Here is a 144,179-nt window from a genome sequence, read left to right as displayed (position 1 = left end):
TATACCAAAATGTCCGATCAGCCATATAGAGCATGGAGGAATTTCTAAGCACTGATTATGTTGCCAGTGTTCTTATGTGTAATTTCAGCCAAGTCTCTGTATCCATATCCTTAAAAGAGTTGGGCACATTGATTATGAACTACTTTATTTGTTAAGGAGTTTACAAGGCATCCGCCTTTTCTGATTTTTTTCTCATTATACATGAGTAAAAGCAAATTATTTGAGCTTCTCATGAGGACATGAATGCTTCTCATACAGACTGGGGACCTATTTTTCTGCTTAGGATATTTACAATCATTAGAGATTAAACCATTCTGAGTGCCAATCTTCAAACATTTAATTACAAATACTACCAAAATCTATGGATGCTACAAGAATTAAAATAAATAATGTAGAAAATCCAGCAATTAGCTCAGTTTATGAGCAGCATATAGTTACTGATGCTAAAATATTAAGCTACAAGATAGAGGAGATAACAAATGATGAATATAGAGAAGTATCTAAATAGAGAGAGATTTTAGATATATGTATAAATACATCTCTGCATTGACAAAATCCACTGATAAATGGGAAGATACGGAGGGAGAAAGAGAATTGGATTCTAATAATGTTGTGTGACAATATCTAATTAAGCCCCACATCCTAACTGTAGCATATCACTGGGATATCTCATAGGTGAGGAGACCAACAATTTATCATCTAACATGTGATATATGGGGGGAAGGATGCTATTAATAATTATGCTAGTTAAAAAGACATAACCAAAGAGGGCACCATACAAATTAGGACCAATGAACACTTAATCAAAAGTTTTATTACCAAATTTCAATGGTGAGCATGGGTAAAATATTCCTGTATGTTTAACTTCCTTCTGTTGTTTTGTTTTTAGCTATTTAATTCATAATTTATTTTCTCTTATTTGCTTCTTTTTATTTTAGTTTTACTAGTGCCATTTTTATATTTTATGTCATGATATATTCTTTTGATCAAAAATTTGGTAACTTGAAAACTCTGAATGCTTAGTGCTTTCCTTTTCTTACTAAATGTAGGCATATATTACTATTCACCCTTGAATACATAACATATAAACCATTAGCTGAAATTTTTTTCAGGAATTATATTTACTTTTTTAGATTCAACCTTTAGGTAAAATTGCATTTAAGTTTGTTCATTGCTTTTCCAAATACATTGTTAATAATAGAGCTATCTACATAAAAATTAAGGTCATATATAATCAAAGCACTATAAACTTTGAAGTCATATTGACTTAAGTTAATACTGCTGTCCCTCTACTCTCTTGCTTGCTGCACAACTTTGATCAAATTGTTTATTCTCAACTAATTTGAGTTCCTTTACCTGGAAAATAGGAATCATAACATCTACCTTGCAAGGTTGTTTAATAGAATATTAAGATATTTGTATATAGATTATTTCTTTAAACATAAAATACCTTCATTCTCTGTATTTTAAACAATTAAATGAGATAAATAATGTTTGTAAAATAATTGTCTTATAGACTTTTTTTAATCTCACAAGACTCAAATTTTTAGTTTTATATATTTTTTACCTCATGTATGAATACCTTTTTAAAAATCATTCCAGTAATAGTTAGCATACAATGTAATATAAGTTTTCAGGTATATGATATAGTAATTCAACACTTCCATACAAAGTAGTGCACTAATTTTCTTACAGATTTGATAAAAATTTTTCACACTACACATACATGCTGAATCATTTCATTTTTTTTCCAGGCATTCAACCACCATTTCTACGCCAATAGCTGTAAAATATTTATCTTCAGTAAATTGTATTTCCTAGTACTAATTCCAGGGCCATATATACTACTCCATACTGCACAGTTCTTCTGGATATTGTACAGCCATCTCAAATTCAACACATCCAAGGCTTAACTCATTACCTCCCTCTCAACACTTCCCATACCCTGCATTCCAAACCTTAGTAAATGGAAACATTTCTTCCTTTTTTTTCCAAAATAAGAAACCTAGAGGAAATTCTTCATTTTCCTCTCTCTTTTATTATTCTACAATAAAGTTTTTAATTGAAGTCAGCTATTTGATATTTATCTAATAAATAAATATTCCCTTCTTTCTATCTCCCTTAAAATGACTTTGCACCATTTGGCACATGATGATTTTTTTTCCTATGTTTCAGGCTCATAAGTGACCACACTTTTTTCAATCATATGCTCTTAATTCTTTGTCTTCATTGTAGTTGGAATAATTTTCCAAATACCAGTATATCTCTTCCCTGATTTCTTAATCCCACACCTTCAGCAAAATATTCAGTCTTCTTTCCATGGCATACAGAGTATTTATTTCATTTGGTCTCCACTATCATCATTTGCTACTCCCTACCCTTACATTTTGATGTCTCCTCAGAATAAGCTCTATTGTGGAATTTATGTATTTACTTCCACTAGGAAGTGTGTAGCCTTTTAATTCTTCAGATCTACATCTCCTTTATTTTAACTTATTTCCTCAAAACTCAACTTCTGACTCACCCTCCCAGGAAATTGCCAGAAAAAAATATAGGAAGCCTAGTAAAATTTGTATTTCAGATAAACAAGAAGAAATATTTAGTGAAAGTATGTTCCATGTACTATTTGTGACATTTTTATTAAAAAATATAATTTGTTATAATTATTTTAATTTATTTTAATATACTTATATTTTTATCATAATTTAAATTTTATAATAAAATATTATTCATTCTGTATTTTTATTTGTTAAATATGGCAAATCTTCTCCACATGGAAGTCTTTCCCAAGAGTTCCTCTAGATTAGCTTCCATGCTCACGCAATAAAAGCTTATCTATCAACAAATGGTGTTGGGAAAACTGGACAGTTACATGCAAAAGAAAGAAACTGGACCAGTTTCTTTCACCGTATACAAAAATAAATTCAAAATGGATTAACGACCTAAATATGAGACCTAAAACCAAAAGAATCCTTGAAGAGAGCACGAGGAGTAATTTCTCTGACATTGGGTATAACAACATTTTTCTAGATGTCTCCTGAGGCGAGGGAAAGAAACAAACAAACTGTTGGAACTACATAAAAATAAAAAGTTTCTGCACAAGGAGGAAACAATGAACAAAACTAAAAGACAACCTACTGAATGGGAGAAGATCTTTGCAAATGACATATCCAATAAAGGGATAGTATCCAAATTATATAAAGAACTGATACAATTCAATATCTAAAAAACAAGCAATCCAGTTAAAAATGAGCAGAAGAGGGGCACCTGGTTGGCCTAGTCAGTTAAGGGTCTGACTTTTGATTTCAATGTTATTTAACAATCAATTATTTCTAATAGCAACATATCAGTTTCATTTGCTCCCTATTCTCACCAATACTTTGGGTTGTCAGCCTTTTTAAGCATTTGTCATTGTAAAGAGTGTACATAATTGCATCTCCTTGTGGTTTTAAATGTCATATCTCTGATGACTATACTGTTGAAAAAAAATCCATGTGCTTATTTGCCTTTCCTTTGTAAAGTATAGGTTCAAATAATTTATACATATTTTTATTTTTAATATTTTGTTATTGAGCTATAGGCTTCCTTTATATATTCTGTGTAAGAAGGTTTGTTTGTTAGATGTTACACATTTACTTAGAAAAGCTTTTCCAAGTATTGTTTCATTAATCATTTTTTAACAGTGTTTCTTAAAGAACAAAGTTTTACATTTTTATGAAATTCACTATAAACTCTTTTCTTTTTAAGGAGGGTAGTTTTCTGCTCCAGTCAAAGAAATCTTTGCCACCCAGACAAAAGACATGACATTTTCTTAAGCTTTCTCCTGGGAGTTCTAGAGTTTAATTTTTATGTTTATGGCTATGATCCATCTCCAGTTAATTTTTATATTTGAGATGAGATGGTGGTTGGGATGTATATTTTTTCCATTGTTTATCCAGTAATTTCAGCATCATTTACTGAAAATATTTCCCTTTCACCCATTGGATTGCTTTGGACCTTTACTGAAAATCAATTACATATTTAGTTATAAACTCTGTATTGTATTCCATCATGATTTTCTCTTCTCTTGTCAATGATACATTGTCTTGATTAATGTAGTTTTATATAGTAACTCATAAAATCAGGTAATGTAAGTCCTCAAATTCCTTCTTTTTTGAAAAGTTTTGGTCATACTAAGTGATTTGTATTTAAAAATATATTATAGAATATGCTTATCATTGAATACAAAATACCTGTTGGGAATCTTATTAGAACTTATTATATCTAAAGTTCAATAAGGGAAGAATTATACTTTTAGTAATATTTTCTCCTCCAAACAATTATCATATTATATATTTTGGTGCATTGAGGTGATTCCTATTTTTTTTCAAAGACCTACTGTGTTTTGTCTTCATTATAGAGATCTTGTGTATCTTTTGTTAAATTTATCCTTGTTTTAGAAGTATTTTTGATTCTAGTATAATTAGTTTTAAAAGTTTTCAAATTTTTAAATTGCTGATATAGAAGGACAATTTTCTTTCACATATTTATGTCACACATTCTGACAATGTTAACTTTGGTTACTGCAATACTTTTCATGTTTTGTAAATTCCTTAGAAATTGTACATACACAATGGAAAGGTTTGAAAAGATTTTTACATCTTCCTGTCCAATGTTTATGTCTTTTATTTTTTATTGCATTGGTTTAGACATTATATATTGAATAAAAGTGGTCAGAGTATATATCTGACTTCTTTCCAAACTTAGGGAAACTCTTCATTCTTACACTTTCAAATGTGATAGTGTCAATTAATATCAAACTTTGCCAAACATTTCCTGCATCTATTGTGACGATCATACGATTTTTATCCTATATTTAGCTAACTAATTAATTTTTTAAAAATATTTAACCAAACTTCCATTTTGGAATAAACTCATATTTAGTGACATAGTATCTTTTTATCACACCACATTTGATTTTTGAGTATTTTGTTAGTGAATTTTAAACTTATGATGATGGAAGACCTGAACATATGAATATAAACACATAATTCTGTTTTCTCCTTTCTCCTATTTATCTGATTCTGCTACCGTTGTTATGATTGTGTCTCGTAAAACAAGTAGGGAGTAAATAAATCGTATTTCTTCTTTAAATATGAGTGGAAAACACCGGTAAGGCTTGGTGGTCGGGGAGTTTAGGTAAGATTTTTAATTAAGAATTCACTTTAGGAGTGCCTGAGTGGCTCAGTCAGTTAAGTGTCTTGTCTCTTGATTTCGGTTCAGGTCATGATCTCATGGTTTGTGGATTAAGTCCCACATGGGGTTTTGTGCTGACAATGCAGAGCCTGCTTAGGATTCTCTCTCTCTCTCTCTCTCTCTCTCTCTCTCTCTCTCTCTCTCTAACTCTACCCCTCCCCAACTCATGTGCTCTCTCTCAAAATAAATACACATTAAAAAAAGTTAAGATGCATTTAAATAAAATTCATTTTAAAAATACATATTGAAGTGTATTCATATTTTTCATTTCTTCTTTTATCAGTTTCTTTGACTTGTTTCTTAGGAGGAATTTGGCAGGGTACCTAGGTGGCTCAGTCAGTTAAGCATCTGACTTTGGCTCAGGTCATGAGCTCAGGTCACGAGTTCAGGTCATGAGCTGGCAGCTCATGATTTTTAGTCTCGCATTGGTCTCTCAACTCTCAGCGCAGAGCCTGCTTGGGCTCCTCTGTCTCCTTCTCTCTGTGACCCTCCCCAGCTCATGTGCGCGTGTGTGTTCTCTCTCTTAAAAATAAATAAAAATTTAAAAAAAAAAGACACATTAAAAATAAAAGGAATTTGACAAATTCATGTCAATTATCAAATTGATTGACATAATGTTATTTATAATAGTTTTTTGTTTTTAATATTTCTAGAACGTTTAGTATTTTCCTTTTTTTTTCTATTGCTGACATTGGTGAATTGTGTCTTCTTTCTTTTTTCTTGATCAGGAAAGGGCTTTTAAAATAAGTTTTCAATGAATCATGCTTTATTTCATTAATTTCCCTGTACTATTTGTTTCTGTTTTCTATATTATTTCTTATATCTTTAGTATATCCATTCCTTCTACTTAGATTTTAAATCCTTTTCTTTTAGCTTCTTAAGTTGGAAACTTAATTCACTCAAAAACCTTTTGTTTTTTCTAATATGAGTCATTAAAATTATAAATTATTTTCTGAGCAATGTTTGAGTTTGAGTTTGAGTTGCACTTCAAAAAGTTTAATATGTTGTATTTTCATTTTAATTCATGTAAACTGTTTATTAATTCACTGTTTATTAATGTTTATTAATTAATGTTTATTAATTCACTGATATTTCTTCTTGCATACACAAGATCATATTGTCATTTTCTAATCATGTGGGAATTTTCTTGGTATCTGTTATTTACTATTGCTACATATGGATTTTTAATTTAATTCTGCTGGTCAGATATTGGGACTTCAGGATTTTGTGATCTATTGGGGCATAGTTCATGTCAAAGCATATGTTCTATCTTGAATGTTCAATAAGCCCCTGAAAAGAATGTGAATTCTGTAGGTCTGGGTGTAGTAATCTATAAATGTCAGTTATGTTAAATTTTTAAATAGTGGTTCTCAAATCTTCATGTTTACTGATTTTACTTGTGCTATCAATTACTGAGAATAGAGCTTTAAAACTTTCAAAAAGATTTAAATGTATTTCTTTTATTTTTGAAAATGTTTGTTTCATGAATGTTGAAACACTACTATTAAGTAAATATATCCTTAGAACTTTTATGTCTTCTTGGCAAATTAATATTTAGTCAATAAGAAATTTCCTTCCTCATCTCTTGTAATATTGCTTATCTTGAAGGCTATTTTTTTTCTAACATTTATATAGCCACCCCATATTTTTGTTGTAATTCACACTGGCATGACATATAATTTTTGACCAACTTACTTTTTTCTTTTCTTTAAGTTTATTTATTTATTTTGAGAGAGAGAGAGAGTGGGAGCTGGGGAGGGGCAGAGAGAGAGGGAGAGAGAGAATTTCAAGCAGGGTCCATACTCAGTGCCGAGCCCAACGTGGGGCTCAATCTCACAACCATGAGATCATGACCTAAGTGGAAATCAAGAGTGGATGCTTCAGGGTGCCTGGGTGGCTCAGTCTGACTCTTGATTTTGGCTCAAGTCATGATCTCACACTTTGTGAGTTTGAGCCTGACATCAGGCTTTGCGCTGGATGCATGGAGCCTGCTTGGGATTCTCTCTCTCTCTCTCTCTCTCTCACTCTCTCTCTGTCCCTTCCCCATTCTCTCTCTCTGTCTCTGTCTCTCTCTCTCAAAAATAAATAAATAAAAATTAAAAAAAAAAGTGGGACGTTTAAGCAACTGAGCCACTCAGGTCCCCCACTGACACATCTACTTTTACATCCTTAACCTTTACGTATTTAAAATGTGTCTCTTATAAATAACATATAGTTGGATCTTGATTTTTTTATATATACCATTTGAGGTGTCTGCCTTTTCATTTGTCTTTACATAATTTGTATTTAATGTAATTAATGACTTTGTTAGGTTATTAAAACCCACTATTTAGTATTTATTTTCTATCTTACCATTCTTTCTCATTTTTCTTCTCTTCCTGTTTTTTTTCCTCAAAGATCAAACTATATTTTAATATTTTATTTTTTCATATCTATTGGCTTCTTAACTTTATACCTCCTGGTTTATATTTTAACTAGATGCTCTAAATATTCATATACCCTTTTTTCTTAACTTATTGATATCTACTATGAATTAATGTTACACCATTTCATATATATATTAAAGACTTTTAAAAATATACATACGTGAAGTATATAAATAATAACAATTTTTCTCTCTTCTGTTGTTATGCTACTATTATATATTATATAAGCATACAAAATTATAAATCTTAAAATGCAATGTTACTATTTTGACTTCATAAAAATATTTTGTAATGTTTCTTATAGTGTTTTTATTCTGGTGGCAAATTCTCCCCATTTCTTTATCTGAATACATCTTTATTTTACAATTACTTTTAAATAATATTTTCATCGAATATAGAAATGTTGGTTGACCTTATTTTCCTTAAACATTTTAAAGATGTTTTATCTTATTGTGCCCTCCTTGTAACATTATGCTGTCATTCATATTGCTTTCCCCCTTTAAATAATTTGTCCTTTTTTCTTGGGCTTCTTATAAGATTTTTCTTTATCATTTATTTGCAGCACTTTAATCTTATTGTGCTTAATATAGTTTTCTTTGTCCTACTAGGGTTTATTGATGATAAGGATTTGTTAGTAGATATCTTTCTTTAATAAATATAGGTCTATTCAGGTCATATATTTCTTCTTGTGTGAATTGTGTCTTTCAAAGAATTAATCCATTTAATGTAGGTTATGACATTTGTGGGAATAGAATTGTTCATAGTATTCTTTTACTATCTTTTTATCTGAGGTGATGTCTTCTCTTTCATTTCTAATATGAGTACAGAAAAATCTTGACTTGTGAGTAACTTGTTCTGTGAGTGTTCTGCAAGATGAGCAAACATTTCTAATACATTTTAATTTGATAAATGAGTGAGGTTTTGCAATATGAGTAGTAGTACATGATGTCAAATGTCACATGATCCAAACTGAGCCACTGGATCTCTTCTCTCTCTCTCTTTCTCTCTCTCTCTCTCTCTCTCTCTCTCTCTCGCAGTGGGATTATAGGTAATCATCTCCCATGCTGGGATGCTCAGTCTCAGGAGGAGGTGTTTGGCAGAAATCAGTGATTTTTCAGAACATTGGAAGGTGCCCACAACTGGCACTAGCATACTTTTTGTCACTTCAGAGCACCTATGGATGCTCCTTTGCTTTTCCAAACAAGAGTACATTTAAGAATGCCTTGCTTCAAAATGAACTATTGGGACCTCATGAAGATAAGAAGCTTCTGCACAGCAAAGGAAACAACCAACAAAACTAAAAGGCAACCAACGGAATGGGAAAAGATATTTGCAAATGACATATCGGACAAAGGGCTAGTATCCAAAATCTATAAAGAACTCACCAAACTCCACACCTGAAAAACAAATAACCCAGTGAAGAAATGGGCAGAAGACATGAATAGACACTTCTCTAAAGAAGACATCCGGATGGCCAACAGGCACATGAAAAGATGCTCAACGTCACTCCTCATCAGGGAAATACAAATCAAACCAACACTCAGATATCACCTCATGCCAGTCAGAGTGGCTAAAATGAACAAATCAGGACACTACAGATGCTGGAGAGGATGTGGAGAAACAGGAACCCTCTTGCACTGTTGGTGGGAATGCAAACTGGTACAGCCACTCTGGAAAACAGTGTGGAGGTTCTTCAAAAAATTAAAAATAGATCTACCCTATGACCCAGGAATAGCACTGCTGGGAATTTACCCAAGGGATACAGGAGTGCTGATGCATAGGGGCACTTGTACCCCAATGTTTATAGCAACACTGTCAACAATAGCCAAATTATGGAAAGAGCCTAAATGTCCATCAACTGACGAATGGATAAAGAAATTGTGGTTTCTATACACAATGGAATACTACTTGGCAATGAGAAAGAATGAAATATGGCCTTTTGTAGCAATGTGGATGGAACTGGAGAGTGTGATGCTAAGTGAAATAAGTCATACAGAGAAAGACAGATACCATATGTTTTCACTCATATATGGATCCTGAGAAACTTAACAGAGAACCATGGGGTAGGGGAAGAAAAAAAAAGAGGTTAGAGAGGGAGAGGGCCAAAGCATAAAAGACTCTTAAAAACTGAGAACTGAGGGTTGATGGGGGGTGGGTGATGAGTATTGAGGAGGGCACCTTTTGGGATGAGCACTGGGTGTTGTATGGAAACCAATTTGACAATAAATTCCATAAAAAGAAAAAAAAAGGAATGCCTTGCTTCATTCTAGGTCAGACTGCCTGCAGGTATTAACCCTTTCCTCTGCTGCCTTATTGCCAGTTATATTAAATACAGTATATGAGAAGACTTTATTAATACTGTACTGTAGTCAACATCTGTTAGTGATAGTGAAAGTCATCCTACACAATAACCCTCCCCTCTCTGGTCTCCCTCACACCAGCCACGAAAGTTTTCAAAGTCAACTGCAGGTTTATTTGTTTATTTTACTTTATATTTTGTATTTTTTATTATTTTTGTATTATATTACAGTATTGTAATCATTTTTATATTAATATTTTTGGGTCGTGGAACAAATCATCTGAGTTTCCATTATTTTTTGGGGGAAATTCACTTTGATATACAAGTGCTTTGGATTACAACCATGTTTTGGGGATGAATTATGCTCACAAACCAAGGTTTTACTGCACTTTGTGTCCTTTCTCTTATTTTCCTTAGTCTAGCTAGAAACTTATTGATTTTGTTGATCTTTACAGAGAGACTAAGCTTTGGTTTTCATTAATTCTTTTCTGTTGTTTTCCTGTTTTTAATATCATTCATTTCTGTTCTAATTTTCTTTTCTTTTATTGCTTATTTACAATTTAATTTGTTGTTCTTTTTCCAGTTTTCTAAGGTAGAGTCTTAGATTACTGATTTTAGATCTTTCTTGTTTTGTATGCATTTGCTACTATAATTTTCCCTCTGAACTCTATTTTCACTGCATCCCATAAATTTTGATAACTTGTGTTTTTATTTTCATTTAGTTCAAAATATTTTTAAACTTCTCTTGAGATTTCTTCTTTAATATTTATCCGTATTTAACTCTACTATATTTTTCTTCTGTAGTATCCAGTCTGCTGTTAAATTCATCCATGATATAAGGCAAATCACAAAGGCCTATATTCTCAGGCAGTGGTTGTCAATCAGAGATAATTTGCACCCAGTAGACATTTCACTGTGTCTGGAGACATTTTTTTATTATCATGACTTAGGGAAGAGATACTATTGATATCTAAAATGTAGAAGCCAAAAGTATTGCTAAACATCCTAAAATGCATGAAAGCATTTATCTGGTCTAAAATGTCAATAGTACCAAGATTGGGACATGGCGCTCTAGGGCTTGCTTTCTTGCTTATTTATTTATTTATTTAATCTTCCTAAAATGTGCCCTGAAGTCTCAAGTGGATGTCTGGTCTTTTCAGTGATATCTCTTTGCATACACTCCTTAACAACCAAAGAATCAATGAATTCCTTATACAGATTTGGGGGCTTCATTGAACATGGATATTTCCTATGTGTTCCCAAATCCCAGCCTTCTCACCATGATTACTATGATTTCCTGTATTATTACTATATGAAACCTATGCACATGGTAAAAATACATCCTTCATGAAGCCAAACTCTTCTGATTATTTGGGGCTATTCATGACCAACAGAGAAAGAAGGACATCAGTATCGGGCAGAGTTACTTGATGTTGATAATGAAGGAAGATTAGGTTAATGTTATATCACTGGAACAACGGAGACTACATTTGGAAACAAGAGGATTCATTGGGATGTCAGTACTTCAGGGCTTAAATATCCTGGTGAATACATTGACCCAACAATAAAAAGACAATCAAAGACTCCGATCCTAAAGGAATGTAGATTAGGGTCAGCCAAATACATAAAGACCCTTATTCACCAACATGCTGGTGTAATGTAAGAAAAACACAGAATTGAGAATAGAAGAATGTAGTTATTACTCCATTTTTACCAGCTACAAAGTAGGGACTATAAATGCTATATATTATAAAGTATTTCTCCCTTACACTTCGGTAAATAACACTGATGGTAGATAATAATTTAGAATTTAAGTGGAAGTGTAACAAAATTAATATTTGTGTCCCCATTTTGTGGGCTTACTTTTTAAACCACACAAAGGACAAGGGTACAAGCTAAAGGGTTAAAAATTGGTAAATCCTACTGAATATTTCCCATTTGCTGTGGGATGTTGACATATCTAGACTTATAGCAACTGGCTATCTAGTCCTCTGGCTGCTGTTTGGGTTTGTTCCATGGGCAGTACCAGTAGGATGTTAAAAAAAAGGAGAGGAATCCAGTAGGCGTTTACTAAGTTCCCATACTGCCTGTCTCTTCTTTAGTTTCCCTAGGTTTCTTTCCTTGCCTCTGAGGAGTTTCTTTCAGATTTTTGTGTCTCTCAACCAAAGATTTCCTCCTATCAGTTGTTGCTTTTTCACATGAGCTTCTGTGTCTCAAAGTTCTGGAACTGTTCCCTTTGATATCATGTTCATCCCTAGCAATGGCAAAGCAGAGCCCCAAACCCTAAAATTACTTACTCTTGTACCGTATTATTCATTTCTACATGCCTGTACATTGCATTCTCCATTATAAACAATTTCATTATTAATCTATCTTCAGATTATCCTCATATGAGTACACCAGATATTTCATGTTGAAGTGAATGATACAATTTCTATTCCCAAAATACTTTTTTTTTTTTTTTGCTGAATGACATCTTGAGTAAATTTGCCAAAATTAGCACAACTACATAATTAATAATTTAAGCAGGGATAAATTTGAGAATGAAAAGGAGATAGTATTAATCATGACATCATAACAACAGATGTTATTAAAGATTATTCCAAGGAAACTTAAGTATGTGATCTACCCAGCCAGAGCCCTTTGGGTTCACATATGCAATGTCATCAAAATTTCAAATGTGTGTTATTAAGAAGTGGTACTTATTTGAACATATCATCTGACCATTACCAGCTTTGTTTTGATCTGGATTTGAAATATAGACAATCTACAGGCTTTTACAAAACAAAGGCCTCTGTTCAATGTGCAATTGTTAATTAATAATTCTAGTGGTCTGGAAGAAATAACATATGTCAAAGGACTTTAGCTATAAAATCTGCATCAAAAAACAAGCAAACATGTCAACAGAGGTTATGAAGCAGTACTTCAAACTGGATGCAAAGTATGGAGAAGGGTTAGAGTGAAATAATGAATAAAGTAGAATAATAGAGAAAAGACTAATATTTTTGACATAGCCTTGAATTAATGATATAGATTCATTAAAATCTAGACTTCATTTCTCTGACTTGGAGATTTTCTGACCTGTTAATGAACTTAGTATCCACCACTTAAAACTATATATTTTATATAAAGACAGATCATTTGCAACAGATAACAAAGGTTACATTTATTAGAATATATGAGAGGCTAGCTTTTCATAGAAGGTCAAAATCATGAGGGACAATATGGAGAACCACTACAAGGAAGAACCAACACAAGAATATAAAGTTCTTCTTGCTCATGACATTTTTGTTTCAATTTCTAAGTTGAAACATTAAGGTGATTTCCATCAGGGAAGAGGATGACTTAAATACATTTTCTGACTAAAATATAACATTAAAAATAACACTATTGTGATAATCAAACATACAGAGGGATAAGAGGGATAAAATACATTCTCTTTCAAAAATGGCATATTAATCTTTATGAGGTAAATTATCTCTGGAAGGCAGATTATTTGGCAGCACATTTACATAACATCTCTTTATTAAAAGATGTGTTACTTTCTTGTCTTGATCTTTCAATACTATAGTGATTACAATTTTTATTCCATTGGCCAAAATAAATATTTTTTCCATAAACCATAAGAGAAAACATCATTTTTTGAATTTTGCAATTAAACCTCTCTTTAACTTTGCTTTGGTAAGGCAGTTTGAATCTTTCTTTATGAAACAGAAATGTTAGAATTATTTGTACATCACTAGGAAGCTTTGTGTTATCTGATGGAAGTATTTGTGTTATGTAATTAAATTGAAGTGTGAATATCATTTTAATTGTATTCACTCTTCCCACATGGTGAACTTTAGCACTGACTATCTAGCAAGAACCTCCTGAACTGGTTTTCTAACTAGAATCAAATTAACTTTAATTATATTGTCAAGGTCTCTTTTAATTTTAATTTCCTTGATACATCAAATTTGTAGATAACTAGATGCCACTGAGGGAACAATGTTCAAATGGAAAGTTATTTTGTATCATATCTTACATGTAATATCAAATGTTTCTATTCTTATAACATAATAGCTTTAAAAATATCATAAGCCCCACCCATTTGCTTTTGTTTTACCTAGGAAGTTACTAACAACAGGCTGTTCCCATATAAGGTAACAAGTTTCAGTGACTCGCCCTGATAACATACTTGTCCCTTAGTGTATGCTCTGCCTGACCTTCAAGTAGCTCAGAAATTCCAGGTGATTATTGTACTAAGAACAATAACAAAAAATGAGTGTTGAGTATTGATGGATAAATATTATAATTCCCTCACCCTTCATTATGATTCTGAGATATGTTCCACAAGGTTTCCCACAGAAGGTTTCCCCTTCTGTGAATACCAGTTGCCCCCACACACATCATTCATATGTATCTTTCCTTGGTTTTCCTCTCCTATTTTTTTAAGTTTATCTATTTATTTTGAGAGAGAGAGAGAGAGAGAGAGAGAATGGAGGGGCAGAGAGAGAAGGAGAGAGAGAATCCCAAGCAGGCTCTGCACTGTCAGCACAGAGCCTCACACAAGCTGGATCTCCCCAACCACAAGATCATAACCTGAACTGAAGCCAAGAGATGGTTACTTAACTGACTAAGCCACTCAGGTGCCTCTTCCTCCCCTTCTTGTCTCATCTGCTCAATTTTTCAAAGTGTCTTCTGGCATTGCCTTCCAAATAATCTGCTTGCAACCAATCCTTTTCTCAAAGTCTACATTTGGAGAACTCAAACTGAAACCACTAGTCTTGAAATATGTTTGAGTGATCTCAGCCATTCAAAGGCAAAATTAAATAGAACTTTATCTAATATGTAATATATTTATACTGACCACAAAACCATACAACGTGCTGTATTATTAGTCAGGGCTCTCTAGAGAAAATGACCAATAGGATAACATATCAAAAGAGATTTATTTTAGAGGACTGACTCTCACAATTTGGAAGGCTGAGAGGTCCCATGATTTGCCATCTGCAAGGTGGAGACCCAAAATCCAGGAGTGTCATTCACTGTAAATCAGAAGGCCTCAGAACCAGGGGTACTGGTGATGTAGATTCTAGTATGGGTCTGATGGCCTGAGAACCAGGCACACTGAGTGCAGGAAAAGATTGATGTCCCAGTTCAAGTAATCAGAAGGAAGAGGCAGGCAAATTCTTTCTTCCTCCACCTTCTTGTTCTGTTCATGCTCTCAACAGATGATATTATGCCCATCCACATTAGGAAGGACAAACTGCTTTACTGAGTCAACCAATTCAAAGGCTAATTACACCAAGAAACATCCTCACAGTCGCACCCAGATAATATGTTTAACCAAGTATCTTGGCACCTCATGACTGAGTCAGGATGACACATAATAGTAACCATCACAAGCGGCTTTCAAACAATCTAAAGAGTTGAGCATAAAGCCTTGTCATTTATCATTTAGAAGTTTCATAATAGTAAATCTGTTAAAATAAAATATTCTGTATGCAAATGTTAAAAGTAACTAAATTGAGCATTTTATGAGTTACTCTTTAACATAAATAGTGAAGCACAATGAAATAAGGTAATAAGAGTGCTAGGAAAGTTTCTTAAGCAATAACCAAAAAACAAGCAATATTTATGGAAAGTCAATCCTAATATGTTCTCTGTAAACATTCACCACTTTCAAAGATAAGAGAGGAATCACACCAGCAAGAATGGTGGAGTAAAGGATTCTAAATATCTGTGCTTCCATAAAAGCAACAACAAAAACAATAACAAAAACTCAAAAAACTGTCAGGTCAACTATTTCAGAACTCTGGATACTAATCTAAACCTTACAACAACCAGGGAAATGCTCCATCAAGAAAAAAATATTTCTATGTCAGTAAGAATGGTGAGCTTTGTGCATTTTTAACCCTAATTGGTCCATCTCCCACTCCTGAACTCAGTGGTGGCCTTGAAGGAAAGAGCTAGCATTTCAAGTACAGGTACAATGATAATAGTATCTCACCAAACAGAGAAATATGTCAAGAGATTTAACTTGTAATAATAAAGTAATAAAAGTAGTAATAAAAAGAAGAAAATAAAAATTCTGAAGCTGAAAAGTGACTAGAAGAACTAAAATTGTAGATTATGATACCTGGTAGGGCTAAATGAAGCATGAAGTATTTTAGAGTTGGTTCTGTCATAATGTTTTATATTAGGGTAGTATTCAAACAAAACAGAAAAAAGAAAACTAGAATCAGATATATAACCCATTAATCTTCTCCTGCTAAATATACTTCACTATATTTAGAAATTACTATTGTTTCAAATGTATGCCCTTTTCAGATAATTTCAGACATCACAAAGCAACCATAGTTCTAGTGTGTGACTGAAGGACTTGTAAAATATGAATAACTAGAAAAATGCTTAATAACATCCAAAACATTGTTAGATTTTAGACAGAAGAACTCATTAGTAGTTATGATATCTGCCCCCTTTGACACATAACATGCGGATGAGTAGCTACACTAAAAATACTTGAATAGCTAATGGAAGACCTCTAAAATAGTCTCAAACATGCAGCATATGCAAACAAGCAAAGAAAGCAATTTTTCCAGATCTCATATCTATCCAAAAAGGGTATAATAAAACATAAAGTTATTTATACATGCCAAATGCTCCACGGCAAGGATAAATGTGAACCAAAAATCTACTTAATTTTAAAATAGCATTAAGAATGTCCATTATGCTACATATTTTATTCCCAAATTTTAAAAATAGATTTATTTTTTATTATAAATATAAAAAATGCAACTCTGGTTGCCAAATAAAACATCACTACATAAAATAAAATGCAACAGTATCATAAGCAAAATTCATGGCTGTGTTAAAAATGACATTCTCCAAGGGGTACTAGGGTGGCTTAGTTGGTTAAGTGGCTGACTCTTGGTTTTGACTCAGGTCATGATCTCATGGTTTGTGAGTTCAAGCCCCACATCAGGCCTTAGGCGGACAGAGTGGGGCCTGCTTGGGATTCTCTCCTGCCCCTCCCCCACTCACACATGCTGTCTCTCCCTCTCCCAAAATAAGTAAACTTAAAAACATTTTAAAAAGTGGCATTCTCCTTTGAGTTCCAAGTTTACTCTTTTACAGAAAATGGATTCTTGAAACACCTAATATTCTTAACTTTTAAACTTTTCTAATGAATTTTTTATTCTACTGAATTACACAACTTAAAAAAATAATAAAGTAATATTCTTCTCTTACTGAGTTTTAAAATTATTCTTGCAAAGCTGACAAGAAATATACTTCATTTATAATATCTTCCTATTTTAAATGTGAACAAAATTTAAATGTTTTCTGTCAAAAACTTTTACTTGAAAGATGTGAGTGATGATTTTAAGCAAAACAAATAACCATAGAAATAACTCCCCTGGTTTTAATTGACTTTTGCTTTCACTGAAAGTAATTGTGTATAATTACTGTCTTTCCAAGTTATAATAAACAAAACATTAAAATAAAGATAATTTTCAAATCAAGAATTATCCTTGAGTGATTGTTCCCATGACAATTACTGATTGCATCTGGATTCATTGTCTTTTCTATGAACAACAAAGTGTGTGTGTTACTTAGCCTAATTTCATAGAATTAATTTCTTTCATAATACTGAATTATAAATATTTTCTACCAGATACTAAAGAAATAAGTTGTTATATTTATAGGTTAAATAAAATGAATGTCAAAATGTTAAAGGTTTATCTATTACAAACAGCATAAAAATTAAATTTCTAGGATACATTTAAAATTTACATTTGTGGGTTTTTTTACTTATGTATTTTATTGTATTTTTTATATTTTTAAAAATTTTTTTAACGTTTATTTATTTTTGAGAGAGAGAGAGAAAGACAGAGTGCAAGCAGGGAAGGGGCAGAGAGAGAGGGAGACACAGAATCAGAAGCAGGCTCCAGGCTCCGAGCTGTCAGCACAGAGCCCCACACAGGGCTCAAACCCACGAAGTGTGAGATCATGACCTGAGCTGAAGTCAGACACTCAACTGACTGAGCCACTCAGGCGCCCCGATACTTATGTATTTTAAAGAGTTAAAATTATCATGGAATCTTTTAAAATAACTTTGATGGATCATGGATTTTACAAAAACACAAACAACAAACAACTTCATAAAGGAGAGCTGAAAGAAAAGGAAGCTAAAAAAAATAAAGTGGTCAACATAAGAGTACCTAAGAAAAGAGACCTAAACTATAAAGAACTAATTATAGCATGCAGGAGAAAGATAAAGACATTAATAATCGACTGTCTTAACTATTTCAATAAAAAGTTATAGGAATGTTTTTAACAAATGTATCAGAAAAAGAGAAACACAAATGCAAATAATAATATTCAGTAAGGCATATAAAATTAATATAATTTTCAAGTGTTAATTCTTAGCCTTTCATATCCATATTAATTTAAACCAAGAGGAGAAAATATTTGAAATACTATAAAAATGATACAAAATGATTCAAAAGAAATAAAATGTGAAATTTTCTACCAGAAGCTTTCTGCCCTCACAGACATATAAAATTTCTGTTTAGGAAGGGAGGAAAATATATCTATAGGATAATAAATAATAAATGTATGAACACAAATTCACGGTACATTTGCCTTAAATGTAATGGTTGAATATTATAAATATATGATTGTGCTACATATAATTACTACATGTAATCCTCTTAAAGGTTAAAATAGCTAAAAAAGATTGTCAATACAAAAATATTCCAAGACATTGCAAATATTTTGAAGGTCTATAAGTGAACCATAAAAATAAATGATGTATTTTTTTCAGTCACATCAAGCTTTCTAATGAGTTATCCTGGGAATAGGGTCTAAACTGAGTGTTCTAACTTCTTCATTAATGAAATAAGAAGAAAACAAATAGGACATCATTTTAAATCTTAACTTTTGCTAAATTATGATCAGTTAGAAATAGTAAAATATTACAATGAGATCTAAATAGGATAAAAATAGATTGAGGTACTAAATGACAAAATGTTAGCAAACTTACTTAACTTCACGTAGACTATATGTAAAATCACAAATAAAATCCAAACTCATTTCACTTGTATTTCTTGCAAATATTGAATTTGTGCCCATGGTTCAATAAAGATAAGTGATCTGAATCTAACCTGTGATAATTTTTTTTCGTTTATTTAAATATAGTCTCTTTTAAGAATATCCAGTCAAAACTAGTAAGGAATATTAATGCTTTTATCATGGTCATTCATATGTAGAATACAACTTTAATGGTAGGATGAATGATGCTGGTTGGGTAGTTGGAGGAATTATTTACTAGACCTAGAGGCTCTCAGCAGCACAACAATTTGGTAAAAATCTTTCATCACATAAGGTTGCCAAAAGAGCATCACAGGATAATGAGCTGTCAATTTTAGATTAAGAAGTGAAACAATTCCTTATAAATTGACATTCATACTTTTATTTTACATTGAGGAAAACCTGGCATTTATTAAGAATGAGAGTCTGCCCCTGCCCCACATCAGTCTCTGTCTCTCTCATTCTCTATCTTTTTTATCCTCAAATAGCTTCCTAAAAAAGTATTAAGTTTTAGAAAGCTTACACCTGGCCTGGAAAATGTAGGTAACGACTGTGAACTCTAGACAGAGTAGAGATTGCTCATCTAATAACACTTTTTATATCTAATTTCTCAGAGTTTTATCTCCAATATTTCTAATTTCCACATTTTAGCTATGTAAAGACTTTCCGTAGCAGATATAAATAATTCATGTAGGTTAATATTTAAGTGTGTGTGATATATTACTTAATATAGTACAATATTCTTATCTTTAAATAATAATGAAATGACATTTAGACTATCAATTCTTTACATGCTTGGTCTACTGTGCTATGGAATGAAAAAAAATAATCTTGCATTTTATTTCTAATATTTAGTATCAAATTACTAAAAATATCTTCACCAAGGTGACTTTCCTGTGGATTGCAAACATGTACACTTCATATAATAAGCAAAACATAATCACTTTGCCCTAGGCTATAAAAATTTCTCAAATGCATCACTAAACAAGTTTATGGGTGGCTTAGAGTTTAGGGAAAGAAACACACTTAAAACATCATTAAATATATATGTGTGCCAATGATATGTTTTACTAGTGGGGATTTTTTTTTTTTGTCCAGTACTACTTTTCATTGTTGTTAATTATATTGAAATATGTGAATCAGTCCAGCCATGAAAATGAGCACTGAACGTGTATCTAGGGTCCAAAAGAAATCAGGGCAGCCTAATGAAAAGCAGGTAAAGGGCCTCATGAGGGTAGGGAAGTAGGTGGAATGAAACACTTAATACATGTTGCTTGTCTTTTTTTAAAGATCATTACGTTGGTGTTTTTGGGAATCTGTGGGGGAACTCTGAATGTATCTGAAGAAGAGAAACACTAATGCTTTCTCATTAAAAAAAAACAAAAAACTTAAAAGCTTAGGAGGAGTGGAAGCAGGGGAGAAGCAAAAGAGGCAATATGAAAATGAATAGGTGCAATGAAAAAGTTTGCAAATCAGGTTTCTCTAAAATCATTAGTTTCCTCATACCAGACTTTAGAATTTTATATACTATGTCTTTAAACTAAGATATCCAGCAGATAAACCTAAGATACTCCTTTGGTTAGTGCCTACTAAAATTTGTCAGAATATTAGCTACTAAAAATTATCATGCATTTTCATAAAAGACGGTAGGTAGTTGGTGGGTCAAAGACGGCAACATAGTAAGACTCTGACTGAACTCACCTCCTCCACAGATACACCAAATCTACACCACACATAAACCTCAGTTCCTCCTGAAGAACTGAGGGCTGACTACACAAAAAGGATAGAGGAACCACAGAGAAAACATCAGGCAGATGGAGACATGATAAGAAGTGAACCCCTATCCCTATGCAGTGAACTTCACTGGCGGGGGTGGTAGTGCTGAGGGTTTGGGAGCAGATTTGTCTGCCCTGAGTCACAGAAAACAACAACGACAACAACAAACACAACAAAAAACAAACAAACAGAAAAAAAAAAAAAAACTGTGGTTTAAAAGTGAAAGTAGAATATAAAGGAAACAGCCACCGAACTGTGCCAACTGGTGGGGGAACTGCTGGAACTCTCTCCAGGGTTGGAGGGGCTGGTGGCCACCACTGTTTACCTTCCCCCTCCACCTTGATAAGCACAGACAGGTGCAGGGTCTGGGAAGCCGAGGGAGCTGATTGCCTTGGCAGGACCTGGGTTCAGAGTCCACACCAGCCCCAGCCTCGCCATCAATCCAGCCTCAATGAGCTGCATGCTGGGACACCCCTGGACAGTGTTCACTACAGCTTCAGTCATTTCACTAAAGTGACATATGCACAAAGCATCCCAGTTCACCTCAGGTTCACAATCGCTTTAGTTCCAGATGACTTGCCAGTGTACCCCCTATGCAAAGCAACCTGGGGCCTCCTTCACCTCCCTCCCATGTTCAAATTGGCTCTAACTATCTTGCTAGGGCTATTCTTGTACAGAAAACCCTGGGATCCCAGTTTGCACCCACTTCAGCTTCGGCTATCCTGTCAATGCATCCTCTGTACAGAGAGGCCCAGGAACCCCTGGCCCATACCCACTTCAGTTCCAGCCAACCCCCCTCCCCCACCGCCCAGGGCAGTCCCAGTGTTCTGCGACCTCCGACCCACTCCAGCTCCAGCTCCAACCAGCCAGTAAAAGCTACCGGGCACATATAATCTACACAGAGGATATCCCTATACAAGGCCATGCCTTCAAGTTCAGTAGAAAGTACTCAAATATATAAAATCAGAAATGAAAGAGAAGTTAACAACACCACAGAAATACAAAGGATTATAAGAGACTATGGTGAAAAATTATATGCTAAAAAATTGGACAATTTAGAAGAAATAGATAAATTGCTAAAAACATACTGTTTTCCAAAACTTAATCAGAAAGAAATAGAAAATCTGAATAGGCAAATTACTAGTAACAAAATTAAATTGGTAATTAAAAACCTCCCAACAAACAAAAGACCAGAACCGATGGATTCATAGGTGAATTCTACCAGATATTTAAAATTTTTTTTTTGTCAATGTTTATTTATTTTTGGGACAGAGAGAGACAGAGCATGAACGGGGGAGGGGCAGAGAGAGAGGGAGACACAGCATCGGAAACAGGCTCCAGGCTCTGAGCCATCAGCCCAGAGCCCGATGCGGGGCTCGAACTCACAGACCGCGAGATCATGACCTGGCTGAAGTCGGACGCTTAACCGACTGCGCCACCCAGGCGCCCCTCTACCAGATATTTAAAGAAGAGTTAAGACCTATTCTCAAACTTTTCCAAAATAATAGAAAAGTAAAGAAAGCTTACAAATACATTCTACAAGGACAACATTATCCTCATACCAAAACCAGACAAAGACACCAAAAAAAAAAAACCAAAAACCAAAAACCAAAAACCAAAAAACAAACAACAAAAAGAAAAGAAAAAGAAAAAATAGAAAACTACAGGCCAATTTTTCTAACGGACACAGAGGCAAAAGTCCTCAACAAAATATTAACAGACCATATTCAATATTATATTAAAAAGATAATTAACCACAATTAAGTGGTTGGATAATATCAGCAAATCAATCAATATGATACATTACATTAACAAAATAAAGGATAAAAAACATATGATCATCTCAAAAAATGCAGGAAAAGCATATGACAAAATTCAACATCTGTTCATCATTAAAACTGTTAACAAAAAAGGTGTAGAGGAAACATACTTCAATATAATAAAGGGCATATATAACAAACCCACAGTCAACATCATACTCAATGGAGAAAAGCTTAAAACTTTTCTTCTAAGATCAGAAACAAGACAAGAATGTATAGTCTCATTTTTATTCAACACAATACTGAAAGTCCTAGCCATAGCCACCACACAAGAAAAATAAATAATAGACATCCATATTGGTAAAGAAGAAATAAAACTGCTACTATTTGCAGATGATATGATACTACCTAGAGAAAACCTAAAGACTCCACAAAAAACACAAACAACTATTAAAACTAATAAGTGAATTTAGAAAGATGGAGGATATAAAATTAATATACATAAATATTTTGCATTTTTATAGACTAATAACAAAGTAACAGAAAAATAAATTAAGAAAACAATCCCATTTACAATTGTACACACACACACAAAAGAATAAAATGCCTAGGAATAAATTTAACCAATGAGGTGAAAGTCCTGTGTTCTGAAAACTATAAAACACTGACGAAGGAAATTGGAACACAAACAAATGGAAAGATATACCATGCTCATGTATTAGAAGAATTAATATTTTCAAAGTGTTCAGAATACCCAGAGTAATATACAGATTCAATTAAATACCTATCAAAATACCAACAGCATTTTTCACAGAACTAGAAGAAATAATTCTAAAATTATTCTAAATTCTAAAAATGGAACCACAAAAGACTCTGAATAGCCCAAGTAATGTTGAAAAAGAACAAAACTAAAGGTAACACAATCTCAAATTTAAATATATACTACAAAGCTATAGTAATCAAAACAATATGGTACTGGCATACAAATAGATCAATAGAACATAATGGAAATAACAGAAATAAACTCATACTTGAAATATTATCAGTTAATCTACAACAAAGGAAGCAAGAATATGCAATGGGGAAATGACAGTTTCTTCAATAAATGATGTTGAACAAGCTGGACAGATACATGCAAAAGTGAAACTAGACCAAATTCTTTTTTTTATTATTTTTAAAAATTTTTAATGTTTATTTATTTTTGAAAGAGACAGACAGTGAGTGGGGTCTAGTGAAACTAGACCAAATTCCTTTTTTTTAATGTGTATTTATTTTTGAGAGAGACAGAGTGTGAGCCATGGCAGGAGGTGGGGCGGGGTGTAGACAGAGACAGAGACACAGAACCCAAAGCAGGCTCCAAGCTCTGAGCTGTCAGCACAGAGCCCGACATAGGGCTCAAACTCACGATCTGTGAGATCATGACCTGAGCTGAAGTCGCACACTCAACCGACTGAACTACCCAGGCACCCCAAAACTAGACCAATTTCTTACATCAAAACAAAAAGTAACTCAAAATGGATTAAAGATCTAAATGTGAGACCTGAAACCATAAAACTCCTTAGAGAAAACATAGGCAGTAATCTCTCAGACATTGGCCTTAGCAACATTTTTCTAGAATATGTCTCCTGAGGCAAGGGAAACAAAAGCATAAATAAGCAAATGGGAAAACAGCAAAATAAAAAGATTTTGCAAAGTAAAGTAAACCATCAACATAACAACAACAACAAAAAGTAGCCCAGTGAATGAGAGAAGATACTTGCAAATGATATATTTGATAAGGGGTTAATATCCAAAATATATAAAGAACTTACACAACTCAGCACCAAAAAGCAAATAATCCAATTAAAAATGGGCAAAGGGCCTAAATAGATATTTTTCTAAAGAAGACCTACAGATAGCCAATAGACAAATAAAATGATACTCAACATCACTAATCATCAGGGAAATGCAAATCAAAACCACAATGAGATATCACCTTATACCTGTCAGAATGGCTAAAATGAAAAACACACAAAATAATAAGTGTTAGCAAGGATGTGGCAAAAAGGGAACCCTTGGCACACTATTAGTAAGAATTTAAATTGATGCAGCCACTGTGGAAAACAATATGGAGGTTCCTCAAAAATTAAAAACAGAAATACCATATAATGCAATAATTCCACTGCTGGGTATTTACCCAAAGAAAATGAAAATACTCTTCAGAAAGATATATGAAACTCTATGTTCATTGCAGCATTATTTACAATAGCCAAGATATGGAAGTGATCTAAGTGTCTATCAATAGATGAATGGATAAAATGATGTGGTATACACATTCAGTGGAATATTACTCAGCCATAAAAAATGAATGAACCCTTATCATATGTGACAACATGGATGGATCTAGAGAGTATCATTCTAAGTGAAATAAGTCAGACTATAACAAATACCATTTGATTTCACTTATATGTGGAATCTAAAAAAAAAAAAAAACGCAAGTGAACAAACAAAAGAGAAACAGAATCAGAATCATAAATACAGAGAATGAACTGGTGGTCACCAGAAGGGAGGGAGTTGGGGGATGGGTGAAATAGTTAATAAGGGGTAAGAGGAACAAAACTTCTAGTTATAAAATAAGTAAGCCATGGGGATAAAAAGTACGGCATGGGGGATATAGTCAATATTGTAATAACATCATATGGTGACAGATGTTAACTACACTTGTGGTGAGCATAGCTTAATGTACAGAATTGTGGAATCACTATACCGTACACCTGAAACTAATATAATGTTATATATATCAACTATGCTTCAATAAAAAAGAAAGTTAATAATTACGCTTTAAAATACTATGTTAATGATATTTAAAAATGTACCTCAGTGTTTAGCTATTGTAAATAATGTTGCAATAAACATAGGAGTGCATATATCCTTTTGAATTAGTGTTTTTGTATTCTTTGGGTAAATATCCAGTAATGCAATTACTGGATTGTAAGGTAGTTCTATTTTGAATTTGTTGAGGAACTCACATATTACTTTCCACAGTGGCTACACAACTTTACATTCCCACCAAAAGTGCACAAACCTCCCTTTTTGTCTACATCCTCTCCAACACTTGTTGTTTCTTGAACTTTTGATTTTAGTCACTATGACAGGTATGAGGTGATATCTCATTGTCGTTTTTATTTGGCTTTCCCTGATGAGTGATGTTGAGTATCTTTTCTTGTGTCCGTTGGCCACCTGTGTGTCTTCTTTGAAGAAATGTCTGTTCATGTCTTCTGCCCAATTTTAACTGAATTATTGGTTTTTTGGGTGTTGAGTTATACCAGTTTTTTACATATTTTGGATATTAACCCTATATTGGATATGTCATAGTAAATACCTTCTCCCAACCCAACAGTTTGCCTTTTATTTTGGTTGAGTGTTTCCTTTGCCATGCAGAAGCTTTTTATTTTGATGTGATCCTAATAGTTTAATTTTGCTTTTGCTTCCCTTGCCAAAAGAGACATATCTGGAAAGATGTTTCTATGGCCAATGTAACAGAAATTACTGCCTGTGCTCAATTGCAAGATATTTCTAGTTTCAGGTCTCACATTTAGGTCCTTAATTCATTTTCAGTTTATTTTGTGTATGGTGAAAGAAAGTGATCCAATTTGATTCTTTTGCATGTTGTTGTCCAGTTTTTCCAACATCATTTGTTGAAGAGACTGTCTGTTTCCCATTGGATATTCTTGCCTCTTTTGTCAAAGATTGTGGTACATATATACAATGGAATATTATTCAGCCATAAAAAAGAATGAAATCTTACCATTTGCAACAACACAGATGGGTCTATACAGTATAATACTAAGCAAAATAAGCCAATCAGGGAAAGACAGATACCATATGACTATACTCATATAGGGAATTTGAAAACAAACAGAATGGGGCTCCTGGTGGCCCAGTTGGTAAGCATCTGACTGTTGGTTTTGGCTTGAGTCATGATCTCATGGTTTGTGAGTTCAAGACTCACACTGGGCTCTCCACTCATGGTGCACAGCCTGCTTGAGAATCTCTTTCCCCCTCTCTCTGTCCCTGCTGTGTCTCACTTTCTCTCAAAATAAATAAATAAAAACAACAAAAACAAAAACAAAGAAACAAAAGAAATAAACAAAGGAAAAAAAAAGAGAAACCAAAAACAGGCTCTTAGCTAGAGAGAACAAACAGATGGTTACCAGAGAAAAGGTGGTTGGGGGAATGGGTGAAATCGGTGAAGGGGATTAAGAGTACTCTTATTTGATGAACACTGAGTAATATATGGAACAGTTGAATCACTGTATTGTACAACTGAAACTAGTATCACACTGTGTATTAACTACAGTACGTTAACTTTTATTTTAATGGGAATAAAAATAAAATTTAAGGCCCTTGGCTGGCTCAGTCAGGTAAGTGTCTGACTCTGGCTCAGTTTATGATCTGTTTGTGAGTTTGAGCCCCGTATTGGGCTCTGTGCTGACAGCTCAGTCTGGAGCCTGTTTCAGATTCTGTGTCTCCCTCTCTCTCTGTTCCTTCCCCACTTGCACTCTCTCTCTCTCTCTCTCTCTCTTTCTCAAACATAAGTAAACATTAAATAATTCTAATTTAATTTAAAAAAATTAAAAATATAGGGTGCCGGGATGCCTGGGTGGTTCAGTCGGTTGAGCATCCAACTTTGGCTCAGGTCATGATCTCATGGTTTGGGAGTTCAAGCCTCCTGTAGGGCTCTGTGCTGACAGCTCTAAGCCTGGAGCCTGCTTCAGATTCTGCGTTTCCCTCTCTCTGCTCCTCCCCTGCTTGCACTCTGTCTCTCTCCCTCTCTCAAAAATAAACATTAAGATAAATAAATAAATAAATAAATAAATAAATAAATAATAGAGAGAGAGAGAGATAGATAGATAGATAGATAGATAAAATAAAGTCTGTATGGGTGGCTCAGTCGGTTAAATGTCTGACTTCTGCTTTTGGCTCAGGTCATTATCTGACGATTTGTGGGTTTGAGTCCTACATCAGGCTCGGTAGTCCAGAGACTAGTTGGCTCTCTCTCTCTCTCTCTGTCTCTCTCTCTCTCTGTCTCTCTCTCTCTGTCTCTCTCTCTCTCTCTGCCACTCCCCCACTCATGTGTGCTCTCTCAAAATAAATAAACTTAAAAAATATAAAAATAAAATAAAGGTGAAACCAAAAATTGTATCTCTGGAAATGACATTTTGTTTTTGTATTACAACCAACTTTACGTCCCAAGAAAGTGATTTTCTTAGATTCAGGTAGTGGTGATTAGAACTATGTGCAAGAAGGAGAAGTAGATGCACTATTTTGATAGGGAGTTTGGGTGCATTACCTATGGAAGATCAAGAGGAACCTCCAAGATCAGGCCTGGTACATGATTTTAGGAACTTCGCTATTAAATTTTTTATATCTTGCGTGTATTGTGGGAAGCAACTTGAGCAATTAATGGGTGAGAATGCCATATGATATTTAAATTAATAATGATTATTCTCTCTAATGATCCCAATTGCAAAAACAGATTCTCAGATATAAAGTAATAGGCTTTCTAACAAGAAGAGGAGATATAAAATCACAGAGGCATATAAGTGAAGATCCATTCACAGTCTGTGTGTCTTTATGAGTGGAATTTTTTGGTGACTGTTACCTCTAATTTTTTCACTGTGATATGATTCATATACATGGTAAGATGTAAAATTTCTTCCTCAGCAAAAGAAAGGATTCAGTAGTAGAAAAGTTGTCAACATAAAGAAAGACCTGCTAGAATTCAAACTTTTTCCCTTTTTTTCATCAACACACATAGATATCTCCTTTTAAATAAACACAACCACATTTTTAAAAAGTGAATTAGAATTATTCATAAGTCTGACTCTCAGAAAATACTATGGAATGGGCAAGTAGAATACTCCTTAAGCAAAGCAAATCAGGAAAACCAGTAAATCAAAAATGCATTTACTTTTAAACATGTATCACCAGACTGTTATTACTTTGGTTAAGTGTCCTGGCTTGTGCATTTTTGTAAACAGGTGCCTAATTTTCAAACAGCACTGACTTCACCAGTATGTCAACAGTATGATTTTATATGACACATTTATTTGGATTGCTATTTAGATGTAAAGTATTTGGAATGGCTTTATCTATTGTGTGGATGGGTTACCTTGAATGAACTAGAAATGTATGTTGAAAGTACCAGCTACTGCATAAAATATTTCATTAACATCACGACCTCATTTGTTAGATTGAATTGCAGTCTCTTTGCCAAATTTTCCCAACAGATATTTTCTATTGTAAAGAAATCAAGTAAAAACAATGCAAAAATGAGAACACAATTAATTCATATCTTTGAAACACTCAAAATGCCTAGAATGCAACACTTAATGCTATATATGATACAAAATTGTAATTAAATTTCTATTTTTATTAAGGTTTAGGTAACAAACCACCACATACTTGCAAACTTTTAAACTATCTTTAATGGCAGTGATTCAATCAAATTAGATGCTCTTAATTCTTTGTCTCCCTCTCTTCTCACACACACCCCACATACAAACATACCGACATATGTACGTATATAATTTGAATGCAAATTAGTATTATTTGTAGAGAAAATTTTTTAGATTTTATAAGACTATTTTTGTCATTTTAGAATATAACTTCTGCATAAGAACTATTATCTTAAACTTGTGGTATATCAGAGATTATTATAAAGGTGCCAAATGCTTGTTTTATACCACATTAGATATTCCAACTTGAGCCTGAGTTATGTTTGCTACAGATATAACCAAACCTACCTGATGAAAAAGAAGGATACACCTAACAATAGTCAATTCTAAAAGCAGATAGCCATAAAGAATCTATGAAGTCAGACTTAGGCATGGGAAGAAACAACAGCAAAGAGAATAGTAGAGGTTCCCCATTTTAACACCCATCTTATAACTATTTGAACATGATGAAGAATAAAGCTGAAGGAGACATTTTCTAGAAGGGTTCTATGTGATTCAGGAACATGTACTGATTCGTTCACAAGTTATAATGTGTAAAGTCAAAGGGCAAAGAGGGCTTGGATAAATCAGAAAACAGCCTCAGCACATGGAAGATCCTAGAGGAAAAGAGAGTCAGTATGGGGAAAAAAGCAAAAATAGTGTTCAGGGAATGTGCTGGATGTGATAATATCCAACAACAAGAAGATAGTAACTGGCAGATGGAAATGTACATGTGGAGAATGATTTGCCACCATGACATGCATATTTATAAACACATGGGCATACCTTCAATGCTTCCCATAAATACGTGCATTAGACTATGAAGATTAAATAAGCTTGCTTAAAACCATAGGACTAGACAGATTCACTTTTAAAGTGAATACAAAAAGGGAAAGTAAGAGTGCCAAGGCCTGATTATGAAGTATATTAGTAGGAAAAGGAGAATCTGTGTGAATGCATGTTTTAACAGCAGAGTCAATGTCAATAACTTCAAACCCTATAATATATGTGTGTGTGTGTATGTGTGTGTGTGTGTGTGTGTGTGATATGTATGTGTGTGTGATCTAGTAATGCTGTAATTTCCTGCTCCTATTTCATACTGCCCCACACAGAGTTTAGAAATAATAATAATAATAATAATAATAATAACATATATACTCCTATTTTACACCTGCCCTGTTAATTTTTCTTCTTAGTTCTGTACCTTGCCTAGTTTGATACATCTCTTTCAATAGAGAGAGACTCATCTCAATTTTCTAGCCAGCATTTGAGAGTATGATGAGTGTGGCATGTCTATCTCTTTCTATTTGGTTAAAATGTCACATGCGGGGAGCCTTGATGGCTCAGTCGGTTATGGGTCCAAGATTTCAGTTTGTGACTTAGACCCTAGCATCTGTCTCTCTGCTGTCAGTGCAGAGCCCATTTCATACCTTCTGTCTCCCTCTCTCTCTGCCCCCGCCCCCCGCCCCCCGCCGGCTTGTGCTGTCTCTGTCTCTGTCTCTCTCTCTCTCAAAAATAAATAAAAGTTTTTTTTTAAGTACTAAAGAAAAAGTCACCTGGGACAATATATGTAAGAGTGGAGGACAGTAAGGGAAGGAAGGTCCAGAGTAAAGTTGAGACAGATCCTACAACATCTTTTATTCAATAACAGAATTTTCTATTGTAGCTCCTGGTACTTAGGATGATGCATTTGGATTCCTAAACTCTGTAGGATTAGGAATGGCCAAAACATCAGGCTGCCTACGTATATATTTTTCACCATCAGTGTCCATGACTTGAATTTCAACTTGTGTTGTCCTTATAACCTTTTTATCCTACTTATAAAAACTATCTATAGCCTCTATTTTATCCTACTCCACTTCAATTAATTGTATTAGGAGTGAATGTTTCACAGCCCTCGGGCCATTTATCAAGCCTGAGGTTGTTTAGCAATACTAGATTGTAAATACTTCCCAACAAAACTAGACTATGCTACTTTTCATTCTCTATTTTGGTCTTGATTTCTCTTTTCCAGTGACCACATCACTAGTTTATTTTTTCTTATTAAATAAAAATCAGAGATTTTTACAATATATTTTATTTAGGAGGCCAGAGCATTAGTTACATAGCCAGATCCCCGACAAGCAAACAGACACACTCTAGAAACTATACATTTGTAGCGGGTAATTCTCAAGCAATCTTATGTGATGGACACTTAAAAATCTTCCTGACCTTTTCCCACCTCTCAGTCTGAAACATTCTTTTCTTACTGTGCTTGAACCACAATTTCAATCTTCTCTCTTTGAACTCCAGCTGAGCTCCTCATAGCTATTTGTGTTTTGATACACAGCTAATCAATCACAGATGGCAACGATTCTTGGTAGTTCTGAAAGAGTCCCCAGTCATCAGCTGTTGGCTTAGCTGTCTTATTCAGCCTGAACTTATTAGTCATAGGCTGACATTTTATCTAGAAAATTGATTTGGTTTCTATTAAAAATTTGTGTCAGAATATATGAGCTTACATATCAGCCTTCAAGGCCCAGCCTTCACTAATATTTCCTTAGGAGTTTTTGGCAAAAATCCAGTAACAAAACATCTTTGTCACTGATTGGTCCTACTTTTCCATTTCCTTCTTTCCTAAATGCCCTGGTCTCCAGAAAATCTAGTGCCAGGGTCTCCACTCAGCACAACCTGAAAGGATATTCCTAGCATCTTTACTTTCCATCTGTAGCCACACTTTCACTTGAAAACTCTGTACTAAGAGATTAGCTGTCCTGGTTGGGTACATCCCTGCCATAGCTATAAGGATGCGATTTAGGCAACCTGGATGCTTTACTCTGTTTCAAAGATGCAATGTGAGTACTGGGATATTCTCATTTAATAAGAAAATGAGTATTATTGTCTTCTAGAAGTGGGGAGATAATAGTATAATCAGATTTCCATCTACCTGGTGGTCCAGTAAATACCATAGATGTGTAACTGTTGTTAGGTTGGCACAGGATAGGGTAATATTGCATCATGGCTCTTAAGTAAAGGTATCTTAGATGTTGACAAAAGCAGCTACCTTGGAAAAATTTAGGAGATGGTGTAATGTAATCAAGCCAAAAGGGATAATTAGGGGCAATTTCTTTCTATTATAAGAAGTTTGACATTACCTTAAATGAAACAGAAACCATTTACAGATTTTAGGAAACAATTTTAAAAAGAAAATAAGATTTACTTTTTATTTTTTAGAATGATGTCTTTTGTAGCAACATGGAGGATGATGACAGGGAAAGGTGACATAATCAAAACTGTAGTTTTGGAAGTAGTTAGGAAAGACATCAGAGGCAATATTTCAGAAGAGAGATGACAAATATTACAAAGAGTAAAGAGTGAGTGGAGGATAAATTTTAAAACTATTTAGGAGACATCAGAAATACAGTGAGTTCATAACAAATTGAGTTAATGGAAGAATATTTTTGTTTAATTACACTCAAATGCTATTATAATATTCTGCCTCTGTAAATCTGCCTACCCATGCCAGAACTTCACTTTGCACTAGGGATGGGAGTAAGGAGAGAATTGGCTGGTATCCTAGTATCCAGGCCACAATGGGTATGTTATGGGCAAGAGGACTGAGATCTGGGTTTATTCAATGTTTTCTCAAATGTTCATCATCTAGGCCCACTGGACATAATGGTATTATGTATGGGTAAGTTATGAAAATGAGTTTAGAATAACTCAAAGAAAGGGAGCTATATTCCAACCGTGGATCTTTCAATTGCAACAAATACAACATAAAAATATTAAGAGATTTGTTTTTCAATATTAAATAATATATTACTTTGAGCACCATAATACTTTTTTTCCTACTGTTTTCTAATAATACATTTTGTGGAGAAATGTCACAATTGAGGTTTCAGTATAGTCTTGTTTTTAATGTTTATTTATTTTTGAGAGAGAGAGCGAGCATGAGTGGGGGAGGGGCAGAGAGAGAGAGAGAGAGGGAGACATAGAACCTAAAGCAGGCTCCATGCTCCGAATTGTCAGCACAGAGCCTGACCCGGGGCTCCAACTCACAAACCTGTGAGATCATGACCTGAGCCAAAGTCGGTTGCTTAACCCACTGAGCCACCCAGGCGCCCCTAGAGTCATTTTTTAAATGCCAACCCAAGTTTGGCAAAAGACTTGAGGGAAGTGTCTTACATGAAAGGAAAACACTGGAGAAAAAAGATTCAAAGAAAAACATACCTAAATCTTAATTTGCTATCAAGTAAGCTGATAAAAAGAACATCCAGAATTTTGTGAGTTATCAAAACTTATCTTTAATTTAAATTACAAATTAATTTCTGCCAACCCTAAAAGTGTTTTGAGGAATGAAGAAATCTAACAAGTATTTTGAAAATCACCAATCATAAGGCACAGCTATAATCTTTAAGAAAACTTTAAAGTTGTAAGTTATCTGCTGACTTTGCTTTTGTTACATCTTGAAATCATTAAGGCATATTTTAAAATGAAATCTGGCCATATCTTCAGTGCTACAAACCTTCAAAATACTTCCTCATGAGCATAGCAAGATATGCATTGCTTTTGCAGTGTGCATCAAATTTAGTGTATGATAAAAACTGCCTATTCAACTTACATTTATTTATAAATAAATTTTAGATAAAGTGTAGGACATTTTTCTTTATTGATCATTCTTTCATTATTGCTGAATACATAATTATTTAGCTATACGTAACAAATAACAAGAATATTATGCAATGATATTCAATTTACCTAGAAATTATATCCATTCTTTAGTTTAAGATCCTATTTATCTTGGTATTACTTTGGATTACAAAATCTAGACATGCAGGTTAACTCCACTAATGGCATACAGAATAGCTCCTACCCTGAACCTCCAGAGAAAGCAGCAACCATATGCATAGTCTACAATCATCACCTCTAGTCCCCAGAAATAGGTTTTATCAAGGAATTCATTTTCACTGTCTTTTCAAGGATATGAGATTGCTTGAGTTGCTGGCTGCAGGGGATCCCAATAATTTTTCTCACACACTAGCCCTGGAAAATTCACCCCCTACAAAGGAAGAAGTCTCAAGAAATGAAGGGGTAGCAAGAATTTCAAACTCTCACAAGAAAGAAAACTATTTGTTTTTAATTGTGTTTTGGTTTGAGCTATAATAGAAATCATCTCTATTGCTATGTGATATGTACACAATAAATAGGTTTTCAGAATGATTAAACGCCTTGGCCTCACTTCAACTATTATTTTCAAAAACCATTTATTTTGGGAATAGTAGGAAACCATAGCAAATATTTATGAAATCATTTGACTCCAGTGCTGTTGCTATGAGTATCTTCAATATTCTCATCTCATGTATCTTATGTTTTTGAAGTAATAACTGGAAACATTCATACCTTATGTATATTATTATACTTTATAAACAACATTAATTATTAATAATCTTATTTAATATTTAATTATTTATTAATAACATAAATATTTCTGATTTCCCACAGAGGTTATGATTTGACTTTATTTTTCTTCAAAAAATTAGAATATAGGTTTATTTTTTAAAAATGACTGAAAACACAAGGTAATTCATTTTAGAGGAGAATTTGGTAGTCAGTTGGACCCCAATAAAAATACTCCAAAGTACGAAACAAGAATAATTATAGCAAATCATCTGTGGATAGTAAAGATGTTTATTTAATTTTTAAAACTTTTCACTTTTAAAAAATGATAACATATTGGTGTGCCTAGTTAGTTCAGTCAGTTAAGCCTCCAACTCTTGATTTCGTCTCAGGTCACAACCTCACCATTTGTGAGTTCAAGACCTGCATCAGGCTCAACACTGGCACTGCAGAGCCTGGTTGGGATTGTCTCTCCCCCTACCTCTCTCTCTTCCTCCTCCACATGTGCTCTCTCCCTCTCTCTCTCTCAAAAAAACTAAATTTTTTGAGAAACTGAACAGAAGACCATGGGGGAAAGGGAAGGGGAAAAATAGTTACAAACAGAGAGGGAGGGAGGCAAACCATAAGAGACTCTTAAATACAGAGAACACAATGAGAGTGGATGGTGGGGGGAAGAGGGGAGATGAGCACTGGGTGTTGTATGTAAGCCAATTTGACAATAAATTACATTCATAAGAAAAACTAAAAAAATGATGACGTATTATTTGATGTGGAAAAAATATACTGAGGTTTTTCCTGAAAACATCATTTTTCCTGATGAATTACCTGATAATTAATTGAAAAAAAGATAAATTATAACTTTATTGTCCTCATCACCATTTCTTCATCTATATTTTCATAAGTATAGGATAAATTCCCCAGTAAAAAAAAAAGGAAACAAAGAAAAAAGAAAAAAAAATCTAAAATTGCTGTGGATTGACCCAACAAAGATTCAGGTTTTCATCATTCTACTTATCTATCACAACTTTGGATGGAAGCTATACTCCACACAGTCAGTCACATGGACACTAGGCTGACATAAGCATTTTCTTATACTTGCACCTCTAGGACATCTAGTCACCTGGATCTGTGCATCAGGAGAAGGAACAACTGGAGAGGTATGTGCCAGCTCTTTTTCGCTTCTCCTGTAATTAATACACATCATTCTACCTACAACTCAGTTCTTAAATTTCTCATATCATGATCCTCAACCAATCACATTAAAGTTGAAAAATATGGGAGAAACTGTGAATATTTGTTGACCATCTTATTTGTGACACAACAATTAAGACAAAGGAAGTAGGACCAGGTGTAGTAAGTCTCTCCAGTTATAACACCATATCATCTTATATTTTTATATCACGTAATCCTCACCTTTACTGGCTTATGAACCTTATAAAATTCTATCACAAACCTTTAGGTTTTCCACATATCTTTTTATTTTTTATTTTTACTTTTTAAAGTTTATTTTGAGAGACAGAGAGAGAGTGCAAGCAGGGGAGAGCCAGAGAGAGAGGAAGAGAGAGAAAATCCCAAGCAGGTCCTGTTCTGTCAACATGAGGCCCAACTCGTGGCACAAACTCACATACTGCCAAGATCATGACCTGAGCTGAAATCAAGAGCCAGATGCTTAACCGACCAAGCCACCCAGGCACCCCAGTGCTTTCCACATATCTTTATATGCATTCAGGATGCAGTTTATTTGCATCAAACCAATCCATATACGCTTAATCTTCCTAGTCACACATCCACAGGAACCTTTCTCAACCTGAATTTTTAGAAATGTGCATTTTGTTCTCTTCCACTATGCTATCTCTAGACACAGAATAAAATGTCTTAAGTTCTGGACCACACATCACTAAACTTTAAGAATAAATCAGGTAATTACAGTAAAAATAGTGTACCTTAAATTATAACTTTATTAGCATGTGACTCTTCAAAGACCAATTTGATTTTCTTGATCCTATTCATTCTTCATAACATTTCATACAAATAGGTGGTAAAATTCAATTTGTGACTTATGAAATTGTTTTTCTCAGACTGGGAGGTAAAAATATCCCAACATTCCATCTTTAAGATGTTTCACAGTAAATGCTAGTAGTGAATATATAAAATAAATTACCTCTAAATTTTCTAGTGGTAGTCAATGTTTATTTCTTTTCCCCATTAATTAATTGACCTGCTCTGTATTTTAAGATTATTACCTTGAAAAGATTACTCTTCTTTTCCAGAAGTAAAATGATGCCCCTGGAGGCAACAGCTAGGGGTTACCATAAATAGTCACATTTTCATGATCGTGCCAAGTCTTACAAAGACAATTGTTCTTCTGAGCAGTCACTTCCATTGCCCCTTCCACTGTTAGTGGTTTTACCCCCACAGAGCATTTTCTCTTAGAAATAATTACTGATTTCCAAGGTGTAGTGCACAATTAGTTTCCTAACATTGGGAGACGTGGGGGAAAAAACCTGTACTTTCAATGATATACAGAGATAACATTAATTCTTACAGAAAGTGTTTTTGTTTGTTTAACCTTGGCATTAGTGAGGGGCGCCTGGGTGGCTCAGTCGGTTGAGCATCTGACTTCGGCACAGATTATGATCTCAAGGCTTGTGAGTTCGAGCCCCACGGCAGGCTCTGTGCTGACAGCTCAGAGCTTGGAGCCTGCTTCAGATTCTGTTTCTGTCTCTCTCTCTCTCTCTGCCCCTCCGCTGCTCATGCATGCTCGCTCGCTCTCTCTCTCTCTCTCTCTCAAATATAAATAAATATTTTAAAAAATTAAAAAAAAAAAAACCTTGGCATTTGTGGCCGAGTTGTTCTATGACAGATCTGACTTTGCACATTTTGCAAAGTGGATAAACATTAATTTTACAAAGAGAACTTATTTTATGATCACATATATTAAATACCATGTTTGTTTATATTTAAATATATATACGTATTTCTCTACAAATATGTAATATAAAACATACTGACATATATTTAACATACACATACATATATATTTAATAATTGCATATTAGGTTATGTAACAATTTGTTATAACTTTATTGTGACCAAAGTAACTGACCATAATCCCTACAGCCAGGCAAATTCATTCACCAGGTCCAGATAAGCTTATAGTCATATAGTTTTAGAATGCTCATGAAGATGAAATTATTTTACTTAAATTGATTTCACTGGGATATTCTGAAAATATTTTCCTAGTCTCTATATCTATGGTATGCTTGAATGTTACAAAATAAATATTGTTCAACTTTAAGAATTAAAACATTTATATGTTAAAAGAATGATGAAAAGGGAAATTTTTTTTCTTTTTGAATTTACTCAGAAAGAAATACAATGAGGTAGTAAGAATGAGAACAGCAATGGACTCAATAGGCAAATATTTCTTATATGAAAAAAAACAACAGTTACCTCTATATGGTATATTCAAATGAACTGTAATTATGATGTTATAATAGTGGTTTTGATTCTTTTGGGACCAATTTGTACAGGCCTTCCCTTCTAGATCAAATTGAAAAATCTATGGACAATTAATTCAATTCCTGTTCCTACCTAGGCATGCATGAATAAAAATTAGATAATTTAATGTGAATCTCATATTGTTATCACACCAAAAGTACATAAGAGTACACTTGAAACTTTTTCCTACTTATAGGTGCACTGAACTAAACATTTTAATTGCTTTATGTGTTTCTACTTAAAGTATGGCTAATGAGCTTTAAAATAATATATTTCTTTCCCTAATGGGTAGACTTTTAAACTAAGTGTATCATAAGATACAAATCAAGTATATATTTCAGAAATATTCTTAGAGACATTTAATCATATTATTTCATCAAACATTAGTGGAAACAGACCACCAAAGGTGTCCTAAGACCTCAAACACAATTACGAAAGCTAACTTGTCTTTAAGTACTTCCCTAATAGCGCATCAGGAGGTTTAGTTTCCATGCTGTGAGGCTTTATCGTAAGTAATACCACACAATCAAATAATCTCTGGCCACTAAAACCTATTCATGGAGTTTATCAAAATAAGATGCAACTATAGATTAGTGTAATACAGGTTACATTGCTTATTGTCACCTTTGTTTACAGATATAAATAGAAACTTTGAATTATACTAGAGTAGTGATGAAACCAAATTTCTGAAACCTTTTTCTCCTATTAAGATGGCTTTATGTTTTAATTACAGGCATTAATCTCTTTCCTTCCTACTTAAAGTTATATACTTCAGGAAAGACTTACAGTATTTATTACAGTTTTTCATTAGCCTCAAATTTTATTAGAAATTGGTAATTTATGATTACTTCCAACTGGTGTTTTTGCTACCTGTTTTTCCTACCTGTAGGAAGCAGTCATTTCAAATGATGATCCTGTCAACCCATTGTATTTTGTAATTCATAAAATAATATTCTGTGTGTTTTGCTTCTAGGAAGCTTAACTCCAAAATTCTACTTTTAGCTATACACATTTACAGCCAGATTTTTTGAAGGGGCATCCGCCATAATCATTTCATATCAAGTTTAGTCTAACCACTGCTTGTGAATTCAGTCATCATTATTCCCACCCTACAATCCTGGCATTTTTATCCTTAGTGGAATAAATTAGAAACACAGATGGATAATCTGGGAAATATTCCACACGAATATTTTTTTAAACACAATTCTTGTCAAGCACAGATTTTATAAGATTCAGTTTATAGTTTTAATAAACAGGGTTCTGATTATTAACTGTACCATTTTCAAAATCAAATGAAACATGAGGAGATCTTTTACATAAAGATTTATACAGCTCTACTGCTTTAAGAACCAGTTTGAAATCCAAGCTGTCTTTTCCTTATGGTGTTAAAAAGAAAAATAAGTTTGACTCAGGACAAAGAAAATGCTTTTGTATTCAGTTGATCAAGAGCCACATTTAAGTCTATTCCTTTAGGAAAATGGTCACTGCCTTGTGAAAAATATTAAGCTAAATTTGAGTGGGATGTGGTAGGTCTCATATTTCAACTCATCTTTCATTGCCTTAGTAATGATACTCTTTTCCTCTTACTTTTTCCCAGATGTCTTATTCCATTATGTCCTTTTTTCTTTACTTTCCTACTTGATATCTGAAAATGATTAGTTAGCTTCCTTTAAATGTGTGTTCATGGAGTCAGGACTTAACAACAGACATAAAACCAAAAGTAGTCACAGTATGATGACACAAACTCCCACACATATACACACAACATCACCTGTATGTACATGCAATTCAAAAACAATAGAAAGGGACCCGTTAGATCTTTACCTCTCCTAAACAGCTTTGGACCTGAACCAGGTGATAATATGGATAGGAAAATCATTAAAGATAAATTTACAAAAGGCTCAGTCCTCTAAAAATGGGGAGGCATTCAAAATAATCACAGACAGATGACTAGGGGTATAAACAGTTCTTTTTTCTGCATTACTATCCTACAGGTCTACATCATGGGATGTACAGAGAGAGAGAGAGAGAGAGAGAGAGAGAAAGAGAGACATTTCCCAAGTCTTATTTGGATCACCAAATAAGTGATCCAGCATCCTCCACAGATGAACTGGGGTGGGAGTGGGAGAATAGACTGCTGTATGGTTACCAGTTGGAACTGCAGGTGTTCTTAGAATCTTCATTAACCTTAAACTTAGAATAAACTAAGAATGTTTCGGATGAAACTTTGGAGAATTAATGCCATTCATTAGTTACTGAGATGAGTGTTCAATATAGATGAGATAATCTGTTCCTAAGTTTAGTAGACAGAAGATAGTTCATAGATGATTAGCATTGCATACTGAACAGGTAACGTGGAACAAGAAATAGTAACTAATAAACATAATGAGCTAAATATTTTTTATTTACCTCTCCAGATCCACTCTTGGTCCTTTTCTGCCCTGTTTTGTACTACCTGACTTCCACTGACTTTTTTGTCTGTAGTCTGTGGACCTCTTCTTCCCTTTGCTTTGACCCAATGGGATTCTCTCAGAGGAGATTAAAGCATGAGTGGAGAAACAGGCGGTGTGTTCTTGGGGTAACCAGGGCCTGTAGTTTGGCATCAGACCCAGTCTTCCATCTAACACCAGAGCTCCTGTTTCATGGCTGCTGTTTTAAGACTCAAACTCTCAGCAGATACAGTTTATTGCTTTTTCTTTTTGCTTCTTCAGACCAAATGAGTATTAAGGTGTACCCATTTTTAAAAGTTTCTGAGTAGTTTAACCTTCACTCAGTGGTTCCTTTAACTCTGTTCTCACTTATGTTTACAGTTCCAACATTGAAGGTCAGGTGCCCATGTTTCCTTTCAAGTCCCTGAAATATACTTATAATGGTGCCTGGCATAAAGAAGGTAAATTAACATTTTATATTTTGAATTATTTTTATTTCCAAAATATGAGAATAGATTAGAAAGTTTATCTAAAATACCAGTTTTATAACTGAAAAGTTTTCTTTATGCCTGAAAAAGTGATCACACCAGAAATATTGTTTTATTGATGTTGAAATATTCAACATCAAGAAGATATTAACTAGTGATATAATTGAACTGTTTAGTAATAAAAGACTCACCTACCAATGTTGTTTCACTTTTTACCTTTTTGCTTCCCAAATAGATTTGTGAGTAAACTTTTCTAAATATCTTATGTCAAAAAAATACTATTTTATAGCACATATGCTTGGGCATATGTTCAATTGTCATCCTTTCTACACCTCTAGAAATAGAAATCGTTACCTATATTTGCTGAGGATGAGAAAAGTTAGGACACTGGCCTTCTAATAACTGGTAAAATTGGGACTCAAATAGCAATATTTGTTTGCTTCCTACTACAACATGCTATAATTTCCAATTAGAACTTTTTTCTAGATGTTGGCATTAGAGAAAGTTCAATTAAACATTGGCTCATATTTCAAGAGATTTTAAGCCTACCTAAGAGGCAAGCTGTATAGACTTGAAGACCATTTTTCAGGTTGAGTGTAAAAGCAAACCAAAATTATCCTTGGGAATGATTTCATGATGTCGGCTTCCTTAAATAAATGTCAATTCTTTCTTGGTGTCCTGAAGAGACACTTAAGCCTCCAAATGTTCCTCCAAAGTTCAAATGACAAATGTATGCCATCTGGAAACTGCAATTAAGGACATTAAAATATATCTAAAAGGTTACTTCTCATCTACTCTTAGCTGTAGAAAGCAAAAAAAAAAAAAAAAAAAAAAAAAGTCTTCAAATCTAACAACCAGTAAAAGCCAGGCAATCTCAAAATCAAAATTTGTCTTGAACTCATCAGAGAGCTAGGTTGCAGGACACCCAAATGGCCTTGGAGGTACCTGCCTTTGCTTAGAGGAGAAAACTGGCACAATTGTGACAACAGAACAAAGACTAGGCTGCAGTACAAATGAATAAGAATTAGATGAAATGTTTATTAATTGCTAACAGCTAAATATTGTCTTACATGTTAGTGCAGAACTTCAGGGAGCCATAGACACAAGTGGGGTTTGCACCACTCATTCTACTTCATGGACTTTCCCAAAGTACTCATAAGAAATATGGAAGGTAGGGTGCAAAATCAGTGTCTCTCAGTGGTATAGGTCTGGAAGAGCAAAGTGCTGCTTGTGTGGAAAAGACAGAAACTCTGCTCAAACATTTTCCTTTAAGGAAAAAAAGAGAAAGAGGGAAGAAGGAAGGAAGGAAGGAAGGAAGGAAGGAAGGAAGGAAGGAAGGAAGGAAAAGAGAAAGGAAAGGAAAAGAGAAAGGAAAGGAGAAAGAAAGGAAAAGGGAAAAAAAAAGAAAACTCAACCCCTTGGGAGTGGGGCTCTTCCTGTGCACAAATCAAGAACCACTGTTGTTGATGGAAGGTAAAAATGAAGTAGAGGGGTATGGGAAACAATAATCCCTGGGGCAGAGGCAGTAAACTGCCTGGAACCCAGATAATTAGTGATATCCCAACACTGCAAATGGGGCAGACCACTGAGAAAGGCCTATCTCTGAAATTCAGAGACACTAAATCTACCTAAGAGCTATCTACACCAGGACATAAGGCAAATGAAAAACTTCCCCACTGTCTAGCAAACTCTCCAAAATAAAGATTTAGAAGAGGTATGCCAGTTTCCAGCCTTCCATATTCCATAAATACTTCCAGTATTCCATAAATACTATGTACCTCAGTCTCTCCTGCCCTATACATGCTGACAGTCTTTCAACTAAAAAGTTATGAGGCATACACACACACGCCCATGCACACAGTGGAGTATTATTCAGTGAAAAATATGGAAATTCTACCATTTGCAACAACATGGATAGTCTTTGAGGGTATTATGCTATGTAAAATAAGCTAGACACAGATGACAAATACTGTATGATCTCACTTATATGTGGAATCTAAAAACATCAAAGTCATAGAAACAGGAAGAATAATGTCAGGGGTTGAGCAGTGTGAAAAAAGGGAGATGTTGGCCGAAGTATACAAACTTTCAGTTATGAGTAACTTCCAGATGTATAATGTACAGCATGGCGACAACAGTTAACAATACTGTATCATGTACTTGAAAGTTGCTATGAGAGCTTTAATATTCTCACCATAACAAAATGGGGTAATTATATGGGGTAAAACGTGTTAACTGACCTTATTGTGGTAACCATTCTGCAATATATATGTGAATGAAATCACTACATTTATTACATACATTACATTAAACCTACACAATGTTATATTCAAATTGAATCTCAATAAAGGTGGAAAAAATTAAATAATAAAATAAAAAAATATTTTTGCAATATAAATAAAACATAATGGACAAATATCTTCAATATTTTAGGTAATCTTACAGACAACTGGCAATTGAAAAAGGGAAATGGGCAATAAGTAAAAGAAAATTATTCTATCTTCTTAGCAATCAAATAAATCCAAAATGCAACCATTTTGACACATATCAGTTTACATATAGAATATACTTTAAAATAATATTGTTTTGAACACATTCGAACATATAATTGATATGAGTGTAATTAGGTATAAACTTCCAGGTGGCAATGGGTAATATGCTAATTTTTAAATAGTATATGCCCTGGGGAGACTGGATATTTCAATCAGTTGAGCATCCAGCTCTTGATTTTGACTCAGCACATGATCTCACGGTTTGTGAGATCAAGTTCTGCATCAGGCTCTACACTGACAAGAAGCTTGCTTAGGATCTCTCTCTCTCCTTCTCTCTTTGCTCCTCCACCACTTGCACACATGCTTGAGCATGCTCTTTCTCTCTCAAAATAAATAAATATTTAAATAGCTTATGTCCTTTACTATTTTTTAATTATTACAAAAATTTATCTTAAAGAGGTCATCAGAGAAGTATGCAAAGACATATGGAAAGGATGTTTATTTAATATTGTTTCTAATAATGTAAAATTGATAATAAATACCCCAAATTTATGTATATTAGAATAGATAAATTTATCATGCAACTAAAATTGCTCATATTGAATACTGTATTACAGAAATGTTTTATTTTGTTCTTTATACACATAAATTGTTTATTTCATCAGTGTTATAAAAATATTTTCACATTTCAGATTGAAAACAACACAATTAGGATTTTTTTCCGATTTCCAGATTTTTCTTTATATTTCTTGTCTGATTTTTAAGTCATCAACACTTATCAGTTTTAGGAGAAGGAAGTTCCTATTTGCACAAATTTATATTTCATAAAAATAGTTTTTGAAATAAAATCTCTGCATAATAAACAAATATCTCATAACTTTAAACCTAGAGTAGAAGCAAAGTCAAAGAAACTGCTACCTTATTCTGACTTACAGGTGAAGTAAAACATAGATTTGAATATAAACATTTTCATTAAACATTTTTTATTACACACTTTAGATTAAAATGAATTCCTTGGTATAAAGTGAGATTTTTAAAAAAAAAATAAGGACAAGCAAATAGACCTGTATTTAAGAAAGATATGGGGAGAGCCCAAATGCCCATCGAAGGATGAATGGATAAGTTAGATGTGGTGTGTGTCTATATATATATATATATATATATATATATATATATATATAATGGAGTATTTCTCGGCAATCAAAAAGAATGAAATCTTGCCATTTGCAAATACGTGGATGGAGCTGGAGGGTATTATGCTAAGTGAAATTAGTCAGTCAGAGAAAGACAAAAATCATATGAATTCACTCATATGAGGACTTTAAGAGACAAAACAGATGAACATAAGGGAAAGGAAACAAAAATAATATAAAAACAGGGAGGGGGACAAAACAGAAGAGACTCATAAATATGGAGAACAAACTGAGAGTTACGGGAGGCGTTGTGGGAGGGGTGGATGGGCTAAATGGATAAGGGGCATTAAGGAACCTACTCCTGAAATCATTGTTGCACTATATGCTAACTAATTTGGATATAAATTTAAAAAATAAAATAAAAGATATGGGGGAAAGGCCCTTGAAATACTGAACTTTGTGTCACAATTCTCTTGCTCTTCTCATCAGAACTAGAAGACAGCTACTTGTATTCCTCCTGTATTTTTCATAGTAGGGTTGTAGATGTCATAGGGATGCCGAGTAAGCCCCCAGGCCCTCCTAAATGGCTGTACACATGACTGCATAAAGGATGACTAAAGCTACGCTAAGAAAGTGTGTCTTCAGATTTTGCATAAGCATTTCTTAATAGTGTAAATATACACATTTCAGTTATGAAAGGGAAATATAATGTTATTGTTACAAAATTATTTAATAAATTTTTAATTTATTAATTTTAATAAAAAATAGTACTTGATAGAATCAAAACAAGATGTTGAAAGGAGTGGTGGAGAGAGGGTATTCTTGTCATGTCATGAAGGTATCCTTTTCATAGTGGAAGTCTTCAGGTTTCTCACCATTAAGTATGATGTTACCTGTAGGGATTTCTTTATTTTCAAATTTTTATTTAAATTCTAGTTAGTTAACATACAGTACAATATTGGTTTCAAGAGTAGAATTCGGTGATTTATCACTTACATACAACACCCAGTGCTCATCATAACAAGTGCCCTCTTTAAACCCCATTATCCTACATCAGTCAGAGAAAGACAAATATCATATGATTTCAATCATATGTGGAATTTGAGAAAGAAAACCGATGAACATACAGATGTGGGGAAGAGAGAGGGAACCATACCTGTAGGTTTTTATAAATATTCTTTACCAAGTAAAGAAAGTGTCCCTCATTCCGAGTTTACTGAGAGTTTTTATCATGAAGGTGTGTTGGATTTTGCCAAATGTGCTTTCTGCATCTACTGAGTGATCATGTAATTTTTCCATTCTAACCTGTTGATGTGATGGATTACTTTAATTGATTTATAAATGTTGAACCAGCCTTGCATATTTGAGATAGATCACATTTGGTAATGGCATATAATTCCTTTTAAACTTTGTTGGAATCAATTTACTAATTTTTTGTTGAGGATTTTTGCATCTATTATCATGAAAGAAATTGGTCTGCAGTTTCTTTTCTAGTAATGTCTGGTTTTGGTATTACAGTAATGCCTCATAGAATAAGAAATTATTCTACTTAGATCCTCTGAAAGGGATTGTAAAAGAGAACTTGTTTCATTTCTTCCTTAAATGTTTCAAAGAATTCACCCATTTGGGTGAACCCATCTGGGTCTGGTACTTTATGTTTAGGGAAGTTAATTATTATTTCAATTTCTTTAATAGCTATAGAGTGATTCAGATCATCTATTAATTCCTTATGACAATGGAATTGGCTCATTTCATCCAGGTCATTAAATTTGTGGGCAGAGAGTGGTTCAGAATATGTTTATTTTGTTTTTAAGTTTTTTTATTTATTTTGAGAGAGAGAGAGAGAGAGAGAGAGAGAGAACAAGCAGGGGAGGCACAGGAACAGAGGGAAGGAGAAAGAATCCCAAGCAGGCTCCGAACAGAGCCTGATGTGGGCTCGAACTCCTGAACTCTGAGATCATGACCAGACTCAAAACCAAGAATCAACGCTTATCTGACTGAGCCACCCAGGTGCCCCCAGAGTATGTTTTTCTTATCGATTTAATGTCTGTGGGGTATAATGATGTCCTTTCTTTCATTTATGTTAATAATTTGTGTCTTCTCTCTTTTTTTCTTAGCCTGGCTAGACACGTACCATTTTTATTGATGGTTTCGAAAAGCCAGCCGTTGGTTTTGTTGAATTTCTTATCAATTTCCTATTTTCAATTGCATTAATTTCTGCTCTAATTCTTTTTTTTTTTAATTTTTTTTTCAACGTTTATTTATTTTTGGGACAGAGAGAGACAGAGCATGAACGGGGGAGGGGCAGAGAGAGAGGGAGACACAGAATCGGAAACAGGCTCCAGGCTCTGAGCCATCAGCCCAGAGCCCGACGCGGGGCTCGAACTCACGGACCGCGAGATCGTGACCTGGCTGAAGTCGGACGCTTAACCGACTGCGCCACCCAGGCGCCCCTCTGCTCTAATTCTTATTGTTTCTTTTCTTCTATTTACTTTGGATTTAATTTACTCTTTTTTTTCTAGTTTCCTAAATTGGGAATTTAAGATTATTGATTTTAGATCTTTTTTCTTTTCTAATATATGCATGCAATGCCATATATTTTCGTCTAAGCACTCCTTTCGCTGCATCCCACAAATTTTGGTAATTTGTGCTTTTATTTTCAATTCATTCAAACTATTTCTTTAATTTCTCTTAAAATTTCTTCTTTGAATCATGTGTTATTTACAAATATGTTGTTGAATCTCCATATATTTAGGGATTTTTCCAGTTATCTTTCTGCCACTAATTTCTAGTTTAATTCCACTGTGAATTTTACTTATATGAGGAATTTAAGGGAAAAAAGCAAAGAGGAAAAGAAGACAGAGAAAGACAAACCCACAAACAGACTCTTAACTATAAGGAACAAACTGATGGTTACCAGTGGGGAGGTGGGTGAGAAGATGGGTTAAATAAGTGATGGAGATTAAGGAGTGCACTTGTGATGAGCACTGGGTGCTCTAAGGAAGTGCTGACTCACTATATTGTACACCTGAAACTAATATTACACTGTATGTTAACTAATTGGAATTTAAATAAAAACAAATAAATAAAAACACATTTTATGATTTCTATTTTTTTTTAATTTGTTAAGATGTGTTTTGTGGCCCAGTATGCTGTATATCTTGGTGAATATTCCATGTAAGCTTGAGAATGTGTATTTTATTCTTGTTGGATAGTCTATAGATGTACGTTGTATCTAGTTGATTCATGATGTTTTTGAGTTCAGCTGTGTCACCACTGATTTTCTGCCTGCTGAATTTGTCCATTTCTGATAGAGGAGTATTGAAGTATGATAGTGAATTCATTTACTTCTCTTTGCAGTTCTACCAGTTTTGACTCATGTAGATTAACACTTTGTTGGTGGGCACATACACATTAAGGATGGTTACTTGTTTTTTAAAGAATTGACTCCTATATTATTATGTAATATCCCTGATAACTTTCATTGCTTTGAAGTCTGCATTGTCTGAAATTAATACAGCTACTTCTGCTTTCTTTTGATTGGTTTTAGCATGGCACATTTTTTTCCATCTATTTACTTTCACTCTGCATGTGTCTTTTTATTTAAAGTAAATTTCTTATAGACAAAATATAGCTGAGAATTGTTTTTGGAACAACTCTATGTCTGTCTTTTGATTTATGCATTTAGGTCATTGACATTCAAAGCAATTATTGATATATTTGTATTACTCTATATCATATTTATTATTATTTTCTATTTGTTGCTTCTTTTCTTTGTTCCTATTTTTCCCTTCTACTTTTTTTCTGCCTTGTGAGGTTTTAATCAAGCATTTTATATAATTTTCTCCCTTTCTTCACATATTAGTTACTTTATTCTACTTTGTGTAGCAGTTGCCTTAGAGTTTGCAATATACATTTTCTTTTTTTTTTTTTAATGTTTATTTATTTCTGAGACAGAGACAGAGAATGAACAGGGGAAGGGCAGAGAGAGAGGGAGACAAATAATCTGAAACAGGCTCCAGGCTCTGAGCTGTCAGCACAGAGCCCGACGCGGGGCTCGAACTCACAGGCTGAGAGATCATGACCTGAGCCGAAGTCGGATGCTTAACCGACTGAGCCACCCAGGCGCCCCTTAACTGCTATTCTTGTATCCTTGCTCCATTCCTTTCACTTATATATAAGCATACATAAGCATATAATAATAGCAACAATGTATTTGATTATATATGCTTATGCATGTGCCATGAAAAATAAGTTTTTATTTTACTTTCAATTATTCCTTCTTTAATGCTTTTTCTTACTTTATGCAGACCTGAGATTTTTGCCTATATTACTTTCCTTCTCTCTAAAAGACTGTAATATTTCTTACAAAGCATGTCTACTGGCAAAAATTCCTTTGATTTATGTTTATCTGAAAAGTATTTACACTGCCTTCATTTTTTTTAAACACGTATTTATTTTTGAGAGACAGAGTTATGAGTAGGGGAGGGGCAGACAGGGAGGGATACACAGAATTCAAAACAGGCTGCAGGCTCTGAGCTGTCAGCATAGAGTCCGATGAGGGGCTTGAACTCAAAAACTGCGAGATCATGACCTGAGCCAGAGTTGGATGCTTAATTGACTGAGCCACCCAGGCACCCCATACGCTTCCTTCATTTTTTTTTAATTTTTTTTAACATTTATTTATTTTTGAGACAGAGAGAGACAGAGCATGAACGGGGGAGGGGCAGAGAGACAGGGAGGCACAGAATTGGAAGCAGGCTCCAGGCTCTAAGCCATGAGCCCAGAGCCTGACGCCGGGCTCGAACTCACGGACCGCGAGATCGTGACCTGGCTGAAGTCGGACGCTTAACCGACTGAGCCACCCAGGCGCCCCACACACTTCCTTCATTTTTAATGGAAAAATTTCCAGAGTGCAGAATTCTAGGTTTATTTGCTTTTCTATCAACACTTTGAATATACACTCTACTCATTTCCTGCTTACATGGTTTCTGAGGGGAACTAAGTTGCAACTCTTGTATTTATTTCTCTTTAAGTAGGTGTTCCCCCTCACCCCCCACTGGCTTTTGTCAGGATTTTTTTTATCCTTCTTTGATTTTCTGTTATTTGAAAGTGATATGCCTAGGTTTGGTATTTTTGGTGTTTACCCTCTTGGTATCCTCTGAGCTTCCTGGATCTGTGGTTTGTTTCTAAGATTAATTTAGGGAATTTCACAGTCATTACTTAAAAATACATGTATTTCTCCTGTCCTTTCTGTCATTTACCTTCTGATACTCCTATTCCACACATGTCATATCTTTTGTAGTTTTGCCACAGTCTTTGGATATCCTATTCTATTTTTTGCCCCTTCACTATTTGTTTTATTTGCTTTTCATTTTTGGAGATCTCTAATGAGATATCCTCAAGCTCAGATATTCTTTCCTTAGTTGTGTCCAATCTACTAATGAACTCATCAAAGGCAGTCTTCATTTCTATTGCAGAGATTTTTAGCTCTAGCATTTCTCTCTGGTTCTTTCTTAAAATTTTTATTCTCTGCTTACACCACCCATCTGCTCTTGCAAGCTGTCTAACTTTATCCATTAGAGCACTTAGCATATTAATCATAGTTGTTTTAAATTCCTGGTCTGACAAATATCCTTGCCATGTCTGGTTCTGATGCTTGCTCTGTCTCCTAAAATTGTGTTTCTGCATTTTGGTATGCCTTGTAATTTTTTTCTTGATACCTGGACACAAGGTACCAGGTTAAAAAAAACTGCTATAAATTGCCTTTTAGTAATGTGATAAGATGTTGGAGGGGAAGCATCTTATGATCTTAGGATTAGGTCTTATACTTTTAGGGAGCTTATGCCTCTGGACTGTGAACTTCACAAAAATTTCTCAATTTCTGATTCCCCCTTACATGGGATAATATCTCAGTAAGACAGGCTCTACCTAACTAGTTTCCCCTAAGGGTGGGCCTTATTAAGAACAGGGTACTCTGGAGTATTTCAAAATGGTCCTTTTCCCTTTCATCTGCCAGGGCATCAAAGGATTTTTCTCAGATATATACTGCAAGAACAGTATATATAGTAGAGCTCTTAGAGGTAAACCTCATAAAATTGTGGGGCCCCTCTGAGACTGGTGTTTTTAACTTTCAGAGTTGTCCACATTGACCCTCAAGTAATTCATCAATTATAGTTCTGCTTTTCCTAACCCATCTGGCACTGGTTTCCGCAGAGATTTCTGCTAGTGAGTCATCACTCCAGTAAATCACAAATCCCTGTATTTTTATGACTTTCTCTCCAATGGCAGGGTCTTGAATCCTTGTCTCTCTATAGATCCTAAAAAGTTGTTGATTTTTGAGTCTGTTCAGCTTTTTTCTCATTGGAATAACAACTTCCAAGCTTTTCACATGTAGAACCAGAAACCAACAGTATTCAGTATAGTCATTTTTCAAATAAAATATTTAAGTATTCATGATGAAAAATCCAAAATTTTGAATTAAACAGCACAGGAAAAAACAAAACAATTTGTGGTCATTATTTTTATGAAGAATAAAAGAGAAGCAGCAAGGGGCGCCTGGGTGGCGCAGTCGGTTAGGCATCCGACTTCAGCCAGGTCACGATCTCGCGGTCCGCGTCAGGCTCTGGGCTGATGGCTCAGAGCCTGGAGCCTGTTTCCGATTCTGTGTCTCCCTCTCTCTGCCCCTCCCCCGTTCATGCTCTGTCTCTCTCTGTCCCAAAAATAAATAAACGTTGAAAAAAAAATTTAAAAAAAAAGAGAAGCAGCAAAACCAGATTTTGAAAAATAATAGGATGACAGTCGCTGTTTAAGGAAAGATATGTATGTGGATCCTCCTGTCCATGCTCTGAATTTCAGTGGAAATACCACTGATAGTATAGGTCATCATCAGTCTCACTAGGAGTACCTTTCTGTAGTCACTCTTGCCAGACTAAATATGTACTGAAACTCTTACCATTGTAGGAGATAAAAAAAAAAAAAAAAATCACAACACAGGACATGAGATGCCTCAGCAGTGCTAAACTGATTCACTTCTGCTAGATTCAAAATTGCCATTAGCAGGCACTTTGGTAAAATGAAAAATAAAAATAATAATAAAGTAAAAAAGGGTTTTGAAACCTATTATCATGTTGAAACAAGTATTACAAATCTGTACGTCACAGTCGAAACTGGTCTTTGTTAGATTAGTTATAAATGCTCAAAACTGCTTGCATGATAAATTTTCAGTGAAATGAATAATCACAACCCCCCACAAACAAAATATTAATTTATAACTTATAATATTCAAAATACCATATATTAAAGGATTGTCATGCTGTTAGAAAGGCTAGTCTAAATTAAGATATATTGCATTGCATTCCCATTCTGGATAAGCTAATAAAACTTTGTTCAGAGATGATGTAATATTCACATCTTCTGATTGAATTAAATGTTTCTGGTTGACTCAAAACAAATTGAAAAGTTAGGGTACAGTCTTAACTCTCTTAATAACAAAGCATTTTTAATCCCATAAATTAAAGTTGTATGTCTATGGTTTATACATTAGAGAGTTATGATATACAGGTAAAATTCTCCTGAAAACCTATTGCAGGATTTAACGCTTTGTGAGAAAAGTAAGTGACTGGAGAATATAGTGACCCTCAACGACTTAAAGAAAAATGTACAATTTTTTCCTAAATTTTGCTATCAGGGTTGACTACTTTGGTAAATCATAATTCAAAACAGCAATAATCTAAAGGGAAGATTAAATTAAATAAGGCTTCTATTCTAATGACAGAATTAATCTTGGACAAATATTTTAACCAGTAGAATTTAGATAGACTTGTAGTTTTGTTTTGTTTTGTCTTTCTTCATTTCTGTTCCACCTATCTTTAGCTGATGCACTTACATTTTCTGTATAAACCAATTCCTCGGATGTGTGCAGGGTGAGTTTAATGCAGCGCCATGCCCATTAAACTAGGACTTGCTTTCTCCAAGCAGTACTTGATATGTAAGCCCTATTGATTCCTTTCTCCCACCCAAATTTTTAAATGTTGCACATTCCTTTTCTTCAAATCTCTATTGTCTAGTATCAAAAGAACAGCTCCCTTCTTGATGACAACAACTTCTGTTTTGCATATAGCATTGTCTATATCATACTTGAGTTCTCCCATGTTTGCATCCTTTAAGAGATAGGGCGGGTGTCTTTGTATCCATCAGGGTACTGAGCATAAGATTCTCTATATAATAGGCTCCATAAATGTTATTAGCAATTATGCTTAATGGGTCTTTTATCTGTTTGTACTTCTGTTTTGACTAGGGTAAAAAAAAAAATCATTTTGGCCTGGACTTGAAGGAATTCTGAGGCGGAATACCAGGTGGAAGAAATAGCTAGCAGCTGGGAGAAAGAAATTAGAAATAATTAAGGTCAGCATTTTACCTTTTTGTTAGCTTCTTTTATAATTCCCTCAAGGATTTTTTGTTTTAAGAAAATCATCTCTCTGATATTTCCACCTACTTATCTATGGTGTCTGATGTGTAAGCTCTAGATTCCATTGCTCAATTGAACTAGGTCATACCCATATTATAATCACCACCCACGTAGAAGAGAGCGCACAAAACTATTTGCACTAAATAGTTGGAAACCGAATGTCTTCTCAAATTAATGAAGAATTTACCTTATGTATAAATGCCACCAAGTATTTGGTGAGTTATGCATGTTTATCACAATGATAATATTTAGAACAACAAAATAAATATTAATTTTATTGTCCCACATTCTCCTAATGTGTTTGATAAAAAATATACTATACTTCCACTGATAACCATACAGCTTAAAGTATAAAGTCTTAAATGCAAGGCAATGAAGACAGAGGAAGACACAGAGAAGGTCTTGTTTCTAAATTATTTTCAATCTTGAGCTGCAGCCAAGAATTTTGATTTTGTAAGCAATCACCTCACCAGATGTCTTGATATACCCCTGCCATGCCCTTGCTATTCCTTTTCTCAGTGGTGCATGTGCTCACATGTAAATAATAGATAGGGTACATTAAGACATGGGGTAAATTGAACAGGTTTATTTGGCACTGAGCAAACATCTGCTGTATAAAATCAAAATTAATCGCCATCATGAGTTTCTCACACTAACGGAATGTCATCCATTTAGACAATATCAATTGTCCTAAATAATGCTTGAGACCTTACTTTTCAGGGTCAGAATTCTGTGACACTGAGCTCCAAAGCAATTGTGTTTCTCATCATTTTCTGATCTCTGGGAGTAAGGAAGAACTAAATAAAAATAACATCAGAATGAATGCAGGTGTTTCCCTCAAAGTCTTTGCAGAGTCTTCAGTGATTCTCCAGGAATCGCTGATGTGAGTTCTTAGTTACAAGTTCTTCTTTTCAATATCTAAATTGAACTATTCCTATTCCTAAATTGGACTATTCCTTTATACTGTACATAGTCATTAATGATGATGCATTTCAGGTGGAATGATGAGGTTTAAAAACCAACAACGCCAAGCTTCATTTAAAAGGAAACACGAAGACCCACCCTGGATTTTTCAAATATAATAAAAAATAATTCAAATATAATCAGAATATTAAAATGCTGGACATTCTAAAAGTAAGCACATTGATTTTTAAAAGCGGATATAGCGTGAATTTACAATAATATTTCACCGTGTGTAATCTTACTGGAACAATAATTTTCTACATCTCCCTGAATATTAATACTAAACACTCCGGCCTATGCAAATACTAAATACAATAATTCAAGCCACACATGGCCATGTTACCTACAATGCTTTCCTACACATGGGCCATGTTACCTACAACCAAGACTGGGGCCACATTCTTCAAGGGATGATACCCCATAACTTATGCTAGCTTCCTCTTAATTTATTGTAGAACTCTCATAAAATGATCTTTCATCTTCCTGCAAATTCTGGACTATGAAGAGATGCTTTTAGTTTTTTATAATAAGTGTTTGATGAGAGAAATTTCTAGTTTTTCCTCCAAAACAAATGGCCATATAGAAAGAAGATAAACTTAAAGGAAAAAAAAAGTGGGTTGTAAAAAGTAAAGATAAAATCTCAAAAACCAATGGAAAACTTTAGGTACTAGTGTTCTTCATTTTTCATGAAATTTAATTCAGTAAGTCTGTGCAGAGTATAGATTTCTTAACCTCAGAAACTGTGTCACAGAAATATTTATAAGTCTTATGTGATTCCCTACAAGATTACTTCTGTTACTTTTCTGCTTAACTGCTTACAGGCTAATTACATAATTTGCCTCCCTGCTTAGTAAATTAAAATCCCAATTCTCTCCTTATAGTGCATTCACTCCAGATGAGTCAACATCTGTACACAAAGGATAGCGACCATTCAGCAAGGCTGCTGCTGTTTCCTATGGTGAAATACTGAAAATGTCAGCAGGACTTAACACAGAGGTGAACTCTACATTATAAAGGTGAAAACACGCTGAAAACGTTTAACTAAAATATGTTGTACATAAAACACAGTCTATGATAATCAATATCTCTATGTTTTATATCCTTTTAAAAATGTTCATTGCAGTAGTAGATATAATTGTACTGTCCTCCTTATCAACAGAGTACCTCATATTTACATACTAATTTTGAATTTTAAAAGGCTTATTTTACCTTGATCATTTGTGCCTTATAGCATTCCTGTGAAGCAGAAAGGGCTAATATTAACATCTTTAATATACAGATAAGAAAACTGACAATCACAGGAGCTATTCAGTGGGGGTACTGGGTTTCAAGATACCTTTTTTTTCATTCACATACAATTTTATTTATACAATATTATGCCACTTTAAATACCTCATATTATTTTTATATTTATGGAACCTGAGCCCCTGACTTGAGTTACTCTGGTAACTGTATTCTTATTTCTGATACTTCGAAGAGGGAAGTCAATTTTAAGATAGAAGTTTGGGGATAAAGGTATAAATGAGGCAGGACAGATTACAGAATGAAATGAGAGGAGAACATTGTAACTGTGGAAATATGTAGTAAGTGAGGGAGGTGTTGCAAAAGTAAACTTGAGCCATCTAGTACTATAGTTTGCTTTTCTTTCTTACTGTTGGAGACAAAACTTTGCTGAGCAGCTAATTCTTTTCATTTTCTTTCTTTTCTTTTTTTTTTTTTTTTAGCTTTTCAATCAGCAGGTATTGAACCTTTCCTACTCTAAAACACTCAAAACTTTTACTTATACTTTCTTCCCCAAATTACTTATAATCAACCTTCCCTTCTTCCTTATTTCCTCAAACATGCCCTCCTAACTGAATAATGAGAGACTGCCCAAGCTGCTTCAAGTTCCTTTGAAGGTTTTCTTGTTCTCTTTCCTGATCAGGAAGCATCCCACATTCAAGTATCCAATTTTCCTTCTATCAGAGAGCACTTTTTAGAGTGTTTTCAAGTAGGAGACTGAGAAGTACAGACTTGCAAGGAATTATGGTGGCTCTCCACCAATAAAAGAGAGATGGAATTGCCCTACAGGGTTTGGATAGGGCACTAGAAAGTGGTCTAATGTGATAATGATTTAGTGATAGCTCTAATTATAGCACAGCTCACCCCAGCAAATGAGTATTGAACACAAAGCCATTTAGCAGGAAGTTGCAGCCTTCTCTGATGGCAGAAATAAAAGCTGCACATCACTGTTTGTTAGTAATAGGTCATCATTCTCCTGACTCAAAGTCTTTTCCTTTCCTCTGAATGTGAGTGTAGGAAGTAGCACTAGTCCAAATTTGGTATTATTTATTACTATAGCAAATTTCCAAAACTGAAAAGTGATCAGCTTTAAAGGTTCCATAACATTAGTGAACAATGTGACTGAACTGCTCATTAAACAAGTTGAAAAGGAAAAGTAAACAGGAAATCATTTTTGGATCTTTGAAAAAAATACAAGCAAGACTATTATCGCTATTGCTATTGTTATTTCAGAATCATAGAGATCCTAGAGCTAATTTTATTCAGAAATTAAGGTCACCTAATTTTTAATTCTCCGTAATTTCAATTATAATATACATTTCTGTAAGGTGTGTATACTGCAATTCTTTTGAGATTATTACAAAGCATCCTCAAAACCTGAGAAATGAGGAGAATAATTTTCCCTATTGTATTAAATGTTAGAAACAGTATAATGGACTAGCATGAAGATCTACAAGGTTAAAATATTTCCGGACCTCTAAGAATGAAATTTTACATGCTAAGTATATTAGCATTTCAAAAAAAGAATATGTTATTTAGAAGGTAGGTTTGGTCAGATATACAAGCAATGAACAAAAAAGTCACGGAGACGAAAGTTCAAAAGTTAGTGTTCCCTGTTCTAGTATCATTCATAGAAAGAAAACTTCAAAAATCTTCCAACATTCATTTGTAATTCACAAGAATCTTCTTTTGTAGAATGGATGTGACTGCCCATCATACTTTCATTCAATCAATTATTTTATTAATCTCTGTAGCACCCATGTTCTCAGCTTATGTTCATTAAGCACTTTCTGCTTATGACTTGGCTTCCCCACTAGATCTCCCTGTAAGTAGAATGTAATGTGGATAATTTTATGATAGTTACATTTCTACTCTTATAAGGATATCGGTCATTGGATTCAGGGTCCACCATAATCCAGTATGCCCTCATCTTAACTTAAGCACATCTGCAAAGACCCTATTTCCAAATAAGGTCATATTCTGAGGTCTCTGGTGGACATGAATTTGCAGGAATATGATTTAACCCATTACCTCCTCACTCAGAGATGGCCATTGAGTATATCAGGGTTTTGGATTTATTTATTATAATTTATTTCAACAACAAAGTAGGCCATAAAGAAGAATACAACATAGAAATGCCTGTGGCATGTCAGTATCACAAGTATCCTTCCTAATTAGTTATAAGACATAGATGTTAGAATTTATGATAGGTCAAGCTGACCTAGATGACAGGTGTGAATTGCATAGCTGGACAGCTACACTTTACCCTGACTTAATTTAGGTGACACACTGACTAATTTGACTGTAGACTGAATGTCCTCTAATTCAGTGAAACAGAATTTCTTAGAAAGGCAATAATGAATAAATATTTGGGCCAACAATCATAGAAAACAAAGAATATAATGTTTTCAAACACATTCACCCAAAATGACACGTTCAAACTTACTAACAAAAATGTATCTCACAAACATGACTCTGAAACACAGTAAGATTAATGATTCAAAGTCCAATTAATGAAAAGCAAATCATTTAATTTATTTAAGAGAGAGAATCTGTGTGGCTGAAGCAGGAAAAATTTCTCTAACAACACCTAAAAGATGATATTTTACAATTTGTAAAGATGCCTCTCAACATTTTACTTCAAACAAGTATGAAATGAGCTTCATTGCATGGTTTCTTATAATAACCTAACATAATAAAGATCAAATAGCCTCTGTCTCTTAGATACATAAGAGTTGTATCACCATAAGTAAATTTCTAAACTTCTTTCAGGCTCTTTTTTCACTTCAGTAATTGGGCCTCATAGATTTGTTTTGATGATATAATAAGGTGATGCTTAAACATAGTATGGGGTTTGGCCTGTGGCAATCATTAAATGGTAGCTATTCATTTCATTAACACAAAATGCATATTTATTAACTTATAATAAAATGTGTACACTCCCAGTGTCCAGAATTATTTTATCTGTCTGTGGAAGTATTTTTTTGGATTCAGTCACTTGGGATCTAATTAATAAACAGAGTATTTCAAGATACATGGAATAAGGATGATATTGCAAAGTATTTCAAACAAGCCCTGATTAAATCTAGTGAACCATTTTTCCCACAGAACTGAGCAGACTCTTACTGTAATATAGAGTTTGAATATACCAGATGCCTCCTCTTTATATCCTTCCCATGTTAGATTAATATTAGAAAGCACTGGTTCTTTGGATTACTATTTCTGAATTTAAAGAAAACCACTAATCTATTAAGGTGCTAGGTCTTCAAGTAGCCTACAATTGGTTATACTTTTCTTTTACGTTAATTCTTGTCTTAGTTCCCTAAGACAGCTTTCCTGTATATATGTGGCTATTCCAAAATGTTCTCAGGTTCTCATTTAAAAACAAATTATTGTGAAAAAAATTTTATTGTATTTACTTCTATAATATTGACAACATGTAGGTGTTTATACTAGTTTCTTTGTAAGCTTTTGGATAACTTTACCATACCATGTCCTGACTCAGCTGGTAAAAAATAAAAAATCAAGTTGTCTATGGCATGATAAAGAGTCACTCAGCATTGTAAATGAATGAAACACATATGATTATGATGAAGATTTTCTTATTTTACTCTTGTTACATGGCAAAAATATTTATCATATCTTTACCACAATTGAGAATTTAAAAGGCCATTTTTAATTTTTAATCTTTAGAAAATGTAGTTGCAAGTTTAAAATATATTAGTGAAGTCAAACTTTCACTATTGGCAGATGACATGATACTTTATGTAGAAGACCCAAAAGGCTCCACCAAAAAATTGCTAGAACTAATACATGAATTAACCAAAGTTTGCAGGATATAATATCAATGTGCAGAAACTTGTTGCATTTCTATAAACCAATAATGAAGCGGCAGAAAAAAAAATCAAAGAATCAATTCCATTTACAATTGCAGCAAAAACAATAAGATACTTACAAATAAATCTAATTGAAGAGGTTAAAGTTGTGTACTCTGAAAACTATAGAAGACTTATGAAAGAAATTGAAGAGGACACAAAGAAATGGAAAAGCATTCCATGCTCATGGACTGGAAGAACAAACATTGTTAAAATGTTGATACTACCCAAATCAATGTACCAATTTAATACAATCCCTATCCAAATACCACCAGCATTCTTCGCAGAGATAGATCAAACTATCCTAAATTTGTATGAAACAAGCAAAGACTCTGAATGGCCAAAGAAATCCTGAAAAAGAAAAACAAAACTGGAGGCATCACAATTCCAGATTTCAAGCTATACTACAAAGCTGTAGTCATCAAAACTGTATAGTACTAGCACAAAAACAGACACATAGATCAATAGAACTGAATAAAAACCCAGAAATGGACCCACCAGTATATGGTCAACTCATCTTTCACAAAGCAGGAAAGAATATCAAATGGAAAAATAAAACAGTCTCTTCAACAAATGGTGCAGAGAAAACTGGATGTTGACATGCAGAAGAATGAAACTGAACAATTTTCTAAAACCATACACACAAATAAATTCAAACTGGATAAAAGACATAAATGTGAGACAGGAAACCATCAAAATCCTAGAGGAGAACACAGGCAGCAACATCTTTGACCTTGGGGGGAGGAACTTCTTACTAGACACATTACCAAAGGCAAGGGAAATGAAAACAAACATGAATTATTGGGATTTCATCAAGATAAAAAGCTTCTGCAGAGTTAAGGAAACAATCAACGAAACTAAAAATCAGCCTAGGAATGGGAGAAGATATTTGCAAATAACATATCTGATAAAGGGTTAGCATCCAAAGTCTATAAAGAACTTACCAAAATTAAAACCCAAAGAACAAAAGACTCATTTAAAAATGGGCAGAAGATGTGAATAGACACTGCCAAAGAAGAAATCTGGGTGGCTAACAAACATATGAAAGTATGCTCAACATTAATCATCATCAGGGAAATACAAATCAAAACCACAGGGGCACCTGGGTGGCTAAGTCAGTTAAGCGTCCAACTCTTCATTTTGTCTTAGGTCATGATCTCGCGGTTCCTGAGTTTGAGCCCCACATCGGGACTCATACCTCGCACCTGTAAGAATGGGTAAAATTAACAACACAAGAAACAACAGGTGTTGGCAAGGATGTGGAGAAAGGGGAAACTTCTTGTACTGCTGAACCTTCTTGTACTTCTTGAACCTCAGAACTGCAAACTGGTACAGCCACTCTGGAGAACAGTATGGAGGTTCCTCCAAAAATTTAAACAGAACTACCCTACTATCCACCAATTGCACTATTAGGCATGTACCCAAAGATACAAAAATACAGATTCAAAGGGGTACATGCACCCTAGTGTTTAATGTTTATAGCAGCATTATCAACAACAGCCAAACTATGGAGAAAGCCCAAATGTCCACTGACTGATGAATGGATAAAGAAGAGGTGGTATGTATGTATGTATGTATGTATGTGTGTATATATATATACACACATACATATGAAATATATATGTATATTTATATATACATATATTTATAATATACATATATATTTATATATATACACACATACATATGTGTGTATGTGTGTATGTATATATGTATACATACACAATGAAATATTACCCAGCCATCAAAAAGAATGAAATCTTGCTATGTGCAATGATGTGGATAGATCTAGAATGTAGTAGGCTAAGCAAAATAAGTCAATCAGAGAAAGACAAATATCATATGATTTCACTCATACATGGAATTTAAGAAACAAAACAGATGAACACATGGGAAGGGGGGCGAAGAGAAGAAAGGGAAACAAACCACAAAAGACTCTTATGGATAGCGAACAAACTGAGGGTTGATGGAGGGAGGTGAGTGAGAGATGGTGATGGATATTAAGGATGGCATTTGGTGTGATGAGCACTGGGTGTTTTATGTAAATGATGAATCACTGAAACTCTACTTCTGAAACCAATATTGCACTGTATATTAACTAATTAAAATTTAAATTAAAAAACTGTAGAGAACAAACTGACAGTTATCAGAGGGGGGATGGATACAGGAATGAGTTAAGTAGATGATAAGAATTAAGGAGTGCATTTGTGATGAGCACTGGGTGATGTATGGAAGTGTTGAATCACTCTATTGTATACTGATACTAATATTACACTGTATTTTGACTAACGAATTTAAATAAAAACTTAAAAACCAAACACACACACACACACACACACACACACACAAAACAAAACAAAAAAAAACAAACAAAAATGCATTAATGACTTGGAGAAAAAATATTATGTGTCATTCCAAAATTTGTCAAAAAAATGACTAGTTTATAAGTTGCTCTGTCAAATATTTTCTAATTTAATATAGAAGATATATATATATATACATATATATATACACACATATATATACATATATATAATATTGAATATATTATAACCTAAGTGAAGAGGCAAAAGGAAACAAAAAAAAAGTCCTCCAATGGAATCTCCAAAAATTCAGAAAGATAGATGAAAGGCATATGTGATATGAAGTAATGCACTATAAATTTAGACACTGTAGTTACAACAATTAAACATGGCAGTGTTTTACATAAACTCAAATGGCAGATATAATGCAAAGCACTTGAGGATTTCTCTGCCCTTAGTAGCCCAAAGTGGATCTCGAAATAATGACCCTGAGGTCAAAGCCTGAGCTGAGATCAAGAGCCTGACACTCAATCAACTGAGCCACCCAGGTGCCCAGGCACCTAGGTGCTGGTCATGTATCCATTTATAACAGCAGTTTCCTCCTCTGTAATTACAGAGTTACCTTGTAACTGGGTTACTGTGAGAATTAAAAGAAACACTTTAGGGGCACCTGGGTGGCTCAGTCACTTAATCCTCTGACTTTGGCTCAGGTCATGATCTGAGGGATCATGAGTTGGAACCCAGCATTGGGCCCTGCACTGACAGCTAGGAGCCCTTTTCAGATCCTCTGTCTCCCTCTCTCTCTGCCCCTCCTCCGCTCATTCTCTCTCTCTCTCTCTCTCTCTCTCTCTCTCAAAAAATAAACATTAAAAAATAAATAAATAAAAGAAGCACTTAATGTAAAATTGACTTATAAAAAAACAAAATATCGGGGCACCCGGGTGGCTCAGTAGGTTAAGCATGCAACCTCTGCTCAAGTCATTATTTCACTGTTCCTGAGTTTGAGCCCTGCATCAGTCTCTGCTGTCATCACAGCGCTCACTTTGGAACCTATGTCCTCCTCTCTCTCTGCCTCTCCCCTGCTCACATTTTCTCCCTCTCTCTCTCATTCTCAGAAATAAACATTAAAAAAAAGAGCCAAATATAATGTCAATATGAGACATTATTACCATAGCAAAGTATAAGGAAAACATTCTACTGAAGACATACAAAAGGTAAACCATCACCCCACAATTTTTAAATGGTATTTATATTTTATTACCTCAACAGCAGTACTACCTGTAAAGAATCCAAAACAGAATGATTTCAAATTAGATGGTCTCTGCAATTCATTTTGTTAATATTCTATTTGATTTTAAGGCTTTCTTACTTTTAAGAATAATAGTAATAGACATTCAAAATTCAAAGAGCAAAGTGTCCATATTATTAGAGAAACCATTTACCTTATAGTTTTCATCCTGGGTTTTAAAAGAAAATTTTACCAAATATATAGTTAAAAATCATTAGTTATAAAATAAAACTATTTATTTGTGGTGTTTTGGAATAAAATAAAAACTTGTATCCAAAAAATCAATATAAATAGTGTTGTAGAATTACAGTAAATGAAGAGGAATCTTGTGGCTTTAATAATTATAGACAGAAAATATCATTCAAATTCTGCTAGGTAGAAAAGAATCACACCAAGACAAAAATATATTTTCAAGATCAAATGGGACAGAGTTGTTAAAAGTTAAAGTTGTCAAATTATAGGGTTTTAAATAATTTTTAACTCTCATTAAATAAGCAGAATCATATAGTTACCATATATTGTCAACAGGTTAAAAATTCACTAATAAAAAATGCAGATAAACTGAGTGGTCAACATATTTTTTGAAATGTTTTTTACATATATACAGACAATAATAAATCATCATTTGCTTATCTTTTTATTTTATTAGACATGATTTAAAGCTATGGTACGGGTGTATGGCTTGATTCTCACAGATTATATAGTTTATATACAGAAATTTATTTTGGTGGTATTGTCTCCACTTATGAATATGTCACACCACTTGTATTTACTTTTACAAGCACACTTTCCGCCTAATAAAACACTCATGAAAACTATTTAAAACCTATTGTTTTATCTAACAATAACTAGTTTATGTAATTTACAAGTATACATCATTGTTTATTCCAACATCATTTCTGCCTCCTCTACTTTATGTATTATAGTTACCTTGGTCATAATCAATATCATTGACTTATAAAATATACTACCTACACTTGAGAGGCTGAAATCAAGATGTATAAAGAAATCCAATCATTATTTTAATTGCTAAGAACATTTTAAAAATAAAAACTGCTTGTATTCAGTCATTCTAGTGAATATCTACTTAGTCTTCTTTTTTAAGATATAATTTAGATTTAATTTAAAGATTGTTAAGAAATGGCTTTTCACCTGATAGAATTCAAGTGCTCATATATTATCTCTACATGTATAAATATTCCCCCCATTGCCTGAAATGTTTTCCACAATCTTCAGTGTGTCATCAACTTTAAACTCAGGCTATGGAAGAGGGATTTTATAGGGGTTGTGTTTGTGATATTGTGGAGACAGAATATTTTGAATAGATCAAGATTAGACAGTGAAACAAAGTTACTACAATGTTTTGGCACATAACAGATTTCGAATAAATTCTCCAGTGAAATAACAAATAGACTTTAAGAACATTTCAATCATCACTGTAAATTTTATAGATTTTAATGATATTAATGTTACCATAGTAACAGAAAATATAAAATATCCATATAATTTAATAATAAAACTATAATTTTTTTCTTAAGTGTAGTGTTTCATTGCTATTCAGTTTTACTTGTTTTGTAATTTTTCATATTATATGTCCAGAGACTAAATTGTCTCCAATATATAAACATCAGAAATAATTTTCAGAAAAATATCTTAAAGAAACTACTGCTAGTAAGAGGAAACATTCTACATAGAAAGACACAAAGGGTAATATATTTTCTTTATATACCCAATAACATTTAAAAATTTTTTATTATGGTAATAACACTTAACATGAGATTTACCCTCTTAAACTTTCAAGTATACAATTTAGTATTGCGATTTATAGGCAAAATGTACAACAGATCTCTAATCTTAGTCATCTTGCATAGCTAAAATTTTGTGTCTATTGATTAGCAACTCCCCAATTCCCCTCCCCAAGCCTCTGGCAACTATGATTCTACTCTTTCCTTCCAAAAGTTTACCTATTAAAGAGGACTCATTTAAATGGAATCATGTTGGGGCGCCTGGGTGGCGCAGTCGGTTAAGCGTCCGACTTCAGCCAGGTCACGATCTCGCGGTCCGTGAGTTCGAGCCCCGCGTCAGGCTCTGGGCTGATGGCCCGGAGCCTGGAGCCTGTTTCCGATTCTGTGTCTCCCTCTCTCTGCCCCTCCCCTGTTCATGCTCTGTCTCTCTCTGTCCCAAAAATAAATAAAAAAAACGTTTAAAAAAAAATAAATAAATGGAATCATGTTTGTCCTGTATCTGGCCTATTTCAATAAAATAATGTCTCACAGGATCATCCATGTTGTCACAGATGGCAGGATTTCCTTCTTTTTAAGGTTGAATAATGCTCCACTGTAAGTATTTGCTACTTTTGTATTCATTCATCTATCAATGTACATTGATGTCCATCAATGGTTTCCATATTTGTCTGTTATGAATACTGCATGAACATTATAGTGCTAATATCTCAAGGTACTGATTTCAAATGTTTCATTTATTTATTATCATTTAATTTTAGTTTTTTGCCAGGTCTTTTATTTACTGTATTCTGATGCTTTGTTTGGTTTTTTTTTATTCTTATTTTTTTGTTTCCAGTTTTTATTTAAATTCTAGTTAGTAAACATATAGTGTAATCATGGTTTCAGCAGAATTTTAGTGATTTATATATAACACACAGTGCTCATCACCACAAGTTCCCTCCTTAATACCCATCATCCGTTTAGCCCATCCCCCTCCCTCCTCTGAGCCTCCATCAATTCTGTTTGTTCTTCATAGTTAACAATTTCTTTAATCTTTTTTTTTTTTTTTTTTTTTTTTTTTTTTTTGCGAGAGAGAGTGTGAGCAGGGAAGGAGTAGAGAGAGAGGGAGAAACAGAATCCAAAGCAGACTCCAGGCCCTGAGCTGTCAGCACAGAGCCTGACACAGGGCTCAAACTCACGAACCGTGAGATCATGACCTGAGCTGAGGTCAGATGCTCAACCAACTGAGCCACCCAGCTGCCCCTTTAGTTAGCAATTTCTTATGGCTTGCCTCCCTCTCTCTCTTTTTCCCCCTTCACCTATGTTCCTTTTTTTTCTTAAATTTCCCATATGAATGAAATCATATGGCATTTGTCTTTCATTGAGTGACATTTCACTCAGCATAGTAACTGTAGCTCCACCCACATTGTTGCAAATGGCAAGATTTCATTCTTTTTCATGGCTAAATAATATTCCACTGAATATATACACACTACCTCTTCTTTACCCATTCATCAGTTGATGGACATTTGGGCTCTTTCCATAGTTTGGCAATTGTTGATAATGCTGCTATATATAGTGGTGTGCATGTATCCCTTTCAATTAGTATTTTGTAATCTTTGGGTAAATACGTAGTAGTGCAAGGGCTAGATAGTAGGGTGTACTATTTTTAACTTTTTGAGGAACCTCTATACTGTTCTCCAGAGTAGCTACACCAGTTTGCATTCCCACAAAAAGTTCAAGAGTTTGCCCCTTTCTCCAAATCCTTGCCAACATTTGTTCCTAGTGTTGTTGGCTTTAGCGATTTTGACAGGTTGTATCTCATTAGTTTTGATTTGTATTTTTCTGATGATGAGTGATGTTGAGCATCTTTTCATATTTATGTTGGCCATTTGTATGCCATCTTTGGAAAAATGTCTATTCCTGTCTTTTACCCATTTCTTAACTGGGTTATTTGTTTTTTGGGTGTTGAGTTGATAAGTTCTTCATAGATTTTGGATACTAACCTTTTATCAGATATGTCATTTGCAAATATCTTTTCCCATTCATTAAGTTTCTTTTAGATTTTTGTTTCCTTCACTGTGTGAAAGCTTTTTATCTTGATGAAGTCCCAATAGTTCATTCTTACTCTAGTTTCCCTTGCCTCAGGCGATGAGTCTAGTAAGAAGTTACCACAGACAAGGTGAGGTGGCTGCCTGTGTTCTCCTCTAGGATTTTTAACCATAAAAATCAGGTCTCACTTTTATGTCTTTCATTTCATCCATTTTGAATTTATTTTTGTGTATAGTGTAAGAAAGTGGTCCAGTTTCATTCTTCTGCATGTTGCTGTCTAGTTTTCCCAACACCATTTATTGAAGAGACTGTCTTCTTTCCAATGGATATTCTTTCCTGCTTTGCCAAAGATTAATTGATATAGTTGTGGGCCTATTTCTGGGTTATCTATTCTGTTCTATTGATCCATGTGTCTATCTTTGTGCCACTACCATAGTGTTTTAATCACTTGGTTTACTAGAATTTTGTTGAGAATTTTTGCATCCATGTTCATCATGGATATTGATCTGTAGTTCTCTTTTTTAGTGGAGTCTTTATCTGGTTTTGGTATCAGGGCAATGCTGGCCTCAGAGAATAAATTTGGAAGCCTTCCTTCCTTTTCTACTATTTAGAATAGTTTGAGAAGAATATGTATTAACTCTTTGTTAAATGTTTGGTAGAATTCACCTGTGAAGCCATCTGACCATGGACTTGTGTTTGCTGGGAGTTGTTTGATTAATGATTCAATTTCTTTCCCGGTCATTAATCTTCCTGTTTCAGTTTTGGTAGTTTGTATATTTCTAGGAATTTATCCATTTTTTCCAGTTTGCCAAATTTTTTGGTATATAGTTTTTCATAATATTCTGAGTGTTTGTATTTCTTGATGTTGGTTGTTATTTCTTCTCTTTCATTTGTGATTTTATCCATTTGGGTTCTTTCTCTTTTCCTTTTGATAAGTTTGGATAAGTTTTGTCAATTTTATTGATTTTTTCAAAGAACCAGTTCCTGGTTTATTTGATCTTCTCTATTGTTTTCTAAATTTCTATATCAATTATTTCTGCTCTAAAATTTATTATTGTCTTCCTTCTGCTGATTTTAGGCTTCCTCTGTTGTTCTTTTTCTAGCTCCTTTAGCTGTAAGGTTAGATTTTTTATTTGATTTTTATTTTCTTGCTTCTTATGGTAAGCTTGTATTGCTATGAACTTCCCTCTTAGGACTCCTCTTGCAGCATCCCCTTGCTGCGTGTTTATTTTCAGTAGTCTCAAGTTATTTTCTAATTTCTCTTTAATTTATTGTTTGACTATTGGTTGTTCATAAATGTGTGGTTTAATTTCCACACATTTGTAAATTTTTTAAAATGCTCATTTATTTGTTTTTGAGAGAGAGAGAGAGAGTGAGGGAGTGACAGAAAGAGAGAGAGAACAAGCAGGGGAAGTAGAGAGAGAGAGAGAGAGAGAGAGAGAATCCTGAGCAGGCTCCACCCAGCACAGATTCCAATGTGATTCCTATCTCGTGACCATCATGAGCCTAAAACAAGAGTCGGCTGCTTAATAGACTGTGCCATCCAGGCACCCACACACATTTGTAAATTTTAAAGTCTTCTTTTCTTAATTTCTCACTTTATTCTATTGTGTATGGAGAACTTACTTGGTATAATTTCAATCTTCTTAAATTGGTTAAGACTTTTTTGTTTTGCTTTGTTTTGTTTTGTGATATAACATGCGACCCTTACTGGAAAATATGACATGTGCATTTGAGAAAATGTATATTCTGCTGCTGCTGGATAGAATATTCTTTATATATCTGTTAGGTTCATTCAGTTATAATATTGTGTAAGACTGCTGTTTCTTTGTTGCTTTTCTGTATGCTTGTTCTATCTGTTATTGCAAATGGGGTAATGAAGTCATCTACTTTTATGCACTGTTATTTCTCCCTTCAGATTTGTCAATGTTTGCTTATATATTTAGGTTCTCTGCTATTGGTTGCACTTATATTTACAATTGTTATGTCTTCTGGATTAATTTTCATCATTATATAATATTCTTAATTGTCTCTTGTGACTGTTTTTGACTTACAATCTATTTGGCCTAATATGTTTAATCATATCTGCTCTATTTTGGGTAGCATTTTCATGAAATACCTTTTTATGTACCTTTACTTTTATTCTAAGTATGTCTTTAAAACTAAGAGGCATCTCTTACATATAGCATTAGATTGATCTTCTTCTGTTTTGTTTTAATCCATTCAGCCACTCTATGTTTTTTGATTGGAGAGTTATAACCATTTATAATTAATTATTGATAGAAACAAATTTATAAGTGTTTTTAGCTCATTATTTCCTGTTTCTTTTGTAGTTCTTTTGTCCTTTTTATCCTCCCTTGCTTTCTTCCTTTGTGCTTCCCACTCCTTCTCTCTTTCTCTCTCTATTAATTTGCTTTGATTCCTTCCTCTTTTTCTTTTATGTAACTTTTACAGGTATTTTCTTTGTCGTTATCATGTGCTCACATAAAATATAGTTTAAAAAGTTTATTTTCAACTATTGACAACTTCAATCACCTACAAACTACACTTTTACTCACCCCCCTTTATGCTACTTTAAAAATATTTTTTTTTAATTTTTTTTTTCAATGTTTATTTATTTTTGGGACAGAGAGAGACAGAGCATGAACGGGGGAGGGGCAGAGAGAGAGGGAGACACAGAATCGGAAACAGGCTCCAGGCTCTGAGCCATCAGCCCAGAGCCCGACGCGGGGCTCGAACTCACGGACCGCGAGATCGTGACCTGGCTGAAGTCGGACGCTTAACCGACTGCGCCACCCAGGCGCCCCTAAAAATATTTATTTTTGAGAGAGGTAGACAGCAAGTGGGTGAGGGGCAGACAGAAAGGAAATCCCCTTTCTGTATAAAGTGTAGATTGGGGCTCTACACTGACATAACGGAGTCAGGGCTTGAACTCATGAACCATGAGATCATGACCTGAGCCAAAATCAAGAGTCAGACACCCAACCAGTTGAGCCACCAGGCCCCCTGCTTTATGTTATTGATGTATCAATACATATCTATTTATATTGCGTTTTATCGTACATTGTGTATTACCTTGTTGTTTAAATTTCTTTATTTTAGGATAAAAAATTCCCTTTAGCATTTCTTGTGAGGTGGGTAATGGTGATGAAATCCATCAGTTTTTGTTTATCTTGTAATGTCTTTATATCTCTTTCATTTTTTGAAGGAAACCTTTGCTGAGTATAGTATTCTTGATTGGAAGGTGTTTTTTCTTTCTCCCCATCCCCCACCACCAGCAATTTGAATATGGCATTCCATTCCCTCCTGGTCTACAAGTTTTCTGCTGGAAAATTTGATGATAATCTTTAGGAGTTTCCTTCTAAGTGACAATTCACTTTTACTTGTTTTCAAATTTTTCTCTCCTTCTCCCTTTAACTTTTTACAATTTGATTATAATGTGTCTCACTGTGAATTAATTTGATTTAATTTTACTTGGAGTCCTTTGAACTTCCTGGATCTGGTTTTCCATTTCCTCTCCTAGATTTGGCACATTTTCAGCTTATTATTTCTTCAAAAGCTTTCTGGTACTTTCTGAAACTCTGATCCTTCTGGAACTTTCATAATGCATATATTGATCTGTTTAATGATGTTTAATAATTCCCTTAGACTCTTTTCACTCTTTTAAATTCGTTAACCTTTTCTTACTTTAACTAGATAATTTCAAATGACTTGTCTTCAAGTTTGTTGTTTCTCTCTTCTGCTTGCTGTAACATCGTGATGAACTCCTCTATTAAATTTTTCAATTTAGTTATCATATTGTTAATCTAAGGATTTATTTGGTTCTATTTAAGATTTTCTGTCTCTGTTGAAATTCTCCTTTTTTTATTAATTACTCTTCTGAGCTCACCAAGCATTTTTCTGACAGTTTATTTTGAATTCTCTGTCAGGTAATTCATAAATCTCCATTTCATTATGAATGGTTTCTGGAGTTTTTTTCTTGTTCCTTTGTATCATGTTTCCCTGTTTCTTCATTTTCTTTGACTCTTTTTTGGTATCTACACGTTATAAAAACAACCACATTTCCATCTTCCTGGACTTTCCTTGTACAGGAGAAGATCTTCACCAATCAATTAGCCTGAACATTTATAGGCCTCTTCAACTTTCATGGTAGTCCAAACTTTTGCCTTTGTTCTTAGTGGCCACCAGGGATATAGCGTATGCCAAGTTCCATTGGCACTCTGAGATAGTCAGGACAAGGCTAATCCCTTAGGTAGCTCCTAGAGAAGTTATATACTGAGTGCATGGTCTAACTTTTCATCCTGAGGGAGAAGATGGGAGTTGTAATTTATCATCTCCTTACTTTTCAATGAGCCTGAAGTTACTATGATAGATGCTCCCCACTAGTTCAAATTACCACTTTTTTTCTCTGTAAGCCCTGAGGATTAGCATATGCCAACTTCAACTCCCCAGGGCAGCAGGTGAGACAGAAGCCAGTTATTGAGGTAGCATCCAAAAAAGCTGAGATGCTTGATGAACAGTCCAACCTCTTCCCCACTCAGTGAGAAGCTAGGAGTTGGGATTTTGGCTCACTGTATTTGAATTAAGCTACGAGAGAAACTGTGGTAATTGCCCACAAGTTAGTTCTAACCAACACTGGGATGTCTTTAGTTCTTAGGGGACTAGCATATACTTGGACTTCTCAGCTCTCTGAAACAGGTAAGATAGTAACTAGTCCCTTGGGTAGTACCCAAGAAGATAGAATGCTGGATACTCACTTCAACTTCTTCAGAGGGAAGTTGGCAACTGGTGGTTCTGCCCCCAGTGATATACTATGAGTGGGGATTTTGATAAGAGAGTGTTTTCTCTTTCCCACCAGTTTTGTTGTTGTAGGTTTTGCATTCACTAAGGGTGCAGAAACCTAGTAGGTAGTTTCTGGATTTCTCATTAAGGAAATCACTTCATGTATTGCTATGGAATTAATATGTCTGTGGAAAGGGAGTTCATTTTTCCCTATCCTGATATCTTAGTGACATCTACAACAACTATGTAATTATTAATTGGTAAAATTGTCAGTGGAATTTTTCCTCATCAATTTTTGTATTCCATAATTAAGTAAATAAAAAATATAAAATTAATTAAAAGCATTGTTTTCTGGCTTTTTATGAAGTATTTTAGAGTTCAAAATATACTAATAATATTTTTTGTATTGGCTGTTTATACAGCCTAGTATATTTTTGTGAGGAGATTCTAAAATAGGGCAAATATTCTGAGTTAGGATTATGTTAGTATTAATATACTCCTTGAATGTCATTCTGTAAATTCTTGAGGTGACACAGAGCATTTCAGATTGCTTTTTCTTCAGAAAGATGCATATATATTAGTGAAAGAATTTCCAATGCATTGCTGAGAACACTATTCTTTTTAATAAATGCTTCTGTTAGATGCATTGTTCTTGCATGCTAATAAGATGACTCCCAAGGGCCACATCTTTTCCCACTGAATACTTAAATGGTTTTACTGCTCCTAGGACACATATGCAAATCACATTAAATTACAGAGAACATGCAACCCACTGTCAAACATCATAGACTAATGATCACAACTGCTGAAGTGAATCTACCAAAAAATATGTAAAATGTAGAGGAAAATTTGAATTAAAGTTCAGACTTTATAGAGCTTGTATTGATTAGGATAAAAGAATATATTAAACACTGGTACTGTATAGGAATAAGAAAGGGATTGAAATACATCAACAAAAGAATTTGTGTTAAACAATAAATGCCATTTATCTTTTTTCTTTTATTATCTCTTAAAATCAGTAGGTGCAGATGGACAGCAGAAAATAGAGCCTCATTTGTTACAACCAAATTGAACTATGAAAAAAGGGATACATAGAAATTCAATAAATTCAGTCAAGATATACGGTTTATTATATTAAGATTCCTCCACTATTTCAAACTTTATTCTATAGTAGTATTTTTATACCATTAGTGTTTATCCTATTTAATTGAACACATTAAGTGGGAATTGATTTGGGAAGCTTGGATCTATTTGCAATGTCGCCACTATCTTCATATTTTTTCTTAAGTTTATTTATTTAGTTTTGAGAGAGAGCATGAGCAGGGGAGGCGCAGAGAAAGAGGGAGAGAGAAAGAATCCCAAGCAGGCTCCAGCTGTCATCACAGAGCCTGATGCAGGGCTTGAACTCACGAAACCATGAGATTATGACCTGAGCCCAAACCAAGATTTGGACGCTTAACCCACTAAGCAACCCAGGCACCTCAACTATCTTCATATTTTTACTCATGCTTTTCTTTTTAAGAACTATTTACATTGTGGAATAGTTATTCTCTTACCCTTTGTAGTGATTTGATTTACACTTTCTATACTGTGCCACCACACAGTAAAGAACACACACACACCCACACACACACATATACACCTATATATATATTATATAAAATATATGTATATACATATATATCCTTTATATATTTATTTATATCTCTTATGTGTATGTGTATATAAATATAAAGAATGCAAGTATAAAGGTTAGAACATAAACTTTGTTGTGACAAACATTTTTTTCTTAACTTTTTCGTCAAAATCTGGAAAATTATTGTTTTGTATAAAATATTATTTCTTTAATAAGCAACAAAAAAGAAATGGACAAAGAACTGGCATAAAAATATGATAGAGCCATGTCCCTAATTTTGAAAACTAACAAATAAATTCAAAAAGTAATTTGAAAGAAACAGAAGTATGTAAATGAAGATAATTATAAAAAAAATGCAATTGAAAGTGATTAAAGGAGGCCAAACTATTTCATTAGTGTAAATTTGATCCAAAGGTTTGAAAAATAATATGCAAAGTTAAGACCAAAGAAGGTTTATAATAGACATTAATGAGTGTTTAAGCTTTATAAGGGTATACAAAGCATAAGTCTATGAAAGTATATTTAAAACCATAATGAAAAATATTTCTTAGTAAAATAAAGTACAGAGTGTAATTCTTAAAAATAGAAAAAAGGTAACTAAGTATAAGATTAATTAAGTGGCATGATGACAAAATCTGGAATCAAGTGCTATTTTAACACTTACGAAACACATAAATCAAATACATTTCAGGTTATATTTATTACTTAGGGGTCACAGAAAAAAGGAAAGATTTTTTTTTATTTTGAATGGGATTTTATCACACTAACAGAACCCTGATCCAAACACCTAACACTGATGACACTTTTATCTTATCTTGTCACTACTAAGTACAAAAAATTTTATTTCCAATAAAAATAGTAGTATATAATAATTATAAATAAATTCAAACAATTGTTCAGCATATAATATATTATCTACTTTATATTAGGCACTATATATTTTTTTGTTCATTTGTTATTACCAAATTTATGAGGTTGGTGCTATTGTAATCTCTAGTTTACATAAGATTAAAGTGAGATTTACAGATATTGTGTAACTCCCTCAGCTATTTCCAATTTCACATGTAAGGAGTAGGAAGTTGCCACAACAAGTTTACCAACAAGTAAAAAGCAGAAAAGACTAAGAAATACTAAACTCTTTTAGGACCTATAAGAGAGGTAAGAACACCGGGCAAAATGATGTCCCCATGAAACCAAAAGACAAATACACAGAGTAAAAATTTACCTGAGAAGAGACTCATGAACAGAAATGACACCAGGAACAAGTGCCAGGTAGGTAAACATGAACAATAATTAATTTCTGGAGGCTCCGTACGACCAACTCCCAGTGATAGGGAGGTCCTACAATTTTGTGAGATTTACCTACAGGAGTTTGACTTGGTTCTAGTGTAAATATCAGGAAAATAAAGTTTCTAGAAGGGAGAATGGAAAAAGAACCATTTGAAATATCCCACAGTACTCTGTTCTTAACGAAGCCTGCCCTCAAGTGAAAGTGGTTAGCCGGAGACTCATCTGCTGGATATTTTCAGAGCCTAACTGACTTAGAAGGGAAATCCTCAACTCCAGCCCAATTTTGCTATCCTCTCCCACTTAAGGGGGGAAGTGAAACCCAGAAATACTTATAAAGTGTATAGTCCAGATGCATAGGATCCTTAAAAGAATGAAACCTAATCACAGGATTATACAATACTTCCTTCCTACTAATCGTTATATTAGTAAAGACTTGTTCACAGCAATTCCTTTCACCACACATGACAGGGATGTTAGCGTTATCAGACTAGCAATTTAGTAGGCTAAAGGCTCTAATGGATAAAATAATCAGCAGCATTCAAGAACAAATGGATTATGTAAGTAGAGAGGTGGAAATCCCAAGAAAGAACAACAACAACATGCTAGACATAAAAATCACTGTAACAGAAATAAAGAATGTCTTTGATGGACTTATTAGTAGACTAGACACAGCTGAGGAAAAGACTGACATTACTCAACTGCAAGACTTACTTTAAAGCTATAGCAATCAAGATGGTGTGGTATTGATGAAAGAGGAGACAAATAGATCAATTGAAAACAACAGAGATCCCAGAAATATACCCACATTAATATATTTAACTGATCTTTGAGGAAGAAGGAAAGATAATACAATGTGACAAAGACAGCCTTTCCAACAAATGGTACTAAAATACCTAGACATCTACATACACAAAAAAGTGAAATTTACACAAACCTTAAACCTTTCACAAAAACTAACTCAAAACAGATACATGTTTAATTTTTTTAATATTTTATTTATTTATTTTTTTTGGCGGGGGAGGGTCAGAGAAAGGGAGACAGAGGATACAAAGCAGGCTCTGCGCTATGAGTGCAGAGCCCAATGCAGGGCTCAAACTCAGAAACTGTGAGAGCGTGACCTGGCCAAAATCAAGAATCGGCCACCTAACTGACTGAGCCACCCAGATGTCCCAAAACAGGTACATATTTAAATGTAAATGCAAAGCAATAAAACTCCTAGAAGGTAACATGGGAAAAATCTAGATGATCTTGAGTATGGTGATGACTTTTAGATACAATACTAAAGGCATGATCTATGAGAGAAATAGTTGATAACCTGGACTTTGTTAAAATTAAAAACTTCTACCTTTTGAGAGACAATGTTAAGAGAATGAGAAAGCAAGCCCCAAAGGAAAAAAAATATTTGCAAAAGATACATCTGGTAATGGATTGTTATCCAAAATATACAAAGAAAACTTAAAAGTCAACAATAAGGAAACAAAATCCCTAATTTAAAGATGGGCCAATGATCTTAAAAGACATCTCACCAAAAAATATATGTGGATGGTAAATAAGCATATAAAAAGATGCTCCACATCAAATGCCATCAGGGAAATGTAAATTAAAACAATGAGATGCCACTGCACAACAATTAAAATAGCCATAATCTGGAATAATGACAATACATGCAAGAAGCAATAGGACTCTGATACATTGCTACTGGGAATGCATTATGGTATAGTCATTCTGTAAGACCATTATGGTGGTTTCTTACAAAACTAAACATACTCTTGCCATACAATACAGCATTTATGCTTCTTGGTATTTATCCAAAGGAGTTGAAACTTACATCCACACAAAAACCTGTGCATAGATATTTGTAGCAGCTTTATTCATAATTTCCCAATCTTGGAAGAAACCAAAATGCCCTTCAGTAGGTGAGTGGATAAGCAAACTGTCGTGTATTCAAGCAATGGAATATTATTCATTGATAAAAAGAAATGAGCTATCAAGTCATGAAAAGATATAAAGGAAACTTAAATGTATATTTCTCAGTAAAAGCCAGTCTGAAAAAGGCAAAACTACAGAAATAGTAGAAAGATCACTGATTGCCAAGTATTGGAGTTGAGGGAATGATAAATACTCAAAGCAAACAGGATTTTTAGGGCAGTGAAAATACTCTGTGTGATACCCTAATGACAAACACATGTCATTATACACTTTTCCATGTACACCTCTATGAGCCAATGGATTTGGAGGATCACAAAGTATCAATGTATGTTTGTCAATTATAACAAATGTACCACTTGGGCAAGTAATGCTGGTAATGGGGGAAACTATATGTGTGTGTGGGAGAGGGGTATATAGGAAATCTCTTTACTTTCCTCTCAGTTTTGCAGTTAACATAAAACTTCTCTAAGTCACTAAAAAGAGAGAGAAACTCCCTCAACATTGTTCTGTTGGTAAGTAAAGTGGATACAGAAATAGTTTATCTTACTCTGGAATCAGTATTCTCAGTTATTATTCTATATAGCTACATAAAAAGGTGTTTCTTCTCGAAAATACAGAAATTTGATATGAATTGTATTTCTGTAGAATACATCAACATAGGCAATCTCTAGTGAAGGTTAGATAATACTGTAAAATTTATTATTGCATAAAATTATTTGATAACTCTCAACACAATTTCCGATATTGATTCAGAGTAAAACAATAAAATCATAAATACCACTAATGAATCACTCTTCATTGTGTCTATCCTCTTTTCAATGTGACATAACTGCTTTTCTCATAAAGCAATGTTCTTATAATTCCACCTTTTAAACTGATGGTGGACTTTTAACTTGCTTTCATCAATAAAATGTCATAAAAATTGGTTAGAAGTTTGGGGCCCTAGACCTTAAGAGTCTTGCATCTTCTGCTTTCACCATCTCATAACCCTGAGATCACCTATCTGTGCAGATGATCTTGTCTAGTAGAGAATAAGAGACCACATGGAAAGGAACTGAGGGTACCTCAGCCAATATTCTGTCTGACATGAGTGAAACCATCTTGGAACTTCCAGTCTCAGTTAACCTGCTAGATGACCGAATCTACACACAATCCCAGTGGAGACCAGCAGAAGAGACACCCAGGTTGCCAATCCATAGAATCATGATAAAAGATAAAACATGATGTTTAAACCACAAAGTGTTGGAGTTTGTTATACAATAATAAATTATTGATGCAAAAGGTTACTTCCTTTTCACAGTATGTAATTGTTTCAAATCACCATACAGTGTAGTGCTTAATAATAAAGTATTAGCAAATTTTCCAATAAGGTGAAGAACATAAATGGGCTGGTAATGTATTGAACAGATAAAGTTTGATGGCCAACTTCTAGGGAAAGAGTAGTTATGTTATCAGCAAATACATTTTCTCTTCCTCTGTATACAGCTAAGCTGGGTTTCCAAGTAACAATTCATAATGCAGCAATTGTCACAATCCAAGTCATAATTATTCAGTAAAATATAAGCATAAATGACATCTTACTTCTATGAGAGGGTAAGTTTCTTTTTTTCACTTTCTCTCTTTTCCCCCTGGCTTCCAGTTGGATAATCTGCAGATGTTTAGCCATTTATGGAAGATGCCATATTTGAAATCTGGGACAGTCCTAGATCTCTGAGTCACTGCTAGAGGAAGAGTCCCCATTACCACCACTAACACTAATCATTTGGGTAATAATGTATGGAAGTAATGCACTGTTATTTTGTTAACAAACTGAAGTATATGGTTTAATTTTACTGACATATTGCATAGCCTACCTAATACATTCCAATTTGTGAAATAGTTCTCTTATCTTCCATGTGGTTTGTGTGGCACTATTTTCCCTGTCTTCTGTGGTGAATACATGACCCAGATTTGATCAGTAAAAGTCCATCAGTATCCCAAATACTGTGAATAATTCAAGAATGACACTTAACCCAAGTGGGGCCAATCAGCACATTCTCTAGGGCATGTATGCCAGAGTTATCAGAACAGACTTTTCTCCAGCTTTGGGATTAGAAGCTGAATGGATGTTATAAATTGAAGTGGCTGACATCTATCCTTCTGGGCCTAATGAAACAATTCATTTGTTGTAGGAAAGAATGAGGGCAGCATGCAAATAAAAGCAAAGTTGAGAGATGTGGAAAGAAAGAAATATCCCTCAGGACACATTTTGAGGTTATAGTTTTAGTCATGCCTGAAACACATTTTGAGAGTATAGTTTTAGTCATACTTGAAATGAGTCTTTCCTCTGGAATATTAGTCAAGTACTGGCCAATTTTATTTACGTGTATTCTTTTAGATTTAAATTAATTTGAATTGGATTTACTTTAGTTGCAAATAGAGTATTATATATATATAGTGCTTACTATCCTTATTTTTAAATGTTTGTTGAACTTTTATCTAATGAAATAAGAAAAAAACACTTTGTTGACATTATGAATGTTAGTCCACAAAACATAGTGAGTTGAAAAAAATCACTAGTGAAATCAAAATATATGTAGATCAGTGTTTTATTTTACTTTCAACAGCCACAAAAATTCAAAGAAATTGAGTTAAGATATGCCACAGCAGAGATTGATTAAAAAATGAAAAAAAAAAAAAACTTAAGTAGAGACACCCTTACTTAGGCAAAACTTTTCCATACTGTACTCTAAGGATTACTTAAGAATTTAGAGCCACATAGACTGATCTGTAGATGAAGGACTGCCTCAGTTTCCTATAGAGAATGGATGGCACTGAGAACGGAGATTGGAATTCATATGCAGCATTCAGAGGCTTGTAACAGCTTCCAGATTTTGTCTGCTTGAGGCAATATAGGAGGCTTGCTATGTGGGATTATGTAAATTTAATCTATTTAAGGATTATAAAGAGTAAATATTGGACATTTGAATAACTGGTAGGTACCATCTGAGTTAATGTAATTAGAGCTAAGGGGAGAACAAAAGTTAATCTAGCAAATAATACAAAGCAAAGAAATGCATTCGAGAAGTGATGAGTAATGCAAATATTTCTTCTTGGAAGAAACAGTTTAGAATGTGAAACTGAAGAAGGAGCTAGACAGGATGGCAATAAAAACCCCTAAATGGAAAGCTGTAGACAGGATATTAAAAATTAAGCAGATTCTCACAATAGTTTCAGAGAATTAGCTGGAGCTAGCCAAGTATCAGATTTTTTCTGAGAAAAAAAATTAGAGCTATTCTATTACTCTCCTTGTGTTATCTTATAGAACCTTGTGTAGATGGTACCTCTTTTTGGCCTAGACATACATTTTGTACTTTTAAAACAGGGAATTTGACAAAATCTCATATGTCTAAAGAGCCTAGAGATTAAAGTGCTATCATTACCCTATATAAGGCAAAATCTACCAAAAGGTCTGTTTCTGAACTTAAGTCATAACATTAAACAGCAAGCAAGCAAAATACCAGAACACTTGTTATTGAAGGAACTCTGCCAGCAATACAGGTTCTGTTTTTTATAACATGAAATGTATCTTTCTGAGAAGCATGTATGTAGATGTTGATTTACTTTCTTCAAAACAATAGGCAAAATAGACACTATTGGTGTCCCATCCATATCCTCTTGGCTCACTCCAGAGGTTGGCCAGGTTGGCAGAATCCCTTATCTACTGGAGGACGGCCATCTTCTTTCCTTGTTCAATTTAGTGATTGTCTGAGGTGTCTATGAACATAGTAGCCATGTTGCAAGGATGGAGGCTAGGCACTAGCCCAATACCATGGACTTCTCACAAAGTCTCATTTAACTGATGCCAGTGTTAACGTCCAGTCTTTCTATATTAGACAACATGAAACATCACTAGAGTACCATTTTTCAAGAAAACCAATCAGCCACTTGGTGGCAAGTTGATGGCATCTGTTGTCTTTGCACCAGAGAGCATAGCAAAATATTCTTCCTGGGATTGATGTGTCTTCCAAATATGGATTGCCTATTTTGACTACAGTACTTCAGCTCTTCAACCTATTGAGAATTCTTCCTATAATAGAAACTCTCATACTTAAGCAGAAATTCCATGATTACTAGTTAAAATGTGAAAATGTGACCCTATCTTTTTGTCATTTTAACTCTTAACAAATTCAAAAAAACAAACATACAAAAAAATCCAAACACATCATATCCTTTTTTTTTTTCAAAACACTGTTGTGGAGAAATATTGAAACAGCATGTAACCAATAAAAATCAACTTTGCCATATAAGATTTTAGTATATATCTATTTGATTGGTAGAAACTGGAAAATGCTTCTTCAAAACAAATATTTCACCCATCTGGAATTGGCTAAGTGAACATAATACAGTTAACTTTTTTTGTCTAGTAATCAAATTTGTGATTATAATATTAATTATGACATTTATTTTACCCAGCAACTGTATTAGAAGACACACTGAACCCTATTAAATTTTTTGCTTTGAAGTTTGATCAAATTATTTTGTTAAACAAATTAATAATAGTTAGATTTTTATTATGACCAAAATACTGTCAACTCTCACTTTTATCAAAGAGATTTTTGAAACCCTGCAATTGGTTCAGAATAAAGTCTACATTAAAAATAGATTAATTTTAGGGGCGCCTGGGTGGCGCAGTCGGTTAAGCGTCCGACTTCAGCCAGGTCACGATCTCGCGGTCCGGGAGTTCGAGCCCCGCGTCGGGCTCTGGGCTGACAGCTCAGAGCCTGGAGCCTGCTTCCAATTCTGTGTCTCCCTCTCTCTCTGCCCCTCCCCCGTTCATGCTCTGTCTCTCTCTGTCCCAAAAATAAATAAACGTTGAAAAAAAAAATTAAAAAAAAAATAGATTAATTTTTATTTTAGTCATTTATATGTGTCATGTATCCTGGTTCTATTTATTTTCAATTTTTTTTAAATTTATGGGTAGAGAGAGAGAGAGAGAGAAAGAAAGGGAGTGCCCATGGGGGAGGGGCAGAGGGAGAGAGAAGGAGAGAATCTTAAGTAGGCTCCATGCTCAGTGCGAGCCCATCAGAAAGCTCAGTCTCACAACTGTGATATCAAGACCTGAGCCGAAATCAAAGAAATCGTGTGGCCAACTGAGTCACCCAAGTGCACCTATTTATTTTTAATTTTAAACCAAGTTATATGCACAAGTGGCAGGAAACTAAGGAGAAAAATTCATGGTTGACACTTAAGGTAATATTTACAATCAAAATTAAAATGTTTACTTTTCAAGAAGAAGAAATAACAATTTGTATAAGTTTACAGATGTATTTAGAACCACATAATCTACTCTGGGAAAAATTATATATCATGTATTATATATTATATATTATATATATATATACATATGTATATACATATGTATCTTCATTTAACTCCATCTTACATATTCTTATTCCCTTTCAAAATTCCTCATCTTCTCATTAATTTTCTCTATGTTTTTAACTATTTATTGAATATATTATATTGGTTATAGGTATTTTAAAGTTATTTTCTGATAAATCTAAAAATTATAACACAAGTGTTCTCAAATCTATTTTATTCCTTTTAAACAATTGAATAACTTGATTATATCAAGGTTTACTTTCATGCTTTCTTAGGTATGGACTATTTAATTTTGACTTTCCTTGTAGTATGAAAATTTCCCATAGTATGAAAACCTTGTAGGGTGCAGTCCTTACAAATAGGTTATGGTGTTTTTATAATCTCAATTGAAAGCCTGGAGTAGACACACAGACTCAACCCAGTAGATTAAAAGAAAAGTGAAATATAAAATTAAATTTATTTTTTATATAATTTATTTTTTTCCAAATTATCTATTATAGAAATATGAAAAGTTTATAATCACTAAACAATAAATGTTAGCAAAAATAAAAATGTAGTATCAATGGTATCAAAAGCAGAAGACAAAGATGAAGTTCAAGCAATACATGGGTAAGAAAACACAGAAATAATTTATAACCTTGATGAATCTAGTCATTTGGAAGGTAAGGTTGTAATTTTTTTTTTAATGTTTATTTATTTATTTTGAGAGAGACAGAGAGAGAGACAGAGCATATATATGCGAGCAAGGGAAGGACAGAGAGAGGGAGAGGGAGAGAATCCTACTCAGGCTCCACCCCTAGCACAGAGCCCAACACAGGATTCAATCCCACAACCCTGGGTTCATGACCAGAGCTGAAATCAAGAGTTGGATGCTCAATCTAATATTCTGAGAGGCTTATTACTTATTTGATCTCCAAATCAAACTAAGCTGCATTATGACTTCTAAGACATGTTAGAGCTTTTTATAGTCTACCTTCCTGAGAGCACTGGGTCCTTTTCTATAGAATATTAAACATGAAGATAATTAGTTAGATCTGAAATATTTTAATGTTAAATTATTCCTGTTTTCACATTATAAATCTAGGTGGTGAGTTATATTATTTTTAATATTACTTTATTTTAATATTTTAAAGCTGATTTTTATTGAAAAATTCACATTTTGCAAGGTGGTAATGGCATGAGATTCCTTTTATGATTCTCTTTTTTTAGGTTTTGGTATAATAAAGAAACTAACTTCCTATAATTAATAAAATATTCCTTTTATCCCTGAGCTCTGGAAAAATTTAAATCCCTTAGTCTTGTTTAGGCCTTTCAAATTTGACTTTATTTACCCAAAATCAATATAAAGAAGGTACATTCTATTGTAGGAGATTCTTTACCAACTTTATCAATGTCTCCATAATTATTAATTGATATAAGACAACACTTATACTCTTCCTTGAATCAACTTTGGTAGTTTATATGTTAATTGTTTAGAAATTTTAAGATATAGTTAATTACTTCATATATTACTCACTATTCCTTTGTGATTTAGAACTTTTCCTATATATGCTGATAAAGCAACCCTCTCATTCTTTGGGTATAAACACTCTATTTTTCCTGATATGTCAAAAATATTATGATCAATTTTTTTTAATTCTTGCATTTATTCCTCATTTTTCTTTTTATCATGATTCCATTATTTTTCCTTCTATATCCCTTCCCTAACACTCTTATTCTTGCAATTAGTTTTTTTTCTCTTTTTCTACTTTGTTGAGTTAAAAACTTAGTTTTTAAAATAATGTTTATTAACTTCAAACACATAATATTATAAGTTTTCTTCTGACTACAGCTTTGATTTTACCAAATAAATATTGATGAAGTGCTATAGTTAATATATTCTAAAGTACAGCATATAAACAAGCTTAATTTTTGTCCTTAAAGATATTTTGAAAAGAATGAATGTTTTAGTCCCATAATTTACTTTTTAAAATAATACATTTTTATGAATCTGTGGGATGTGTGTTTAAGTGTATTTGGGCATCTGCTTTTGCTTATTTTTTTTCATGAATGTTTTATTTTTTTAAGGAATTCTGCCATTTTGATAAGAAAATGTGGAATATAACTGGTACTTTTTAATTTAGAGAGGCATCTGCTTTTCTTTCTGGGAAATGAGTGTTTCTAAGTGTTTTATTTTCAACAAAAATATTAATTTCTAAATACAAAATTATGAGACATTTTATGATGGCTCTAATAATTACATATGCAATTTTCTTTGTTTACTTCCTCTGGTAAAAGTTGAAAAAAAGTGTTTTTAAATTCTCATTAAAATTATATTTTTAAAAGATTATTTTCCCTTAAAGTTATTAATTATTAACTTAGCATTTATTGAGCTCTTTGCAGAAAAGAACAAATCAATATATCAGCCTTCATGTAACTTTCGTTCTATAAGACTTGTCCTTAAATTTGAGAACTATCAATAACTCAAAGTGTCTGACAATTAGAGGACATTCAATAACAATTTTGCTTGAAGGAGTGAATGGATAAATGAACAAATATAACTCAATTCCATAGCACTCCACCACTACTGCCCCCACCAAATTAGTACATCATTGTTGCTTATACCTTTCATCAACAATGTTAGGAAAGATAATATATTTCCCTTTAGGGAAACACCCCAGACTTCTCTTTCTCCTTCACTCATGTCTTCCCTATAGTGGGTATGAAACTTCATTAGTGAGTTTGGATTCAGGAGCTTGGCATAAGCAGCTCTGTCTCTTCCTCTCTCTCCTCCTTAGAAGCCAGACTGCCTTCATAGGGGTTATCTTATGGTCTCTGCCTTTATGACACACATCTTACAATGGTAAGCCTTGTGTGTGGAATGACTGTGGACTTCCTACACTGGATATGACTGGTGAGTTTAGGAAAGAAGAGGTTGAGGGTAAATCAGTGTAATCCAGAGGTCCCAGTTTTGATATACCTATAAGTCACATCTTCCAATAGAGCTTATCATTAAAAAGCAGATATTCTTCTCTCCATCACTTGATTATCTTTCTGAAATGGTTCAAGATTCTTGTGGAGTAGTGGGATCCTATTTATTTATACTAAAAAATCATGTAGTCACTCTTTGTCTTAAAACGGGTTCCTTGAAGCAGATTCTGAGGTGAACAATTTTGTACAGAATGTTTATAGGGAGTGTTCTCAATGATATGCGAGTACAAAAGTGAGAGTGCCATGATATGGTCAAGAGTGATACGAACTCACAATGTAATTGTAGCTGAAATTTCAATGTAATTTCAATCCTGAAAGTGCTCTGGACCTGGGGTGCCCTTTCAGAGTTGTCCCATATTGAGACAGGGAGTTAGGCATTTATACACCTCAGTTAGCCAGCCAGTAACCATCAGCTACCTCTGGGAATAGACATAGTTGAGGAAAGCAGTTCTCTGCAGTTGAGAGCAATTTCTAATAATGAACCCATATGTGAGAAGTTAGAAAATGCTATTCACAGGACTTGTGAGACAGGTGGGTTGACAATGAAGAGGGGATATGATTGGAGCTTCCCAGATTCCACTAGACTTTTGAATTACTTTAAGATTTTGCTTTAATTTATAATTGGATATTTACATTATTGCCCTTGACTTTAATGTAAAAATTTGCCTGGAATATATGTGAAGTTATGTATTTGAAAATTTTTCCAAATTTCCTTATCATTTGTGCAGTGTGTCTTGTATATGGAGACTATAATTTACTTTTTGGATAAATATTTTATTGACGTTTAACATAAACGCATATAGAAAGGTATACACATCACAAATTGACAACTAGAGGAATTATTGTATATGGTATATAACCAATAGGCACGATCCACATCAAAAAAAGAATTTTAACAGTAATACAGAAACTTTCTTCATCTCTTTTTCACCCTACATTTTTGTTTTCTTATTTTTTATTCTTCTTTTTTCTCCTACATCTCTTCAACCCTACCTTTTTTGTTTTATTGTTTTTAATTCTTGTCTTATTTTTAATATAAATTAAATGATAGCTTCTTTTAAAAAGTCTTATAGTTTTAGTTTACACATTTCTCTATCCTTGACTTAATATTACACTACTTAAATATTATACACTTATTATTCTTCCTTGATATCTTGTTGTATAAACATTCCAATTTCAAATTTTTTCAGTATTGTCTTGGGCATTCAACTCACTGCATTAATAATATACTGAGGAATAATAACATAATTTTTGTCAGTCCACAAAAAATAAGTGATAGCTTGACAATTTTAAATATGCATATACTCATGTTACTATTATTCACATCATGATAGAAGTCATCTCCTAGACAGGTTAGAGCTCTGTTTTTTAAATTATTCTTATTATTATTAAGGGAGAAGGACAAGTAGGAGTATTCAAAATAAAAATCTTCATCCTCTAATTGGATATTTGGTTAATTACAGTTAATGTGATTGTTGATACAATCTGATTCATTTTCACAATCTCACTGTTGGTGCTCAATTTGATCTACTACTATTACATACTGTTTTTCCGAGTTTTTATCTTTTTTATGATCAATTACATGGTTTTTTCATTATTTATTTTCCCCCTCTGTTTAATATTTTCATCCTTTTGCTATTTTTTCCAATGGTTATCTTAGAATTATTAAGTACAAATAGTTATTTTCACCACTCTAGAAACTTAGATTTTAAATTATATACTAATTCTTAACTTTTCTTCCTTTCCTTTTATGGTTTTTAATTCCATATATACTTTAATTCTCACAAGTTACTGTTATTTTATTTTAATGGTAAATTTTTATTATATGTACAGCCATATTTACTCTTTCTAGTTTCATACCATCTTTTAAGGGCCTCCCTATAGAATCATTCTGTGCTTAAAAAATTTGTTCAGTATTTTAGTACATGCCTGCTAATGGTAAATTCCATCATTTCTTCTGTTCTAAAAATACCTTCATTTCCCTTCATTATTGAATGACACATTCACTTATTTAATTTCATCACTTTGAAGAGAAGGTTTTCCATTTACTGTGATTTCCATAATTTCTGTTAAGAATCAGCTATAAATCTCATTTAATGAGAATATGTCTTTTGTTGTTGTCTGGCTTCTTTTAAGATTTGTCTTGGTTTTTGTAGAACAATTGTTTTACTCTGATATGCCTAGATAAGGTTTTCTTTTCATTTATATTGCATGAGGTTTATACATCTTTACTATGTTCAGCCTCCTACCTACTCACTTTCATAATTTTGCAAGTATCTTGAGAAATTGGTTGTGTGCCTGAACACCATCACATCACTATTTTTACCTCCATCATAAAATACCATCAACAAATATTGATTATCTATCTTCCAGGAACTAACATCTGCCTGAGTAAAGCCCAGAATTTTGGTGTCTTGTTCTGGTGTTTAAATCAACAAATACCCCGGAGAAAACTTCAGCTTTTGAATATCTGCTTACCTCCCAGTATTCCCCACCTCCCTGAGATCTTCAACCCTATTATAAGAATGGCTTTAGTAGCTCTATGATCCTTGCCCTAAAGAATGTGTAGCTTTAATTACCCAGCTATTCTAGTTATTAGGAGGTTGGTCTGTCACACGTTTCTTCATCTGCAACATGCACACAGGATCTTTCTGTTTTTCTTAAACATTCAGACTCATAACTCTGCCATAAGTCCCACTTTCTTTTTTTTTTTTAATTTTTTTTTAACGTTTATTTATTTTTGGGACAGAGAGAGACGGAGCATGAATGGGGGAGGGGCAGAGAGAGAGGGAGACACAGAATTGGAAGCAGGCTCCAGGCTCTGAGCCATCAGCCCAGAGCCTGATGCGGGGCTCGAACTCACGGACTGCAAGATCGTGACCTGAGCTGAAGTCAGACGCTTAACCGACTGAGCCACCCAGGTGCCCCAGTCCCACTTTCAACCACTTTACTTTGAAGGATATTAGCAGGAGATATAGCATTCTAGTAGGATGATGTCAGGAGATCCTACTCAACAGCAAGAGTCCTTGAAGCAGCTCAACTGCAGATGTCCACAAAGGTACAAGGCTCTCCTTGTACTACTACCCATCATACAAGTGCAAGGGTTGCCCTGACTTAAATGTCAATAAAGGCTTCATGTTCCATAGAGCCTATATCTTTAGTAATGATTTCATAGCCCTAGCTTTCAGTGTCTCTACAGGTGATATGCTGGCCATAAGAAAGAAAAGAGTGCATGACATCTCATTTAGTATTTATATTTTATGTTTAAATCCTCTCATCCTTTATGTGATTTACCAATAAGGAATTATTTATAAGTAATGCTGTATTAATAAATATTAATAATATATTATTATATTTTGACACGTACGTCTTATCATCTTATCAGAACAGCAATAAAGAATTAACCAAAGATTGGATTTTCATGAAGCAAGGGGAAGAACCATAGCATTCTACTCAGAAGTAGAATTTGATAATTGGCTCCATTTTGTGTCGCCTTATATATTTTAAATAAGACAAAGTCAGTGTTTCTAATGAGTGGTGTAGCTCATGTTAATTCTTTCATATTGTTTTATTATTTTTGTTTTCAATGTATTCACTATATTCTTTTTGTTTGTTTTCTGAATGTTACAGTATTGCTCTGTTTTGTCTTTAATGCCTTTTGTTTGGTTTTCTCTAATTGGTAGTTATCTTCCTGATTATTCTTATTTTTATAATTGTCAATTTAAAAAACACAACTGATTGTCTTATACTTTTACCAACATCTATATTATTTTTAATATGAAAATTTAGAACTGTAAGAATTTAAAACCATACCATTTAAAATTATAAACTATATATATATATTTTTAATTTTTTTTCAACGTTTATTTATTTTTGGGACAGAGAGAGACAGAGCATGAACGGGGGAGGGGCAGAGAGAGAGGGAGACACAGAATCAGAAACAGGCTCCAGGCTCTGAGCCATCAGCCCAGAGCCTGATGCGGGGCTCGAACTCCTGGACCGCGAGATCGTGACCTGGCTGAAGTCGGACGCTTAACCGACTGCGCCACCCAGGCGCCCCAAAATTATAAACTATATTAAACTACACTATAAAGCATTTAAAACTGTAAACACCCTGTAATAACTGCTTTAGCTAAATTTCCTATGTTTTTATATGTCATAATTTTACTCTTATTCAGTTCAATATATTTTTAAATTTTCACAATAATTTCTTTTTTGACTCATCCCATTGGTTATTCACCCCAATGTTTATAGCAACATTATCAACAATAGCCAAATTATGGAAAGAGCCTAAATGTCCATCAACTAATGAATGGATAAAGAAGATGGATAAAATACTACTCAGTGATCAAAAAAAATGAAATCTTTCCATTTGCAATAATGTGGAGGGTACTAGGTGGTATTATACTAAGTGAAATTAGAGAAAGACAGATATTATATTATTTCACTCATATGTGGAACTTGAGACACTCAAAAGATGAACATAGAGGAAGGGAAATAAAAAGAAAATAAAAACAGAAAGGGAGACAAACCATAAGAGACACTTAAATACAGAAAACAAACTGAGGGTTGCTGGAGGGGCAGTGGGTGGTGAGATGGGTTAAATGAATGATGGGCATTAAGGAGGGCACTTTTCAGGATAAGCACTGGGTGTCATACGTAAAAGATAAATCACTGGATTCTACTCCTGAAGTCAAGACTACACTGTATGTTAATTAACTTGAATTTAAATTTTTTAAAGTATATTATTTAATATTTAAATAGTTGGACACTTTGATTTTTTATTGGATTTTATAGCAAAATCCACTTTGATAAAAAACATATTCTGTATTATTTTGATCAGTAATATTTCATCTGTAATATTTTGATCAGTTTGACTCTGGGACCGATAATATGATTGTTTTGATAATCCATGAAAAGTTGAAAAGAATATATATTAGGCACTTACAATGATCAATGCATCTTTGTGGCAGTATTTTTAATCATATCATGCAAAATATCTATCTCTGATTCATTTTTTGTGTTTCTATTATCAACTACTGAAAGTTATGTTAAAAAAATCAACTATGATTTTATATTTGCTATTTTTTTCTTTTTTTCTCCAAAAAAGCTGAGACAGAATAGTGAGTATTGAGGGAGGATAAACAATTCTTGGCACAAAAATACAAAAAATAAAATAAAATAAAAAAACAAAAAAACCTGACAATATGCCCTGAATTTATCATGAGTTTGTCTATTCAATAGATTCCAGCTATAGAAAGGAAAATAAATAATTCAAATGAAATTGGAGGGTTTTTTGTTTGTTTGTTTTAATACATTAGACTAGACATAGTAATTACTGAACTAGACTAAAAATTACAGAACTTTTTACTTCAGAAGAGTTACCAGAAAATTCAAAAATCTTGCTGTAATTCTATTCAAAAGATAGGTAAAAATTAGTCCCCCAGAACATCACAGACTTATACATGGAGTGGAAGTTATAAAATGAAGTCATTCTGCTTGTTTGATACAGTGGTCACTTTAATAAAACTCATTGACATCTATATCTTCACCTTATTTGAACTTTCATGGCATAGACTGAGTAGACAAATTTATATTAACCAATTCCACATTCTCTTGATTTTTTTCTTACAACTCTGGTCCAATATCTTTTTATCCTTAACTAAAATGTTTCTTAAGGATAATAATTGTTTTCTCCCTTAATGCTGTACTCCCAGTGCCTAGAATATGCCTGGCAGAAAATAAATACTCATTAAATATTTCCTGAAAAATGTCCTCAGTGACAGGCTAACTAACTATTGGAATTCTTCAAACTAGATGTTGGGTCTTATTCTCTATTCATTTATGCCTTTAACTTAGATGAGTGAAAACTGATGGTGCTATAGAATTTCATACATGTGTTTATTTTTCTTATAACTGACATTTTTTCTGATACCATAACTGGAACTGAGCATCTTTCCTTTTATGATGGGCCTTGGCCAAACTCACTGGATTCAGTTCCTTGTAATGTAATTGAAGGCTGATTGAAGATACCTACAATAGTAGGTTTATCAATAATGCTTGCTCATAATTGCAACAAAATTAGAAATATGACACGTCATCATTAATGAATAGTCTATGAACAATACAGCAACTTTAGCTGTTGGCAATAACTAATTGAAACATAAACTAAAATGTAATGCAAGTAATTAACTAGTTTTAAAAAATTAGAGTGATTTGAAATGCTACTTAGAATATTTTAAGTCTAATTTGAAATCTATGTCTAATTTAAGTGTAACTCAAATTTGAAAACTTCAAATTTAATTCAAGTTTTAATTTTAAATTCAATTCTAATTTGAATATTTTTCTTCTACTTTTAATTTTTCTTATTCTTAACTATTCTTATCTGTCTTTCCTATTAGACATATATTAGATCTCTCCTCTCATATAAACTAGTTATATTCTCAATATGATTGTTTTAATTTCCTTCAGAAGGCTAAAAATTGAGCTACTTGACTAAATTTCCCAGTTTTCTGCTTTAATAACTAAACTGCATAATTTTTTACTCAAAGATTTTACTTTGGAATGTAGGCTCTTGTAATTTTGGAGGGTTTCTTCCTCTGATAAATTTAGTCTTCCCAAGTTTCAAAAAAATATGGTTTATAAATTTTTGTGAGTTCAGTTCCTTATAATAAAGTAAATCTAATTTTATGGGTGACTGAAATTCTCATCTTTTCAAAACTAAATCTTTTTATAAATCTATCTGGTGTTTTCCTCCTTACTTCTTTCCTTTTTCTTCTGATTTTGAAAGAGGACAAGATTTTTTACCCGGTATTGTTTGTTTGTTTGTTTGTTTGTTTGTTTGTTTTGATGGTGAGAGGGGCAGAGGGAGGGAGAGAGAGAGAAAGAGAGAGAGAGAGAGGGAGAGAGAGAGAGAATGAATTTCAAGCAGGCTCCAAGCTCAGTGCAGAGTCCAATACAAGGCTTGATCCTATAGCCCTGGGATCATGACCTGAGCTAAAATCAAGAGTCTGACACAACCAACTGAGCCACCAAGCCACCCCTGGTATTGCATTATTTAGAGATAAGGTAGAATTCTCAATTAGAAGGATATAGTTTATACTTTGTAAAAAGTTGTTTTTTGCTAGATCATAGGACTCTTGGCCATGGCTTATGCAATGGGCTGCAAAAAGGAACATATTTATTGTTATCATGGACAACCAAGTCTATCGAAGACATTGGTTGCTGTCCCTTAAAATGAAAAAGATGTGTTGAGGTTTTTTTCTATATACTGTTTTCTTTTCTGCTCTTGATTTCATTTCTTATTTCTTGATCCTTATGAATACTTGTTCTAAGGCCTCTTGAGAAATGAAACTTCCACCAAGTGTATTATAGTGATCCCAGCTCTGCTGAGCAATTTGTTTCAGTTTTCTTTGTGTTTGTTGTGATGACCAATATTTAACTGTGTTTTACACTCCCTTTTATCCCCATACCTTAGAAGATTGAGGTAATAAATCTTTGTTTTACATAGCATATCATATATTTAAAACAACAACAGTAACAACAAAACCCAAAAAGAAAATAAAAACTATAAAACAAAAAAACTGGGGTGGATATTATTACAAAATATACCTGTTCAGGGCACTAATAGAATAATAGAAAGGTTTTCTGTTTTTCCTCCACCCATGATTTCTACTTTTATTTCATATTCTTGCTGCTGCAAGTGTGACAGTTGTCTGGATTCAGCAGGAAAAATAAACAAACAAAAAAACCCAAACAACAACAACAACAAAAACCTTTACAGATGAATCCTTCTTTTGTTTCTGTTACCTGACTGGCAACGAGCAGTTGACCCCAATTTTGTCCAAATCTCATGTTTTTCAGATGTTCACAACTATCTAGTTTCACAACATTATTATTTTATAGGGGTTTGAACATTCCTATATTATTTTGTGAGGGAGGGAGTTCAATATGTGGGCCAATTCTCTCTTGACATCATTTCCTTTAAAAGAGTTGACATTAGCATTAAAAGACAATTTACATATATTTTCTTATTAGTTCTGTCATGAACTCATATATCCATTTAATTTAGAAGACAAATTAGATTATCAAAGTTTAAGCTCAGTTGGTATGGCCCTGAAAGCTAAATACAGTATTGTTTCAAACAAAATAAAAGTATAATCTGATTTTTCAAGAAGCATATCTAGCAGATTGCATTTGAAGCAAAGCATTTCTGGTCTTGCCTCATCAGTAAGCCAAAGAGAAGAAAAACAACTAACTATAAAATAGAGGCTTATCATTTCTCTTACTGTGTCAACCTCCAAAATTTATAGTCAAGTTAGAGTAGAAAAATATGAATGTTACCATCTCCTACCACTTAGTCTTATTTCTCCCACATAGAATAGTCAATTATTATTGCCAAGTCTCATATTTTCTCTATGGAAGCATATAAGAAATTCCATTAAATCCAACTCCTCCTCTGCATCCATTATACCACTTTCAGTGCAATGTGCCATTTCTTTTAACAGAGATGTGGATTCACATGGGAACATAAATTGTGCAAGCCAATATGAATCCAGGGTTTTTCATCCTCTTTTAAAAACCTACTTTTTGAGATAAATTACTTTGAGAATATTTTCCTCTTTTCTTTGTGGTCAGTGTAATCTACTTACTTCATGACTAACCCTTATGATTCATTTAAGATGTTGGCATAAGGTTGATAGTCATTATTTCTAATAAAAATCAACCCATAATCCTGGTGAACTTCTGTGACAACAATCTAGGGTAGACGTATGCATGTAAATGCCACGTTCTCTTCAAAAGAGATCTTCTCTACTTCATCCTCATTGTATGTTTATCATAGTCCCTCAATTTTTCAAAAGTTCTATCATTCCACTAATAGATAGTGGAAATATATTATAATTTAGGCAGTACCCCTAGCCCTAGAGACTTAGTGGTGAACAAGATATATTTTTCACTGGGGGAAGAAGGAAGAACAGAAAATAAACAAATAAATAGATAAATAGCACTATGATAAAATTAACATTTAAAATCTTTATTTCTACTTTGTTTTCCTTGTCAAATCTCTCATATTATTTGTAACAAGTATTTGAAAATTTGACCCTCCAATCACTGATTTACTGCTCCTGGGGTCAAATGTAAACATCTTATTAAACTTATATTTTAGAATAGTTTTATATTTACTAAAATGTAGTGAAGAAGTACAGACATTTTCCATTTATGTCCGTATGCATTTCTGCAATTATTAGCACTAATAATAGTATGGTACATTTGTTACAATTAATAGACCAATATTGATAAATTAGTAACTAATGTCTTCAGATTTCCTTGGGTTTAGTGTAAATTCTTATATGCCATTCCAGGGTAATATGAGGCTTGACAATAATAATTGACTATTCTATTTGGGGGAATTTCCTTTACCTAACATTCTTTTTCTGTTCCAGGATCCCATCAAGGATACTTCATTGTATTCTGTTACCACGTCTTCTAATATTCTCTTAGTTGTGATGGTTTCTCTGATTTCCCCTGATTTTGATGACCTTGATAGTTTGGAAGAGTACTGGTGAGATATTTTATAGAATGTCCCTCATTGGGATTTGTCTGATGTTTTACACATGATTAGATTGAGGTTATGGGTTTTATTGGAGGAAGAACATAAAGGTAAAGTGTTATTTTTATCACATCTTATCAAGGCTATATACTACCAACATCACTCATTACTGTTGATGTTAACCTTGATCACCTGCCTGAGATAGTGCTTGTCAAGTTTCACCACTTGTAAAGTTATTCATTTCCTCCCACTTCCCATACTGTACTCTTTGTAAGGATGTCTCTGTAAAGATGTCACTGTATGCAGCTATACTTTTAATGTGGAGAGGTATGATCCACAGTAGGTATGTCCACCTACTAGTGGACAGAGTATCTACATAAATTATCTGAGTATTCTCTTACATTTATTTATCTATTCATTTATTTATGGATTTATGGAATTTTTTGGACTATGGATCTTGATATTCAATTTTGGGCTATAATCCAATACTAGTTTGTTTTCTCAAATGTTTCCACATTTATCTTTTTTAGGAGCTCTTTTAGTTGGCTTGTGTGTCTCTTTGACATAGCTCATCATTGTGGCTATCCTGGGGGGTACCTCCTTATTTTCTGTCATTACCAGATGCTTCATGATTTTCTTGTATATTTCCTGCCCCAGTCCTAAAACATTTCTCTTTAGAGTCCTTATTTATTCATTTACATATGTAAAATGATATTAGTAAAAGATGTCTGGGCTGGGAAAGTATTATTTCTGGGTCCTCTCAGATGACAGAGCAAAGGGATATGCATATAGTATATAAAATATACTAATTTCTAATTTCCTGAGAATATACATTAGCCATGATGAAATTCATTTATTTTACCATGATCCGTTGAGTATCTACATATAATATTTTTCAGGTTAAAATATCATATCCTCTAGAAATTCCAATGTTATTTTGTCTCCTAAATTTTATTCAGTTCCAGATTAAATATAAACATCACTTTTTGTTCTTTATCTTCCCAACCAAAGTTAAATGTTTCTTTTGTATAGTTTCATACTTTCAGACTCATTATAGTAAATATTCCATATTATATTTGTGTATCATCTACACTACATAATTAATTCTGAAGCAAAAGGCTCTTGGGTTTCAGCCAACCATTGTATCTTCTGTGACATAAATTATGCCTCACACAGGACATGCACTCACTTAAAATTTTTAAAAATGATTAAATAAATGAGCATTGTTAGGGACTGAATATTTGTGTCTCCCCCTCCAAATTCACATGTTAAAACCCTAACCCCCAAATTGATGGTATTTGAATATGGGGACCGTGGGAGGCAATAAGTGAGGTCATGAGGGTGGTGCCCACATAAGGGAATTAGTGCTTTATCAGAAGAGGAAGAGACAGAAGAGTTCTCTGTCTCTCGTCTGATCACACACTGAGGAAAAGCCATGTATACATACAGGAGAAGATGGCCATAAGCAAGCCAGGAAAAAGTTCCTTATCAGGAACTAAATCTGCTGGTCCTTTGATTTTGGACTTCCAGAATTGTGAGAACTAAATGTTTGTGGCTTAAGCCACCTAGTGTATGCTATTTTGGTATCACAGCCTGAACAGAATAAAATAGACATTAAAACCTTTTTTAGAGTAAAAATAATATGTAGTCTGTGTTAATATCCATCCCTTGACTAGGCAAATGATTCAGAAATCTGGTAAATTAAAATTATATGGGAAAAATCATATGGGCTTTTAAGAGTTATCTTAAGCTTTCCCTTATAATATAAGGTATAATAGCTTTTTTCAGACCAATCTTCCTACAAAGAAAAAAAGTTGTATAAAGCATTTTTTTTGAAGTGTGAGAAGACGTAGAGGAGCTTAAAAAAGCTGCAAGCACTTGAGGGCTCAAGGTCCTATAGAGCAAAAGCCCACAGAATAAAAAAAGGCATTGGGCAACATTCTTTTCTTTGAAACTTTAGCAAATGAAAGAGGTCATTAAGAAGCTGAGAGTCTGAGTAAAGCTCTCCTTAAAGTCAAGGATAGAGTGGCGCCTGGGTGGCGCAGTTGGTTAAGCGTCCGACTTCAGCCAGGTCACGATCTTGCGGTCAGTGAGTTCGAGCCCCGCGTCTGGCTCTGGGCTGATGGCTCAGAGCCTGGAGCCTGTTTCGGATTCTGTGTCTCCCTCTCTCTGCCCCTCCCCCGTTCATGCTCTGTCTCTCTCTGTCCCAAAAATAAATAAACGTTGAAAAAAAAAAAAAAAGTCAAGGATAGATAGATGAAAACTTTGGGAGTTTCTTGTCCACAAAAAAGAAGCAGACCTGGTAAATAACCAAGATTTTTGGTGGAACCTTCCAGGGCTATGCTGTAGGAGTAAGAGTGAATGTGAAATAGTCCAGTTCTAACAAAGAATAAAAAATAATTCAAATGGGCTTGGTTATTTATTTAGGCTAAGTAAAAATCTCCCCTGCACAAACTTCCTACAAGAAGCAAAGGAAATGCTCTCTGTAGGAAGATAACCATGATCAATAGCTTCCAATTTTCTTCATCTTCCTTGCTAGAATCCCAAAAAGATGTCTCTTGGCTCTTCATGATGAGAATCTAGTGGGAACACTGGAAGTAAGATCTGTGAAAATAAAGTACCCAGGAGTTTCTAGCACTATGTAGACTGCAATGCAATTGAAATAGAAATCAATAATGATATAAAATAGCTGGAAAATTCCCAAATATTTGGAGATTAAGCCACACCCTTCTAAGTAATAAATTGGCCAAAGAAAAACCTCAATAGAAGTGAAAATTAGATTTTGAACAAAACAAAATTGAAAATAGAATTTATTGGGTCACCTGGGTGACTCAGTCAGTTGAGTACCCAACTTAATTTTGGCTCAGATCATGATCCCAAGGTCATGGGATGGAACCCTGTATTGGGCTCTGCACTACTTGTGGAGCCTGTTTAAGATTCTTTCTACCTTTCTGCCCTTCTCCCCTGCTCATGCTCTCTCTCTCTCTCTCAAACAATAATAATAATAACAACAACAAAAGAAAATAGAATTTATCAAAATTCATTGGATGCTGTGAAAACAGTGTTTGGAATAAAATTTATAACATCAAATGCATACAATAGAAAAGAAGAGAGATCTAAATTCAATACTTTATGGAACTAAAAATTAGAGTAATTCAATTCTCATGCAACACAGGAAAATAAATAATGAGTATTAGAGTAGAAACTAATGAAGTTGAAGACAGAAAAATAATAGATAAAATCAATGAAACCAAAAGTTGATTTAAAAATTTTTTTTAACGTTTATTAATTTTTGAGACAGAGACAGACAGAGCATGAACGGGGGAGGGGCAGAGAGAAAGGGAGACACAGAATCGGAAGCAGGCTCCACGTTCTGAGCCATCAGCCCAGAGCCTGACGCGGGGCTCGAACTCACAGACCGCGAGATCGTGACCGGAGCTGAAGTCGGACACTTAACCCACTGAGCCACGCAGGGGCCCCTGAATTTAAAAGTTCAATATAACTGATAAACCTCAAGTGACAATAACAAAGACAATAGAGAAGAAACACAAATTATTAATATCACAAATGTAATAGGGAAATTATCAGTACTGATTCTATGGACTTTAAAATAACAATAAAGAATACTATGAACCACCGTATGCTTCCAAATTTGATAAATTAGATGAAATAAACCAATACCTTAGAAGACCCAAAATACCAAAACAAGCAGGACAATAAAAATCTGAACATGACTACATCTATTACAGTTATTTAATTAATAACTAATAAAATTCCAAAAAAGAGAGCATACAGGCCCCATTTCACTAGTAAATTCTACCAAACATTTAAGCAATAAATGATACCAATTCTCTCTAATATCTTCCAGAATATAGTCATAGAAGAAACATTTCTGAGTTCACTCTATGAGGCCAGTATTACCCTAATACTCAAACCAGATAAAAACATTGCTAGTAAGAAAAAACATAGATTAATACATCTCATGAACATACTTGGAAAATACTTAACAAATTATTAGCAAATCAAATCTAACAACGTATAAAAATTATACAGCATGGCCAAGTGAGATTCTTACACATATGCAAGACTGGTTCCACCTTCACAAATCAATTTAATCCACATCACTGATTAGAAAACTCATGTGATAATGTCAATTAATTTGGGGAGGGGATGGCAAAATTCAACAATTATACTTTATAAAATTTCTCAGAATTAGATACAGAGGGAACTTTTTTAATTTGGTAAAGAATATCTATAAAATCTACAACTAACATCTTATTTAATGGTGAGACACTGAATGCTTTTCCCCTATGACCGACAGCAATGTAATGATATTCCGTTTCACCACTCTCATTTAACATGGTACTGGAAGACCGAGCTAGTGCAATAAGACAAGGAATAGAAAATAAAGGTATATAGATTGAGAATGAAGAAATAGAACTGTCTTTATGGATGATGCAAAGTCAACTAGACAAGCACCAAAAAATGGAAAAAAAAAAAACCCTTAGAACTAATAAGTGATTATAGACGATTACAGTATACAAGGTTAATATGCAAAGGTCAATTGCTTTATTATATACTAGCAATTAACAGTAGGAATTTGAAATTAAAATCATAGTAACATTTACAATAGCATTTGAAAAATGAAATACTTAGGTAAATAAAATATATTCAGAATCTATATACAAAATCCAAAAAACTTTGATGAAAGGAATCAAAGACAGCAGAAGTAACTGAAATTATATTATGTTCATGCATTGAAATACTCAATATTGGTAAAACGTCTACAATCTTTACAACTTGATATACAGATTCTACACAATCCCAAACAAGGTCCTAGTGAATTAATTTGTAGATATCAACAAAATGATTCTTAAGTTTATATGGAAGACAAAAGACCTAGAACAGCCAACACAATACTGAAGGAGAACAAAGTAGGAGGATTGATGACGTCAAAACTTATTATAAAGCTACAGTAAACAAGACAGCGTGGTATTGGTGAAAGAATTTAATGGAGGAAGGATAGTCATGCCAATGAAAGGAGCTTGAATATTTGGATATCTATATTTTTATAGATGTATCTAGACATACAACCTATATATTTTATGAATTATAACTCAAAATGTATCACCAAACTAAATAAAAAATGGTAAGTTATACAATTTCTAGAGGTTAGCCTAGGAGAAACACAGGGCTTTGTTCAAGGATGACATAATTGCCTACACAGAAAATCTAAAAGAAGAAACAAAAAAAACTTCCCAGAACTAATCAACAATTATAGCAAGATTATAGGGTAAAGGTTATTATGCAAGTCAATTGCTTTTGTATATAATATTAATTAATGAGTGGAATTTCCTAGTATAAGCTCATTACCATTTGCATTAGCACTCCCCAAAATGAAATATTTAGAAAAAATATAGCAAAATATGCACAAGATCTATGAGGAAGACTACAAAATTCTGATGAATGAAATCAAAGAAGAGCTAATTAAATATAGAGATATTCCGTGTTATTGGATAGGAAGACCTAATGTTATCCAGATTCCAGTTCTTCCCATTTTGATCTATATATTCATTGCAATCCCAAACTAAATCACAGCAAATTATTTTGTGGATATCAAGAAACTAATTCTAAAGTTTATATGGAAAGTCAAAAGACCCAGAAAAGCTAGCCAAATATTGAAGGAGGAGAACAAAGTTTCGAGGACTGACACTACCTGAAACCTAGATAACCTAGATTGTAGTAGATACAATCCACAAAAGAACCATAAGCTGGTTTTCATTAAAGTTAAAAACTCCTGCTCTGTGAGAGATGATGTCAAGAGAGTGAGACGGCAAGCCACAGACTGGGAGAAAGTATTTGCAAAAGACACATCTGCTAAAGGATAGTCATCCAAAATATATAAAGAACTCTTAAAATTCAACAGTAAAAAAATAGGAAACTTGTTTAAAAATGGACCACAGACCTTAACAGACACCTCACCAAATAAAATATCCAGATGGCAAATGAACATATGAAAAGGTTCTCAGTATCTTATGTCACCAGGGAAATGCAAATTAAGACAGCAATTGTATACAATTTCACACCTATTACAATGGCCAATATCTAGAACACTGACACCACCAAATTCAAGGATGTGGAGCAACAGGAACTCTCACTCATTGCTCTTGGGAATGCAATATGGTACAAACACTTTGGAAGACAGTTTGTCAGTTTCTTACAAAACAAAGCACATTCTTACCATATGATCCAACAAACATGCTCCTTGGTATTTACTCAAAGGAGCTGAAAACATATGTCCACATAAAAATCTGCACATGGATGTTTAAAGCAGCTTTATTCATAATTGCCAAAGCCTGGAAGTAAGATATCCTTCAGTGGATGAATGGATAAACAAACTATAGTACATTATTCAGTATAAAGAAGAAATAAGTTATAAAGCCATGAAAGGACATGGAGGAACTCATATGCATGTTGCCACGTGAATGAAGTCAGTCTGTAAAGACTATCTACTGCATGATTCCAGTTATATTCCATTCTGGAGAAGGCAAAATTATGGAGACAGTAAAATGATCACTGTTTGCCAAGGGCTCTGGGGGAGGGAAGAAAAGATGAATGAGTGAAACACAGGAAAAGCAGTGAAACTGCTGTGTATCATACAGTAATAGTGGATACATGTCATTATATATGGGTCAAAACCAACAGAATGTATTATACAAAGAGTGAACCCTAATGTAACCTATGGATTTTAATTAATAAAGTATTAGTGTTGGCTCCTCTATTGTAGCAATGTATTATGCTAATATAAGATATTGATAAAAGGAGAAATGAGATGAACCTGGGGGAAGTGATATAAGGGAACTCTCTACACTCTCCACACAATATCCTTGTACACCTAAAACTGCTCAAAAAAAATCTATTAATTAAAAAAGAAAAGAGGAGTATGTTTTGGACAAATAAAGTCATATTCAACAAAGATAAAATTTTTCTTTGTCAAATTAAAAGTTAAATTTATAACATGCAAACAAGAATGGAGCAGTTCTAAAAAATGCTTAACCTAAAGGAAGGCAATTTAACCTGAAAGAAAGCCAGTGGGGTTAGTTATTTGAGTACATGATGGTACAGGAATTCTTTTCACATCAGAGCAGGCAGTCAACAATGATATGCTCAAAGGCAAGCTTTAAGGGAATCAGAGGAGGTGGAGAAAGACTAATAATGACTGTTATTTATCTGGAAATTTAGCAAATATGAAAAAGAATCCTTCCACAAGTGAGTTGCACTCCTTAAAAATAGAATATAAACCATTACATATAAAATTTTTAAAAACCAGGCACCCTGTCTTTTGTATATGTAAGTCAAGTGGATGGAATACAAAAGACAAAAATTACAAAGGAAAATGTGTGAAAGTTGACTAAGGAGAGCACTGCAAATGAGGCAAAGGTGAAAGTGATCATAGCTATATGCTTTCATTAGAAATGCAAAAGAGGAAGTTCAAAATTAAAACTCCTTATGGTGGATAAAAATGGAAAAGCTCAATCAAGGTGATAAGTAAAAAGGCCCTTTCCAAGGCAGCTTCCTTTTTACAGCACATGCTCATCTATCTTGGAGACACTGAGCCAGAGTCACTGTCAGCCTAGATACAACTTGGTTTTGTCAAAGAGGGAGGAAAGATTGCAGAGAAGGAGTTATTAGGGCATTGAATGATATGTACAGTTGGATTTAATTAGGGCAAAGTGATAAGTGATGGTTTTAGCACAAGAATTAACACAGATGGTCAAAAAAGACAAATTTAGTATCTTCAATCTGGAAAATGTCAGGCTTAGCATAGATAATGAAGTCCTAGAAAATAAAGAATGAAATGAAGGCTCTACTGAAATGGCAAATGATTCTAGGAAGGAAAGCATGCACACACTATTCTTAGAATTCCTAAATAGATAATGACTATATTAGCTTAACTCAGATATCTGCTATAGCAACGTAATGAGTATGAAAATTGGAAACTTGTCAAGATAATAAATACCAAAAATTTTTAGTTTTTTTATTTTAAAAAGAGAATAATAAAGTATAATGTCCATAATCCAAATTTTATATCTCTTGTTATTAAATCTTTCTATCCAAACATATTTATAACCTAGCTCATTCTAAAGTGGTAATTAGATATATAGATAATATTTATAAAAGCTGAGTCTAATCATTATTGATTATTTCTTGGAATAATCTGTAAATTAATACTGAAAATAATTGTTAGTTGTCTGCATTTTCTATGCAATATCAATTCTAAGTCAAATGCTACTGTGAAAAGAATTGACATGCTACTATTCAAATTTGGGGTTTTCCAAAAGGCAATATTATCAACTGAAAACACTTGAGATTTTAGGTAAAGTAAGAAGAAACTAGTATTTTTTTTAACGGATGACTAAAAATAATGTATCTTTTATTATATCTGAGATACTTAGGTTTTTCATTTGAACTCCATGAACATTTCAGTGCCTATAATTTTACATTAAATGATCAGTGACACGGTTTCTTTATCCAGGTCATTGCTTAATAGAAGTCTGTGAAGGTAAATGCTAGTTGACAAAGAAACTGCCGACATATGGATAGTACAATGATGCTAGATAAAATACACACACACACACACACACACACACACACACACACAAATACACATCACAGAGGAAGGGAGGTGAGGAGAGAAGGGGGAGGAAGAGAAGGATGGGTAATAGGAAGGAAGAAAGAGAGAGAGAGAGAGAAATGTTGCTGTCTACAAACACAAGATAAATATCTTTGTGGCCAAGATTCAGAATGAAAATGAAAGCAGTAACAGGGACTGCAGCCAGACCTCAGATTCATACACAAGTATTTAAGAGTTTTATTCAGAATATTGGAAGCAGTATTACCACTTTTTTTTTTTTAATTTTTTTTTCAATGTTTATTTGTTTTTGGGACAGAAAGAGACAGAGCATGAACGGGGGAGGGGCAGAGGGAGAGGGAGACACAGAATCGGAAACAGGCTCCAGGCTCTGAGCAGTCAGCACAGAGCCCGACGCGGGGCTCGAACTCCCGGAGTGAGAGATCGTGACCTGGCTGAAGTCGGACGCTTAACCGACTGCGCCACCCAGGCGCCCCAGTATTACCACTTTTAAGGCAGAAACTGCTATTGGGGCACCTGGGTGGCTCAGTCGGTTAAGCGTCCAACTTCGGCTCAGGTCATGATCTCGCAGTCTGTGAGTTCGGGCCCCGCGTCGGGCTCTGTGCTGACAGCTCGGAGCCTGGAGCCTGTTTCAGATTCTGTGTCTCCCTCTCTCTCTGCCCCTCCCCCATCATGCTCTTTCTTTCTCTCTCAATAATAAATAAATATTAAAAAAAAATTAAAGCAGACACTGCTATTGAACTGTGTTCATAAGAGTCAAAAAAAAAAAAAAAAACAACATCTGTAGCCAAGTTCAGCTGTCTATATCTTAAGTATTACATCTTTAACACAGTGGGAAATATCAAACCACCTAAAAATGAGCTCATTGTTGACTAGTGCTATCAGAAGCTAGGGAGAAGGTATAGGAAAAAAAAATAAAACAAAACAAAAGAAAATAAGCTAATAAAACAATGGAAAGATGAGCTGAAAGAGGAAAGAGAAAAACAAATTAATTCTTGATACACCTGAAAACAAAAATCCAAAGAACACGAGAAAAACTAACACTAAAAAAGTAATAAAAAAAAATTAGAATATAATTTCATTAAATGAAAATAAGAGAGCAATTTGTAAATAATCATTAAGACTTAAATAAATGGGCAGATGTGTATTGATGACTTACAATCCGCCTAGAATTAGTTTTTCTGTAGAGTGTGAGATAGTGATCATTTCATTTTTCCTCTATACCTACTCAATTGCCTGAGAATGGGTTATTAAAATGATGTTCCATTTCCTCCTGTCAGGCAGAGCCATGCTGGTCATAAATCAAAGGACAATGTGCTTGAGTTTGTTCATGGGGTCTATGTTCTGTTACTTTTATTTATTGTCTTATCCTCAGGCAGTGTATCTTAATGGCTATAACTTTATTATAATTTGGATATCAAGTAAAGTAAATGTTCCCTCCTTGTTTCCTTCTTGAAGACAGTCTTAGCTATTCATTGGTCTTTTGTACTTTCAATGTGAATTCTGCATTCAGCTTGCTTAGTTTTCGTCTTTTTTTTTTGAGATTTTGTTTGTGATTGCATTTTATTCATAAATCAAAGAAAAAATTACATTTATTTAAAGTACTGATAATCTGTTGCATGAACAAGGTCTATCTCTCCATTTACTTATCCTTTTTCTTGGTAGTGTTGTGTAGTTTCTTATAACAAGTTATTTAATATTTTTGGTGATACTGCAAATAGTATTTTATTAAAATATGCCTTTTTAAATTATTTTTTGCAAATATGTAAAAATAATACTTCTTTTAATAAATACCACATAGCTACCATTGTTAGTTATGTATTTGTTTACTTATTTATTACTTATTTTCAGTTGTTCTCATTAAAATGTTAGTTTCCTGTGGGAACTCTTGCCTTACTTACCATTCTATCTTCAGTATCTTGAAAATATATGGCATACAACTGATCTTAATAAATATACACTGCACAATGGGGCACTTGGGTGGCTCAGTTGGTTAAGTATCTGACCCTTGACTTCGACTTAGGTCATGATCTCATGGTTTGTGAGTTTGAGCCCCACAACAGGCCCTGTGCTGACAGTGTGGAGCCTGTTTGGGATTCTCTCTTTCCCTCTCTCTCTGCACCTCCCCTACTGGCTCTCTCTTTCTCTCTCTCTCTCTCTCTCTCTCACTCTCTCAAAATAAAGAAAAATAAACTTTAAAACATGAAAAACAATAAATATTCACTGCACAAAAAATGTATTGAATGAATTGTTTAAGAAAAGACCATACTTTAAAAAATCAGTTGGTTAAGCCTCATGAACAATTTTACTCAATTCTCACTTTTTCTCATTTGAGTTTCTTGCCCATTTTAATAAACTTAATTCAGCATCACCATTTTAAACAGGTACTTTGCCCCATCTCCTACATATTTCATGGAATATCACTTCCTTTTCCTTCGGTTCTCTCTTTTGAACGTCTTTCTAATTATGACTAGATGTGTGTAGAAAACATAATAATGCAGATAGATGGACAATGGGAGTATAGAGAAAAGAAGAAATGAGAAAAGATCAAGAGAGAGAAAAATCAAGATTTACAAACAGACAATTATTTCAATTTCTTCTTTTCCATCTGTTCCCAGAAACTCTTTAAGGAGGAGTGAATATTTCAAGGTCTGGTAATGCACACTTCTATGCAACAGGAAGGCAACTTTGGATTTGATTGTTATATGCACACCATTAATGAAAAACAGAAAACTCTCAAAATGAAAATAGACATAAAGAAATCAAAAACATCAATAAAACTTCAAACACATTAATTCATGAGATATACTTGTCCCCATGACCATCACAGGATAACACTTTATTTTTGCTTATCCTTGGTTTGTTTTGTTTTACTCTAAGAGGCTAACAGATATTTCAAATGGTGTCCAACAGCTAAGAAGAGTTGAGGTCTCAATGTCTAAATCTCTTCATATCATTTCTAGGGTCTTTTCTTTCTCTCACTGGCATACTTCCCCTTAGGTAAATATTAGGCTCACCTTAGCCTAATTCTTGGCTCATCTTTCAACCAAGAATTAATTAACAGCCAGTTCCCAACTCTTGTCCTAGACTTGTGAGAACAAGTACAGGTATTGCTACTCATATCACATCTGTAATTATTTACATAGTACAAATAAAATCTCTTGAAATCATGAAAATTCCAAGTTGTCGGTGGCCACACATCAACTACTCTTTCAAATACAATTGATATTAATTTTATTTTACTTAATAAAGGAAGTAACCACACCAGTAGGACAAAAACTATTTTGCAGTTGTGGCTGAGAAGGTAAGAATGCCAGTTTATATACCCATCAAATGATATGCCTCTCTACTGAGACTTCCAACAAAGGTGTTAAATGCATCTCAAAAGACTTGATACAGTTCAATTCTTACAGCTGACCTCCTTTTTCATCTTTGAAAATACATTCAATAATATGAAAATAATGAAAATTAAAGAGAGTTGTTGGGAAGTTACGTTTTTCATGTGATTAAATTGCTCACCATCTTTAAGAAAAAGCAGTATATAGTCAAACTGAAAAATTCACAAGTTGGAAAATATATCCAGTATTCAGAATATAAATTAGTTTGGGTTGCACATAGGAAGTGAAAATTAGAAATCCCGATTCTTTATTTTACTAAAGTAGGATAATTATTGGGTGTTTATTTTAGGATACCAAATAAAGAAAATGCCCAATCATAAAATCTTAAACTGGATTAACTCTGTGTAAATCAATTTCAGAAGGAACTACAACCACATAGAAATCCAAACTGCAGAATATTTTTCAGCTCTCAATTATGAATAACTTTTCCAATGCAACTCAGGTGACACCAGGTTAGAAAAACATACAAATAGTTAAGATATTTCTAATGTTTTCTGTGAATATAAAGAGTGGTATAAAATTTTTGTTTCATCTCCACTGCTCTAATCTCGTTTAATTCATTTCTTCATTTGTGAGGTATAAAATTGTATTTAATAACCTTAATGAGCACTACCACGATCTTCACATATACAAAAGTGCAGAAGACAAGTCTCCACCCTTTGTGATCTTCACATCTTCTTTAGGGAGATAAAATTGGTGTATAAGGAAAAATAGAAGAGTTAGTTTTAACCATTCAATGAAATGAATGAAAGTCAATGGAAATGATATGAACAAGTATTATTATAACACTATATTCAAAACATTTTCATATAGCACACACGTAAAATTATGATGTTTATGGCACATTAAGGTAGGGAGATGGCAATTTGCAGCCGGACCAGTCTAGGACCTCTGGCCACACACATTTTCATCTGGATGCTGAGAAAAGGCGCACACCTGCAATGCATTTGTGGTACACCCATGTGTACTACCCAGTTCACACCAGGTGTCAAGCCTTGCCTCGGGGAGTACCCAAGGGGGAGGAGATTGGTAGGAAGAGTGTCTTCTTGGATTTGTTAACTTCTGAATCTTATTTTAGATATACATCAAGTCATACATGAACATTCTAGATTAATAATAAAAATAGAAGAATCTATGGAAACATGTAGAACAGATTAGAAGAATATCATGTATGAAGAAAACAGCTTGGGTTAAGCCAAAACTGAGGTTTTTAAGGTACATGTAAAAATGTGGTGAGAAGTGTCACTTTAGTAGAAGCTGTGATTCAATATCATGAACTAAGATTTTATGTGATTCACATGTAAGAAGAAATTATTATTAGAATATTTGAAAAGGATCTGACAGTTTTGTGAAATAATTTGTGTCTTTGGAGGTGTTACAGCAGAAATTGTACGTTTTCCTACTACAAAAATCTATAAATTTGTCTGTGGGCAGGTAAAACTTATGAACAAATTCTGTGTTAAGCATGTTGTTAAATGAGCTAGGCTGTGTCTCATCATAAACAGAACCTTGATCCAGAATCACATGTTTATGACAGCAATAATTCTGAACACCATTTTGGCTTTACCTCATTCACTTTAGAGCATCATCACACATATGAAGTAAAGTAAAATGCTGTTTACTTTATTAAAATTGAATATTACTAACTGCACTAAAATTTTTAAATAAATTAATTAGTTTTTAAAAAATGAAATAGGGGCGCCTGGGTGGCGCAGTCGGTTAAGCGTCCGACTTCAGCCAGGTCACGATCTCGCGGTCTGGGAGTTCGAGCCCCGCGTCGGGCTCTGGGCTGATGGCTCAGAGCCTGGAGCCTGTTTCCGATTCTGTGTCTCCCTCTCTCTCTGCCCCTCCCCCGTTCATGCTCTGTCTCTCTCTGTCCCAAAAATAAATAAACGTTGAAAAAAAAAAAGATTAAAAAAATAAATAAATAAAAAATGAAATAAAGAGTAATTTCCCAATAAAGCATTTATACTTCCTAAAAACAATAAATAGTTGGCTTGGCTCTCTCAAGAATGCATGTCTTATCTACTAATAAGAGCATGTTCTTGATCTGAACCACAATTTTTGTAACCTTTAACAGCTTCTCAAATGTGCAAGCAAAAGCACATACACAAACCAAAAGAGAGTAGTGAAAGTGTTCTTTGAAATTACTTTATTTTACAAGACCAAGTACATGTTTATATGATTCAAAGACGGTGCAGGGTGCCTGCAGTTGGTTAAGCATCCAGTGTCAGATCAGGTCATGATCTAGCAGTTTGTGGGTTTGAGCCCCATGGACACTGTGCTGACAGCTCAGAGCTCAGATCCTGAAACCTGCTTCAGATTTTGTGTCTCCTTCTCTCTCTGCCCCTCTCCTGCTCTCACTCTGTCTCTCTTTCTCTCTCTCAAAAAAATAAAACATTGAGTTTTTTGTTGTTGTTGTTGTTTTTTTTTTTTTTTTACAGAAGGTTCATATACTAACACCTCCAACTTCACTCTTTTTATTCAAAGTAGCCATTCAATCTTGGACTTTCTGAGTGAATTCTTTGGAAAGTTCACAAATTCTGTTGATTTTTTAAATAACTTCATATATCCTGTGAGAGGCAGTAGGGATTTTCTGTTAAACTTTGCAATATATGTTACTTGAGATATTAATATGATATTGTATTTTTTGTAAAACATTACTAGAATTGATGATACTATGTTAAATTCTAGATTACTATAAAGACATGAAAATTAATAAATTTATTTCCTATATAAAGGAGAAATATGTAAAGGGCCTTTGAGGAGCAGTGAATCAAATTCTGGAAAATCTAGGGTTTTAAAAATTTTAAAACCATGTAGACATCTGATAGATAAACAGAATCCTTTCTGGAAAAGTCAATTAAATTTTATTTTGGATTTTCATTTCCATCATTCAGCAGTATACTTTGGATACAGAAATAGGTTTTAATCAATTGTCTATGTTGCATGAAAGCTATTACAAATAAAAATTTCAATGCAAAATAGAATTTTTCTTGATCATTTACTCAAAGTATGACCCTATAGTTTAAAACATCTTGAAATGATAGATAGATAGATAGATAGATAGATAGAAGAAATGTCTATCACTGGTATGTAGATTTTATGTGCCCTCAATTTGCACTCTATTGTTGAGTTTATGTTCACAGACACAAAAAATGGTCTGTCACATAAGCTACAATAAGGTCTAGTTTTGAACCAGATCATAGATAAGTACTATTTTGTTTTTTTGTTTTTTTTGTTTTTATTTTTTTCCAATTAACCTTATATCAAGAGATCTGGTCACACACTTCAATACCTAAATAAGGTTTGTGAATGTAATAGGATAAAATAATATGACAGCAGCATACAAAAATATATTTTATATTGTTAGAAACCAATTGGGATGATTTGTATGTCAAAACAGCTGGGTAATTCAGTCCAATGTTAAAGTACTAATAGGGTGGGAGGCAGGGCAATCATGTCCTGTGTTCCTTTATAGAATGAATCGTTGTTCCACATTGAATCTTCGCAATGCAGTGTGAAGGATGCTGACACAATCAATAATTCCTTGTTGAAAAAAAAAAGGTTCAAAGATTCAATGTGAATAACATTATCCTATTTTCTCAAAAGCCCTTTCCTGCATCGAGTAATATGGGTTCAGACAAGAATTCCAACTGAGTTGTGGCATAAAAAAAGATTACAAGGATTCAGTAGATCAGCAGGAAGCACAAAAAGAAAGCATCCTTTCTTGCAACTAGCTTGATTAAACCTAATGATCTAAGATAAAATAAGATAACTGACTTATTATCAATATCTTCCCTAAGACTTTGCTTTCCTATTTGTTCAAAGTGAACAAATATATCTTGCTACATTTTCCGAAAATGTTTTGCTCTCATTTTTTTTTTCTTAGACTGAAGACCCTTTATTCAAGATTGGGCCATAAAACATCAATCACATAAACCAGAATGATTCCCTCCTATGATTTTGGTGGAAAATCTCTGGTGGAGGTAAACTTTTATTTCTCATTTTCTCAAAAATGGCTAACAAAAGAATCTGCTAATATAGTAATTATTTTCAATTTATTCAATAAGAAAATATTTATCTCTGATTAATATTTGATAAATTAAGAAAATGTTATTTTATCTGATTACTTTTAAGATCAAATATCTCCACATATTTTAATTATTGATTCATTGGAAAAGAAATAGGTGGCAATGTATAAATAGGAAAAAATAGTTAACTTCTTAAATAACAATTACATATTATAGTTTTGCATATATAATCATACTATATAGTCCTTTTAATTCTAAAGCTTAAAGGTTTTGTTCTCTTCGTTTACATGTTATGATATAGATGAAAAGATATTGGACACAGTTATAGCAGTTGATTTTGAGCCAAAAGATTTTGGCAGCATCTAACATTGTACTGATAACCCCATTAACTGAGCCATTTCTTTTGATCATTATGAAGATATTACCATGAAAATCCAGCCAACACGTGAAACAGGAGATGAGCCATAGTGTCCAGGATAATAAGGAAGCTAAATTTTCATCACTGGAAGTGACCCAATTATATTTCACTATAAATAACATCTTTTAGAGCAACACCTGGTAGAAACGGGAGAAATACAGACATTCCACAGCTTTTTTTTTTTTTCAAAATAGTCTTCTCCATTATTTCAAAGGATTGATTTTTCCCACTCGTTTGTCAGAACAAACGGTGCTTAGTTGGTCTAGTGAAACTTAGAAGTAAATTAAATTTGGGAGACTGGACTCCAGAATGTTAAAATCGGTCAATCTCATTTTAGCCTAATGCACATGGAGTAGCATACATGGAGGTTTATTTTAGGTTATTCCACCATCAAACTTACATACCTACATCACCTACTTTTGAACACATCTGTATCCCATTTTGGAATTAGATACATAGGCTCTGTAGCATGTATAGATTTTCAAAGTAGTCAATTTCCCCTTATACATAGTTGACTTCCCTTAAAACCATAGATTAATTCTTAAAGTGTCCCACTGATAATACTGGCTAAAAGTTTCTGAAAGAGTTCAAATTTCAGGTAATTATAGCATTGGTGGATGATCCTTATGTTACTTTACTGGGACCCAGAATGCATAATACAGTATTATTTTTAGAAAAGAGGACTGATACCTGTTTATGTTATTTCAAATAATGTCATGCATAATGATGCACTCATAAACTCTTAATGGTGTTTATATATTCAAAATGATCATAAAATATTAAAAAAATAGAATTCAAAATTTAGAATTTAGAATTTAGTCTTAATATTATAATTATGGAATAAATATATGTATATATGCAGCTATTATAAAGGAAGAATTTAAATAGAAGTAGGAGTTATTATGAAGTAGGTACACTTGATTTCTGATCTTTGCTATGGTCAGATTTGATTTTGTGTTTTTGAAGAAAACCTTTCTTTTGATCTTTTATAAATATTTACTTACTTACTTATTTTTTATTTATTGTTATTTTTATAAACACCTGTGCCAAGAGCTGACCTACTAATATCACAGTTTATGGATTAAGATATTCAAAATATGTTACAATGTCTCTGAAATTGGAGAGACAAAGGAAATTTAACACAAATTTCTACAATAGCTTCATGTTAGTATAAAAATAAATACAGAGATACATTTTAAAATACATTTCTACAAATGACTGTGATCTAATGATATAACTGCAACATTATAACATTAGTGTTGAAAAATATGATGATAGATTCCTAATTTATCACATATTTGTTTTTCCAACACTAGAAGTAATATTATTACATATAAAAAGACTGCTAAGTGACCTTGAAATTTTGGTGGTATTTTTTAGTTATTCTTAGAAAAGTGGAAATAAATCCCGATTTTCACCCTGCATTGCTCCACATTTAATACTTAAAAAATTTTTGCGACAACTTCTGAGAATGTTCTCAGAAGTGAAATTCATGCAATATCAAGAACAACATTAACAGCAAGAAGAACAAACATATTTTCATGAAATATCTAACAAGGTGAACCAAAAAACAGCTATATAAATTTTCACAGATTTACAACAGTAAATAACATTAATAATTTCATGACCAAAAAAAAATGTAACTCAGTGTTTCTTTTAGATCTGGGAAAGACAAAAACATAAACAAAAGTTATGGAAACTCTAAAAATTCTTTTGAATTTAAAGGGAAATATGCTTTTAATTCTGGAAGGCAGGGTGGATAACTCAGAGTCTTCAAAACTTCTCCTGTAAAAATTCTGTTCATCACTTTTCCTAAATTTACTGTGACTTATCTTATTTAAATAAATAACATGTTTTAATAACAGAGGACATTTAATAAATGATGTTACAAAAGGAGAAAACTATCATGAATACAATGCAATGGTATCCTGTTTGGGACAGCCAGAAAATAGTATTTGAAATTTACTTTTTGAGAATAATATAGTCTCCAAAAGTGAAAAACAAGTTTATCAAGTTAAGGGAGACAAGTTCTAAATGTGAAATTGAGACTAAAATTTTGAATAATTCCTATAAGGAAGAACCCAAGATAGATACAGAGGAATCTACCTAGTTTCACTGTTATTTGGGGGAGCAAATAATGAAATTTAATAATTTTTTAAAAATGTTTATTTATTTTTGAGAGAGAGTGAGACACACACACACACACACACACACACACACACACACACACACAGAAACTGAAGCAGGCTCCAGGCTCTGAGCTGTCAGCCCAGAGCCCAATACACAGCTCGAACTTGTGAACCGCAAGACCATGGCCTGAACTGAAGTCAGACACTTAGCTGACTGAGCCACCCAGTTGCCCCAATAATAAAATTTTAAAAGCCACATATTTCCAAAGTAAAATAAAAGAGGTGAAGAGACATCTAAAAACAATGTAAGGATGCCTAAAGCCTAGTATGTCATGGAAAAAGTCTCAAGTTGAAAAATGAAGTACTTGATTAAATTAAAAAATAAATTTTTATTTATTTTTGAAAGAGAGGGAGAGGGAGAGGGAGAGAACGCAAGCCAGGGAGGGGCAGAGAGAGATGGAAACAGAGAAACCAAGGCAGGCTCACTTACTGTCAACCCAAAGCTTGCCATGAAGCTTGAACTGTGAAATCAGGGCTTGAGCTGAAGTCAGACACTCAACTGACTGAGCACCCAGGCAACACTGATTAAGCTTAGAACAAGAAAAATATCAAGGAAAGAACGGACTGATTCCTTATTACAAATGGTGTGACGCTAACAGTGGAAAATGGTGAAAGCTGAATGACTCAATGACTCAGCTCCTATATTGCTTCCCCTCCCCCTCCTGTTTAAGAATGATACTCATCCTGAAAACCAACAATAGCAACAGCAACAACTTGAAGCTGTATCGGTTTGTGGATACCAATGTAAGTATATTGATTATAAAATGAATAATCTAAATCAAAGTACATTTATTTGTCTCAACAAATTAGATCTCAACGTACATAACTAGGTTTATAAAATTGTCAAATTATTGCTGTGAGTCTTATAAGGATTGTCAGGTCACGAAAAAGTGACAACAAAAACTGAAGATGAACAAATGTACCAATTTTCACCAGGGGAATAAAGTGTATTACACAAAACCCTGATTGGAAAACATAATGCCCATTTTAGACAAGATTATAAAATGGGACAAGAAAATAAAAGGAGGTCAATTATTAAAAATCATTGCTATGTAGACAACAAAAGAAGTTCAATATGATCCAGCGCTTGAAGACTGTATTTGTTTTCTAATGCTAATGTAATAAATCACCACAAATTTGGTGGCTTACCAAAAATTGTGCCATGGAAAAAATTATTGATTGAATTGAACCATTAAGAGATGAACAACCAACCTTGAGATGAGAAAGTAGCATCTTTTCTGTTTTCAACTATTTAAAGATTTCATATAAATAATTAGATTTATTTTGTTTGGCACTTTTTAAAATTGTTTAAAAATATTAAAAATTGATAGATTAAATATACCAGGAGAAAGCTGTTTAGTTATATAATTTAGAGTATGTGTTGTCCAAGAAAGATCCCCATCTTTGAAAGTCTTTGGGCGTATTTGGATGTTGGAGAGGAAGGTCAAGCAATGGAAAGGAAGTTGGAGCAATGCTTTCCATGTGCTTCAAATTATGTTTAGAGTAGTTGCAATTTCAAGTTTCTGTGTATTTCCATGCTTATTTTCCTGAATCTTATAATAACAAGAAAGAACAAGAAAACATATTCTATATATTTGTTTAAAGAGATATCTTCCAATATTTTGTTATTAAAAGGAAAACATTTTATCTCTCTTTTAATTCAATTTATTGAAATTCAGATGAATTAAAAAAAAAGAATAGGACAGATCTTGTTTCAACATTTTCTATAAATGTAAATTTTGGGCAAATTGACAGTCAGGTACATGAGATCATCCAGGGAGAGTTTTTAGGGAAATAAAGAAAAAAAGTTTGAAGAAATAAAGGAACTAACCCCCAAATTTAAAGAGTGAATTGAAGACAAGTTTTGGAGAAGACAATAAGATATACACAGAGAATTATCATTTCCATTAATTTGAACAAGAAGAGGATGCCAGTCACTTTAGTAAGAGCTTTGTCAGTGAAGCTGACAGAATAAAAATCAGATTGCAGGAAGTTGAGAGAAGAGAATGGAAGGCAGTAAAGAGGACAGGAATACTGGATATAAAGTACTCTTATCAGAAGATTCTGAATTAAGAAGGAAGTAAACATGGTTATCTTAAAGGAAGTTAAATTATAAGAACAGATGCTTTTAAGAAAAAAAAAATAAGCAGGTTTATGTGATGAAGGGGGAGAAGAAATGATAGGAAAAGGAAGAAAGGCAGATGTGTTGTCCTTCACATAAAGGAAGAGGACAGAATTCATTGTACAGATTGCAGAATTAGCTGAAGAGAAGGTAAAGAAAGTTTCTTCTACCAGAATATGAACAAAGGTGTAAGAATTACTACATTTCACATGATCAGGCTGTTAAGATATTTTGCTAATGGGTACAATTTTCTATAATGTCAAAAGTTTATAATGTATGAAAATAGAGCCTTGAAATGTTAACTTTTTATCTTTCAAGAATAAAATGTAGTGGGTAACGAGACAGGCACTTATATATCATTTATTAAGAACTCATCATTAAATACCTAGCCATAATCATCTATTCTCAAATACAAGCATCAGTGTGAAGATATCTATTTATAATAATTATACTCATGTAACCATTATGCTATTATGAGATTAGTTATATATGTTATTTTTCAAGACTAATTAAGAGGTATAGTTCAGACTCAATTTGTAATGTGGAATGCCTAGAATAGTAGAAAAAAGGGGTTCTAGAAAAAGTCTGCAGTTAGCAGGTGATTTCTTTATTTTTTCTTAAGTTGAAGAAAATATATTTTCCTTTAAAAGTTTTATCTTTCACTTCTGTATACTGTCTTTAAAGTGATTTTTTTAAGTCTAGAAATTGGCCATTTAAAAATGTTTGCTCATTTATCCCTCACATGTCAGTGCTATTATTTGAAACTGGCTTATGTATATCAATAGGCTGACAACACTATAGAAATGACTTAAGAAAGAAGTTGTGATTTAATCCATTATTTTAAATATATTCATCTTCTAAATAACTATCATTTAATGTTTGCTTACATAAGGATGATCGTTTTTTATATATGAAAATGTCATTTTCATGAGCTTAATAAACATACAGTCAACAAAACTAAAATCTACAACGCTTCAAGAAACATTTCAGTTATCATCTATCATCTCTCTCTCTCTCTGTCTCTATCTATATATCATCTATCTATAAAGATTTCTAATATCATATGCTGCATGATGATTTAGGAGGGGAAGAAGAAAAATTTTTTGGAGGAAAACATGATTCCTATACCATAAATATGGTATAGATAAAATGTTAGTGCTTCAGACCATTAGGGCTACTATAAGAAATTATCAAACTGCATAGCTTAGAAACAACAGAAATTTCTCATAGTTCTAGAGTCTGAAAGTCCAAGATCAAGGAGCCAGCAAATTTTGTGCCTGTTGAGGACCTGCTTCTTGGTTCACAGACTTCCAAGTTCTGGATGTGTCCTTCATTTAAGAAGGTTCTTGAAAACTCCCTGGGGTCTCTTTTGGAAGGGCACTAATTCCTTTTTAAGGACACCATCCACAGGAACTAATCACCTCCCATAGTCATTATACCTCCTAATACCACATTTGGGGGTAGTATTTCAACAAATGAATTTTGTGAGGACACATTCAGTACATAACCATTGATATATACAAGAACATAAGTATATTAAAACAAATACCTATAGAACTTATTGATTTGAATCTTTTTTTTAAATTTTTTTAACATTTATTTATTTTTGAGACAGAGAGAGACAGCATGAATAGGGGAGGGTCAGAGAGAGAGGGAGACACAGAATCTGAAACAGGCTCCAGGCTCTGAGTTGTCAGCACAGAGCCCGACGCGGGGCTCCAACTCACGGACTGCGAGATCATGACCTGAGCCGAAGTCAGACACCCAACCGACTAAGCCACCCAGGCGCCCCTCAATTTGAATCTTTAATATATTATAGAATCAGTCAAAATGTCCAGATTTTTTAAAAAACATTGTCTTAGTCAAGGAATATTGTGTGTAGAAATCCAACATTACAATAACAAAACTTTATATCTTTTCTTGTATCCATTTTGAGGAAAGTTAAAAAAAACAGAAAAACAAAACAAAAAACCAACAACGAGAAAAACCCCACACGCACACCTGTACATTTTCATATGCTTTGTCTGAAAATCAAAGAGCACCACATGGCAGAAAGCCTAGAAGAGCATAGAAAAAAAAATATATATATATATATATATACACATATACATATATATATCTTTCTTCATTCAGGACCTAGTATCTGGCATGTACTTGTGGGTGCTGACACTGAATAGTTATAAAATTTGAATTGTGTTTTATAGTAAAAAAAAATGTACTCTACAATTTCATAATGATTCAACTGCCAGTACCTCTCTCTAATTCTGCCACTTCCTGCTTTGGGCCTCATGCCCTTTTTCTGTCCTTGGTTTTCTATGCTATAAGGTAATTCCATAACCAGACAAATTACAATAGGTTCATTTGATTGCCTCATTGCTTTTTAGCATGAAGGCATAGTTGAGTAACTTTTACTGAATCTACTGTAAAGTAAATTGCATTGTAGTGGGATACCAATGCACATTACTGTTCATTGTAGGTAATAAAAACCTGTAGATTGTACAGAGGGCACCATTTCCAAACTCCTACCCAAATTAGGAATCTCCTCTACAATATTAAGAGTAGATGTTCATCTACCCTCTACCTGAATATTTTTACAAATATAAAATGTTAACTTTCAACATATTAAACTTTATGTATGGATAGCTCCAACTGTTAAAACACATTTCATTCCTTTAACCAAAACCTGAACTCAATTAGCTCCTGGCCCTTCCCCTTTGTTCTATTTCTGAGAACATATACTGACTTAATCTCTTCTCTTCAATATTATAGCTTTATAAATAATTGAAGACACTTCAGGATTCTTATAAATAGTCTGATGGGCTTTTCTGTTTGCCTTCTAAAGTCCTAGTTTATGGCTGTATTCCTGGAAGAGCACTTGTCCATCTTAGGAATTATCCCCAATTTTTCATTTTTTAAAAATAAAGTAGTAATAAGAATTAGATAAAATAAATCAGAATTGGTTTAGTAGATCTTTAGTGATTCCTCTCATTACCTGGCATCATCTACTAGTGTATATGATATATGCTCAGTAAGAGTTATCAATTTAACATGTGATTAAATTTGAAAAATGAGCAAAGATAACTCATCATTCTTTTCCTGAGGGCACTTGCTGATAAAAAATATAGTGCTAAGGGATAAGATAATCTAGAAGCAACTAACTCATTCCAGCCTTGTGTAGTAGTAGGAAAATTATTCAACCACAATGTCCTTGTAAACCACCTGTGCCAGCCAACTCTGTCATGGCCTATGCTTGTGAGATGCAGGAAGTTGCCAAGCTACCTGTTAGTGCAGTCAGTAGGAAATGTGGGAAATTATACATCAGACATATGTGCAATATATGTGAGAGATGAAGTGAACAGTACCACCATAGAACAAGCAGAGAAAAATATGAATGTTTTTGTAAAAGCAGTTTAATCAATTCCATGAGTGGTATAAATCTGCAATGGTTTATTTTATGTTTAATGCCATTTTTTTTTTAATTTGGATTTTAGGTGCCAGTGGTTCAAAAAAGTTAGGATGAAATCAAATAAAAATTAAGAACTAAATTTCTATTTCTCAGCAAAATTATAATAAATATAAAGGTTGCACAATACCTGAAAAGAAGCAAAATGATATTTTACCATATGTAGTTGCAAAATATGCATTTTCATATCACTCTAACTTTATTTCTTAGTAAATAATTTTTCTTCCAAATTAATTTTGGTCTTTTTGATTCCTAAGTTTTTTTTTTAAGTAAAAAAAAAAAAAATCTCAATTATTGCTATAGCATCAGTTACAAGAGAAGCCATTCACAAACACTTAAATGGTGCCAGATTTATACTAATAGATGTATCAAGTAGAAAAACATGGAAGATTTTCAAGTAATAATTTAATGTTTTATTCAATAAATCAAATAAAAGTAAAGCTTTTGGAAGTTCACTGTACATGATTTTGAAATTTTGTAAATTCAGTTAAAAAGTTGTCCATTGAGTAAAATTAATTGTATTATGTAGTAATACTATCAGTAATAATATTAACACTAACAAATTTCAGTGACTCATAGAATTTTGATAAGAACATTTTTTTTCTAAATTACAAATTCTATTCAGCCAATGTGGTTGAAATTGGTCATGTGAATAAATAATTCATAACTGCATCCAAATGAGCAGTGATATTTTTGCAACTGAAACAAAATCTGTAATTGTCAAAATATACATAAGAAATCACTGAAATACATAATTTTTTTGTGATGAAGTTGCTCAATCATCATCATCACCATCATCATCATTTCTTTAGTGCAGCAATACGCATTTTCACTTTGCCAGACATCAATTAAATTTTAGAAAGTTTTGAAATTGCTAAAGGGTATTTTGTAAATCAACTTCAGTAGACTGTAATTCTATTGAACCTTTCATAAGTGAGTCCTCTACATTTGATCACATTTGTTTCAAAACTGGCTGGAAATCTTCAAAGATGTCAATGAACAAGAAATAAAAAGAAGTCATCTTTTTTTAGTTTTAGAAACTTTTAATTATTGAAAATAAAGCTTGTGGGGCACCTGGGTAGCTCAGTCTGTTGGGCTTCCGACTTCAGCTCAGGTCATGATCTCACCGCTCATGAGTTCCAGCCGGCATCAGGCTCTGTGCTGACAGCTCAGAGCCTGGAGCCCACTTCAGGTTCTCTGTCGCCCTCTCTCTCTGCTCCTCCCCTGCTCATGCTGTCTCTCTCTTTCAAAATAAATAAATATAGAAAAAAGTTTAAAAACAAAAGAAAAGGAAAGGAAAGAAAAGAAAGCTTGTAAACAAGACCATGTTATAGAAATACACTGAAATTTATTGCTACAAAAAGTTATGGAGGAAACAAATTGAATGATTGATGGGAGTTTCCATATGGTACAAATTTTAATTCTGAAATTCTAACAACTGTTCCTTGCAATACATTTTGAAAAATATTTTCATATCGTTCCTATTTATTTTTATTTTTTTAATCTTTATTTATTTTTGAGAGAGAGACAGCGTGTGAGCAGGGGAGGAGCAGAGAAACAGGGAGAAGCAGAATCCGAAGCAGGCTCCAGGCTCTGAGCTGTCAGCACAGAGCCCGACATGGGGCTCGAACTCACAAACTGTGAAATCATGACCTGAGCAGAAGTCATACATTCAACCGACTAAGCCACCCAGGCGCCCTTCATTCCTATTTTTTGATTAGATACATTTATATTATACAGTGAAACTGAATTCTACTGAGGTGGCCTAATTGCCACATCCAAATTTGGCAATACTTTAAAAATAAATATTTAAAAAAATAGCTTTTTCAAAAAAAAATTATGTTGAAAATATTCCTATTTTTAAAAAGGCTCTCTGAATAAAGGTAAAAGACTGAAAATACTTGGGCTGAATTTTTATGTATTTATAGATGATTAAAAATTAGGATTAAGAATATTAGCACAATTATTAATTACCACAATCCTGAGATTTCCAGGTAACTCAGAACTACATACTGTTTTCTCTATTATAAAAACACACAGAGACAAGTGACTAGAAGTGATAGAAATTTAAAATGTATTACAAATAAACTGCAGCTTTCCAGATCACAAGCAATTTATTAATTTTTTAAATTGGAAAACATTATACAGAAGTTATTATAAAATCATAAATCTTGGTATTCAATTATTCTTTTCACTTGCATACTTCGGGACTGTTTTGTAATTTTTTTCTGTGAGAATTTTTCAACTTTGCTGGTAAGGTTTATGCAGGTTGGTCTTGTCAAATTAATTTGCAATTTATAAAAAACTGTAATAAACAATTACAGTAGTCTCTGAAAGGATGTATTGATTTGACTAGAAGAAGTCAATTCCAGTGCTCTCCATGGTGTAAACCAACACTGCTGGTTAAAGTATATGACAAGTCACCTCCCTCTCTTCACTCCTGTTTCAATCTTTTTCCTTTCGGAGATATTGATCTCAAGAGCAGTCTCTTATAAACATCCTTCTTGCTAACCTATCCCAAGGAACCTAACTTTCAACAATAATGTCAACAAGTGTTATTGTGAGGATAATATTAACACTGTGCCTGTACTGTAGTAAGCACTGAATTCCAAATGACTTACCAAAGTGTCTATCTTCAGGATGATAACAGTTAAAAGCCAATAAATATGCTGAGAATGTCTTCTCAAAGCAGAAGTTCAAGCTCATTCATTTAACACTACTTTGTTGACAACATATATAGTAACTAACTTTGCTTATGCTGTGAAGCCCTGAGGGGCATTGAGTATTGCAGCTCTGATTTAAGTCTCATATTCTACTGATTCAAGGGAGGTTAATTCATAATTATACTAATTATACTAAATATAGTAAAGAAAGGCAAGCTCCAACTACCTATTTATTTATCAATATATAATAAAATATTCCAAAAACTTAAATGTGTTAAAACAACATTGCTTATCATTTTATGCATCAGATATTGAGAGGACTCCGCTTGCCTGGCGTTACTAGGGTTGGATGATCCACTTCTGAGATGGCCTTCTCACTTACTTAATTGGTGTCTCTTGTGTGCATCAGCCTCCTTCTGTCTCCCCTTGATAAAGAGAATATTTTATCCTTTAAGATATTTCATCTTTCACACCCACACCAGCCTAGCCCATGTCTCCAATTTCTTGATGATTATTCTAGGTCTCTTTGTTCCACATTCTGAGTTCTTGGTTCTCTCCTTTTCCATAGGAAACAGACCATGATCATAATGAAATAAGCTTCTCAGTATGTTTCCTGTATAAACAAGTTTAAGGGCTCAAAGACTTATTTGCATTTTATATTATCTCTGTTCCTTTTTGTTGAAGCTGATATAATGTGTTTAAGACTTTGTGAGCCTGTAGTGTATCAGATTTTAATCCACTCCATTATATGAAAATCATATCCACATTTCATTTCAAGACAAGTTCTGTTCTGATTTGGCTCAAAAGTCAAGTTGGTATGCAGTATTTCCCTTAAGATTCTTACAAGTGTTTTTATCTGGTTAAAAGGGTCAGTGTGGCATGCCCTTAAGATTCTTAGAGGCATGCTTTTGTGGCAGAGAGGGTCTGAGAACATCTTGTAAGATTCTACGAAGTCTTAACAGGGATGGCCTTAAATCTTCTAGAGGTATCCTTAAATCTTCCAGAGGTATCAACAAAGGATACTGAAGCCATTCTTTCATAAAAGTGACCCCAAAGCCTACTGTTTGTTCCATACTAAATTAGATTCTTTCTCTTTTTACCTTGATAATCTCTAGCAAAGAAGTAATGGAGATGAAAATTTTCTGAAACCAGCAAGTCCTGGGTCCTCCGCATATTTTTAAAAATTTTTGCTCAAAAACTGGGGCATCTGGGTGGGTCAGTCAGTTAAGTGTCCAACTCTTGATTTCAGCTCAAGTCATGATCTTCCAGTTTGTGGGATCAATCAAGTCCCAGGTCTGGCTCTGCACTGGCAGCATGGAGCCTGCTTGGGATTCTCTCATTTCCTCTCTCTCTGCCCCTTAGCCCACACGCTCACACACACTCTCACTCTCAAAATAAATAAATATACTTTAAAAATTAAAATTCTTCTCAAAAACTGAATGGTTCCTTCTTTAGCTGATCTCTGTTCTCTATTTTATAAACAGGCATGTAGAAGAGACTATTGAAACTTTCTAGATACTACCTGGAAATTTTCCATGCCAGAACAAAGGTTTATTATTTACCCTTGCTATTTTCCACTTTATTACAGGTGACAGTGTTGCCAAAATCTATTCTACTACATTGTAAAATCCCCTTTCTCCCACTTCCAATAACATTTCCTCACTCATCTTCAGAATAATCACCAGAAGTCTCCTCAAAGCTCTACCAACTTCTGACTGACAATCTCAAAGCAATGCAACCTGTTTTAGGTTTTGTTATGGAATTAGATCTACTACCCAATTCTCTTATAGCTATCAATCTCGTTAAAATCAGCCCAATATTTAGTCACTTAATATAACTATTTCATTTTGTTCATAATTTTGTGGCTCAGGGGTTGGGTTTCTGTTGTGGCTGAGACTGCAGGATCCACTTAGAACAGGATTTTTAAACTCTTATGTCTAGTGTCTTGATGTCTCTTTGCTTCTCTCTCCCTACACATGGTATCTCTTCCTCTAAAATGGCCTGAGTTATTCCAATTTTTACCATGCTGTCTGATGTCTCCCAGTACAAGTTTTCTAAGAAAAAGCATTCCAAGAGGTCCAGGCAAAAGCTGTGAAACTTCTTATGACTTAGCTATACTGTCATTTCTGTTGTATCTATTGGTCTAGCAACCTACAAAAGTCAGCCTATATTCAAAGATGGTGGAAAAAAAAAAACCTCACCCTTTCAATGAAGAAATAGTATGCATTTACACGAAAGAGGGTAACTATACTTTGGTCATGTAACAGAGAAGCTAACAAAAGTTGTTAGCACCATAAAACCTGAACAAAATTAAGTGCTTAAACAAAAAACCTTAGTGTTTAATTTGCAATCACTTTATCTGAATAATATTAATAATCTGAATTAACTGAGTCCACTTACATATGTGGTTCAATTAATTTATAATACAGAGAGACACGGGTAACATTCCCCAGTAAATCTTCAGACAATCACATTACAAAAGGTATCCCTTAGAAACTGCTTTGCCCTAGTAAATTTTAACCCGCATTTACCTCTTGAAGTCAGGAGATAACTCCACTAAGAACAGATCCAACCTCTCTAAACCTTGAACTACTATACAGTTCTATAAAGACTCTGGCTACCAGACTAAAGGTCAATTCACTTAAGAAATCTAGATCTCAGGTGGATTGAGTTAAGAATAAAGCTCAGAAGCAACTTCTCTTACAAATGCAAAGAATTAATGACCACTGATTTCTTATTTGCCAAGTTTGATCTTCTCCTGGGAAAAGAATGGGACCCTGAACAAGTGCTAATGGGTCTGTGCCCTCAAGGCAAGATTGGCCTTTCCGTGGTTTGGAGTTTCACATACTCCATAAGTTTCCTTAAGCACTTTAAAAATAAATCCACTCTCTGAATCTAAACATTTTCTCAAAAATGTGTAAGTCCTTTACTTAACACTACAAAACTTGGTATAAAGACTCTACAAATTTTTAGACTTAGCCTGTTACAATAAGGACATAAATTGCTTCCTTAGTATTTCTATCCTAATGTCAGAGGCTTGTATGGCAGGAAAAAATCTCATTTGTTTCTAGAGGGTTGGCACAGAAACAAGAAACCAATAAAATTCACTCTCCTCAAAAATGTCTGCAGGTAATTTGGGAGGAACATCAGTAAAGAAACGATGACCTGAAATCCACAACACTGTGCGATATTACTAATGAAAATATTAATTTAAAATCTCCAAAGTAATCTGCTGTTTTACGTTTCAGTTTGCTGCTGGCAATTTGCCCTCTTTTTGGGTTTGGTCTATACTCATAAAGTTCACTGTTCCATTGTTGCTATGGATGTTGTTTAATTATTGGCATGAACAGTATTATTACCATTTTTAGCTGGTCATCTGTAAAGCCTGTTCTGTGCTAAATAATTTACATACATATTTTACATTAACAACAATTCTGTAAGGTAAGTATTACACTGAAAGAAGAAAAAGAAACAACTAAAGTCATTAACTCAAGTACTTAAGAATGCTGAAATATGGGGAAAAGCTAAAAATGAGTATCTACAGGAAGTAAGTAGCTGAAAGATTTTATAAGGCTGATTAAAAAGGGCCGCTCAATTGGGGCGCCTGGGTGGCGCAGTCGGTTAAGCGTCCGACTTCAGCCAGGTCACGATCTCGCGGTCCGTGAGTTCGAGCCCCGCATCAGGCTCTGGGCTGATGGCTCAGAGCCTGGAGCCTGTTTCCGATTCTGTGTCTCCCTCTCTCTCTGCCCCTCCCCCGTTCATGCTCTGTCTCTCTCTGTCCCAAAAATAAATAAAAACGTTGAAAAAAAATTAAAAAAAAAAATAAAAGAAAAAAAGGGCCGCTCAAAGTTTAATATTGTTCTGAGAATTGTTCACTGCTCATATTCTTGAAAAATATGGGGAAAACAAGGTATGTTAATCATGAGACAAGACATAGGAACAGGAAAATGGGAACTTAATTTCATCCATTGGCTTCTTAATTTGCATTTAGTAATAAGGGATAAGGAGAAACATTCAGATGCTAAGATTCTTGAAGGATAACTTAAATTTGGTATTTTGATTTTCTGTGATGGTGGCCATCATCTCTGGAGTTGGCAGTTAGTAGTTACAAAGAAGCATTTAAGACTGGGCAGAATAAGATATGGGAATACTCTGCTGGTGGGGTTTTGGAGTGATGGGCGTTCAGAGCTGATGGCCAAGAAAGAATTAAGACATCTTTGGTTCAAAAAAGGTGATTTTATTAAAGCACAGGTGATGATGAAGGACCATAAGGCAAGCTAAGGGTCAAGTAAAAGCTAGCACATTGCCTGCCCCCCCCCACTCCCCAAAATAGGGATATGTGTAATATTCCTCAGGCACTCCTGGTTTCTCAAGAACAAAGGAAAGGAAAGGAAACAAATGGTTAAGTGATAGAGATCACAGTCATGCAGGACATGAGACTCCATCAGTTTATACAATCTTAGTAAATTAGGAGAAAAAAGCAATCTTATTAAAAGCCTAATTTCTAGAAACCTATGCACTGTTTCATGGAGCCCTAATATCACCTTCCCCTCCATAGTGATGTGGGGGAAAAAAGCAAGAAGGAAATGGCAAGTAAAATTGAATTTCTTCATAACTGCAGCCCATTGGCAAATACTTGAGGCAAATATACAGTATAACATTTCTCCAGAACTCCCAACTGTTCTATGTTAATGCCTTACTAGAGGGAAAACAACCTTAACTTGACAATAGCCAGGTCTCAGGTATCTTTGAGTCCTCTTTAGCACACCAAAGTCCTTCTAGAGCCATGACTTTTGCCTTTACCTCCCCCAACTCCATAGTATATAATCAGTCACTTTTCACAATCCCAGTGCAGCCCTTTCTGCCCACAAATCCTGTTCCCGTGATTTAATAAAATCACCTTTTTCACCAAAGACGTCTTCAAGAGTTCTTTCTTGTCAGTTGACTCTGGACCACCACCTCCTACCACCACCACTCCAAAATCTCATCTCAGGGACAGGACCCATGAGCAGAAAGAGCAGCACTGGGGTTGTGAGGAGTGACTGGTTGTATACTATGGAGTTGGGGGAGGCCAAGGGAAAAGAGAGGCCTCCAGAAGGACTTTCATGTACTAAAGAAGACTCCTAAAATACCAGAGGCCTAGCTATTATGAAGCTAAGGTTGTTTTTCCTTTAGTAAGGTTTAACAATAGGACAGTAGGGGGTTCCTGGAGAACTAGGCTCTGTGTTTGCCTCAAGTATTTGTCAATGGGCTGCAGGTTATAAAGAAATTTAATTTTATCTGTCATTTCCTTCTTGCCTTTGTTCCCCACATTACTGTGGAGGGAAGGGTGATGCTGGGGCTCCAGGAATCTGAGTCTATAGGTTTCTGGAGATCAGGCTATTGATAAGATTGCCTTTTTCTCATAATTTACTAAGACATATGTAAACTAATGGAGATTCATGTCCTTCATGACTGATCTCTCTTATCATTAAACCATTTTTTTTTCCTTTTCCTTTGTTCTGATGCAGCCAGGAGTACCTGAGGAGTATCACACATATCCCACCCCGCGGTGGGGTGTTTGTGGGGTGTCTGGTTGCCTTCTGCTCCCTCATCATTGCTAAGCAACATAAGAAAGGATCATTAATAGACCGTGAGATGTCCCCTTAATATCCTACTTATCTTTTCTAGTCCTGATCAAGAAAGCAAATCCACTGGATTAAGACAGTTGTTTAAAATGCATTTGCTGGGGTGCCTGAGTGGCTCAGTCGGTTAAGCGGCCGGCTTCAGCTCAGGTCATGATCTCGCGGTCTGTGAGTTCGAGCCCCGCATCAGGCTCTGTGCTGACAGCTCAGAGCCTGGAGCCTGTTTCAGATTCTGTGTCTCCCTCTCTCTGACCCTCCCCTGTTCATGCTCTGTCTCTCCCTGTCTCAAAAATAAATAAAAACGTTAAAAAAATAAAAAAATAAAATAAAATAAAAAATAAAATGCATTTGCTAATGTTCAAATGATCTTTATGGATTGGTTCTTACTTAGGTCTCATCTTTACAATTCTGCCAGGGTTAAGTTTGGATGATAGAACAAATGCTAGAAATATTCTCAAAAATTTTAAGTGAAATTGCCCTATCTATGCTGATTTAAGATTTTAATCTGTTTGTTTCTATTATTTTGTTAGCCAGCAATAAAAGCATGGAAAAATAGGAATGCTCTGTAGAAGAATAACACACAATTAACACATAATGATTTAGTCAGTGATTACCCAGGAAATCATCAGATATAAACTTGGCAGATATTGACCATCTCTAGGGCCTCTGATGTAATAATAAAACATAATAAATAATTGCCACTAATTGCACTTGAGATATTATTAATATTTAGAAACAAAAATTAACTTAAAGACAGTTTTTGTACCAGATTGTATACTTGAATTTGAGTATGCTTATTTTATACTGAGAGGTATACAATTATTTAAACATATTTGTATTACTATATTTTACTTTCACATAATAAAATTATGAAGACTACATGTTTCTCATAGTCTGTTAGGTTTTTCATTCCTTATTTAATTAGAAATTACTTAAAATTTGGAAAAGAACAATCAAACTTAACTATTTATATTGTTCTTCTTTTTAAAAGGCAAAAAAGCAAATCTTCTTATTACCTGGTGACTATTCCAGGAAACCCACAAAGAGTTTTATACATAAAGGACATCTTAATAGTTGTATCTATTATAGGGAAGGAAACTAATTTTTCCTCTACCTTGTCTGAGCTCTTAGCTGAGACTCTTATTAAAAAAAAAAAAAAAAGATTAACAGGAGAAAAACAACAGAAGTTTAGTAACATGTATAGTACATGTATATATTAGGAGATAGCCAGGAAAAAGGAATAATTCAAAAATATAGCTTTAAAATTTAGGATAGTATTTACTATCTTAACAGAGAAAGGAAAGGGGGTGGATATAGGCCTCTTAGAAGAGAAGATATGGTTTTCAGGAAAATTGAATGGGCCCTTAGAGAAATAGATAGGAGATATGATAGTTTGTAACAGTATTTGTCTGAGGGTGGTGTTGACTTCTAGTCTCCTCTCCTGTGATAGCAGTCAATCTTCCCTGGTTGACAAACTCCAGGGAAGGGGATTATGACAATTCAGTTCCTTTTGGAGGATCTATCTTTAGGCAGATAAGAGGAATTCAAAGAAAGATTCTCCCTGCATTTGTTGTTTTCAGAGCGCTACAACTGAAAATAATGTACCAAAGTGGCATATTGTGGGGTGGCATGTCCTGAACTCCTACAGTCATATTTTGAGGTGACATATTCTACTACCTTTCATACTCTTTTGAATTTGATCTTGAAAGGAGGAAAGTAATATTCAAGAAAAAATGACTAGAATAAATAGTTATTGGAAAATATTGGGAACAATTATAAGGAACATAACTTTAAAAAGAATAACAGATTATTTTCCTGGCAAGGAATAATGTTGTTTTACAGAAAGAAAGAAATTCTAGCCCTTCTTATATATAATATTTTACATTAAAAAAATTATAAACTTTTCCTTATGAATAAAGAGATTAACATTGAGTCAAATAAACCAAAATTTTAACACATTCATGGTTTTATATTAAGGTATATTAATCATACCTTCATAAATCATATTTTAGGTTACATTATAAATGATTTTATCAACATATTAAGCCAATGCATATTTATATTACAATTCCTATATCAATTAACTGTAATGTCATCTTTGAAAAATATACAAACCATATCTATTATCTTGTATATATTCATGTCTCCCTGTAATTATTATGCTAAGCATAGTCCCAAACACTTTTTTATTAACACCTTTAACCAAAGTTATCAATACTTGTTTCTTCCCTTCAGAGACAGAGAAAACTGGAAGATAGAAAATCACAAACTCCATAATTCTTTATTTTTGTAAGCGTGTATTTTATATCAACTTCACAAATGTTAAAGTAAATAAGGAAAATAAACACATATATATATAGCATTATCAAAAGGCATTTGCACACTCTACAATGTATAAGAATAGGGTAAATAAAGTTTAGACACTGAGGTTTATAATTTTTTCTTAATTTGAAAATGTTCATATACTCAATCTAATATTAGTGTAAGGTCTTAAAATTACTTAAAAATATGAAAATTATAATTGAAATAAACAGTTGGCTCTTATTATAGGTAATATTTTTAAAATGTGTATTCATTTATTTTGAGACAGAGAGAGAGAGGGAGAGAGAGAGAGCGAGCTTGTGAGCACAAGCAGGAGAGGGCCAAAGAGAGAAGAGAGATAATCCAAGCAGGCTCCATGTTATCAGTGCACAGCCCAATGAGGAGCTCAAACTTGTGAACCATGAGATCATGACCTGAGCTGAAATCAAGAGTTAGACACTTAACTGACTAAGCCACCCAGGTGTGGTGCCCTTACCAGTAATGTTTTAAGAATTTATTCATGAGATTAACCTTTTAAAAAGACATCCATTTTCACAAGTTATTTGATTACAATTTTTTATATTCAAAATCATATATATTTGTGAAAATTAATGACAGCTCATTTGACCCTCAGAAGTCAATGTAGAGAATTTATTAAAATTAAATGTTTTAATTTTAGTATTGCATATACTAGAATAGTGGTTAATGTTAATAGTGATTGATGTTAATTTTACATAAAATGTAGGAGATAGATATTTGCATCAATATACCTAATAATGCTAATTTGTTTAAAGATTCAAAAATTGATCAGATACAGTACACATTATTAATATAATTCATAAGTATACATAAACTAAAGTGCAACTACTCCTTAGATCTTGTTTAGAAGTACTCTTGTTTCGACAGAGACCTTTTTCTGATCTAGTCACTAGCTAACAAAGCTATCACTCTATTACATGCTCAATTGAAGATTTTTTTTAATATAGACTATTTTTTAAGCAAAAAATAACAGCAAAATAATTTGCTTTTCCTTTTATTTTCTCACACTGTCAGTGTGAGTCTGATGTGGGGCTCAAACTCACAGACCATGAGATCATGACCTGAGCCAAAATCAAGAGTAGGACGCTTAACTGACTGAGCCACCGAGGCAACCCAATAATTTTTCTTTCTTTATGAAACATTTGAATATGTATCCAGATATGTATATATTCTTAAGATTGCAACCATAATAACAAAAAATACGACTAATATACAAAATAACCAAAGAGAAGGAAAAAACGGAAGAAGAACACATATGCACATACATACATAGAGGAAAATTAAGAAGAAGCTTATTTTAGACAAATGTGGAATTATTATTCTTACAAGTTAATTATCAACCCTCTGCAAGAAAGAATGATTACAGGTAGAAAGCCCATTTTGAAACCTGAACATACACACATACTGGCTCTCACAGAAGAGTTAATAGAGATTATTTAAGTAAAATAACCTCTCTCTCAAATGATCCCCTTTTTAGATAGATATGGCGATGCAACCTCCTTACCAGATTTGTAGCCTTTGTGTCTTGACACCTTTCAAATAAACAAAATTTTTACATCAAAATTTCTTCAAAATGGCTATTATAATTATGAATTCTCCAAGTGAAATGCCTTGAAGTGTTCAAATAATTGGGGGTATAGGCACCTATGCAAATAGTGCACCAGCTTGTTGTCAGCTTTCCAACTGACAGTTGTCTATTGCCTTCCAGTGGTGAGGAATGAAAAATACAAGTGAGCTCCCCCTAATCAAATCCTTGCACTCTTGCCTCACCTTAAAGGGTCCTAGCAGTGATAAAAACAAGTAGAGGAATCTCATCCAAAGATGATAATAGTGATGACATAAAGGTTTGAGCAGCACACTGACACAAAATGGTAAAATACCAGACAGGTGAAGAACTTACCACACTTTCCAGCCACAGAGGCCTATAATAAAGGAGAAATAGTTTTCTTGGCATGTCCTATCTTTATCAATATTTCCCAGGCATTAAATCTATGGGATGAGAAAAACTAAATCAAAATCAATTAGTTTAAGCCTTCATTAAAAACTTTTCAATGTGAGAACACTGCAAGATGGATATTGGGAAGGAATAATTAGCATACAGATTTATAAGTTGGGAAGGTCAGTCAAGATTTAGTTTTGTTCCCAGAATTATTCACTTAGAACTAATAAATGAATTCAGAAAATTTTAGGATACAAAATCAATATACAGAAATCTGTTGTATTTCTATATACTAATAATAAGCTATGAGAATATAAGAAAACAATTCCATTTACAATCATATCAAAAAAATATGTAGGAATAAATTTAACCAAGCAGATAAAAGATCTGTATTCTGAAACTGGAATACACTGATGAAAAAAACTGAAGATGACACAAACAAATGGAAAGATAAACTGTGCTCATGGATTAGAAGAATTCATATTGTTAAAATGTTGATTCTACTCAAAGCAATTTACAGATCCAATGCAATCTCTATCAATATAACAATGGCATTTGTTCTGCAGAACTAGACACAGTAATCCTAAAATCTGTATGGAACTACAAAAGACCTCAAATTGTCAGAGCAATCTTGAGGGAAAACAACAACAAAGCTGGCACTATCAATCTCCCAGATTTCAAACTATACTATAAAGCTATAGTAATCCAAATAGTATGGTCCTGGTACAAAAACAGACACATAGATCAGTAAAACAGAATAAAGAGCTCAGAAATAAGTCTATACTCCTATAGTAAATTAATCTATGACAAAGAAGGGAAGAATATGTATTGGGGAAAAGTCTGTCTATTTAATAAATGGTGTTGAAGAAACTGAATTTTAGCTACACACAAAAGAATGAAACTAGAACACTTTCTTATTTAAAAATAAATTGTATGGATGGAAGACTTAAATGGAAGACCTGAAACCATAAAACTAGAAGAAAACAGGAAGTAAGCTCTTTGATGCCGTGTTGGCAATATTTTTTTTTTTTTTTGTATCTGTGTCTTCAAGCTAAGACAACAAAAGCAAAAATAAACAAATGGGACTATATCAAACTAAAAAGCTTTTGCATAATAAAGGAAACCATCAATAAAAGGAAAAGGTAATCTACTGAATGTAAGAAGGTATTTGCTAATGGCATACCCTATAAGGGGTTAACACCCCAAATATATAAAAAAAACTCAGACAACTCAATAAAAAAAAACACCTCATTAAAAATGGGCAGAGGACCTGAATAGATCTTTCTCCAAAGAAGACAATACAGATGGCCAACAGACACATGAAAAGATGCTCAATATTACTAATCATCAGGGAAATGCAAATCAAAACCACAATGAGAAGAATGAAATAGAACGTCATACCTGTCAAGGTGCCTAGTATCCAAAAGACAAGAAATTACAAGTGTTGGCAAGGATGTAGAGAAAAGAGGATGCTTGTACACTGGTTGGTGGGAATGTAAATTGGTGTAACACTATGGAAAACAGTATGGATGTTCCTCAAAAAATTAAAAATAGAGCTACCATACAACCCAGCAATTCTAACTCTAGGTATTTATCTGAAGAAAACAAAAAATACAATTTGAAAAAACATATGCATCCCTGTTCATCAAAGTATTATTTATGATGAGCAAGATATGAAAACAATCTAAATGTCCATCAATAGATGAATGCATAAAGAAGATGTAGTTTATATAAACAATAGAATACTATTCAGCAGTAAGAAAGAATAAAATCTTGTCATTTGTAACCACATGGATGGACCTAATAAGTCCCTGGATGGATGAAATAAGTCAGACAGTGAAAGACAAATACTGTAGGTTCTTACTTGTATGTGAAATCTATGAAAGAAAACAAACAAATAACAACAACAACCAAAATAGAAATAGACTCATTGATACAGAGAACAAACTGATGGTTTCCAGAGGGGACAGTAGTGGTGAGGTGGACAAAATATGTGAAGAGGAGTAAGAGGTACAATCTTCCAGTTATAAAATTAATAAGATATGGGGATGTAATGTGCAGCAAAGGGAATATAGTCAATAATATTGTAACAACTTTGTATGGTGACAGTAACTAGACTTATTGTGGTTACATAATAATGTATATAAATATTGAATCACTATGTTGTACACCTGAAGCTGATACAATACTGTATGTCAATTAATCTTCAATTAAAAATAAATCTCAGAAGGTGTGTGCATACTGAGATTTTGTTAATCTTAGAACAGGATGCACAGACAGCAAGATTCGGTTTAGTAACCATTGGTTGGGCAATTTGAGTTTAGCAAGAACGTAAGGGGAAGAGTCTGTAAGGTAAGACCTTACTATGAGCATCAGTGGAAAACGTTCCATTGTTCATCATCATTTATGCTACTATTTGTATTTTACAGATGAAGAATGTAAGAACAGAATTGCTAAACAGCTCTTTCATACTAAGTTATCAAGGTAGAGGCCAAACTCTTATGATAGACCTCCACCGTAACTTAACTTGAATGTAATACAATTTGCTTGTTTTTCTTCTCAGACCCCATTACCAAACAGATATGAAGTTCACCTGTAATGCCCGAAGTTGCGAAACCTCCCACAAAAGTCCACCAGAGTCGTAAGTCAAAGCCAAGCGGCAAGGGTCGTTTATTGCAGGTTCGAACCTGGTCCTCTGCGCACTCGTCGCCGGTGACGCAAGAGGCCTCGATCAGGGTTGGTACAGCGTTTTTATAGACAGAGACAAATAGCACAGGGGAGGTTTCAAATTATGAGGGGCCTGATTAGTTGATTTTAAAGTAAGGACATTTGTTGTTCTCTGATTGGGCGTCCTTTGTCTGTCCTTTGGCGGGAAGGCTTTGTCCTTACTTGTGGCGGGAGAAAAAAAGGGGGAAGGGGGAAGGGGGAAGGGGGTAGGGTAGGTGAGGAATGTGCTAAGCAAGCAGGTTTACAGAAGCGAGAAATGCCGGTTAGTTTATGTACAATCACTCATTCCATTACATATCAGACTACATTTAGGAAGGTTTACAACCCATTCTACTACACAGCGGGTTACATTCAGGAAAGGCCTCACAATGCTCGTAACAAACAGCAAGCAAAACAGACTTCTCAGCAATTGTATTTCTTATCAAAGATCCATAATAAGCAGAAAAGAGAACCTAGCTTTAAACTAAGGCAGGGCTGTCATTTGGATTGTTCCTTTCATTCCCCCCTTTTTCTTGTGCCTAAAGAGCCAATCTTGGGTCTTTTAAGCCTCTGTTTGTAATGTCTCGAGCGGTAGGTACTGAGTTCGTAAGACCATCAATTGTACAGCATTGAACATGTCTTGGACAAAATTAATAATTTTGTTTATGATGCAGGGGCCTAATGTGAGAGCGAGAAGTAGGATGGCTAGAGGCCCGAGTAAAGTAGAGAGCAGGGTAGTTAACCATGGGGACGCACTGAACCAGGATTCAAACCATCCTGCCTCCTGTTCTTTCTTTTTTCGCTCATGTCTCCTCACGTATACCCAGTCTCCGGGTTGGTAGTGATGCGGCTCAGGAGGGGGCCCGGTCTCGTAAACGGCTCTCAGTCTGGGCCAAACTTCCTGGTGTGTGTGCTGGAGTTCCCTCAAGGAAATAAGAAGTTTATGATCATCAAATTCAGTTAACACATTAGACTGTAGGTTGGGAATTATGGGGGGGGCACTCCATACATGATTTCAAAGGGGGTTAATCCCAGTTTGTAAGGGGAGTTCCGCACCCTGAACAGAGCGTAGGGGAGTAAGACTACCCAGTTAGCGCCAGTCTCCATGGTCAATTTGGTTAGGGTCTCTTTTAGGGTTCTATTTATTCTTTCTACCTGTCCTGAGCTTTGGGGTCTATATGCACAATGTAGTTTCCAATCGGCCCCAATAAACTGCGCTATCCCTTGTATTACCTTTGAAACGAATGCTGGTCCGTTGTCTGATCCTATTAGGGTAGGGAATCCGTACCTGGGCATGATGTCTTCCAACATTTTCTTTGCTACTACCTGTGCAGTCTCATGCTTGGTGGGGAAGGCCTCTGTCCATCCTGAAAAGGTATCTATAAACACTAACAAATATTTGTATCCATATTTTCCAGGCTTTACCTCGGTGAAGTCTACTTCCCAATAGGCTCCCGGCCTGGTTCCGCGGGTTCTGGAGCCAGGGTTTTTCCCGTGGTTGGTGGCGTTAGTTAATTGGCAAGCTTTACAGCTAGTAACTATCTGTTCAATTTTTGTCCTAGAGTCTTTAATGGTGATCCTAGCATGTCTTATTAAGTCTTGCATTTTTCTTGTGCCCATATGAGTGGCTCGGTGCATCTTGGATAAGACTTTATTTCCCATTTCTTCTGGGAGGATTATGCTACAGTCTGCTGCTCTCCACCATCCATTAAGGCACTGAGTCATAGGCAATTTTTGGATCCAGTTTAGGTCTTCTTTAGTGTAGGTGGGATTTTCTGGTAAACTAGCTGAACCGGGGTCTGGTAGGGTGGTCATTAAAGCACAGTCCACCTGTAAGGCCACCTCTCAGGCCACCTGGTCAGCCAAATTATTTCCTCTGGCCACCGGTGTGACCGGTTTTTGGTGGCCTGGGCAATGTATGATGGCTAGTCGTTTAGGCAGCCAGAGTGCCTTTAAAAGAGCCAATATTTCTTCTTTGTTTTTGATAGTTTTCCCCTCTGCAGTTAACAGTCCCCTCTCTCTGTATATAGCTCCATGTATGTGGGCCGTAGCAAAAGCATATCTGCTATCGGTATACACGTTTAGTCTCTTGTCTTTTCCCAAAGTCAGTGCCTTGGTTAAGGCCACAAGTTCAGCCCGTTGGGCAGAGGTGCCAGCTGACAAAGGCTCTGCCCAAACAGTCTCAGTTTCAGTTGTGACTGCTGCCCCCACATACCTTTGACCCTGATGTACAAAGCTGCTGCCGTCAGTGAACCAGGTAACCTCGGCGTCTGGTAGAGGGTCATCCTGTAAATCTTCCCGAACTCCATGAACCTGTGCCAATATCTCAGCGCAGTCATGGAGGGGGGTATCCAAGTCCGGGTCTGGTAACAGGGAGGCAGGGTTTAGTGTTCGGCGGGGGGGAGCATAAATGATTCTGAGGGGATTTAATAATAGTCCCTGGTAGTGAACCAATCGGGCGTTACTTATCCATCGGTCAGGAGGTTGTTTGAGGACTCCCTCGATGGCATGAGGGGTTGTAACATGTAACTCCTGTCCCATAGTTAACTTATCAGCATCCTTTACCATTAGAGCTGTAGCAGCGATCATACGTAGGCAAGGGGGCCAGCCAGCCGCTACTGGGTCCAGTCTTTTTGAAAGATAGGCAACGGGCCTGGGCCATGGGCCAAGGAGTTGCGTCAGCACTGCTTTGGCTACCCCTTTATTTTCATCTATGAAGAGATGAAAGGGTTTGGAGACATCGGGGAGCCCTAAGGCTGGTGCCGACAACAGGGCGAGTTTAATTTGCTGGAAAGCCTGCTCAGTTTCCTCTGTCCATTCAAAGGGCACCTGTTCTCGGGTGACCCGGTAAAGAGGCTTAGCCATCTCGGCGAACCGAGGTATCTACAAGCGGCAGAACCCGGCCGATCCCAGGAATTCTCTTACCTGCCTTCGCGTTGTGGGTCGGGGGATGCGGAGGACAGTTTCCTTCCGTGCATCAGTGAGCCATCGTTGGCCTTCTCTTAACAGATACCCCAAGTAGGTTACCTCGGATCTGCAAATTTGGGCTTTCTTTGCTGAAGCCCGGTACCCCAGGGCACCAAGTGTCCGGAGGAGGTTTTTGGCGCTTTGCAAACAAGCTTCAGCAGTCTCAGCGGCGATTAAAAGATCGATCAACGTACTGCAAGAGAGTCACTTCGGGGTTTTGATTCCGGTACTCACCCAGATCCTCGTGAAGTGCCTCATCGAACAAGGTGGGTGAGTTTTTAAATCCTTGGGGGAGCTGGGTCCAGGTGAGTTGCCCATTTATGCCTCTCTCAGGGTCGGACCACTCGAAGGCGAAGAGCTCTTGGCTTTTGGGGGCCAGAGGCAGGCTGAAAAAAGCATCTTTTAAATCAAGGACAGTATACCATTGTCTTTCTGGGCTGAGGGCACTTAGGAGGGTATAGGGGTTGGGTACTGTTGGGTGTATGTCCATGACTCGGCAGTTAACTTCTCTCAGATCTTGTACCGGACGGTAGTCCTCACTGTTAGGTTTTCGTACAGGCAGCAGGGGGGTGTTCCAGGCTGGATGGCAGGGACGCAAGATGCCTAAGTCTAGGAGGCAACGGATATGTGGCGTGATGCCATTTCTGGCCTCCATTGACATCGGGTATTGTCGGACCCGAACTGGATCTGCCCCTGGTTTCAGCTCTATGAATAGAGCTGGGCGATGTTTAGCCAACCCCATACCCCCGGTTTCAGCCCATGCTTCTGGAAACTGCTGGAGCCAGGGCTCTATGTTTTGACTTTGTGAGGGTGGCCCCTGATGGAGTCGATATTCATCTTCTAATCTTAGAGTAAGTATGGTCATGGGTTGGTTGTGAGGGCCAGTCACTTGGGGGCCCCCTGGCGTAAAATGAATCTGGGCCCCCATTTTAGTGAGTAAGTCTCTTCCTAATAAGGGGCAGGGGCTGTCGGGGATGACTAGGAAGGAATGGGTGACCTCTCCATTGCCTAGGTCCACAGTCCTCTGGGTGGTCCAGGGATATTTTTTTATCCCGGTAGCCCCTTGGACCCAGGAAGATTTTTCAGAAATTTTTCCATGGGGTCTGATCAAGACCGAATGTTGTGCCCCTGTGTCGACTAGGAATTGAACTGGGTTCCCCTCCACTTGTAGCGTTACCCTAGGTTCGGGGAGGGGATCCGAACCCCGTCTCCCCTATTCTGCATCTTGAGTGAAGAGGGTGGGTGTGGTTTTTGGCTGCCACGGTTTTTGATCATGCCGTAGCTTTTTCTTTTTAGGGCATTCTCGGGCCCAATGGCCTTTTTCTTTGCAATAGGCACATTGGTCCTTATCTAGGGGCTTTTGTTTATCCAGGGGCTTTTGGACAACAGCGGCCAGGACTTTGGTCATTTCCTCGGTGGCTTTAAGTTGCCTGTCCTCTGGAGTCTCTCTATTATTATAGACATGCTGGGCAATGCGGAGTAAGTTCTGAATCTGTTTTCCCTCCAGGTCCTCTAGTTTCTGGAGTTTCTTTTTGATATCAGTGGCTGCCTGATTTACAAAGGCCATTACAACAGCAGCTTGATTTTCGGGGGCCTCAGGGTTCATGGGGGTATACTGTCTGAAGGTTTCCATTAATCTTTCTAAATAAGTGGCAGGGCTCTCTGTCTTACCTTGTATTACTGAATACACTTTTGCCAAATTAGTGGGCTTGCGTGCAGCAGCCCAGAGACCCGCCATTAGAGTCTGGCGATAAATGCGCAGCCGTCCCCTACCTTCTGCCGTGTTGTAGTCCCAGCTATCCTGTGGGGGTCGGGTCAAGGGAAAAGCTGCATTAATGAGATCAAGGTTAGCAGTGGGTTGGCCGTCATCTCCAGGAACCAGCTTTCTTGCTTCCAATTGAATTCTTTCTCACTCCTCGGTGGTGAACAGGAGTCGGAGGAGCTGCTGACAATCATCCCAGGTGGGTTGGTGGGTAAACATAACAGTGTCTAAGAGACTTATTAAATCTTTAGGGTTGTCAGAAAATCGGGCATTCTGGGTTTTCCAGTTATATAGGTCACTGGTAGAGAAGGTATTGAAGTCGGGGGTTCCCCGTATCATCGGGAGGCCCTATTTCCTGTAAGGGTAAAGCTATGGCGGAGTCAGGAAGGCGGAGTCCTGGCTCATGAGGGGCCCGCCTACGGGTACGTCCAGCCGGCCTTTGGACTTCGCCCCCACTAGGCATGGGTGCGGGTTGAGCCTCCCTATTCTCTAGTTCTCCTATGGGCTGGGCTACGGGAGGCTCTGCCGGCGCAGCAGGGATAGGGGCAGCTTGCGGAAAAAGAGGAGGAACCTGGTAAGGGGGAGGGTCAAGGGAAAGTAAATCTTGGCTGTCAGGGAGAACAGGGGGTGCAGTTGGAGTTGGCGGCTTGGGAGGGTTGATAGATTTAGCCGCTAGAATTTTGCATGGCCCTGTTGTTAAAAAAGAGGCCATCCAGGGAAGTGGGTTTTCTATGAAATCTTGCCACTCCAGAATATAGGGAATCTGATCCGAGTGACCTTCTTTCCCTGGTAGGAAAATTATTGATTTTACTTTAAGGACCACAGGGAGGCAGAAGGTTCTCTCTGTAGGCCAATTGACCCCAAAGGTGGGCCATTCAGAGCAGCAATAGGTGATCAACTTCCTTTTGTGAATGTCTAGGCTTAAGTTGTGTCCTCTAGCTTTTACGTCCCTGAAGTTGGCGAGAAGGAGGGAGAGAGGGGTGCTCTGCGTTTGGCCCATGTTATGATTCTGAGGAAGAGGAGAAGAGAAGGGGGCGCGGGCAGCACGGACGTGGGGGAGGGGGCGCCGCTGGCCAGGGGGCGGGAGGGAAAGCCTCAGGGAGCTGAGGAAGGAGGAGAGAGGAACAAAGGATGGAATAATTAATTCTGATCACCCGAGAAAACACTTAATTCCAATAAAACATCCGACCCATGAAAGAAAAACAAGAACTAACAAGAATCTTTCGCAGTGGTTCCAACTTTCTGGTGCCGTCTCGGCCAGCCCAACAGAGAGGGTTATGGCTAGGACGGCGGTAATTACAAGGGCCCAGGGGTGACAATACATTTAGACTGACATAGAAGCACTCGCGTACTCGCCCGTCCGCGTCCCTCTAGGGAACTTAGGTGCCTCTTAGCATGGGCGGGCAGGTATAAACCCCCTGCTTGGATCAAAATAAATTTTGACCGCCTTAAGCCGTATGAGGATCACCGCGGAAGTCGGGTTAGAGCCCACTCGAATCCCGTAGCTTATGCCATGGGACTACACATAGGGTAAGTCAGGTGCGTGCCCCTGACTTCCAACAATCATTCCAGTCGTTTTAACAGACAGACACACAGACACACATCACATCAAAATACGGGTAACAATTGGCATGCCTAGATGGTTTTTCTTTTAGACGCGTAGAGATATTTCTTAGCACTCTGGAAGTTCATAGAGAAAATGAAAGTATTTAGTTCGCAGGCGCGTTGGGCGTAAGCAGCCCACAGAAAAGAATCCTGATGGGCCAAAAAGGCCCCCCGATGGACCAAAAAGGCCCCCCGATGGACCAAGAAGTCCCCAGATGGGCCAAGAAGGCCCCCAGATAGGCCAAGAAGGCCCCCCGATGGACCAAGAAGGTCCCCCGATGGGCCAAGAAGGCCCCAGATGGGCCAAGAAGGCCCCCAGATGTCAGTGGACGTCTCCAACTGACCCCGGCTGGGTGCCCTATAGCGCGTCCGCCAGGGTCACACCAGCTTCCAGACAGAACCTGTTCTCCAGAGAAGAAACACAGATCAGAGAGAAAAGGAAGAACGTTAGAGCTGGCTTACTTACCAATCGGAATCAGATACGACCCGTTGACCAGAAGTCTGGTGGGCTCGGGGGAGATCTCGGTGGGACTTCCAAATGTAATGCCCGAAGTTGCGAAACCTCCCACAAAAGTCCACCAGAGTCGTAAGTCAAAGCCAAGCGGCAAGGGTCGTTTATTGCAGGTTCGAACCTGGTCCTCTGCGCACTCGTCGCCGGTGACGCAAGAGGCCTCGATCAGGGTTGGTACAGCATTTTTATAGACAGAGACAAATAGCACAGGGGAGGTTTCAAATTATGAGGGGCCTGATTAGTTGATTTTAAAGTAAGGACATTTGTTGTTCTCTGATTGGGCGTCCTTTGTCTGTCCTTTGGCGGGAAGGCTTTGTCCTTACTTGTGGCGGGAGAAAAAAAGGGGGAAGGGGGAAGGGGGAAGGGGGTAGGGTAGGTGAGGAATGTGCTAAGCAAGCAGGTTTACAGAAGCGAGAAATGCCGGTTAGTTTATGTACAATCACTCATTCCATTACATATCAGACTACATTTAGGAAGGTTTACAATCCATTCTACTACACAGCGGGTTACATTCAGGAAAGGCCTCACAATGCTCGTAACAAACAGCAAGCAAAACAGACTTCTCAGCAATTGTATTTCTTATCAAAGATCCATAATAAGCAGAAAAGAGAACCTAGCTTTAAACTAAGGCAGGGCTGTCATTTGGATTGTTCCTTTCACACCAAAGTTTATATCTTCTGTGAGCTGGTGAAGAAGATATGGCCTCTGATAATTTTGACATTCTCAAATGATTAAGATATTTTTTAAGTGGTTTAACAAATGAAAACAAACAAATCTCTCCATTTTTAACATAGTTACTTGAAAGTGAACATTATTTTTGTACTAATCTTGAAATAATATAACACTGTATTTTGTGTGATTGAAATGTTTGAACTCCACTTAGTAGGTTATAGAATAATTTGTTTTCCATCAGAAAAGGGTTTTAAAAAATCATTTACAATTCACAGTAAAGAAATTATAAAGCATGAAGTGTCATTTTTCCTTGGTGGTTGCATTTTAGAATAGGGCAATATCTTATATTATGGGACTAACTGTAGTGTAGAAAAGCAGATCATGAATGGAAAAAAATAAGAAAATAAAACCAACGGTAAGTTCATGATTAAGAATTATAGGATTCCCCCAGTCCCTAGTTCTATTTCTATTTTCCCTTGTTATTCCCCATTCATGTTTGCTCCCAATTCTGGTATCTCTCCTATGGTACACATGGCTTCTCTTTGTTCTAGCACACTTCTTTCCCACAGTGAAACATAAACTTTGCTGTTTTGAAAATAAGTGTTAGGTCTGATAATAGGAGGCATTTTGCCTTCCAAAATAACCACTGCACAGGTTTTTTGTTTGCTTGTGTTTTCTTATTATTATATGAGAGGTAGGAGGGGCAGAGAGAGAGAGGGAGAGAGGGAGAGAAAGAGAATCCCAAGCAGGCTACACACTGTCAGCTCAGAGCCTAATAAGGGCTTGGACTCATGAACTGTGAGATCATGACCTGAGACAAAATCACGAGTGGGACGCTTAACTGACCAAGCCACCCAGGCACCCCACTTGTGTGTCATTTTTAGGTGTATATTTGCTTCCATATGTGGTTTTTTGTTTGTCCTTTTTCTTTTGCCAGAGAACCAGTAACCATCAGAGATGAAGAAGCATAAAATACTGAAAAATACATCTAGTGAGTTACATTAACTACTATAAATGAACTAAATATTTATCTACTAACTGCAGTTCCTGAATTTGCTTCAACACTTCTCTTTTGTATGCCCACTGATGTAAAACTAATATGCCATAAACTATACCAAAACTCTACCATCTTTTTCCCCATCCAAGAATTACCTTAAAATACCATAGCCGGCATCCAAAAGCCTTGTAAATATCCTTTGATTTCCTTGATTTGAGGCAACACTAAGGTGCTGTTAAATGTTAAATTTCTGTACTCCTTTATTATTGGAAGTCTAATAAACTTAATTTTGCTTGATGTGCACTTTTTGTTTCTGGAAAGCCCACAGTCAATAATAACTAAACTAAAACTAATCTCAATGCATTTTGTTTCTCAACCTCAAAAACATCATTTCTACCTAAATCACTAATTTTTTAAAAAAAGAAAATGTATAATAAATCCCTTTTTCTGTTTCCTCTGGGTCAGAAAGGATTTACTATTTCTTCTGTCCTTCTACTTTCACATTATCAATAATGGTCACAATCATTGCAATTGTGCATTAATAAAACCACTCCTGATCCTACTGCAATATTTCTTAACTTATCTCAATGCAAAAATTTCTTCCCTCTGCTAGTTTGTACAATAATATAGAAAATAATAAAATATTATATTATGGTAAATTAGTAAATGCCTCACTGCTTTAAAAAAATAAAATTTCTATGTCACCAGAACTAAGAGTATTTGAATAAGTATTGATCTATTTAACTTTATCTCATAAAATCATGTTCTCCAAGCAGTATATATTTTGTTTTGTTTTGTGAATCTTTAGATGATTTACTTGTTCTCAGCTTGGATAGAATCTGCATTTCATTCAAAACAGTATTAAAAATTCTCTAAAAAAGACACACCTTAGATATGAAAATAAAGAAAATTTGAAAATAAAATTTTGGAGAAAGATGGACCTTGTAAGGATTAATAAAAAGAAAGTGGATGTTCTACTAATATCAGATAAGGTACATTTTAAGACAAGAAGCATTACCAGAGACAAAGACCAACATTTGATATTAATGAGTCAATCTTCAAGACTATACAATAATTCTAAAAAAAAAAAACAACAACCAGCAAGCAAGCAAGCAAGCAAGCAAAGGCGCATCTGAGTGGCTCAGCCAATTAAGCAGTTAAGCATCCAACTTCAGCTCAGGTCATGATCTCATGGTTTGTGAGTTTCAGGCCCACGTCAGGCTCTCTGTTGTCAAGTTGGCACCTGCTTTGGATTCTGTGTCGCCTGCTCTCTCTTCCCCTCCCCTGTTTACGCTCTGACTCTCTCTCAAAAATAAACATTAAAAAAAGACTATACAATAATTCAAAATATGTATTCAAACTATATGAAACAAAAAGGATATAACTGAAAAGATAATTGGAAAATAAGAGGCAACTCCATAATCCTAATAAGACTGTAACAAATATCTCTCAGTAACTGACAAGAAAATCACTCAGGAGAAAAGAGTCAGTAACAACACAGATAACTAAACAACCCAATTAGAACGTCCTACTGTTTAGAAATATTATTTCTAAATAATATTTAGAAAGCGCTATATCTAATATGTACTAAATACATATATAATTCAAATACAAACATTTTTGTCATAATGACTAAAATCAACAACACAAGAAACAACAGGTATTGATGAGATGTGGAGAAAAAGGAACACCCATGCACCATTGGTGGGAATGCAAACTGGAGCATGCACTGTGGAAAACAGTATGGAGGTTCCTGAATAATTAAAAATAGAACTACCCCCAAATCCATTAATCACTCTACTGGGTATTTACTCCCATACAATAACACTAATTCAAATTGATACATGTACCCCTATGTTCATAGCAGCATTATTTACAACAGACAATTATAGAAGCAGCCTAAGTGTCAAGCGATTGATTAATGGACAAAGAAGATGTCTCCACACACACAGTGGAATATTATTCAGACATAAAAAGAATGAAATCTTGCTATTTGCAACAACATGGATGGAACCAGAGAGTATAAATCTAAATGAAATAAGTCAGTCAGAGAAGAGATGTGATTTCGCTCATATGTGGAATTTAAGAAAGAAAACAAATGAGTAAAGGGTAGAAAAGAGAGGAAGACAATCAAGAAACAGATTCCTAACTATACAGAACAAACAAG

Source organism: Lynx canadensis, chromosome C2 (assembly GCF_007474595.2).
Source record: "Lynx canadensis isolate LIC74 chromosome C2, mLynCan4.pri.v2, whole genome shotgun sequence".
Lineage (NCBI taxonomy): Eukaryota > Metazoa > Chordata > Mammalia > Carnivora > Felidae > Lynx > Lynx canadensis.
This window is presented reverse-complemented; position numbering follows the sequence as displayed.